The sequence below is a fragment of the Passer domesticus genome, chromosome Z, assembly GCF_036417665.1.
Source record: "Passer domesticus isolate bPasDom1 chromosome Z, bPasDom1.hap1, whole genome shotgun sequence".
In the NCBI taxonomy this organism is placed as follows: domain Eukaryota; kingdom Metazoa; phylum Chordata; class Aves; order Passeriformes; family Passeridae; genus Passer; species Passer domesticus.
Window position 1 is genome coordinate 20381578 of NC_087512.1, and position 138212 is coordinate 20519789.

Genomic DNA, 138212 nt, shown 5'->3' on the forward strand with positions numbered 1-138212 from the left:
CATGTCAATTAAATCATGGCACCAAGTGCCACATCAAGTAATTGCTTGAACATGTCATGGATGGTAACTCCATCACCTCCGTGGACAGACCCTTCCAATGCTTAACAACTCTTTCTGTGAAAAAATTACTCATGTCCAACCTGAACCTCTCCTGGTGCAGCTTGAAGCCATTTCCTCTTGTCCTGTCATGTGTCTCCTGTCTCCTGCCCAGGAGAAGAGAACAACCCCACCTGGCCACAGCCTCCTTTCAGGCAGCTGTAGGGAATGGTAAGGTCTCCCCTGAGCCTCCTTTTCTCCAGGATAAACAGCCCCAGCTCCCTCAGGTGCTCCCCACAGCACTTGTGCTCCAGACCCTGCCCCAGCTCCACTGCCCTTCTCTGCACTCTCTCCAGCTCCTCAGTGTCTTTCTTGCACTGAGGGCCCAGCACTGGACACAGCACTGGAGCTGTGGCCTCAGCAGTGCCCAGTACAGGGGACAATCCCTGCCCTGGCCCTGCTGCCCACACCATGGCTGATCCAGGCCAGGATGCCATTGGCCTTCTTGGCCACCTGGGCACAGCCTGGCTCATGTTCAGCTGCTGTCACCAGCACCCCCAGGTCCTTTTCTGCTGGGCACCTTTCCTGCCACTCTATCCCACCTTACGGCACTGCCTGGGGTTGTTGTGACTGAAGTGAAGGACCCAGCACTTGGCTTGTGGAACTTCACACCTTGATCTCAGACTCAGGCTGAGTGATTAGGCTGATAGACTACCGGAATTTCCTTCTTAACCTTTGGTTAGAGCGTTCAGTCAAAACTGAAAGTAAATTAAGAGAAACCTGAATAATCATATGCTCTCCCCCTTTTGCTGAGAAGACTTTTTCCTCCCTAGAGGGAGAAAAAGCAGATGAATCTTCAGGCACTAGAAACCATTAGAGGACTTCTTGCTCCTCTGCTACCAATTGCTAAGGAGAAATAAAAGTATGGTCATAACTGCATTTAGACAAGTATTACCAGCACAAAATCAAATGAATGAGGACTTAGAGTGTGTGATAAGAAAGTGGCTTCACATAAGTAGCTTGTCTACAGCAAGGCATACATACAGTTATAAAAAAAAACTCAGTAAACAACAGTAATTAGTGTCACCACTTAAGGAGAAAATAATTTGATGCTAATTACCAAGTGATGTTTTATAGTACAGAAATACTACTACTATACCTTAAAAATACATTCTTAAAATTTGTCTTCTTCTATTTGAATGGTTCTCACACAAATAAGCTTGCTAGTCCTTTGGGAGGTTTCCTCCTTGTTTCAGCAGTTACTGAACACGCTGGCACAGAAAGCCTTATACCAGGTAGAAGCAAACTAGGACAAAACCTGCATCTGCAGCAGAAAGTCATCATCACAAACCACAGCCACATGCAAGCTTCTTACTCCTCATCCTCTCCCGCAGGAAATCTATGCTCTAGAGCTGACTTGTTTGTTTGACATATGTCAGGTTAGATAAGAGGAACATCATAGACTTAACCCTCCAGTACTGACTACTGGACTAAAAATTCAGGGCAGCTTTATCATTAGCTACCAACTGCCTAAATAAGATTGTCATATTCATATGCAGGAGAAATTAAACAAGAAAATAAGCAATGATTTTCATTTAGTTTAACCATCCCTCAGGTGTACAATAGAAAATATTTCCTTTAAATAACAACTTAGTAAAAGTATGTAAATATGTAAATAGTAAAACAATTTAGACATAAAAAGTGATAGCAAGACAGCTAAAAACAAATCAATTTTAAATGTTACTATGTATAAATCAACTAGTTGCAGTCCTACATCTTTCTTCCTCATGCTATTATATTACCATTCTGTTTTGGGAGAGAAGTGGGGTGTTAGAGTTTTTGCAGAACTAGGTGGATAAATGGTCTTGTAGTAAGAAAATTTTATGATATGTCACTTGGCTTTAGGGTCTAATTCTGCATAGATTTCACATCTCTTGTACTATCAAATAAAAGCTGTTGGGTGGTCTCTGGGAAATGAGTGGAGTACCTTAATCCAGTTCATCATCCTCTGGTTTTATAGTTGACACAAATTAGCTGCAGGCAAAAAGGCCAGCTCGTTTTCATTCAAGACCACTGAAGGCAAAGGACTGTGCAGAATTATAAATCTCTTTCAAATCTGTTCTTTGTCAAAGACTGGGGATGGAGGGTGGTCATGAAGGAGACAGGGTGTTTTTGTGTGTGTATGTGTGTGGTGAGACTTAAAAGTGATATTAAAAAAAGAACTCAGAAACTAGTCCCTGAAGTTTACATTTCCTTATGAGTTTAGCTGTCTAAATTCTTTGAGCTAAAGGTGATAATCAAAATCCCCAAAGCTTAGATATTCCATGTTACCTGTCGAGAGTTTAGCTGTCTAAATTCTTTGAGCTAAAGGTGATAATCAATATCCCCAAAGCTTAGATATTCCATGTTACCTGTCCAGACAAACCTAGAGGCTACAAAGATAACAGTTATATGGAATATGAGGACATACACAGGTTACTACATGCTTGTATTTTGAAACCAATTTTTAAGCTAACTACTAACAAATTTCATAAGAAAAAAACATACCTGTAGGTATTCATTGCAAGGAGTTTTACTCTTAGCAAGAATTTTATTGATTTTCAAGTAAATATGCCCACAAAGCTGATATAATAGGAACTATTTTAGGACACATGGAAAACAATTACACAGTTCCACCAATGATATGCTGCAGGCATACTGCTATGGCAGCATATGTCAGCAATTGCTGTTATTATACCTGTTTGGAACATGGATATTTTCTTCAAGCTATTAGCCCAAGTATATCTTAGCTGTTTTCTTGCACATTTTGGGAAGAAATATGCATGATAAGTCTCAAAACTGTACATGTTTAATTGTATTCTAAATACAAGTGTGGAAAAACATAGCATGAGCATACATATTAGATAATAAGCGGCATTAAATTCTATATTTTAATTAGTGTAACAAATCACATTACTTTCATCCATCAGAAATAAAGACCCTATTGTTCATACTGCATTCAATATTCCAATTACATGAAGCAACTGGGAAGTTACTCTACAAACCATAAAGCACTAAAACATATTTTACTCTTTAAAATAATATATAAAGAATATATATATAATATATAATTTTACATATTTTTTTTTCTCCTGAAGGTAATATCTTACTGAAACAGATTATGAAAAGATATTCACAACATATTAAGGACTAGTTAATAGTGCCTGCAAAGCAACAGGCCTTTATTCATCAAAAGGTGGGGACAGTTTTATATTTAGAATTGGAAAAATCTACTTACTTATGATTTATGATTTCCTTTGTTTGGGCTTTTCTGGAATGAACCCAAAACAAATCATTTATTTGGAATACAAACTCCTAGCTTAATTTGCAATGCATATCTCTATATCAGAAGCTGGGAGGCAATGTCAGAGAAAGCATTGTTCTGTACATGCCCTCTTGTACTCCTCTGTAAACATCCACTTCAGGTCACTGTCAGGATACAGCAGTCAGCAGAGTTTTAGGGTGACTGAGACTTTTATGTTAACAGGGAGCACCACTGACACAAGAGAAAAGAGGGAAATGACAAACAAGTAAAAAGCAATATAAGAAGAAAACACCAGGAAAATAAATCAATATTGATTATTTTTATTCCTGGAGTTCTTCATGGATTCCACAAAATTACCTTTCATAACGAGTTGTACTACTCCAAATTGAACATACACTTGCATCACTAAAACTGAATAACATCCTAAGATTTTTCTTCCTCCAGAAGTTGACATTATCATTACCTAGGTGAAACTTCATAAAATACTACAAGTTTAAAGCTGAAGTTTTTCCACTCTGTCACAAATAAATTCTATACAAACTAAGAGGGGAAATGGACAGTTTGAAAATATAACTTCACTATCCTTATCTAGATTAAGTTGCGTTATATTACATTCACTCAACAGCAAACTTATCTTATATAGAATTATATTTGCTTTTCCGCTCACTCCTTTGTCAGCCATGAAATTATGCTACCAAATGTCATTACACAAGTAACAATTCTTCATCAAACAGAAGAATGATGAAAGAGAAGTCAAAAATGCATGTTCAAGTACAGATACATCTGGGAATAGTTGGATTTACCTATATTTGCTCACAGTGCTGGTATTCATATGCGCATATCTTGTGGCTCTTACATTTAAACCTTTGATCCTTCACAACCATGCACACTAGAACAGAAGTATTTTATGTAATCTTTAATGACTGAGAAGCACCTAATAGAGATTTTTCACATGTCCTAGGTACTCATGTTCCTCTGAACATTGACCTTCAGGACTATGCCAGGAAGAATGGGAACCACAGTTACGTTGAGACAAGGCAGACAAATAGAAGAAAATAAATGCCTGGCAAGTAGTTCATGAGCTATTTGGTATTGCACCATGCTTATGTCAAGTCTGAAGTAATGAAAACACAACAAGGTAGTCCCCCCAACTGAGAGAGTCCTTGGTCTACATGTTTTGTACTCAACAACCTAATGGTTGGTTGATTAACAACCTTTTAGCTTATTTCTCCTCTACTTCTTAAACAGAAGTAGACCTGTTATGACTCTAATGTTCCAAAGCAAAACAATATTTCTTAAGGAAGAAAAAATAACAGGAACAAACTGTTCCATGAAAACAAGATTACATGTATGAAAACAGAGTAGCAAAAAAAATTATCTCCACAATTTCTTCAGTTGAACTGAATTTAAAATAGAGTGATACTTCACCATCAGACACAAGGAAAAAAAAAAAAAAAAGCTTTTCATCTAGTAACCTTAAGAGTGATAATTCAAATCAATTTCACTAAGAGTTTAGCATGAAATGTGGCAGTCTGTGCTGACAGGTGCTGGTTAGTAACTTCAATGTAATGTAGAGGTGACAGCTAGAAACCCAGTACCAAAAGTAAAGAGTTGTTCTATTAAGAAATTATACTTATTAATTTAAAGTTTTTACTTTAATGACTCTGAGTCTGTGTCTGTTTCTGTCAAGTTGAGCAGCTGAAGATAACCTGTGTGGGACAGACTTGCCCCAGACTGCCTTCCACATTCTTCTCTCAAAATCCAATATATACTAGCACCTTAGAAGCTCAAATATTTAATGAAATCTGAGCTAAGACTTCAGGGAAATAAGTTCATTCCTCTGGCAGTTCAACAGCTTTTATCTTCTGTTATAGAAAACACTTACGCCTTCCCCACACACACGGTCTGGTTAAGATATCCCTTGTGCACCTACTTTTCACTGTGAGCTGATACTGATATCCATTTCTATGAGGAGTATAATGAAAGTAGTACAGTTTAAAATCACCCATCCAACTAAAATATTTTTAATAAAATAAATAGATATTAATAAATCTGTCTTTCCAGCAAAAAAAAAAATCAGTTTTTACATTTAAAAGATAGCCCAATTTTAACAAAGTTTCAGAATAGTGTTACCTTGTAAATAAAATAAAACACTAAATAAATATTTTTTTAATTGACAGAAATAGGCAATGGGATGTATTCAAAATAGCTGACTTACAGCCTTTATAATGTCTTAAGTGATAAAAGTTCTCACTGAAAGGCAGCAGCTGAAGACTGTTTATGAAGCACAGTAAAAATCCACTGATATACATGTTGACATATTTCATGGTGCATTTCAGACCTCACAGTGATTTTACCTAGAAATACATGTTGGTCTAATGAATGAAAACTAGTACCAGATATAAGGATAAAAATGCAGGCCTTACCAAGCTAAATCCAAAAGTAAACAACATTCTGTACATTTTCTGAATACATATATCAAAGCTATGGCACATCAACCAGCGCAATTGAGTACAGCTATGCTTTCACTGTTCTATGATTTCTTCTATATTTTTAAAACAAATTAATCTGAACAATATTTGACTCTTCTTATACAACATTCTTAATGAATGGAGTTTTCAATTTATACAAAAGATCTGAAACTTAAAGAATTTAAGTTTCAGATCTCCAATGAAGTTGTATTCTGAAGTGTCTTTCTGGCTTCACATTACAAAGATTTACCACAAGAGAGCTTTACCTTGGAAAGAGATGTCTCAAACTTTTATCCTTCCCATACTTGCACTGAACTGAACAGTAACTGCCATATCAAACTGCTGGTATTTAATACTCAAATAATGAGCACTGGATTTTGATACTCAGCCCAAATGGTACTTCAGTGGGCAAAGATCTTAATCCTAACCAGTACAAGTTGAACATTAACTTCAGTTTCAGCAGTTGTGTGTTGCACATAGGATTCATGAATAATCCAGCAAAAATATGTGAGTGAAATTTTTATTACTCCATATTCTTCATGAGTCTTACAAATATTCTCTCCTCCTTGCTATAAAATCATCATAATCAACATCCAGTCAGGAGGTAGGAAGAAAGGAGACAGATACAGATTTTAAAATAACTTTTATCTCTAGAACTCCTTTGGAAAAACTATTTTTTTATATATATTATTGATTGATTTTTATCCACTTTCTCTTCCATCAATAACAATTCTTACAATAGTTCCTTCTTTCACAAAGTTTTAAAAAAAACCAAAAACAGCAGGTCTTTGTCTTTGCATGTTAATAATGTGAAGACAATAGTCATGGATAATACTGCAGTCAAAAAATAATTAGCTGAAAGTTATCTAATATAGCAATGGAGGTTATGCAAGACAACATGTCATGTATTAAGAAGTGGCAATGCTTGATACTCACTGTTGAATGCAAATTAATGAATTTAAATAAGATTCCCTAGAAGAGATGCAAACAAGTGGAGACTGTCATATTACCATATGTGTTACAGTAAACAAGAGTCTTAAATATTCACTGCCTCTGTAGTCCTAAACTCTGCTTCCAGTGAGTCTCAGCTCACTGAGCCATTCAAAACTGCCAGAAAATAGCTTGTGCCTACAGCAGAAATTGTAGGTAAAGCATTTGACAAAAAAGTGTCCTAACCCAAGTCATCATGTTAATCAAACAAACAAAGAATAAAGCAATGCCTAGAATTGTTTGAAAATTTGACTATTCCCAGTGTTTCTAATGTAACAAAGTAATTTTTATTCAAATGAAAAGCAAGCTTTTTTTCTCTCTTTCCCTAAAAAATAAAAGGGGTAAATTCTAAGAAAGAGCAAGGGAAGAAGTCACTGTCACATAAGCACACAATATAAGAGAATGGGGAGACATTTTATTTAATATTAATTATACTCTCACCAGGAAGTCCAGCTTTTTTCTTTTCAGTAGACGAGTCACAACACTAACCTTTGCTGCTGCCACTGTTGTACCAGCTTTATAAAGGATGAAGGGAAAGATTGATTGCTGTGCTATCCACAGGCAGGTTACATAGAGGTTAGATAAAAACCAAATTTAAGAAAGCAGCCCAGGCATCCAAGAAAATGGATGAGGAGCTGAAGTGATAAACAAGTATCTAACAGTTTAAAAAATAATTTAAAATTGCAGCTCAGATGTAAGAAAGGTTTTCAAAGACATCCACAGTAAATAGCCACAGATTTATGTCTACTGAATATCACTTCGAGCACCCCTAGCCCGGCATTATGGAAGATGCCATATTAACTTACTGTCAGCATGACCCCACACAGAGAAAAATACTTAGAAGTAGAAGTAAGTAAATAGTTAAGAGAAAATTGAAGTAATCTTATGTTCTAAGCATGGATATGAAATCCAGCGTCTTTTACTTTTGATTTCTATAGCACCTCCAGAATGATTGTGAAATTTATCTCATAAAAGTTTATTAATTCTGGTTGATTTAAGGAAGTTATTGCTTCCTGAATACCAATCAAAAGATACATACAATTTTTCTATCTTTTTCTATAGGGTTGGAAAGCAAAAACTGCAAAATTTCTATAAGATGGAGACATGGGGCACTCATTCCTAATAGCTTCTGGGATGGCCACAACACAGAAAAGCCAAACACCTGTGATCTATGAAACCAGGTTTGTTCTGACTTGCCTGTAAGGACAGAGAGGCACAGAAGGAGGAGGAGTGCAGTAGAATTTTCCTGAAAGGACTGAAGTCTATCCCCAAAAATAAATAGAAAACTGATGCAGGAATTTGGAGGGTGGGGGTGGGGGGTGGAGGGGGGGAGCAAATTCCAGAGACTGAGGAGGTCAAAGAAGAATATTGTTTTAGAAATGTTCGACACACCATGAAAGACCTGAAAATGTGAAAGGATCCTGATTCAAAGTCCAAAGGCCACACAGAAATTTGAACCAAATAGCTATAAGAAATGGCAGACATACATGTAAAATGAATCTAAAATATTTTAAATTAATCTCTCTACTTCAGTACAAAGTCTTTATTTCATTTAACAGTCTACTGCTCCTGAAAAACACAAACCAGAACAACCTCAGCGGGATCACCTATCCTCATAGGAGCATGTTTCAGGAACAACACAATGCTCACTGCCACTGGTCCCACTTCAGGAAAGGATGTAACAGACTTAAGTCATAGAGGACAAGGGGAAAGTGGTCACTGTGGATTTCATAGCTATGGGGCTGATCCGAAACCCAAGGGAGTTTAAAACTCCAGGCATGCAGCTCACAGACCTAATTGCAGCCTGTCAAAGTACCACTGGGAGATTTTGAGCAGAACTACAAGAGAGCACAAATGCTGTTTTAAATTTAACATGATCTAACTGACAGCACATGGGCCAACCCACCTTGCTGAAAAAATACCATTCAGCTCAGTCTTTTCTCTGATCAGTAAGGAAGAACTGATGCTCGGTTATGAATGTTACCACTAGCCAGTTAACAGCTCCCAAACCCACACATGAGTACCTGCTCAGAACCCAAACAGTCTGGACAGAGTAGTGGAAGGAGAAAGTTAAAAGATTCTCTATATCACTGTGGCAGGCAATATGTGGAAACTGGAGACTAGAAAACTGGTGACTCCATTGCTTTCTCTTGTCAATCCTGCACAAGACACTGGAAGGTGAAATTAATCCTTATTAAAAACTTTGGAAATGGGAAGGGATATTTTTCCTTTGTTTTGCTTTTTAAATGACTTGGAAAACACTTCCAGCACTGCCAAGTGTCACTTAACCCTTTTTTTGGAAAAGAAAAAGAAGTCGTTAAGTGGAAAATGAGAACAGATAAAATGCAAGGAAATCATGCTTATTCTTCTTTGACAAATTAGAGATGTGATGGAAAGGGCTTGACAAAATCATCATTACTTATCAAGCTGATATCAGCCTTGCACTGGAAATTGCAGTATTTCTCCTACAGAAAGAAAACTTGGATGGGAATTGTTTTGATGCTTCCTGAGCTCAAAACAGACTTTTCTACTGCTGAAAGCCCCTTGTAATGCCTAGGAAATAGACTCTATTTGTAATATAGCCTGAGAACAAGCATATGATAGTGAATAAATTGTGCTAACATTTCATTTCTACCCAAAATGTAATAGAAAATTACCTTGAGTCATAAAAAATAGCTATGAAGATCACACATATAAATCTACCCAGCTGAATTACCTGGACTTCTGCTAATGCTGTTGCATCTTACCAAGGGCTCATCATGTGCAAAACAGATTTTGTGTTACATTTGGAACTTTCTGCAAGAAAACTTCCATATAGAATGAAATAGGCAAATAGGCATCTGAAAGCTTCCAAACTTGGTGGTGTTATTATCCACCCACCAAGTTAAATTACTAACAAAAGAAAAGAAAATATATAATACTTAGCAACATCCTAGACAGTTTCCATAATTTTACATATCATGGGATGAATCTGGCTTTGTGAATTACTGTTGTCATGGCAGCAGTGTCACAGTCCCAAAGGGAAATAAATCCTCCTAACAAGTTGTGACAAACCAGCATAACAAAGAACAAAATTACTTCAGTCTTGCTCAAGGATTATTGATTTATTATTTGAAATTCAGAATTGGTTACTGAAAAATTACTATTCTGTCTTTTTTGGGAGTGTTTTCAAGAGGAGGATAGCAGATAACTAAGATTTTCTTTACTGAAGATTTTCTTTTCTATTGCCACACAGCATAAAATTCAATCCTAAAAAGAAAAAAAAAAGCCCTAAAAATAGGTATTTAGTTTATTTAGTTCTGGTTGATTTGAACAAACACAGCATGTTCTGGAAGAACTGGAAAGAGGCAAGACATTTCTTTTAAAACAGTCCAATATTAAATTTAATTTCGCATTCATTGCCAGTGGAAGATCTGCTTGCAGAAGCAGGTGGGTAAGACAAAGCTTGTAACAGATGTGTTTTCATATGAAAAATTGATCTGTATGATTCTGACCCAAACAGAAAACATGTCTGAGTCAGGAAATTCTACATCTATTTCAGCATAGGGACATCTTGGAGTGTGTTGCAAGTTAGAAGAACATTAAGGGGAAGCATTATCTGTGTTTTCTCTAGTTCGGCATCCTTCTCAGACACTCTTCCACCAAAACCCAGATAGGAAACTAAGATTAAGATTTCAGGAATTTTCCTTTTCTTTTTTCCAGCAATTACTTGTGCTGATCCTCCAGATGCACTGCCATAAAAATGGAAGACATAGTAGAAATGTGATCAAAAGAGACTTCAAGGCACTGGGACAGTTTTTGAGGGAAGCAGAACTTCATGTTATTCTTATTTCTGGTCCTCCAGCTGCAGGTGACAGCATAGACAGAAAACAGGTGGACTCAGTCTATTAATAAATGACCTTTCCCCACCAACATTTGTTGATCTTTGATAATGGGATAGCCTACACGGCACCAGACTTGCTGAGTTCAGAAAGGATTCACCTGTCTCAAAAGGGAAAAATCATCTTTTGCCAAGATTTGTTTCTATGGTGCTAAATGAGATATGATGGGAGAGGTGGATATTATCAGGTTTAACAGCGATAAGGCATGGGATGACAGGCCATCCATTCATACTAGTGAACCAGTGACAGCAAGAGATGCCTCGAGTCTGTAGAGGTTACACAGGTCCAGAGGAACACACATGAAGCACAGCACCAACGAATTCCAGACACTCCAGACAGAAAGTCATAAAGGACTCAGCTTGGGATTCCCCTGGTGGAACTAGAGACTTGTACTTGGCTGCAGGGCTCTGATCTTATTGGCATCACAGAAACTCATGGAGTGTTGGAATGGAAAGATATGAGCTCTTCAGGAGGGATAGGCAGGGGAGGTGAGAAGGTGGTGATGCCCTCTATGATCAAGCACTCAAGAGTGCTTGGAACTCCAGCTGGGGATAGATGATGAGCTGAATGAGAGTTTATGGGTCAGGATTGAAGGGAGAGCAGGGACAAGTGACTCAATAGTAGGTCTCTGAGGCTGCCTGAACAGAAGGAACAAGCTGATGAGATCTTCTACAAATAGAGAAGAGTGGCCTCAAATTCACATATCCTGGTTCTCTTGGGGAACTTCAACCATGTCAACATCTATTGGAGGGACAACACACCCGGGCATAGACAATCAAGAGGGTTCTTGGAACAAGTTGATAACAACTTCTTCTGCCAAGTGATAGAAGAGCCAATGAAGAGAGGTGTTGGGCTGGACCTTTTTGTAACCAGCCAGGAAGGGCTGGTGGGGAATATGAAGCTCAAACCCAGCCTGGACTGCAGTGACCATGAAGTGTGGAGTTTGAGATCCTTAGGGCAGTGAGGAGGGCTCCATTATCCTGGAATCCAAGGAGAGCAAACTTTGGTCTCTTCAAGGGCCTCCTGATAGAGTGCCATGGGATAGTGTCCTGGAAGAAAGAGGAACCCAAGAGAGCTGGATGATATTCAAGCTGGATGATTTTCTCCTCCAGGCTCAGAAACAATGCATCCCTATGAAGAAGAAACCAGGGAAGAGGTCCAGGAAGCTTGCATGGATGAACAGGGAGCTCCTGGACAAACAGGAGGCTGATAGAAGGGACAGGGATGAATACAGAAAAATAGCCCAAATATCAGGAAGATTGTTAGGATAGCTAAAGCACTGGCAGAAGTAAACCTGGCCAAGGATATCAAGAGTAACAAAAAAGATTCCTTGGGTATATCAATGATAAAAGAAAGACTAGGGAAAATGTGTTCCTTTCAGGAAGGATATAGGAACCTGGGTACACAGGACAGGCAGAATGCCAAGGTAGTTCATGATATTTTTCCTCAATGTTTTACCAGCGAGTGTTCCAGCCACACTGCTCTAGTTGCAGAAGTTGAAAGCAGGGATTGGGAGAATGAAGAACGTCTAAGGAAACTGCAAGTAAACAAGTGAGAGGAGATACATCTGTGGATCCTGAGGGAGCTGGCTACGCCGCTCTCTGTCATACTTAAGTCATGGCAGCTTGGTGAAGTTCCCATTGACAGGAAAATGGGAAACATAACCCCCATTTTTGAAAGGGGAGATAAGGAAGACCCAGGGAACTATAGGCCAGCCAGTCTCACCTCAGTGCTTGGCAGGATCTAGGAGCAGATCTTTCTGGGAACTACACTAAAGCACATGGGAGATAATGAGGTGACTGCTGACAGCCAACATGATTCAATTGAGGGCAAATCATGCCCGACAAAATTGGCTTTTTGTGATGGGGTTATAGCAGTAGTGGATGAGAGAAGTGCAACAAATGTCATCTACCTGGACTTGAGAAAGCACTTGACACTGTTCTGCATAACATCATTGCCTTTAAACTAGAGAAACACAGATTTTGATAGATGGATAAAATGAAAAATTGGGTGGATGGTCACAGAAAAAGAGCTGCAGTCAACAGCTGTCCAAGTGGAGACCAGTGACATGTATCATTCCCCAGGGGTCAGTATTGGGACCAGCTCTTTCCAACATCTTTGCCAGAAATTTGGACAGTGGGATAAAGTTCAACCTCAGCAAATTGCCGAAGACAGCAAGGCTGTGAGATGCAGTTAACACACTGAAAGGAAGGGATCCCATCCAAAGGTACCTTGACAGGCTTGAGAGGTGAGACTGTGCAAACCTCATAAAGTTTAACAAAGGCAAGCATAAGATCCTGCACCTGAGTCAGGGCAGTCCCAAGCACAAATACAGACTGGGCAGAGAATGGGCTGAGACTAAGCCTGGCAGCATATATTTGGTGTTTGAAGATGAAAAGCTCAGTATGAGTCAACAATGTGCACTTGCAGCCCAGGAAGCCAACTGCATCCTGGGCTGCATCAAAAACAGTGTGGCCAGCAGGTCAAGGGAGGGGATTTTCCCCCTCTGTTCTGCTCTGGTGAGACCCCACCCAGAATGCTGTGTCCAGCTCTGGGGTCCCCCACAAAAGAAAGACACGAACCTGTAGGAATCACTGAAGAGGAGAGCAACTGAGGTGATCATATGGCTGGAGTACATTCCCTGTGTGAGACTGAGAAACCTGGGGTTTTCCAGAGGAGGAAGAGAAGGCTTCAGGGAGACCTCTGTAGCACCTTCCAGTATTTAAACAGGGCTTGCAGAAAGGCTGGAGAACAGCATGTAGGGATAGGACACAGGAAAAGCTGAAGGAGGGTGGGATTGGATTAGAGTAGATATCAGGAAGAAATTCTTAGCCATAAATATGTTGAGGTACTGGAACAGGCTGTCCAGAAAGGTAGCAGACTCCCTATCCTTGGAGGTGCTCAAGACTGAGCTGAATGGGGCTCTAAGTAACCTGATCTCATGAAAGGTTCCCAGCCCATGCCAGGTGTTTTGGAGCTAGTTGATGTTAAGGATTCTTCCAGCACAAAACATTTTATGATCCTATGATACAGGGAAAAATGGGCTTTTGACCTTTGCCACTGCTGATAATTCAACAAAATTCCAGTATCTGAATTGCCTGCTGAAGTTATACTTTATTTCTCTAAAGAATCCCATCTGGGGTGATTCAGACTTCTCTTCTAAATGGCCTTCTATGGTGCAACATAATCCTTTTTGACACTGACATGCTAAATTAAGGAACGGTCATCACAAGGTAGAGGTCATGTAAAGATGTAATCTAATAAGTGGAAACACAATAACTCAAACATCCAGGAAAACCTGGTTTAATATGGAATTGATTTGATATTAAAGACTTAGATTATTCTGAATCTGAAATAGAATATTCTCAAATAATAAACATGTTGAATATTGAAATTATCTGTATGCTGAAAAGCCTTCATTTTCCCAATTGCGTTCCTAATTTAATTTACTTTGGTGATCTCTCATTCCCCTCAAAAGCCATGCTGACTACCAAAATTTTATTTCTTTTGGCAATTAACGAAAGTTAATTCCATTATAACTGAGGTTGAATATAATTATTTTTAAATTAATTACTTATTTTTCCAAGTGGGAAAAATAATTACCAGTGGTAAAGTAATAACATTATGCTTGTAAAGATACCAAAACCATTTTTTTCTAATTCATTGATTCACAACTATACAGGAGCCTTTTATTCACTGCCATTGGGTAGTGTCTAATAATACTTAAGATAATTCTTGTAGCATCATGCCACTGGTCTGCCACGTCTTCTGTTTAAGGTTAAGGAAAGTCTATCTACATCAGATAGAGATGTCCTGTGATGATCTCCTCCTGCTCAAGCCCAGCTCTGCCACAGTTCCTTCCTCCTTAGGTGACTCATTTGCCCTTAGGCTCTGAATGTTGCTGGCTCAAAGATGAAATGGAGCCCCAGCAACAATTCTGTGAGATATACTTGCCCCAGATTAAAGAAATAGCTGCTTTGAAAGGCTAAATCAGAGATAAAACCTCAGCTGATGTTTTAGTTCAATACTGGCAAAAAGGGAGATTCCTTATAATTTAGCTAGCAGACTTGGTAAACCATGTGCTCAGCTGGCACTAAGACTCAGCCATGTCCCTATTTATGCCTCCATTTCACTCAATTCCCTGTTCTGACAACACAGGATTGCTAACAGAGTAGGGCACTGCCTTCTTCCTTGCCCAGGACCAGAACTGAACAGTCTCCCTCTGAGTCTTCCTAGGCTACAGCAGCAGAAAGTCCCAATGCCTTTGCTTCCTGACTTCCTCATCCAGTCACTGGACTGCCTAAACCTTCAGAAGTTTACCAAGACTTGTCACAACCTCCAGGTGACATAGGTGTAACGAAGCAAGCAGACTTTTAAAAGCAATAATTTTGAGAAACATCTCAGCTTTGCTCCCATTCATTTGCGGCAGGTTCTTTTATTGACATGAGTCTGACAATCAAATGTGCAACAGAGAAAGCAAACAGCTGTTGAGCACATTTAGAGAAGGAAGGGAGCAGGGAGGAGAAATGATGGCAGAGACAGGAACCATCTTAATTGCAGAGTGAGCCAAAAATGCATGAAACCTATGAAATTAAGAAAATTGCCCACAGCAGAGTGAGCATCATGGGGAAAAGGGACTGATGCCTCATGAGCAATTGATAGCAATGGACTGAGAGATAAGACTGAACCAAAAGGAAAGGGTCGATTATGTGCAAGAAAAGTTGCAGATGATAATTCTCAGCTAATAATTTATGTAAAGTTTTGCATTCCTCATTTGGGGATAAGAATGATTTTCCTTAACACAGGAAAAAGGAAATTAACTCTACAGAATTTTGTATGAGCTTCATCCCTCAGTAAAACTGAAGCTTGCTTGTGCACTCCTACTCTTGTTGTTTTCTAAGTGCTCTATGAGCTGTCATACATTTAAATGCAGTATTTTATCCTGTTAAAAGCAACAGATCCCCAGTCTCGTAGGAAGAATCTGAGAATGCTGGCAGCAGTGATGTGGCACACATTACTAAAAATTCAGGAAGTTTGGGCAGAGCTTAGAAAAGGGCCTAAAAGACTTCCTCCCTGGAGAGCAGGAGGGGACAGACAACAACACAGATAAAATTTAGAACTTAAGAAATGTGTAAAGGAATTCAAGTTAACAAGCATGAAAGAGCAGGAAGGAGAATGATATTAAAATAACCAATTTCCACAAGTACAGATGAAGTGTCAGTACTTTACATTTGGTTTCCAATCTATTTGTGACAAAGTTTAACTTTGAACATTTTAAAATATGATACTGGTGCCAGCTTAGACAACACATCAGCCTGACATCTCTATGTTTGTTTTTATCTATATCATGTTTCAGTAACTCAGTCTCTGGGGTGCTATTCCTGATTACCTCCAAATTGTTATAATCTGAAAAGGTTATTGAACTGTACCCTGCATGTAACAGCAGAAGCTATACTTCACTGAGTATTCTGAGGCTTAATGAGTGTTCTTAATGAGCTCTCAAAGATCAAAACAAAGTAACTACCTCATCAGCACACAGGAAAAGTGAAATTAAAGTAGGGAATCAGTACGCATGTGAGTGATTGTTCATATGCATTAATTTCATCTGCCGTTTCCCTACATGTTCCTTACAGTTCTATAATGAAGCAATTTCAAACCAGATATTTAAGGCAACATCTGCAGCTACATTTTAAAACTTCCAATTTAAACTACCGTTTAAAATTCTAAAGAACCATGTCCATAATTTCCAATTTCAATTAAATATAAAATGTATTTATAGAGACAATTATTACTCCTACCATTACACTATGGCAAATTGAATCATCTGCTAGATATGCTTCAGTTGATCAAAAGAATTAGAGTCAATCACTTGGAAATAAGGAGTGAGAGACCCGTAGGCCTGGCAGTCCAGCTTAGCAATATTATGCTAATTTTGCATAATTTTCTTCTGGAAAGAAAAACTGTTAATTTTGTTCTGGAATTTTTAAATGTGACAACTACTATAAAACATTGTATGTAAGGGTTTCTTTTTCTTTCAGAACCTTGTGTCCGTAGTAGATCTGCTCTCAGTTCCATATTTACTTATTGACTGTTGATTTTTTCCCCTGCATTTCCTGTTGCATACTTCCACCAAGAGACTTCAATATCAAGAACCACCATACTTTTCCAAACGGGATACTATCATGCCTCAGTTTCCTTCCTTATTTAGAATGCACTTTAAATCTTCAGCTGAAGACAGCAAATTTCGTTACAAAATTCTCTTACAAATCACAAATTAATTCCACCCTTTTCTTTTGAGCATGCAGCTAAACCTTTACCTGCATTGGAACCAGAATGGCTTAACAGCCATTCTTGACTTTCTTCTGTTCTTTATCAAAATGCTCTAAGACTGCTGCCAACCTAGTTTGTAAACTTCTGGCTGTGTTTGCTGCTGCACAGAAAATTTCTTGGTTATCCATGTGGCCTGTGGTTTTGCTTGTCTGACACAGATGCTTGGTTGCTTTGCACAGAGGACACCCCACCTGGGTCCTTGTAAGTCTTAGTCCAGACTGAGTAAAACTGTTGGCAGCACATCACACAACCGTATCAAAAAATGAACCTGAAGTGAAAAATACATTTTCTAAAACAACCAGGAGTGCAGACCTGAGGAGAATGTAGTAACAGATGAAAACAACTTCCATCCAGAGGCCTAAGAAGCATGAGCTATTACTGAGGCTTTTTTTTAGGTACTAACTAAACTAGTCAAAAATTTTCAAGGTGGTATTTCATCAAGGAAAACTGACTATGTGGAAATTTATTCACTTCAAAGTAAGTTTGCTTCAGAAAGACATTTTCAGAGCTAAAATACACTTTTATATAGCTGAAAAATTGCTTTGACCTTTTTAGAAAAGGAACATTTTTATCTGCCATTCAACAGAACTCATATTGTTATAGTTTTAGAGAACATAGAATTATCATTAAAACAGAAACAAAACATCTCATGTCACCTGAAAGGAGTTTCCAGAGTTTGTTTCACTGAGAACACTGAAACATATTGTTTTCATTAGATTTGGTGACAGACATGACCTTTTTCTAACTGTGGATTTTGAAGATAAAAACCAAGATCCCACATAGTTCAAGTCTTTATTGTGCCAAAATATACTGATGAGGGAAGCTGCAAATATTATAACCAATACCAGTACTCCAAGCATTAAGGATCCCCTCTTGCTTTCCAGAGGATGCAGAAAGAAACAGACATTTAACACTGCTTCATCAAGCCATGGCATATATTAGAAGAAAGATCCTAAGTACATGCTACTCACCTGCACTCATTGCCACGCAGGGGTAGCCACAGGTCAGACTGCAGACAGTAAAGTAACTCTGGCTCAGAATTTATGAAACAACTATGGTTCACATTAACTACTGAAGCAAAATGCTGTGCCATTTGCTTACCCATATTGTTTTTCTTTCTTTTACATTTTTCTTACAGGATCTCACTTCTGCAATATTTAAGGTTTCTGGAAAATAATGGTTAACTGAGTCTATAAAAAAATGTGATTTAATGTGACAGTTCACAGTAATTTCTACGTATTTGTTTTCAAGACTTTGTTTTGCCAGAAACATTCCTGGAATTTAAGAGACAAGGATGCTAGCCTATGCATACCTACTCCAAATAAGGAAATTTAGTGACAGAGAGAGAAAGACTTTTAGTGCACAAAGAGCCTTGGCCTGAAATAAAATGTAAGTTATATCTTGGTGAAATCCATTCTTCTCTATTTTGCTGGTAGGAAGAAAATAGGCATATCAAGGGAATGGAAAATTCCCAAAAATACAGTAAAGTATCCAGCTAACAAAAATATCTTTTAAAGGTGAAAACTGTAAGAAAATCAGGAAGGTATAGATGCAAGTGATTCTTGGCAAGCAGGAGCTTTAATTCCCAGCAAAGCCAAAAGGAAGCTAGTACCCTAGAAAGGGCCAAAGCAATAAGGACAAAGCAACTAGGAAAAATCAGGGTGGAAAAAAGAGAACTTGCAAAAAAGCCCATGGAGCCAAATCCCCAGGACCACGTGAACATTCAGAGGTAACCGTGACCAGAAATGGCCAGGAGATTATTCCTTGTATTGGTCACATCCTGTAGCCAAACTGAGCTTGTGTACATTGTTACAAGGCAATACTCCAAACAGCCTTAATAATAACTGCACTTATTCCAGCAACACTAAACAGAGCCATACTGGACTTCTATACCCACACAAACTAGTGCCTCTATTTGTCCTGTACTTTCTGAAGAAGAGGGCATTTACTTTACAAATGCACCTTGCTACTTGCTTCCTTTCATCTGTTCTCAAAGAATAAAAAGAATACTAATGCAGAGTGGGGGAGATGGGAAAAATCTCTGGAAGGTTTGAGTGATGTTCAATATTTATGGCCAAGCAGATTGCAGTATCGCAGTATTTGTTGCTTATGGACTCTTGTAAACACTTCTGGTTTGATTACACAGCCTTTGTTTCTGAATGCTTTTTCGACTCCTAGGCAGCTAGATGATCGCTTTTCTTTCTACATCAGATTGGAAGAATGATGGGCATCTGAACAACACAAGGCAGTAAAAGATGCTCAGTGTTAAAGTTGTCCTAAGATAGAGGCTGTGCCAGCAGCTTTGACAACAGATAGCTGCTGCACATGCTTACACATGTCAACGTGCTCCAGTGTTTCAGAGGCTCTCAAAGGGATCAGCTCCTCTCCTGCTAGGGTGGAACACATGGAGCACATTCTGTAATGGAACACATTAAGCACATGATTAAACTCTGGAGAACTACAGCTTGCTTTCCATGTCCATCATGGGTCTACTTTCATCACAGAAAAGAAAGGAAACTGCCCTTCTTGTCTGTTCTGAAGTAAGACAGCAGCTGACATTTTTACCCAGAAAAGAAATAAACAGTAAAAACCAATCCTTAGAAGAGAGGACTGCAAGTCAGGATGATACTGACCACTGAAGTGTGGGAATATAGTGATGGGAATGTTGCACTCCCAGAACTGCACAGCGAGGGCAAAGGAGGAAGTTGAACAGCTGCTTTGCTTTGAGACATATATTTATCTAGTTTGTCAAACTTTGCAGCTCCTTACTACCCTGTAGACCCTGAGGGGGTGGATGGAAGAATGTCATGACCAGCTTCAAGAAACTCATAACCTTTCTGAGAGACAGACAATGATGTTCTGAGAAATGGTCTTCATCTCTGCTGAACTCTGACTAATGGGACAAGAGCTAATATCAGCTCATGCAAAGGGGTCAAACAATACAGATCCAGGCAAAATTTACCCAACAACTAGTGGAGAAAAAGCTCAGAAAGAACTGTTACAAAATGAAACTGCAATTCTGTCATTGAGAAGGAGAGCAAAAAGCCTTTTTTCCAGCCCCTTTAGAAAACCAAATTTAATACCTGCAGCTCTAACTGCAGAACTCTGCACTAGGCCACTCTAAAGCAAGAGAACTCTGGATCTGAAAGCCACAAAACCACAACCAAATTAAAGCAGGAACTTTCATTATTGCATTCCTACACATCTAGGGAATGTCATTTCATATATATCATCCAAATTAAAGCACAATCTTGTTTTTGTTCAGCAAAATTGGGTGGTGTTACACCAATAACAAATGTGTGCATAGTGATACTTTTAAGTGTTACTACTAAACATTAGCTTTTGAGAAGAAACTGTTTAAATTAAAAAAAAAGGAGCTTATTCAAACTCTTAAATGGACAGTGTGAGAGACCATAATTTAAAATGATGCTTCAATGTCTTTATGTACACATGTATATAATCAAGGTTTGTACTATTTTAAAATGAACTAACATGTTTACTTTTAAAAATCTTGTTCCAACTAAGCAACTTTCTTAGGACATTTCCTTTTACATACACTTCTAAATAAAGCAGTCCTCTGCCCTGCATCTCCATTGATTCTTATCAGATGCCTGAAAATGGCATATACAGTATGCACTGGACTTTCCAGGCAAAAAGTACAAAATCCCTAATTATGACATGTCTTAAATCATAAGGACCCAAACTGCTCTTAGGAGAAGAGGAAAAGTAAATAAGCATCAGATAATATCAGACTGACAAAGTATCTGAAATCTGTTTGTGTCCCATTTTACAGTGAATAAAGGATTCTACTGACACAAGAAATAATGACATAAGAGGATAAACTTCTTAGTATCTAAGATTAGAAATGCTGATTTCTTCTTTTCTACATCTTACATTGCACCAAAAGGTTGTATTTGTTCTAATTTATTTCATTTAAACACCGTGGTCCCCCTGTGAGCATCAAGTTTTTGTCAGACATTTATCTCTACCATTGAATTTCAATGTGGACAATCACCTTTACTCCACCTTAACCATGTGTCTATCTCCCACAGAGCAGTAGGGAACCTTCTGGGTGCAACACCAGTTTCATGCCCTACAGTACCTGTGACAAATTGAGGACCTTCACTCTTGGTACAGACAAAAGGGGAGAAAACAGTCTGAGCTCTAATGCCATATGGTGTTCCTGCTTATTTCCCAAGTACTGGCCTTAGATGCCCATACAATAACACAGAGGGACCCAAATACTTCCACTGTACAGCCTCAAAAGGCTTGAAATATACAATCTATGATTATTATATAAATTAAAGGGTTTTTTAGTAACTCAGGCAAATATTTTAACTATGATGTGCCTCAATTTGGTTAATTTAGGACTAATAAAATATGTGTAGGGACAGGATACCTAATGAAGATTGTTTTCAAATCATAAAACAAGCTTAATTTAAGGAAACCTTAAAAGTGAACAATCTTAGTTTGTTGATTATGTCATTTATTGTAGAGCTCTTCCATTCAGAAAAACATACTATTTCTTTAATTAAATTTTTACTCTAAATAGTGGTTTAATTTTCTACTGAAATATAAGATTATGCTTTATTTGAAGATACGTTCTACCAATTTTGAGATTTGTCATACTTGGCCATAAACAGCTTGAACATATTCTCTGAAAAATGCCAATTTTAAGTTCCTTTGAGGAAAAACAGAAGATTGGCTGTAATTTTTCCAGCCTCCTGCAGTAAATCATCTTGTTATTGGTATTTGCACTCCATTTTGTGTGAAGGGTAGCACATGAAAGTAAATAAATATTTCCAAATTTTCTCTGCAGGATGCCAAGTTTACTTGAACTATTCTTATTCATGTCTGATACATTAAAAAGTCAGTGAGCAATGCTAGCTAAGCCAGACACACTTGAAGATGAATTATTAATAAATTTCAGGGATTTTCCTATGAAAGATGCATAACAAAAACTTTGAACTGTCAAGAAGAGAAATATCTTCAATTTAAGGGCACTTTTCCTATTTAGCTTCTTGCATGTCTTTTCCCAACATACATAACGACTGTCATAATAAAAACATATTTAAAATTTAGCTAGGTACTTACTTGTGTAAATACACAACTAATAAGTTTTTCAAAAGAAACAGGAGCATAAATTCTCTTTGTAGTTTTAATCTTCAGTTACCTTGAAGTGTATAGAAGTCGGCCTAAAATTTTCTTGTGTGGATCTCTATGTTTAGACATTCGAAATCATCCTTCAGTACTTAGCTAAAGCCAAGTTTAGAAAACTTGCCCCATTAAGAAAATAAATCAGCATGAAACATTAGTGTACTTGAGCAACTTTATACACCAGGCTCTCTTGTTTAACCCTAAATGGCACCATCCTGGCAGGCATGCCCACTCATAATAAAATGTCCTGGATGAAGCGTAGCTAAACTAAGAAAGGCAGTCAGAGAACACAGACTTTGCAACTGCAAGTTTCCGCCACTCAAACCTCCTTATTCTCATTTTTGGTCAACAAAATCCACAGCTATGTTTTAGTGAAAATGTCACCTTTCTTTGAAAGTGTCAAAACTGGCAACTGAGTCATCTTTACTAGCTTATGAGTCATATTTGATTTCTACCTTGCAATTAATTTGAGACAATTTTTGTTTTCATTCCCTGCTTCCTTTAATTTACTCATACTGAAAGTCAAAAAAAAGAATAAAAAAAGTTTTAAAAATTTTTTTTTTTATTTTAGAGGCATATTTAAAGGCGTTGTTGCCTCTCAATGCATGCTGCTTGATGTCTGAATTGCATTTGCAGGACCTTTTTGCATTTTGGAAAGGCATACTCAGTTTCTTACTTACTGATTCCTTGTTTTCTGAAAGTTTTTTCCATGTAATCAGCTACTGCTCACAGGTTAAAAATTCCTGATTTTTTGTACTGTATCTTTCATCTTCTCAAATACTCTCACTTAGTTCAAATGTACTGTTCTGGATATTTTCCACACTGTTTTACACTGCTTTTGCAAGATTTATTTGGGCCATTACTGACATGTCCTCATGGATCTCTCTGCAGCACTACCTTGATTTCTCACTTTTGGCTATTTACCACAATTACTTGGACACAATTTTAAAGGACAGCATCAGAAGAAGCCCTGCACACATATCTATAACATGTTTACACTATATATTAAAAACAAATTCCTGTATGTGTGTGTACTTACACTACTCACTCTCTTCTCAGACCGAGCCTATTGCCCACCTTCCTGGACTCACTGTCATTTTCACTGCATTTTACAGAAGCCCAAAACCCTCATTCAGTTCTCAGTCAACAGAAGAACCACCTTGAAATCCTCATTTCCAATTTAAATATGTTTCTTTCATTTTCCGTATTGTAGCATTAGATCTTTATCCCTGGTGCACTTTGTACAGTTTCCACCCCTCTCTTCAGGTTGTCATATAGGAGCTGTCTTCAAGGCCAGGTTGCAGGATGAAAATAGAAAATTTACCAAGGAAGTATTTCAGACACGTTGTTTCTAAGAATATATTATCCAAGTAAGTCTAAGTAAGTCTAAATATGTAGGCAGTTCTTGTAAAGAAGGGAAAAATAAGAATGATTCTGTCAAACAACTTGAGTGTTTTTCCTTCTCACTGCATTATAGTAGAAGGTAATAGTGGAAAAAAAATAATTGATCCTGAGAGCATTTGAATTACTTCGGAAGCTACTTCTTAAGTGAGGTGATCACACATAGATTAATAAATGTCTAGAATTCCCAGATAGTACAGTGCATGGCTTTAGCAGATGACTCCACTCAACCCCAGCCAATACATTTATCAGTGCCTGTGAGGCTTGGAACCCTCTATTTGCCCAGCAGCAAAACCTATATCTGACAATTCTGACGGCAAACCCTCAAAAGAGGTATTCACCATCCCCTCTGAGCCCTAAGTTTAGCTCATTTAAATGCTATAAAATTTTCTCACAAATAATGTTACTTTTGTTGTACTGATTAGCACCAAGTAATCTGTAAAAACAGGAACATTCTTCTCTAACAAATTTCTCCCAAGCCAACAATTCCTTCATTTTTCAGAAATATCCCACTAATAGAAAAAGGACAATATGCTCTGCTTCTTTCTCTCAGGCATATCTGTTTTACCCAATGGATCAGGGAGATGAAGCCTCATCTGGACCCTGGAGAGAAGGAGAAAATTCTGACTCACATTCCTTATTGAAACTGACAAGAATAAAATGGCAAAAACCTCCAATAGAATACAGCCAGGATCAACAGTGTTGCCTATAGCAAAAAATATTTAAGATACATTTTTATATACATATATATATATTTTTTTTTTAATTTTTTTAAATATAACACTGAGAATCAGCTCAAAAAAACACTCCATATATAAACTGAAAATTAATTTCTGCCTCCATGGAATCTGTCATCCAAAGGCAAACACTTCCACAATTCTCAGTTCTGCTAGATCCTGGTTTCATTTCTACAGGTGCTTTTGTTGCTAAGTAAATGCCAGCTAAGATAGTTTCACACTTCAAGAGGACTCACAGGAAGCTGTAAGAGTTGCACTTGCAACACAATATTACACAGCTCTTTATTGTATCCTGCAGGTTGTGACCCTTCAAAGAATTTAATAAATATAGTTTGAGGCCTACTGCTGGCACAGATCAAAGAAACATACTTTCCTAAATATTTAAAGGGGAAGGCTGGAAGGGGTTATGAAAGAAGAGGAAGAACTAATGATTCAAATTATAATCACAGCCTGAAACATTACTGCTTCTTAATAGTGTTATCCTAGTCACATTATTCAGCAAATGTACTTCATTACTCCAGTCCTATCAAATATCTTTATTAGGTAATGGGGACTAAATTTAATTTCCTATTTGACACTTTACAAAAACTTTAAACATCTTTGAAATGATAATTTGAAAACATTTGACCAAAAAAATGCAAGGAAATACTCAAAAGACTCCCCTAATGAGTCAATAAGATGGACTGGTTGAGCTCCAGGGAATGGACTACCCACATAGGAGGAAAAGCTGAGGGAATGGTCAGCCAGTGTGACACAGTGACAAGAGAAGGGGCAAGGGATAAGAACTGAAATACAGATGGCTGCCTCTGAATGTTAGGCACAAGTTGCCCAGAGAATCTGTGAAGTTTCCTTCCTTGCACATACTTGGAAAGGCTCTGTTCATGGTCCTGGGTAACTGGCTCTAGGTGGCCCTGCCTGAGCAGGTGAGCACAAGGTGAACTCTACAGAACCTTTCGAGACTCAGTCATTCTCTCTGTTCTGTGGGGTTTCCCAGTGGACATCATAGTGAGCCCTTCTCTCATGACAGCCCTCAGAGAAGCTGAGTCAAGGCTTTTCCTTGCACCAAGGAAGTCGGCAGGATTCCCCACATGCACAACCCCACTGCCCCAATGCCAGGCCCTTGTGTTCACAGTCTCACCACGGAATCTGACCTGAGGTAAACCATCCCCACCAGGCCACAAAAAGAGGACAAGGTCTTCTGAAGCGGGGTCTTTCCAGCTTTTTAGTATCTGCTGTCCTCACCTGAACCCGGTGTCATCTCTGGGAATTGTCAGCCATGGCACTGCCCTCTCTACTCTTACTCTTACTGTGGTTTTTAGTCCAGAGCCCTGGCAGGCACACAAAAGCAAGGATATGGTCCTGTGGTCCTACACTAGGAGTGCTGCATTTGAAGAAAACATTGGCTGGGTAGGGCTGTGGTTCCTCACGGTGGCTATCCCAAAACTGTGGGCATCAGTGGCACCTCTGGCCTGCTCTGCTTTCCCTAACCCCTCATGCAGCTACCTTGTGGTATCCAAGTCATGCTGACTCTCCAGGGTGTGGAATGATAGAGGCAGTGGAGACAGCCCTTAGGGCTGGCTGATGACTTTTCAGCCTGCAAGGATGCCCTTGGGAGGCCCTTACCTCCCATCTCACACTGCCCTCATAGACTTTCTTTGCATTTTTGCCTCTGATGCGAGGAAAGTTCAGGCAGTCACTTTGCATCTTTTGGCAGGACATGGTGGGGGTGACGAGGAGGCTCAGGGGCAGAGCAGCTCTGTTGCCAAAGCCAGTACCAACAAGGGGCAGCAGGCACACTATAAGGGTGGCTGTTCACTAGCACAGATGGCCCAGAGATTGTGAACACTATTCTGCTAGGGGAGCACCAGCCCAAATACATCTAAGCACAAAAACAATCCTACTTATTATTGGGATAGCAGTACAGCAAGCTCTCTGAGACATTTTGGCAGTGAGAGAAGTGGCCTAACAAAAGAAAACATCCTGCAAACTTTATGGCAAAATTCAGCTGAAGCACAGACAGTGCCAAAATATTTATGGATTAACTCATAAACTTTAGAAGAGATTACCTGATGATATGAGACATCCTTGAAGGGCATTGATTTCCTCCCAACTATTGAGTTCTTTTCATGACAAAGACATCTAAAAAGATCATGATGCTCAGTCTTTCATTTGATTTTCTATTTTACACTATAGCAGATTCTAAGTGCCTGTAACTTTTAAGGTAAACACATAAAAAAATACTCTATTTACATTACCTGTTACTGTACAAGAGATTTATCCCATGCGTTTCTACCTCTAGATCCCCATTCCATTGCATTGACAAAGAGGGAGACAAAGGGCACATTGAGATTAACCTGTAAGTTAGAAATGCCAACATCTGTGCAATACACAAACATTCAGTAAAGGAAGAAGAACACAAGTAAAGAACAAACTAGGACAGGCGGTGCTTACACTCCACCATAAGTAAATATCCAAGTATTTACTGCTCCATTCTTCTCAATTTGTCAATGTGTATTTTTACTACAGAAATACATATAAAGACCCGAAGGCCTTTTATCTTTTTTCAACAAATAGCAACTCTGCTCCTTCCACAAGTTCATGCCTTAATGAAAATAACCTTTAATCTACAGACTGTTTTGGAACAAACTTAGATACAGGTTCTTTTTCTTTCCGGTTTTCCCCAGTTTTTGCTTCCTTAGTCAAGATTCCCTGTTATTTTTTGTAGATCACCTTGATTATTTTGTAGACATAGTTCTGTGTTTGCAATAACTGGGTGAGCCTTGAGGCAATTCACTCATTCCAAATTTTCTTTTAAAAGAATTTTCAAACTTTCCTGTTTGAGAGCTTTTTGTGTTCCTGATGTGAAAGACGGATATATATTTTTAGAGAAAAATCTTCTGAAAGTTATTTTTCCACCAAAAAATCTGGTTTAGGCAAACAGACTAAGACGGGCACTTTTGTGTGCAAGATTTAATTTGGAAAAATATTTTGATTAAAAAAAAACAAAGGCAAAAGAAACTAAAGTACTCAGAAATGTTAAGGGACTGAACATGTATCTGGCCAACCCAGTCTAGCTAACCAAAGGGATTGGGCTAAATGATCTCCAGATAAACCATCCAGCCAGGACTACTCTGTGATTCTCTCTATTGTATTTAAAAGCAAACAGGAGATTGTTAGGCACAAAATATGATAAAAAGAATGTATGATTATAGGTTGCACATGCAACTTAAATTGTTGTAAGCATTAGTCAGTTGCTCAACAATACATAAATTCTCTTAAGGAAATAAAGGAGCCCTATACATTTTATCTATCTTTCAGTAGCTTTGGCATTTATTTCAACAGGAAGATTCAGTCCTGACTTTGCTTTGGAAAGGAGAAGTTTGATCTAGGGAACTTCATAAATCTGTCTTCATTTGGCCAAACTATGTATAGAGTTTCCTTTCATTATTCACCCAGAATTTAAGCAGGAAAAATAAAATATTATTTTGTATTTTTCTCAGTGGTTTTTAAATAAAACTAGTATAAGTATCATAATAGTGGTACTTAATATTTGCATTATTTAAATAATGTAATCATTTACATATAAAAGAATGGCTGTGAGGAATTAAACCCATAAATTCAATTTAAAACATTCATTTCCTCTGAAAACCTTGTGCAAAGTTTTTAAAAATTCTTTTCAATTCACAATCACATTTTTACTGAAGTTTGTCTAAAAAAATCTCTTAAAAATCTGCAAACATTTAGATTCAAAATTATTATTTGCTCTTTAAACATGAAGGTGAAAACTTCCTGCTGTACAGGATCTGCCCAGTATGTATCAACAACATATTTCCCAAGAAACAGAATTAAAACCAGATGAATATGGAGCAGAGGGGAATGCTAAGCCTGATTTGGAAAGAATCCTTTAGAAATTCAGGGTCCAGATGGTCAGCTGCATCTCAAGCCCGGCTAATGCTGGTACACAGATATGCTTTGTCAGACAACAACAAACACATGCCTGTCCTGGCTCAGGGGTGAGTGTGTGAAGCACCTCCCAGTAGAGAAGGCAGAAGAGCAGCAAATACTGACACAGCCACTGCTGCAGTGCTGTGGTTCCTCACTGTGAAGCTGCTGCCATCTTCCCCAACTCCACTGTGACTTTGGGCTGCACCAGAGGCTCCCCTTCCCCACCGCTCTCTGAAGAGACTGCTGCCTTGTCATCCTTATGGGTACAACCACAGAAGGCTCATGTGATAAGGACTCCAGCTACACTTCTTAGATAAAAATTCATTTATTCTTCTCCTTATACAAACATATTTTCAGTTGCTGGTAAATTTCGTGAAACTTCATTTGTTTGGAGTGAAGTTTCCCTTAACAGATGTATACTTCAAACTGAATTTTTGGGATACAGGGTAGCCAAAGAGTTCAGTTAATATGGAGAAAGCAACAAGAAAATTTCCATAAGTGAAGCATGTAGGAATGTGATTTTAACCACCTCTGCAAATATTCCTAAGTAATAAAAGGTTCTCCCAAGAGACTTCTCCAGGCTCAACCATAATACACCAGAAAACCTGAAAATAAACCCATCAACACTGTCCCAAGGCAGCAAATGCAGACAAAAGTGCTGATCATATCTACTTTCTTTCCCTTCTTTTACCTTTGTGAATCATCTGCACAGGAGTAACTTACAGTAGGAGTCCTAAAATTTTGCTACAGTCTCAAATTTGACCTGCATTTTTCTTTCAAAGATTTAAATTTAAATTAGCATGGGCTGACTGTGCAACATGTCACAATCCAATGCTGGTTTATACTTCTTCAAATCTAGTTTCATGTAAAATCTTGTCATGTAACTGGTTTGATTTAAACATGTAGAATTATCAAGTTAATTTCATGAATGGATTAATATTACAAATTATTTTTGCATTATACTACTTTTAAAATAGGCTATTTGCAGTTTGATACTTTATATGGCTCTTTTACTGAATTTTATTAGTAAAAGTATAATTGAATTCCAAAATTACTGTATGACAGTGGATGACTTAGAAATCCGAATGATGAGAAAATGAGTTTAAGTACCAACTAGGGGGGAAATAAGAAGGAGAAGAAAACTTATAAGTTATTATAAATTGTCACTCTGTCATAGTATGCCTTCCAAATTGGTTGTCCTTAAATTCAGTTACTCGTGAATAACTGATCATAACATAGTACAGCTTACTTTGAAACATTTTCAGTGTATGTCAGCAAGAATTTGTACATAAGTTAGTACCTGTAAGGTTTGTTTCTTCAATAGTAGGGTTCAGATTTTTCTCACCCAGTGACATATCTGTGTGTTGTATGTTTGTGTGTATGTATTTATATTTTTAGAGTCTGTCTGTTCATGGAATAAATCTTTCAAACAACATAATTTCAGATCTCCTAAGGAATCATCAACCCAAATTTTTAAATTCTTATTTAATGCATATGTCAAACAACTCCGTGAAGCAGAATGATAATATTTTTTCCCCACATGAGAGAACACCTTTATCCAAACTAAAGTACATATGTAATATTGAACAGTTAGACATATAATGGTGTAAATCAAATCAATAACAGACTAAGAAAATACAAAGTGCTGAAAAAGTTCATGAACATTAAGTTGTCGTGAATTATCCCTATGGTGAACACACAAAAACCTTCAGGCTTCAATATAAATATACTGCAAGGTACAAAAGCAGGCAAACAATGCATTCTTCAAACTTTTCACTGAGTATCCGAAATGCATTACTAACCCAAACCAGCAAGGAACTATATTAGTACCTCATTCCAAGCAGACAATTCTCCTGAAAGCCACTAGCTTAACTTCTTGTTTAAGCTTTAAAAAATTCTGTGCTGTTTCCTTTTTGGCTGTCTCTATGTGTTGTAAACATAACATCTGGGTTCATATACAGCTTCCCATGCAAAATCTCAATCCAATGTTTAACTCACAGTTTTCTTAAATCTTTTTACACAAAATCCCAGAGCAAACTTGCAGCAAGCCAGCTGAAACAGCAAGGGAGTTGTTCTGGAGCCACACCTCTGGGGACTCTCAGGTCAGCTGCAGACTGCGCCCAAAGCACTCACATACAAATTTTGTACAAAGCATGCAGTGGGTTCCCCTGGCAGTGTGCATCCTGCATGTGCAGTTCCTGCTCTGTAGAGAGCATTTCCTCTTACCTGTGGGGTTTTCTTCATGGACATGCCATTCTTGGACAGCTAGAGGACTGTTGGCTGGGAAGGACCTGCCTTTCCAAGCAAGCAAAGAGCAGCTGACCAGGAAGCTGGTCAGCTGGTGTAAGAAGCAGGCTGAGAAGTTACCCAGACAAAAGACAACACAGCAGCTTTATAAGTAAATACACCGGACAGACCTGAACTCCCAAAAGCCAAGCAAAGTGTGGCTGGGACGCAAGTTTGAACACTGGACATATGATCCACTACAGGACCTACAAACATGCTTCCTGGCACTGTACTAGCCTGCCAGCTATCATGGCCTGGAAGGTAGGACATGGTGGGACCTGTTCCCAATAGGAAGAACAGACAAGTATTCACTGTGTCTGTCTCCCCCAGCTCTTACTGTCCTAGGCTGTTGTTTGACCTTTAAGTACCCTCATCATCAAACTCCAGAGCATACTGGACGTATCAGATTTCATACTCTTATTTCACATGGAAGAAATTTTCTGCACGGAAGCATAATTTTCAAAATAATTTTAGATACTTTTCATGAGGGAGGAGGATATGGGGAGTGGAGAAAGAGATAAATAAACAAATGAAGCCTGAACTGGTTTAGGACCATGAGACACAGAGCTGCATAACATGGGTGAGTTCTTAGAGCATGGCTCTAAGTTCATAGGGAAATTCATACCTGAATTATTAAGGATTCTAACCTTGCAGTTCTGCAAACAGATCTCAGCTTTAATAAGAAAAGAAAGAAGTCAAAAGAGCAAAACAGACTTTGCTTTCTATCAGCAAAGTACCGTTATAACTCTAAGTAGTCCACTTGCAACAAACCATGACCATGAAAGAGCAAATTCCAGAGAGCCTAAGTATGGTTTTTTTTCCCAGAACAGGCCATCCTAACGCTAATACAACTGACATGCCATATTACTCAGTATCTCTGAAAGCAGAAACTTCAATGAGCCATGAAAACCTTCTAGGTTTGAAGAGCATCCTCAATGAAAAGATGACTATTTAAAATAAGGCTCAACATAGTTTAGATAGATCAAGAGTATCTAAACCCAGGGATAATATTAAAATGCTTAGAATCTTAGCGAGGACTGGGAAGTACTTAGAATGATTTTATCACATGTTAATAACAGAGTTTGAAGGTGATATTTTGCTTTTAGCTGCAATATGACTCACTTAGAGGCAGAATTAAGAATAAGTAGCTGAAGCTAGAGGAAATAAGCAATTCTTCCTTTGTTGAAACAGCCCATTCAGAAAGAAGATAAAAAAGTCAGTCTTTTATCCATAAACATCACCTTCAAATTTCTCAGTCTAACACATTGCAAAAGTAGACATTTCCTGGTTTATTTTCTATCTTTTACCCTATCCTTTCCTACCCTACCAAGTATGCCAGTGAATGTTGCTAGACAGCCTACAGGAGACTTTTTTTCCTTTCTACTCTCGCTGAATTTTCCTGTTGTACTGCAAACGTGGACATGGGAGACTATTCATCCCATTGCAGTCATGTAACGCTTTTCTAGAGCTACATTTTCCCTGTATTTTAAAAGTCACCTTTCATTATTTCTCTTGCACAGAAAAATCACTAGATTACTGATCATTCTGTATAGCATTTTTTGTGAACACCAGTATTATGATCATCTCTTCTTATGGGTTATCTATACATTAGTATTTCCACAGCTATGCACACTAAAAAGCAATTCAATCTGAATACTGAATAAAGGGCATTTTGCCATTGGAAGTAACTATCTTCATCCAAAATAAACTTTAAGAGATTATTCAGAGCAAGAGATGCTTTTTCAAAGAAGAGATTTATGTTTGAATAAAAATACCCAACAATATCAATTAACAGAGCATTAGGTATATGTTCCTATAACTTTTAATTTTTATTACATTCAAAGCATATTGATAACTGGTGTTTTCAGGTCTCAGCAAATTGTTTCATTTACTGTATATACACATGCTATGCTATATCCACTAACTGGGAATCTATTATAAAAAAGGTTAGTGATTAACAACTTCCCCTCTCTTCGTAATTAAATATCATGATAGGAAGTGTCCATATGGAGATAACAGAGGCAAATAACAGTACGTTCCTGAAGATCAAGGGCTGCACACTTCTAGAAATTTCATACACAAAAAGGCTGGAGCAAGGCCAGTCACTTTAATGGTCAGAAACAGGTGAATGTACAAATACATTTCTGTCAGACACCACGTTTCACCACAAGTGCCTGGGACATCACAGATCTCACCATCTGTTTGCATGGATGAGCCACAGATGTTCAAACCTCCACATGAGCTGAGTCCAGAAGCTGCATACAGTATTCAGATTCTGAAAAGTGCAAACATTAAAAATTCAGCCCTTGATTTAATTTTTAAGAGGTTTTTCAAGTATAATTTTAATTTTATAGATTTTCTTTGTGTAAGTGATGGTTTGTGCTCATAAATATCTAATCACCACACTAATTTTTTATCAATGTATGCATGTACTGAGTGTAAAGAAAGTAGAAGATTCATTCTCATACAAACATACCTTCTTTTCTATATCAATTTACTCATGAATCCAGAAAGAAGAAAGATAGGAATCAGTACAGGCTCCTTGGCTATAAATTAATAAAACCACAAACTTTGGTTTTCCCAGAACTCAAAGAGTTTAGGGACAAGATCCCTAGATAATAAGATAAAGAATAGACAGACTACATTTGAACATCTTAACTGTTAGATATTCATTTTAAAGAAAATTTTATTTTTTTTTTATTCAGGTTGAATGAAATTTTATATTCAAGGTTTTAAAACAGCAAGCAAAATCAGCATCAAAAAATACAATTTTTAATTGTGCATGTAAATTGTTGTACATGTATAGCCACATGCTAACTCTGGCTTGGGGGTTAATTATCATAAATTATCACATGAAGTACTTTAAATAATGTAAAAAGAAATACGTTAAGGCACTTAATGTTAAAAAAGGGCCTATGTGTTCAAATTTCCAAGATAAAATTAACAAAAAGTTTTTATTTTTTAATTGCATTTGTCAAATGTGATACCTTAAGGGAAATATCGTAATCACCAACTACTGATTGAGTCACATATTGAAATCCTTCATAGCAAGATTAGCTGTGAATTGCTTTCCCCAACTGTGTCAGACATTTATGTACTGCAGTCAAATGCAATTTTTCTTAACTAACCAGAAAAGATTTGGGAGAACTGCTCAGGATAACTACAACCGCAGACAAACATAGATTTGATTAATCACACTTCACAGCATGCATATCCCTTATGTTCTCAAAATTCTGGTTTACCAGTGAAATGGAGTATAAAACAGCTTTCAAGCTTTGTCAGCTCAGTTTATACATCAGAGTCCCTTTATTCCATCTATATCCTTCTCTGTCACAGGCCATAAAACTACCTTCCACCTTCTTCCACTTCAGTTCCTATCTTCCCCTCGGACCACATCCAAACACACATCAAACACAATTTTTCTCATCTGCACTTCAATAAAAATTTTAAACACAGCTAATTTTGTACATATAATATGTATAATACACAAAAAACTGCTTTTCTCCCTTTACTTTTTCAAATCCATTACTAAACTAAAATAATTTCATTTTTTATTTTGGCAAACTATAAAATATATACTTACCGTCCTTCCTCTAGAGCCTATGACCATAAATATTTTAAAATATATTGGTCTGCTCTATCAGAATTGGAGATATAAATGAGATTGTATTTAGAATATGATGCATCAAGAAAGCTAACAGACTGTCTACAGGCTGAAATTCAGATTCCGGGCGACAGCGAGGTTGAGTTTTGCTAGCTCTCCAAATCATCATGACAGGTAAAACTTGCTAGCAAATTATTTAATGTAAAAGACGCCATCATTTCTCATGCAGAGAACAGCAAGTTCCAGCGAGCCCTGAGTGAACAGCATGTTCTCGGCACACAAGCCAGGAGCTATGCTACTTGGGCACAATGTTTGTGTTACTGCCTGAAAATGTAAATACATCTGTATTCTACTTTGGGTAACAATACTTTCATTCAAGAAGAGCAAGCAGGGACACAGGAACAGAGAATTACTTTTTGAGATGCACAAAACTCAAATCTTGACACAACTAAACCAAAGCAATTCTGTCCTTCATCCTGAGAATGCAAATACCCACAAATAATAAGGCTTTTCCATGTCTATACAAATGTAAATTCTCACCTACTATGAACATCCACATATTCATCTTTGAGTTATATTTCAAGTTCACTGCATAACTATCATACAGAAAGTGACTACAAAGATAAGATCACAGAAGGAAGCCAAGAGCTGGTTTGTTAATATGACTTAGAGACTTCTTCTTTTCCCCTCACATTGCATCATATACTTTAATATTATAAATCAACATTTTCAAGAAACTTCTAAGGTACTGGTTGGAAGAGCTAATTTTCATTTCAATATTCCCTGTTATTCCCTTTGGTTTCTTCCAAATGTGATAGGAACTAGCTTGTTTTTCCTTCTAGTTCTCCTTCTTTCCTCTCTCTTTCTGCCCTCCTCCCACTTTTCAATCTGCTGGATGACCTACCAGAACATACAGACATCAAAGATGTAGGTTTATGCTGTTTTAAGAGGATACAAGGCATTATTGCACTGACATGATTACACTTTCTTGCTTGTTTCCAAGACCATTCAAATGCTTAATGATCATCCAGGAAGAGGGCAAAACATTTTCCAGCAAAAAAGAAAAGAAAAAAAAAATTTTTAATCTTAACCTATTTATTTGTTTTTCAAGCTCTGGAATAATCTTTATAGAGTGCACAGTTAATTTAGCAATTCTAAGAGACCACTGTAAATGAGAGAAGAAAAGGTTTGGTATACATTTGGCTAAGCAAAATTCTTTATCTTTTCTTGTGAATACAAAATTTCTATAAGGTTTTGTATGACAGGTTACAACATAGAACCATGACAATACAGTCACATAAATACATTCTTCTTTAAACAAAAAGTATTTTATATCTGTAAAATTGAGGTATGCAGAAATATTTGTTTCAAAGACAAGCAGTATCACACACAAAGTCACTTAATATTTTCAAACAAAATTACATAACTATAACAATAGCAACAGAAGGGTCTGTCTGATTCTCTACTAACTCTGACCAGTTAGGCAGTCCCAAGGCTGCTATGAATTATTGAATATGGGCTAACTGTTGCTTACACGGATACCTGCACTCACGCTGAAAACTGGATCTTTAAGGTTAAGGGGGAGTTTATTTTTACAAGTTCTTTCAACTTATGTAAAGCATTTCTTAATATCAGCCTTAAATTTAAGGAGACTAATGCTCATGAATTTTACTTGCTTCAGGTAAACACCAATACAAACAAAAAAGAGAGAAGGACACAGGGTAGGAAGTATGTAAAAGCTGTAACTACTGCTGTCTTCCTTTTGAAGTGAAACTCCCTTGTATTTATAAAGAACCACCTTTGGCATGTTTTAAACAAGGCTGGAAATCTGAAACTCTATTCTAAACATTTGAGAACACTTTTCCAAAGAGTTCTAAAATTCTAGATATCTAGCCTTCCTAAAGTATATGTAAAATATTGCAAGAATCATTTCACTTAACAGAAGACAAAAAGTTTCTTTTAAGCAGCATCAGAGGCCCTGAGCTATGAATTATGGGAGCCTCTAGACAAGAAGCAGTAAAATGTTCAGTGCAAACTAATTCTGGTCTAATTAGCTCTGGCACAATGCATCTATTCTGCTTCTTGGATCAAACATGTGTCCTAATGTGGACCTTCACTGCCTCAGGCCTTTGCTACAGATATGAATAATACAACACCATATTGCAAATATATTCCAGAATTTCATTCCTTCTTTAGCTGCCTACCTGCTCTGACTTGCCCAAGGTTATGTTTAAGTTGTGCACATTCCCATCCTGTCCCTACCACCCTGTTTAGCTTATAATCTCATAAGGGCATGGACTTCCTTTCACTACTTGTTTGAACAGCATCCAGCACAATAGGACTTTGATCCAGCCTGAAGGCACTGCTTGTGATATATTAGATTCCAAGTAGCACATAGAGAATTCTGTTTCAACACAGTTTCAGCTGGAAACATGGTATTAACAGAATTGTTAGCAGTCCATGTGCTCAGCTACAGCACGTTCCTGATTTTAGGATCACAGCAAACACAGCATCATAAGAAATTCACTTAAACTTGCAAGTTTTTTTCCACAGTCCACCTTTTTTGTTGAGCACAAAAGTGAAGTAGAAATGTTCAGAGCTAAATAGCCTGACTATATGAAAAAAATTATCCTGGCAGAAATAACTTCACTCAGATGAGACATGACAAGTCACATGGCTGTTCAGACTACAATACCATATTCTCCAAGTTTAATGTCTCACCAACCTAATTCCTTGTGCTTCACGTACATCAGAGGAACTCTGCTGAAACTAGATAACATGTCTAAGAGAACTTTGGATTCTTATTTCTTATTCCATAAATATCACAGGAATTACTAATTTATAATGTAGTTCATAATCTCAATTAATGTATGTCATTTTAGTCAAACTGATTTCACGGTGCTTTAGGTTTAACATTACCAAATGGAGTAGCATATCTACTTGCTTTATATGATCATCATGGTAAAGTTTGCAAAAGTTACCTCAAATACTATCTGTGCAAACAAACCCCTTGTTAAACTTCATAAAGCCATTTAGAGAAGCTAAGTTATTCACTTTGCTGATTCACATCTAACAAAAATATTTGAGACAGAATCAACAAAGTGTTCAATTTCAGTTTGTGATGCAAGACATGCAAGCAGCAATATTGCTAAAATTACATTTCTGTTTTCTATTTCAAGGTCAAAAAATAATTTCTTTGCTAGCAAAAAAAGGTATATCTAGAGAAGTTTTAAAAGGGTATTTTATATACCCAGGAGCAATAATATATATTAGAAAGAGCAAGGCAGCTGTCTGAAGAATATTTGCTATTTAAAATTATTTAGTCACACAATTCTATCTGAAAAGCTAAGTCAAAAATAAAAACTAATAAGAAAGAGCATAGGCATATATATTGCTAGCAGAATATCTGTGCTCCTTCGTATAACCCAGGCTATTTACCAGCAAACACTAACTTTATGACACTACACAGCAAAGTGACGTTTCCAGTGGAAAAAAAAAGCAACCTGGAAAGTTCTTTGCGTAGACATATGTTTACAGCAATTAATAGGATCTTACAGCATTTATGAGAGAAGTGTAGAGTGTTACCTCTAGTTGCTTTCTAATTTCTGGCTTCAATCTGTTGCTCTATTGTTTTAAACCTGAGTTGTGCAGAGGTAACACTTGATAATCTCAGGAAACCAACAAGGGATTCACAGTGATAACTCCATCTGATTAAACCACAGGTCCTGCACAGCATTTCCCACAGGTTCCTAGTTCACTGTGGGTAGAACTTGCTTTTAAAAGTCTGAACTCCAACATGTCATTTTGCTTACCACAAAAATAAAATCTCTACAAATTAAGGAAAACATCACAGCACTTAAAAAGGAGGCGGGGGTGGGGCGGGGGGGGGGTGAGGAGGGTGAACAGGACAAGGGAGGGTGTTAAACCTTGCAGTTGTTTAACAAAGTAGTTATTAACACTATTCTGCCTTTTACTGATGTCTGTTCTTATTTAGAGGAAAAGGGGGGACTATGAAAGGAGTGGGGATTCTCTATCATATTACAAGCTCAGAATTGTGTGCATTTCTTCATTAGTTCTACCACAATTGCTAGTATACAGTATACATGAAAATGTGAGACATGCCACATGCATTAATTAGGCACAAATGAGGTGTAATGCAACACCACTATATTTTATTGTAGAAGACTAAAAGCTATGGGACAACACCGTCTATTTCAGACCTGCGTGAACACCAAAGACACTGACCACATGTAACATCATGTTTTAAACCTAGCAAGAGAAGAGCTACAAAGTTTACTTACCTGATCTTAAACAGCACAGAGTCTCAAAATGTTAGCTGCCAGTGAACTACTTCCTAAACACAAGCATTCTTGTTTACGGTATGTAATTAACAGAGTAGAAAAAGTCAAAATTACTCACAGAGTCCTGGCGATGCAATAGCAAACTATCTAAGACAGGAAATTCCAGTGCAACATTATAGAACGAGTAGAAATAAACATGCATAAAGTCAGGAACTGACAGGCCTCTGGATTACTGCAACCGTAGGAATCATGCTCATGCATGCTGGGCTATAATTTATGAAACAGAGCCCAGGAAACAACCAATCGCTCAGCTTCTCCTAACAAGTCCAACTGGCTATGAAAAGCTGGAAGTGCTGCACAGAACAATGAAGAGGAGCTATCCCACATATTAATCTGCTTATCTAGGATTGCCTTCTGTGTAGAGAGAGGGAAGCATGTAAAAAGGAGAGGGGGGAAAAAAGGAAAAATCACAGTTTCATTGTTAAAAGAACAGAATAAATTCCAGTCAACATGAAAATCTTCCATTGTAGTCAGATGGCTAGTACTGCAGTAAAACATTTGTAGCATCTGCTAAAACATTTCAGAAGACCACCATCTCCCTTAGCAGTGATTATTTTTCACAATACTGACAAAAAGCTACAAAACTGGATTTATGTTTCTTATGCAATTGTTTCACTGTTCTGCTGTTGTTAATTTAATGCTACATCTAAATGTGAAACATCCTTCCATGAAATCTGATTAGAGTAAGATTATTCTTTTTACAGATGGCAGGTGGCTTCAGTGCATTAACAAGCCATCCTTCCTGGAAAGCCATCTGCATGGTCCTAGGATTTAAGATTTAAAAGACCATCATTTACAAGAAAGAGGCACAATAGAATGTGTCTTCAATTAATAAGCAAGAAAAAAAAAACATTTTAAACAATGTGAATAGACCAGAAATTGCATATTACAGCACATGGAGACAAAGTTGTTCTTCCTGGGACATTCCATGATTTCAAAATCTGGGTTTAACCAATTTGAAACTAACATTACTTTGATTTTTTTTCTGGTAAATAACCTTAATAAAGTGCTTCAGATTAAGAGAAAGTAATTTATTTTTTAAATTAATAGTAGATATTTAATATTAAATAAACATTGAAATAGTTATTATTATATTTTATTTCATAAAGCAGTGTAAAATAAAATGTATATTTTCATCTAATGAAAAATACAGAGAAATCTGTCAAGACCTTACTGAATGATCTTTCTATAAATATGTCCACTGAATTCTCCAAGTTGATAAAATTTCTACTACTAAAAAGATAAGAAATTATCCTTAATACATAAAAGCTACAGTTTTTGAAATGAGCTGTTGGCCTGTTTATATAGAAATCCTAGTGATACTGAATGAAAACACGGATAACCTGGGTGACTTAGCATGAATTTGACAAGAATGGAGGTTTGGTTTGTCCATCCTTAAATCCTTTTTAGATAGAGTTATTCTTCCCTAGATATTATTTTCTTCTTCCTCTTGCAATCCATACCATAATAATTTCTGCAATTTCATGGATAAAATGCATTCTATAAAACAGACTCTTGTGTTTGCTGTCATGAAACCACATTCAACAGATTCTACAGAAATTTTGTAGTTTTAAATCCTTTCCCTGAAGACAGCTAGTAGCTACAGAGACCACTTGAACCACTTTTTCCTGCTGGGCGCCATAACTTGAATTTGGGAGACAAAAGACTTTAATCTCATGAATCATGTCTTTTTGCAAACCTAGGCAACGGCAGGCTCCTCCCCAGGTTTACAGTCTACTGTAGTAATCATGAAGTTTTTCAGCATTGCATCCTTTTAAATACATCTTGATGAACACTTACAATGCAAAAAGAATAAAAAACAGTATGCTGAATGTGAACAATTTGTAACAGACACTGAAAATGTGATTCAGCTTTATTATTTCTATTAATTAGAAAAAATTCTCAGTGTTCCACAGATTCTTGAGCTATATGCAAAAAGGAATAACTTCATTCCAAGATTCTACAGCTCCACCAGGACTAAAGAGTAGCCACCTCCAAAGAACAGCATTTGTAAACCAAAGGGCAAAGGTGAATTGATGGCATAAAAATAATTTTTTAAGGGATAATATTATACAATTTAACCTATCAATTTGAAAATATTCTAGTCACACCTGTGGGATGCAAACAAAATCTTCAGATATCTATATTCATTGGCAACCCTGCCACCAGCCCATATGCTGTTTGACAAACAAAATGGTTTCACAGATTTGGAACTTGAGTTACTTATCTTTGCAAGCCATGTCTCTGATCTGAAAATGAAAACCCTATAGTTTTCAATTTCAGCTCCTTGCTTTCCAAACATAAGGAAAATAAAGCAACTACCAGCTGGTTTCTTTCCATGATGACTGAGGAATAACCTCCTCCAAAGAAAAGCATTTGCTAATGAAAGAGGGAAGTGAATATATATACACACATGCTAAAGTGCTTTTTCTCAAAGCACTTTAATTCAAGTAGCAGACTGTCTTTCCCCTCAAACAGGCTTCAGAATTGCCCCATCTATCCCACCATACACTGACTTCATAAAAGACTTTGGTTAGGAGGGGGAATGCCTCCCCGACATCCGTGTCAAAAACATCCTTTTTACACCTTTTGCTTCTTTTAATAACTTTCCCAAATAAAATGCAAATGTGTTAGCTCTAGGTCTTTCAACAAAGAAACCTACCACAACTCTCAGATATATCTTCAAAGAGTGGCAGTCTCTTGCTTTGCTTCTCAAGATCACAAAGAGTATTAACTCCTACCATTTCCACCGGTGCAGGGTCTTACATGGAACCTGACACCCACATTCAGTGTTTTGAAAACAAAATCCACTGAGTACCACAAGAAATTGGTACCATTCCCTTATTTGCTGTATAACTGTGGATTGTATCACATTGCCAGTTTACTGTAGTTCAATTTAAAATCAAATAACTTAACTGAAATAATATCTGCACTTGAGAAAAGTCTTCACTGAATAACAGGATTGTCTGAGGTAAAGTAATACAGTTAATCCTCCAATACTTAAGATAACATATCCTCTTTTTCTATCTTGTTAAATTATTCATCTCCATAATAGGAGTTTTCTGCATGTAATTCATTCTTTCTGTACTTGGCTGCCTTTCAGAACTCCCTGATTTATTGTGTTTCTGAGTCTGCCACACTGATATCAACTTCACATCAACTAATAAAGTCAGCACCCTTAAAAGTCATGCATTCTGCCAGTTACAGTTTTTTAAATGGTTCATCCACAAATTATTTTTCTTTGCCAATGTTTGAAATTATTTTGTTAGCTGAAAACCTTTTTAGATGCTGTAGCATACAGCTTAAATAGAAAACATCAAGCAGGAACTTCATCACTCATTTGCCTGGAGGTTAATATTCCTGGCAAACTGAAGGGGAATCCCATTTTCATATGTTAAAGTGTCTGGGCATAGTAGAATGATCTGGCTAGAAGAGGCAGGCACAGCTGAGATATGATTGAGGTAGGTTGGTAGCTACAGGTGTCTTTATGGAAAATGCTAATATGAGGCACGTCATTCCTCATCTCTCCTAGCTAACCTGGGACCTGTGAAAAAAGAGCTACTTTTGTCAGTGGTAATTAAGTTCTCCAAAAGAAAAATGCACAATTAAGTTAACGTGATGGTTTTGACTGGGTTCAATTTTCTCCATAATAGCTGGCATGTGTTTATATGTGCAGTTTTCGCTGGAAACAGTCTTGATAACACAGACATATATCAGCTATTCCTGAGCAGGCAGCATCAAAAATGTTTCTGCTACTCACCCACCTCACCAGCCAGGAGGCTGGGGGGCACAAGGAGTTACAGGACAGACATAGCTGGGAAGGCTGATCTCCACTGACCCACAGGATATCCCACTCCATATGGCATTGTGCTCAGCATATAAAGCTGGGGAAAGTAGGATGATTGGAGTGATGGTGTTTGTTTTCCTAAATCACTGGTAAACATGAGGGGCCACGCTATTCTGAGATGGCTGAATGTCTGTCTACCCTTTGTGGCTTCCCTTCAGGAAAGTGGCTTTCCCTATTACATTGCCTTTGTGTCAATTCACAAATTTTCCCTCTTTAGCTGCTCTGATTTTCTCCCCCATCTTAGTGGCAGGTGAGTGACCAAGCTTAGTTGCCAGCTGCTGTTAAACCATAAAAATTACATTCTCATATATATAAATTTTCTCAACCCACTTTCAACCCCACTGTGAATTTTGCTGCTCATCCCTTAGGTTTCACATGCCTTTTATTCCTGCAGCTCTAAAAGTGTCTTATTGATGACAACGTATTTGCAAGCTTAAACATCTGCAGATATACTTGCTCTCACAAAGTGCATTTGTGCTTGGCTCTCCTAGGGTTACTTGCAATCCATGAAGTTCATACAGAAGTAACTGTTACCAGTTTATCTCTGTGGGCTAACTATATAAGTTACAAAATTGCTCCTTGCAATGCACACATAAAATATATGGACAGAGAGGCATATTGCTATCACACCCTGCTCTAAAAACAGCAGAAAAACTCTACATGCTAGGGCATATTAGTAATTGCAGATATGAACAATGGAAGTAGAGCTGTACAGGCAGGATACAAGAGAAATTGTGACTGTTTATTCATCTGATTAATCAGCAGCTATAATCTCCCAGTGAATATTACAAGAAGAATAAGGTTGCTCTGATACTGTTTGGGAACAAACACTGTGCTCTGAATGATGTATAAGCAAGCATACAGTAGTTTAAAAAACAAGTTGTTCATGTCTCCAGATGCTCATTTTATTTGATACAGCAGCAATGCCAACTAATACCAGATCATAAAATAATTTTGTACTCTTTATGGCAGTTTTGTGAAGGAAATAATTTGAACTGCACACAAAGAAACATGGAAAATATGCAAGGAATGGAACATATGATCCATGAATACACATCCTACGTCAAAAGCAGAAGGACTTCATCCAGCATGTAACTCTATAAAGATTTAGTAAGACAGTATACAGAAGAATGTGAAACTCCTGCTTACAGTAAACAAGAACAACATTTAGTTCAGGTTATGTGATGTGTCTACAAAAAACAAGCTGAAGAAACACTGCATACAACATAGCAAATTTTTGTGAAAATAAATAAATAAACAGTTAATTAAAATATATATAAATTCATTTAGGAAACAAGGTATTCATCTATCCTACTGGTTCACATGCACATGAAAAAGTTTAGCCAGTGCTCAAGTTGCTAATAGGTGCCCAGTTAACTGGAAAATTCAATATGAAAATAATAGAAGCAATTTTGAGTTCTGCATAAAGGGAGAACAGAGTTGTACAGTTTCGCTGTAGTACTAGCACACCTTAAGCCTGCATAAAATATGTTGTATTATACACATGTGCTTGTGTTTTGCTCAGAATGGAGATACTTTAAGACCCTAAAGAAATTCTAAACCAACTTGGTATTTAGTAAATATTCTTATTTCAGTAGCTCAACCCACAAGATATTACTGATTTTGTTGATAAAACAGTTGCACTAAGTCAGACTGACTAATTCAGCCCAGTGGCCCAGATTTGAAAGCGAGCTACATGGGATACTTAGTGGAAGACATGTCCAACAGCTCCAAGAAACAGAAAAGAATAGATAGAAAAGAATAAAAAAGAAAGCAAATAGGTTTTATTATAAACATCCTTTTTCTTTTAATAAATCCTAGATATAAAATTCATTTCACATATAGAGACTGGAAACACACACACTCAATACTCCAACTATTAAAAATTATAGGAGTGTAGAATTCCTCTCCCTTTAACATGTGTTGAGGGAGACACAAAAGCAACTTTTCCCATGGTCACTGACTCTGGAATTCAATTCCATCTTCTGACTCTTACTCCAGAATTTAAGCCACAAGACAGCCATCTCTATTCCTACATACTGCAGCAAGTTATAGCTTAAAAACTACCTAGGAGGCCATGAGATTGTATAAACTGCTTCTGTAGGACTGAACATCCTGCATGTGTAGGATCAGCCTTATCCTTTCAAAGTTGTATTACCTACATCCCAGAGTAGCAATGATGAAAGACTGTTAAATCTCATTTGTCTGCTGGAAAGCAGTCACATTTAGACTAATGAAAGGCTGGAGGCAAGGGAAATCAGTTCATCCACAAAGGCTAGTACATGAAGGGAGTAAAGTAATAAAACTATTCCAGAAAGAGAAGAAGGTACGGGGACAACATTAGAAGTCCCATTAGCTACAGACAAACAGACTCGTACAGATCCACAGGAAGCTTAATTCAAGGGACAGTCAGGCTCAAGGAAGACAGATATGTATAAAAAAATGTTTTCACTTAGACATATTCTTTCTCCCACAAAGCTAAGAAATAAAGAAAAAGAGGTGAAGGGAAACTCCATAATCCAGAGAACTAATTTTCTCCATAGGAACTAGTATCATCTGGTCAGGAATGAAGAAACTGTCTCCAAGACACTAAGAGAGCATGCCTTTAAAAGAATTATAAACCTTATGCTCAGACATATGCCAGATAAGCTATGAAAGCAGCTAACTGAAGTTCAGAACACAGCAGACCCAATCTGTTTGCCATGCTGTTGACAAACCTTGTAAATATCCAGCTGGGGAAGCCCTACAAAGCTTCTACTTTCTTACTCCCAGAAAAATCTGATTGTACTAGAACTTGTTTGCACTGACATCCAATATAGGCACTAGAAAGTTTAAAAAGGACAGCTGTACAGTTATGCACAAAATTGATGCATTCAAGTCCCAGAGGGAAGGAAGTTCAGAGGAAGGAAGTTCCCTTTGGGAAGGGATTGCAGCAGTGTTAGAAAGTAGCTATAAAACTGTAAAACCTGTCCTTTCCAACTTCTGAGACTGGACTTCAGAAACTGTAGTATTTTGTACAGGATATTCAGAGGAGGATTTTCGTGATAGGAGAAAAGTGATTTGTACATATCTTCCTAAGTTTATACTCAGAAAAAAACACTGTACACTACATCTGCCACTCTAAGACTTCCATGATGATTAGGGAGCTCTGACAGTTGCTGCTCTACACAGCCGAGTAAGCACAAAAGCATAGTTATCATTTAAAGATACTAATGACAAGACCAGGAACTTGGTGGCCTGTTGGCATGGATGGATCACTGCGGCCAAGCACTGGCACTCAGGGAGTGAGACTGAATACTGAAGAATGAACCCTGCCATTATCTCTCCCCCTATCTTAATCTGGGAATATCAGGCTTTTCTTTCCTTGCTTCCAGTTGGGTAAAATAGAAATATTTGAACTACTTGTTGTATGTTGATCTCCTATAAACAGAACCAGGTACAAAAGAACAGGGAAGATTAAACCAGCATGTTTTCTGCCTAGTGCAATTCCCAGAGGTGGTATGAGTCAGAAGAGGCATGCAGAGTCATATTAGCAGCAGGGAAAAAAATAAATACTTTCTGAGACCCCTACCAAGTCACTGTGAGAGAGAAGGGAGAAATTCAAGGCTATCAGGAAGAAATAAAGTTACAAGTCAAAGGAGAAGAGGGGAATAAAAAACAGTCTGCACTTTACCTTCTTTGGGAGCCCCACAAGTTCAATGGTAGTGACAAACTTGTAAGGGGCGGGACTATTGCCCCAGTCTTTCTTTTCACCCCCTCTGGCAATCTCAGATATTCTCAGTGAAGCAGCAGCTGTCACTCTGGCAAAAGCAGTGTGAACCCAGCTCACTGAGTTCACATGTGCAGTTATTTTAGCACATTGCCTTTTTCTTTCTTCTCAAAAAAAACCCTGGCAATTAAATACTTTGGATAGCTCAGCTAGCTCTGGATAAGATTTGAGCAAGTAGAGAAAAAAAGCCCTAAACAAAACAGTTCTCTCAGTCCTGGTATTCTTTTTCTCAAACAAATGTTGCAAACAAGGTTGTAAGAGATTTAAGAGTTTTCTCTCTGATGGGAAAATATTAGGCAATCAAGTTGTAAGCAGAGCAGGTCACACCATTGGTTGCAAAACACTAACTGAAAATAATTGTCTGAAGAGCATGAAATAGTTTTTAAGAACTACCAGTGTCATCTTTAAACTACAATCAAATTGTGTAAGTCTGTGACAGGCAAAGCAATGCTGGCTCTTCCTTTCAACCTTTCTTCTTTCATGCTCTGCTCATAAAAAGCAATAGCCTGCAAGCTGAGTTATGGTTTAAAGTACATTCTGCTCAATTCATCCTTCTTTAAAGTAATCACAGTGTATTCCCTGTCTAGACATAGATCATACACAGCCTTTTCTGGAGGTTTTAAACCCATATAGAGTTGAAAACTTTGGAGAGAACACTTGAACATCCTATGCCTTCTTAATCTTATCCCAAACAGAGGCAATGTCTTTCTGTCTTCATAATCAAGTTTCAATAAATTTGTAAATATCATCACCTTGAATGCTGTGTGTGGTTCTGGGCCCCACAATTTAAGAACATTAAAGTACTCAAATTCATCCAGAGGAAAGCAAGAAGACTAGTGAGAGGGCTGGAAAGAATGTCTTACAAGGAGAAGCTGAGGACTTCCAGCTTGTCTAGTTTAGATTCAAGGAGACTGAGGGATGACCTCATTGCTGTCTACTCTTCCTGAGAAGAGGAACCTGAGACACAGGCGCTGATCTCTTCTCCCTGGTGTCCAGAAAGGCTGTGGAGTCTCCCTCTTTGGAGATATTCAAAAACATCTGAATACACTCCTGTGTAATGTGCCCTGGGGAATCCTGCTTGAGAAGAGAGGGTACGAGTTGATCTCCGGTGTTCCCTTTGAATCTTACCCATTCTGTGATTCTGTGAATTGTGAGAATGCTTCAAAGTTGAGCCAGGACAGGTTTAGACTTTGGCAAGCATTTCATCAGTAAGAGATTGTTCAAATCATGGAATAGGCTTCTTGGAGAGTTAGTTGATGCCCCCAGCCTGTCAGTGTTTAAAAGGCATTTAGATAAAGCCCTTATAAATAAGCTGCAGCTTTTTGTCAACCCTGAAGTGGTCAGACAGTGGGACTGGATGATTGTTCACAAAATGACAGAATCATTTATATTGAAAAAGATCTCTGGAATCATCAAGTCCCACTGAAAACCACCACATTGTCAACTAGACCATGGCACTGAGTGTCACATGCAGTCTTTCCTTTAACACCTCCATGGACAGTGACTCCACCACCTACCTGTGCAGCCCATTGCAGCGCTTAATGACCCTTTCTCTGAAGAAATTCTTCCTCACGTCCAACCTGAACAACCCCTGGCACAGCTTAAGGCTATGTCCTCTCTTCCTGTCACTGGCTGCCTGGGAGAAGAGACCAACCCCCACCTGGCCCCACCCCTTTTGTTCAGGCAGCTGTACAGAGTGATAAGGTCTCTCTTGAGCCTCCTTTTCTCCAGGATAAACAGCCCCAGCTCCCTCAGCTGCTCCTCACAGGACTCTCTCCAGACCCTTCCACAGCTCTGTTACCTTTCTGTGGACTCATTCCAGTGTCTCATTGTCCTTCCTGAATTGAGGGGCCCAGAACAGGGGTCAAAGTGTGGCTTGACCAGTGTCAAGTACAGCAGGAAAATTTCTTCCCTAGTCCTGCTTGCCACACTATTGCTGATCCAAGTCAGGATGCCACTGGCCCTCTTGGCCCCTTGGGCACACCCTGGGTCATGTTCAGCCACTGTCAGCAAGGACCTCCAGGTCATTCTCTGCTGGGCAGTTTTCCTGCCCCTCTTCCCCCTGCCTGTAGTGCTGCCTGGCCTTGTTGTGGCCAAAGTGTTGGACTTATCACTTGGTCTTGTTGAACCTTGTTGCTATGGGACATGAAACAACACAACGCGAATACGCTGCTGTTCTCAAGGTAGAAAAGGGAAGTTTATTTTCTGACTCTAATATTTATAGATTTCTGAAGGTGGCAGTGGATTGAAGGGTGAAAGTGCCACCTCTCCAATGACAGTGAATGAACCAACTGTCCATCAAATTTCTCCTCCTCCATAAAAGAATGCAAACAATAAGTTGTTTACAGAAAGTGTGTGAGAAAGTTTGCTACAAGAATGCAAACATCAGAAGGCTTAGAAAATCTTAAAAATTCAGGGCAACATCACCTTACACCGTACATCTTGCCTTATCTATCCCTACATCTTTCCCTATCTATCTCACTTCTCCAACCTCCATTTGCAGAGCCTTCCTACTCTTCAGCAGATCAACATTCCTGCCGCACTTGGTGCTGTCTTTGAAGTTACTAATTTACTCAATCCTTTCACCATCTAGATCTTCAGTAAATGCATTGAAGAGGACTGGGCACAACACTAAGCCCTAGCGGACACCACTAGCTACACTAAAGTTGTAGGTTCCTTCCAACTGGAACAGTCAGGTCAGGTCTATTATATTCTGCAGAAGAATTAATGAAGTTTCAGTCTAATGGGATTTCAAATCCCATTAGACTGAAACTTCATTAATTTTCATAGCAGTGGACAGCTGTGTGGTAAGAATGGCCACACATATCAGACTTAAGTTTCAAAGAATTTAGGATCCTCTCTCACATGGGCAAATAGAAAATTCTAATAAAATAGTGAACAGGTGAAAAACAACTCTCCAGAATGCATTTGAGCCGTTCAGCAAGTGGTGAATCAGCAATGCACTGAGACAAAGCATCATGGATTATAACAACTGCCAGTTAATTATTTTCTTCCATTATATTGTCACACTTTAAATACACATAAGCCTTAAGCACTTACAAGAACTTCCTAGAATGAAGACCACAGTTTAACTAGAGCCTATTAAAACCTATGTCTTTTAGTTCCAAATGCAATACCTCACCCAAGGTCAGTTGACAATTCCCAGTTTTTCTATTTGAAGATGTAACAAATAATTGTTCCTTATTCTCTCTCATTATATTGTAGACATCAATTCTATTCCTCTACCATCTATTCTCCTGACGATTGCTGGTCTCTTTAGTAATTTCTCATGTGGAAGCCATCCCAATATTCTCTATATGGCTACACTACCAACTTCTACGTTGGCATAATAATATTCCTTTCATAGTAAATTCCTATATATCTTATACTGAAGGAAAAAATATCCTATCCATCAAACAATTTACATCTACTTGTACATTTTGTAGAACTGAAAAAGTTTCTCATCCGTCCTCCATTCTCTTCCCACTTAGAGCAGAATGGCCAAAACTGGACATACTTCCTTCTGTAATAAAATAACAGAAAAACCTCTTGCCACTGTATCTGCCAGAATTTTTGATTTACACTAAAGGACCAGCAATTTGAATCACAGATAGAATGACGTTTATTTCTAGCTTAAGGTCACTTCCAGAAATGCCATGTATTTCTCTTTTTAAGCTTGGAATAAGTAATTTACCAGCTACATCACTACAGTTAACTTTGCTGAGTCTGATACTTTTGGTAGATCATTTTGGTAGATCTTTTTCAGCACTTTTATTATTTTTCTCTCTTAGCGTAAGTTGCTTTGGCAGGCATGGCAGCAATCTTAATAGTTGTTTTCCTTGTGCTATCAGTTTCTCAACCATCCTTGTGATAAACTTCTTTTTTAGACATTATTTAATTCATCAAAGGTTATTAAGTTCCTGGATTCAGTGTTGTTCATTTTTAGAGAGAGTATACTATCTAAAGTCTTGCAAAACTGTTGTATTCTCTGAGATTCTTCAGTTGCTGTTGGAACTGAAATCTGTTCATCCCACTCGGGGGAGGAAATAATGACTAGTTTTGTTTTATTGTCACGTACAATGAAAACTTGACCTTTGCATTTGAGCACAGGTTGAGTGGGAGAAATTAGTCTTCAGGGCATCTGTGTAATCAGCTCCTAAATGAAATGTGAAGCTTTAGCAGAAAGGAAGACCATTGCTTAAGTCTGGTACTAAACCTTTAACCCTGTTTCACATAGCATGATAAGATATTTGACAGTAGACACTGAAAGTGCAGGCACCATTCTCATCTTCATAGAGTTGGATGAGTTCAAAAATTACTAGTTCAAACTGTTACTTGAAGGTGAAGGACAAAGGAAGCTGAGGGATATAATGAAAACCATTTCAATTTCACATAACTAACAAAGCAGTCAATTCAATTTAAGAACATAAATTCATACACATTAATTTAAAAAATTCTAAGCTGTTTTTTAAGAATCAACTGCCACTGAAAACTTCTTTGGCCTTTAAGATCATATATCTGGCTGACCTATTTAAGATGGTATCTCTCCATTGCAAGTTCTCTCTCCTTGGTAAATATATGTAAATAATTTCTCTTCCTTAAAAAAATTATGACACGTTTGGAATAGTAATAATTTCCTTTTGTACATCTTTCAGCTTCGTGTGATAAAAGTGCTTAAAAAAATTCCCATGGCATTGTTGCTCATTATGTTCTGCCAGATCTCTGAAGCAAAGATCAAACATCCTAGAACACAAAGTGTATGTTCCAATTTCATGTTTTCCTGCAATGGTTACTTGGAGATGTAGAATAGGAAGAAATCTCAATTTTAATAAATTATCATAATACCAATAATATTCTGAACTTTTTTTAGATTTTTCCATTCTGAGGCATTTCCTCTCAGCACACAACTTATCTAAAGATTTGAGAACTGATAAATTTGTGTTAGCAAAGTAAAAGTTGTCTTCCAGGCTAAAATATATTTCAGGGCCAAATCAAGTGCCCAGTATTTAAAAGCAGTTTATCAGAGCCCTGCAGCTGTCATTCACATACAGATATTTAGTCAGTGAACAGGGAAGAACAACAGATTACAAATTAAGCCCTGTGTAAAGCTGCAAACAAAGATTAAGCATGGTCTTTTAGGAGATCTAAAGTTTCTGGATGTACTGCTTTTCAGGAACAGGTTGTAGTAGTGAAGGACTACAGGGGTGGTTTCCATAAGAAGATGCCAGAAACATCCCCTGTGTCCCAGAAAACCACTGCCCACCACCTCCAAGACAGAACTGCTGTTGGCCAAGGCTCAGTTCATGAGCAGTAGTGGCAGCATCTCTGGGATAACATAATTAAGAGGAGAGAAAAGGCCTGCACAACAGCAGCAGGGAGAGAGAAGCAAGATATGAGGGAGAAAGTGCCCTGCAGACATAAAGTTCAGTGGAGAAGGAGGGGAAAGAGGTGTTCCAGGTGTCAGAGTGAAGATACCCCCACAACACATGTAGATTTCATGGTGGAGCTGAGATCCACCCTGCAGCCCATGGAGGGCTCCAAACCAGAGCAGGTGGATGCCCAAAGGAGGCAGTTACTCCACGGAAAGCCATTTGTGAAACAGGCTCCCAGCAGCACCTGTGACCCTGTGGAGAGACAAGCCCATGCTGCAGCAGGTTTGCTGTCAGGACTTCTAACTCTGCAGGGAAGCCACTCTGGAGCAAGCTGTTAATGATAGACTGCACCTAGCTGGAGGAACACAGGCTGGAACTGTCCATGAAAAGCTGCAGCCCCACAGGAGGGATGCATATGGGAGATGGGGGAAGAGTGTGAGTATGAAGGAGCTGCAGAGCTCCTGACTATAATTCCTATTGCCCATTCCTGGTGCATTGCTACCAGGAGGGAGAAGGTAGAGGATTCTGGAGTGAAGTCAAATCCAGGAAGAAGAGAGGGTTGGGAGGGAAGATATTTTAAAATTTGTTTTTGTTTCTCATTACACTACTTCGATAATAAATTAAATTGATTTGCTCTAGTCCATTGATTTTGTCTGTGAGCGTAATTGCTGAGTTATCTCTCCCTGATCTTATCTCAATCCATAAAACTTTAGTTATATTTCCTTTCCCTCATACAGTTGAGGAGGGGTGTGGCAGAGAGGCTTTGAGGGGAACCTGGCATCCAGCCAGGGTCAACCCACTACACTGGAGAATTATATAAAGCAACAGAAAATAACTTATTCTGAAGATTATGCACATAAGATGAGCAGAAGCCATATGGTCTTGAGTGGATCCTTATCTTTCCTCCTAACAGAGGAAACATGTTACTACATATGCACAGACACAGAAATAAGAAGATACTGTAACTTCTAGTCAATAGGAGGAAAAATTTTCGTACTAATCTATGAATGTTAATTATCTTGTACTACAAAAGTCCAATTTCTGTAATCACTGAAAATTTCAACCATCTTTCTGTGGCGTTTTTTTTTTATAGTAGCAGGGGAAAACGGAAGACTGTTGCTGTGGACTCCAAAAATAAATTGATACAGTAAGCAGAAACTTGCTCAATTATCCTTAGGCTGTGCCTTAAGCACCTCAGCTACAGTACCCAGGGTCAGGAGGAAGGGTTGAGAGATTAAAAAAAAAACAAACAAAAAAACAACCACACAAAAAAATCAAATATCTATAGAAAAGAAAGCTATGATATCACACAGAAAAATTGTATGACCTTGATTTTTAAACAGATTCACACAGATTTGTCTGACAAGGCAAGAAATGACAAGTGAGTAGTCTTAGGCAGCTATTGTCGGTCCTCTGAACCAACAGAAAAAAAAAATTGGCAACTTTTGAAATATTCAGATATTAAAAAGAGAAGTTTCATTCATTGTCCTATGTTTCTAAGAAAGCTATATTTACAGACAAACTCAGATAAATACTGTTGAACCAGATTAGGTTTTATGATAATTTGAGAAAAGTATACAAATTGATAACAATGATGAATTTGTTATTAGAGTTCAAAGTGGCTGATGGAGATCACATTGCCCATAAAGTATACTGCAAGCCACAAGTAAGGGCTTGCAAAGCATCCACAAGAACCTCTTTGCATATTCAGCCAGCAATGAAAGTAAGCAAATCACCTTATTCAAATGGAGAGCAGTATGTTGCACCAACTGCATTCCATAGGCTCAGCCAGTCATGAGTCAAAACCAGTTTGTGGTCACATCTGCGTAACCTAAAAATCTAGCAACGTGACAACATAATGAAACAATTGGCATAAAATGTGCAAGCTGCCAAATGTCAGAAAGAACGTTAAATTGCTTTTGGGAAAGAACAAGGTAAGAACTGAGAGTTACAATGCGACTTTATTTTCTCATCTCTTCAGTTCTGACCACTCAGTAATCAAGATACATCATAAATTGGAAGTAGGAGAGAGCTACCATAGAATTTAGAGGTGCTGAGAACCCTATATATAAAAAGTGGTAAGCTCCCTTTGGACAACAGAAAACATTTTTTCCCAAAAAAACCTGACCCCAGAAACAGAGGACATGTACTAAAATTATAAGGCAACAAACTCAAAAAGTTGGTTTGTGGTTTGTTATTACATATTCAAAGTTAAGTGCTTAGAATCACAGAAGCTGTTAGGGATTTGGAAGGACACAGAGAATCAAGTCCAAATCCTGACTGCGCACAGGACACCCCAAGAGTCTCATCATAGGCCTGAGGACATTGTTCAAACACTGCTTGAACTCTGTCAGGTTTGGTGCTGTGACCACTCCCCTGGGATGCCTGTTCCAGTGCCCAACCACCCTCTGGGGGAAGAGCATTTTCCAAAAACCCAGCCTAATCCTTCCCTGACACAAATTCAGGCCATTCCCTTGGGTCATGTCACTGCTCAGCAGAAAAGAGATCAGTGCCTGCCCTTCTTTGGGTGCCCCATAATGGTTTAATGGCTTTCTTACACTGTGGCACCCCAAACTGCCCCCAGCACTCGAGGTGAGGCTGCCCCAGTGCAGAGCAGAGCAGGGCAATCCCCTCCCTTGCCCGGCTGGCCATGGACAAGCTTGACCCTCCTGGCTGCCAGGGCACTGCTGGCTCATGTTCAACCCTCAGGTCCCTTTCCACAGCTCATCCTTCCAGCTTATTCCCAAATCCAAACATACTTAAGGATGTATAAATGTAAATAAAGTTATTCTATGTCCAATGTAAAAGTTTAAATAACTTTCCATTTTTCATATTCAAGAAAATGGCTCTTCAAGAAATATGCCAGGGAGAAAGAGGGTTTTTTTTGCAGACAAACCACAATGTAATGAGTAGGATTGAGAGTTCCTTTAGAAACAACTTTCATTTCTGGTATAGAATACAAGTTTTTTTCACTGGCATTACATGTTTTTTTTTTTAAAAAAATGAGACAACATCATCAGTGTTGAAATGTGTCTAGATATTTATATATAATTTATACTGTAACCTTTTTAGGTGTCACAATGGAAGAGCACAGTATCTTTTCCTTTTTAAAAAATATTGTTCAAGTTCCTTGGCAACAAAAATGTTAGAGAGTGTATTCTAGCCAACTGACCTTTACAGCATATTTACTTGACTATCAGGCACTTTTCAATATGTATAGATTTGGCACTAGACACATTCTTGCATAACTCCTGTTTCTATAATACATATGATAAAGTTCAGGAGCTACTGAAGACAAAAAAAAGCAAAATCAACCAACCAAACAAACACCAAGACCCCCCACAAAAAAAAAAAAAAAACAAACAAATGAAAAAAAAACTCACTCAAAAAAAACCCCAAAGCCAAACAAACAAACAAAATACAACCCACAGTGCCAAACCACAGCCTTACAGAAGTAGCCTTTGTCAATGGCTGAACCACAGCTTTCCATTTACTGAGTTTCCTAGTTTCCTTAATGCCAGCAAATATCAGCACAAAGGAGTTCCTCATTCTCCTAGGCTAAAAGTGAACTGGAGAAAGTACCTTTTTGAATCTCCTCCCTTTTACCTCAAAAGAACTTGACAGCTAGAACTTGTCTTGCCCTGATAAGCCAGTGGAAGCATGCATTTGGGATAGAGTTTTTAGATCAATAACATCTACATGATTAATATTGTAGGAGGTCTAAATAGAGAGATTCTTATTCATACTTAATTTTATTTATAAATAAAGAAATTGTCTGTGAAAATTTTCTACAAACTTTAGAGACAAAGTCTTAAATGCTTTTAGTGAGTGTGTTTGTCAATATCTTAATTGTTGAAGGATTTAGCCAATGTGAGAGACATTTGAAATTGAATCTTATTAATGAGTCATGCAATAGGAAACAAGAAAGGCTGTTTCATTAATGTAAGGGACCTAGGTAGTCCAGTATAGAAGTTAACACCTAATGTAGGTAAAACAATTCTTGTTTTAATTAAGAATAATGGCTGGCTGACCCAGAACAGGAAAAAGTTGAGCTTTATAAAAAACTTTATAAACTTTTCAAATGCTACGTCCTACTAATTTTAAGATTCTTTTGTTTAAGGTGTTGTTAAAGATTCAACACCTTTGTAAGCACTTTCAGTAGTTACCTTTTTCCACTACTATAAAAAACAATTGACTCCTAAACTCTAATCCAGATTTGTCTGGGTTTGATTTCTAATTGATTTCGTTTGGTACGCTTCATCTCTTAGACAATGAGATACTGTTACTAAAATTTCTCTCTTCATAATGATGCAGCTGTCTCTTGAAATACTCTGAATATTATGCAGTATTATGCAGATCTTTTGTTAGGAACATCATTACAAACTGTACAATAAATTAAAAGGACACATCTAGAAGGAAATAATGATATTTAGGCATACTAGATGAAAATTCTCAACTTTTAGATAGTACAGAAAAGAAGTTTTTTTTTTGAAACTTCAGCTCAGAGAACACACACTTAAATCTTTAGGATAAGCTACCCAGATTGAGGTAAAAAAATTTGTAACTGTGTAGACATGACAGCCCTTACCCAAGACAGTTTGTTAGGATTCCTAAATTTGCTTACCAAGAAAGGAGTTAACCAAGGCAGCAATTAGGAAACAGTTATAAAAAAATACAGTCACTAAAAACAGAAGTGTTCACAAGAAAAAGGAAGAGCGAAATAATTCAAGAGGTTGTAGTCAGAGAAGCGAAGTCAGTTTGTGTTTTTAAGATGGGGAGGCAAAGAATCCATGGGGAGGCAGGGGTGCAAAAGACTTGTTGCAAGGAGAGAGATGTAGCACACTGGGGTTAATGCTGAACAGCAGTAGCTGATGTAAGTTTTGATGCTTGGAAATTAGCCTGAAGAATCTCACTAGTGTGAAGCTCTGGATAAAAGCTTACCTATTAACTGAAAGAAATGCAGTTGGAAACAGTACTTTGAAATATGGTCTTGTCTTTTTCAAAGGCGTGGCACATACTGGAGGGCTGGCAGCCCTGCAAAGGCAATTGCATGGTGCCAATCAGTGAGACTCACAGGCAACTGCTCCAAGCAAAGGAAACCTCATGTCTCAGTAAAAATGCAAAGAATGATTAATGTGAGTCATTTCAAGCACTACTAGCAGTGTGTGTGTGTAAGATTAAAAAAAAACAGAAAACATTTTGCTTCTTTACCATCTTCTTTACCATCTCTTGCCTGAGAACTTCCTGTAAAATCAGGACAGCCTGCAGCAAAATGATTGTTTTCCCAGAACTACAGTGCCATTGCCAATCCCTCAAAGATACAGTGATCCTCCAAAAGAGGAACAGTATATTCAAAACTCCCCTGAAAAAAAGAAGATGAAACAAAATAGAATTCCAAATATAAGATTGAATTCAGCAGCATTGAAAAGACTAGAATTGCACAAAGTATCAGAATCTTTCTAAGACCTTCCCAAAGTGCAGGCAATGACACAGGCTCATTGAAAGAAGCATCTTTGAGGTATGAGAGAAAAAGAGAAGGTGGAATAGAGTATATTAAAAGGAAAATAAAATACACAATACTAAGAGATTGTATGGACTAGGAATAATAGAGAGTATTTTGAAGAAATAAAACATATGAACAAATCCTGTGCAGTTTGTTATTCGTATACAGATCATCATAGAGATACTTCTTTGATAAAAAATGAAACAAAAATTGCTGTCATTGTCATATAGTTTGAACTTCTACCTGTAATAAAACATCATTCTCACCCATTCCCTGCAAAAGAATGGCAGTTGCAACCTGGACTGATTTTTGGTTTTTTACAAGAATTTGCAACCATCAGTTACAATTATGGGTGTCAAAATCCTTAGATCTCTTGAGCAAAGATATTGTCCTGATCAAGGCTCCAGGAGCACAAAACCTGCTATGTATTACTTAGATGATAGCATACCTATTCTCCATAAATTTTTGAGGCAGCTGTAGAGTAACAGCAAAATATTCCCCACAGACGATGATAGGTGACTATGAAAAATAAGTGGTGAAATGTTCCTAATTTAACCCACCAGTTTGTATCTCCCAAAAAGCTTTCACAAAAACAACATATCAATTAGCACCTGTTAAGCTTTTGAGGCAATCTGAGGAAATAACAGTCCTACTGCTACAAAGATTTCTAAAATGGGATCCAAAATAGAAAAGTTTCTCTGCTCATGGAGATATTGCAGATGCAGGCTACCCATCAATCTATTTCTTGAAACCCACAGCAGTCAAACACAATTTATACTTCAGCATAGTATTGCAAAGCAAGCCTCCTTACAGAAAATATTTTCTGCAATATATAAAAAGGCAAACACTTTTAAGACTAAAAGCACTCTTGCTGGCATATTTTTGCAACTTCCTCGTTCTTTAGATATGGAAATGCCTGTGATACTGGAAAGGTTGAAACAGTGGAGATATGCCTCTAATCCTAACAGGTAACACAGAACCATTCATAGCTTCAGCTTTGTTCCTGAAAACGCTGAGCAGTTTTTTTTTACTTCTCTCAAGTAAACTTGAGGGGTTTTTCTGGTAACAGAACACCACATGGTTCTATAATTGTTTATCACAAATTAACAATCCTTTAAAAAGTTGCATGAAAGATGACTCCAGGGCACATGTCAGCTTTCAGCAGTTCTTCACAAAGAACTCTTGGACACCTTTTCCCTCCCACAGTCTTGTATTTCATTTTGGCAAAGACAGAAACACTTTCCCAGGTGAAAACCACCCAGCCAACTGCTGGCCTTCAAAGAGACCTATGAAAAGAAGTACAAGATAATGGGCTTTCCTCTTCCCTGATAAATCCCTAGCCACCCACAGGTAAACATCTCTGCTTTGCAAGTTTTCTCTTAGTTTAATATTCATTAAGAGAATATCAAACTCAGCTAGTCTCATTACTGAGTCTTTTTGATTACCCTCTTGTGTATTATTTTAATTTCTGTTTTTCATACGTTCATGTATAATGCTGAATAAAACCATACTAAAAGTGCCAGAGAATTCCCACATAACTATAACAGACATCTTGACAGTGAGAAAAGACTCAGGTCCTTCCAATATTACTCCACTTATGTGGTCCAAACAATATCTACTCTTATGCCTCACCTTTCTACATGCACCTCTTTGCATTAACCTCAACAATTTCAGTTATTCTTCCAAACTTGCATAACCACAGAGTAATTAATGATGGAAAAGTTCTCCAAAACTATTGAGAACTATTGAGTTCAAAACTATTGAACACATTCAGGGATGCTGACTCCATCACCTCCCTGGGCAGCTTATTCCAGTGCTTGACCACCCTTCCAAGGAAGAAATTCTTCCCTATGTCCGGTCTGAACATCTCCCGGCACAGCTTGAGGATGTACCCTCCCATTGTGGCAGTTGTTGCCTGGGAAAAGAACCTGACCTTCACCTGGCCACAACCCCCTTTCAGGCAGTTATAGAGAGCCATAATATTCCCTGAGTCTCCTTTTCTCCAGGATAAACACGCCCAGCTCCCTCAGCTCCTTCTCACAGGACTCACTTTCTAGACCTTTCTCCAGATGTTGACCTATGGTCTTGTGCAATGTTTCAAGCTAACACTCTACATACAGAGACTAATAGTCTTGCTGCTCTGGTAGGCAACCAAATGCAATCACAGAATCACACTTAGAGAACTTGATTCAAGAGAAACAAATTAGGAGATGGAATTATATAGGTCATACACAGAGTCTGGTCCTCATTCTGGTAACAGAGCATGTCTAACTGTTTGATATATCAGCATCAGAAAAAAATGTGAATGCTATGCAATTAAACTCTGCAATGCTATGGGGTTAGGCAATTTCCAATTTCTTAAAGCCTGCAGTGACAGAAGTTTGTGGTTGCAAACAAAAAGAGTTTGTTCCCCAAGCAAAGACAGTTACATACGTTAAAAAACCCTTCCCACCAAAAGTATACACCTTGGAGAATATATGTTCAAAAAATAATCCAAAGCTCTTCCTAAAGCTCATAAAAAGGGATGATTCACATTTGTGTCTTTGTCTTCTATCTGTGAAAATAAATAAAGCCTTACAGAAAGAAAACTTATTCCGATGTTATAAACCAAGTCTATTTTGGTCTTTCCTTACCCATTTGACATTGAAATTCACTAAAAGTCTCCTTTTCCTATGGTTCAATTTCCTGACATGAAAGCAGATAAAACCTGCCAAATTTTTTATTTATGCTCTTAAATACCTGTAAAATAAGCATAGAGGTAATCTAGAATAAATCATTAGTTATTTTATATCAGTAAGTATTTTGCAAACATTATGAGTATAATCAAACACAAACAAGTATGCAGAATAATATGGGAAATCAGGCAGTAAAGCAGGATGCCTGGCTCAAGCCTTGATTCCCTCCTTTTTCTTTCCTAAGAAAGTGAGTACTACCACAGTAAGCAGCTGCACATCATCACAAATTAGCTGGCTACAGAAAAAACACAACTCAATATGAACCTGCAGCTCCTGGAGGACCCCACTCCAGAGCAGGTGGATACCTGAAGGAGAGTGTGAATGGGAAACCCATACAGGACTAGGCTCCTGCCAGGACCTGTGGCCCCACAGAGAGAGGAGCCCACTCTGCGGCAGGGACACACACTAGAGCAGTTTGTGGGGTGCTGTATCACCATAGGAGAAACCCACCATGGAGAAATTCATGGATGACCCTTTCCCACTGGTGGAACTCCATGATGGAGCAGGGGAAGAGTGAGAAGAGGAAGGAGTGCCAGAGATAACATGATGAACAGGGTGCAACTCCCATTGTCCATCCCTTTGCACCACTGGGAAAGAGTGGGTAGAAAATTTAGGAGTAAAGTTGAGTCTGAAAAAAGGGGAGGGATGGGGGCAAGGTGTTTCAAGTTTTGGGTTTTATTTTTCTCATTATCCTACTTTGATTTGATCAGGTAACAAAGTAAATAAATTTTCTTGACTCATTCGCCCATGGGAGTAATTTGTGAATTATCTGTCCCCAGCCTTATCTTGATCAATGAGCCTTTTGTTGTATGTTCTCTGCCTAGCCCAGTAGAGAAAACAGAGAGAGCGCAGCTGTGGTGGGCACCTGATAGCCAGGAAGGGTCAACAAACCACACCCTCTTTTTGCCCCAAAGTAGGAAAAAATAATCTGGATTTTGCCAGAAAAATAGCCATTTTGTTTATCTGCCTCACAATCTACCATGCTCTGTTGCTAAGAACAGAAATGTCTTGATGTTTTCTCTGTTTAATTCTATGTGTGGAAATTCAGAAACACATACTGGGTAAAAGCATTTGGATCTTTTGAAGATTTAGGATGAGCTTGGTTGACAGCATCCCAGAAGAACCTAAAGATAGCTGTGTATTTCCATTCACACAAATTTTTTGTTTGAAGTAAGTGTATGGATGAGGTAAGTTTGCACAGCCTTTCAGGATGCAGATTGAAGAGGTTGCTAGCTGAGGCTTACACACTGGTGTGACACCTTGAGAATCAGGCCCCTCACTCCAAAACATACCATGCATTTCTGCATTGTGTTCTGCAAAGGTGTGGAGGGCAGCATGGTGCAAATGTCTCAGTGCTTTTCTGCTTAGACAGTCTGAGTTCAATTGTGTTAATTTTAGTTCACCTGGATGCAAGATAAGTCAGTTCAGAGAACCTGCTCCTGAACCTACTTCTGCTTCTTTTTGCTAAAGGAAGGTTTATTAAATTGAAGAGTTTCTCACAAACCTGAGGGCTATATAACAACAGAAGTACTGGACAACAGTCACTATGCTATGGACAAAAGACAAGATATTAAGCTACTAGAGTCAAGAGCTAGGAAGCACATGAAATGATAGTTATTAATGCAAAAATTATTTCACAATATCCTTTCTTTTGCATACCCATTAAGGTTAGGGCTTAACTACAAAAGCACAGACTTTTAAGTGCATGGCTGCTCAAAGCATTCAACACTATTTTCATTTCAATAGAGTGGACAGGCACAAGAACAACATCACTGTTTCTGATTAACCGGAAATAGGATTCTTTGTCTTAATACTGTGGTTTTCTAATCTCCAGCAAAAACCACATTCAAAAAGAATGTATTCCAGTATTCTGGTCACAGCAAATTAATAAAGTCTTTTGTTTTAAAATTCTTATTTTCTCTCTCTAATTGGAGAAAATTTTTGTAAGATTTGTTTCTTGGTTGTTTGTAACTAGCCTTTGCAGAAGATAAACATAGTGGCTGCTCTTGCTCAAAGCTAACCTTGACTCCCTGATGGCAAAAAAAAAAAAAAAAAAAAAAAAAAAAAAAAAAAAAAAAAAAAAAGAGTGGAAGAGGGTCTTAAAGAAAAGCAAGCATTAAAAAGCAGTGTTCATTCCTTGAGACTGATTTTCACATGCCAACTAGCTGCTGCAATAGACACAGGATATGTTGTCAGCTACTCCAAAGTCTCGCAATATTTTTCTTATCACACTGAAAACCAACTTCAGAGTACACAAAAAATGCAGTAACAATAAAGGAGTAAAACATCTTTGAGCAGTTCAGAAAGTGAACTGGCTAAACAAAAAGCAACAACAAGTTTTCCCACTTCCCAATGTCATGCTCAAGTCATTTAATCATCTTCTATTGCAGAAAACTCAGCTGCAGCCTTGACAATGGTGTTATTGCATGTTCAGTTCTACTGTTTACCTGGATAAAACTACTTTGGTGTTAGTTCAAGGTACAGAGATTATGCTCAAGCAGAGCAAAGGGCAATTAAATCAGGCACTCCTGAGACTGCCTATTGAAGCAGAACTTACAAACCAGTAATACAATTTAAGACAGGACAGCCACTGTTCTTGAGGAGGATTATGATCTGAGTCATCAAGTTTATAAAAAATTAGACCCTTATTAGTATTAAAGAAGCCACCACTGATCACAGAGATACAAAATGGCAATAGCATTTTACAATGTAAACAAATTGGTGCTTTTGAGGTGGAGTAGGGTATGAACACTGTTTTCCCTCAACTCCTTAAATTTTTTAAGCATCACAAAAGAAAAAATGCTGTTTGTAGGTATTTCAGAATACCAAAAAGGGAAATATTTTAAACTTTTTGTAACAATTTTATAAAACTATTAATATCCCTATTACATAAACATCTCAGTGAAACTTCCATTTAAGTCATACATCTAGTTACAACATAGGAATATCACATTAACTTTAATTTGCAGAAATGTATTTTATAAAATAAAATTCTAAAGACTTATTATAATAAGAATTTTGACTCAACTTAATTTCTTTGAGCATTTGTTTTGAAAAATGCCACAAGGCTGACCTCTGCTGGGTCATAAATTATCAAGAATCTGAAGTGGCACACAAATATAAAAACTCATTGAGCATGAGAAAAAATAGGAATTTTTTAGTGTCCCAAAATATTTTACATAGATCTCAACATAAAAAGGACATGTTATTCTTCACAGTCCCTCACAGGAAGTTAATATGCTGCAAGACATTATAATAAACAAGAAAAAAATGATCCCACTACTTATTTGCTCACTAGTATTTGAATCTAAAAACAGCTAAAGGACTCAGAACTACTGCTTTTTATGAAATTAAGTTTAAAATTTAGCACTGTAAATATCCTTGAAATCACACAAGTCTTAGTCATTCACAAGGCCAGATCCTCATATGAATAAGTGCTCAGGTTAAAAAAAGGGGACAGAAAAAAGCTATAAATACATTACATTGTGCCTTGTATTCACCTTTGGAGTCTGCCTAGAAGTATCAAGATCAGTTCTTCCTCTATTCGGCAGGAAAGCCCACGAATGATTCCCAGAAGCTTCTCTCTCAGTCACCACTGAAGCTTCAGAAAACCTTAAAGTGATTTCAAATCACAGTTATAAAGTGTAAAAAATTCTCAAAAAGCAGCAGTACAAAGCCTTAGACAGCCTTAAATTAGCATCTATGTTACTATAATTCATACCAGCCACTAGATCATGCTTCTATGTGTCTTACGTCTGCCTCAACCCCAGGCAACGAAGTTGCAGGGTACCAGAGCTTACCCTCCTTGACCAGACTACTAGCAGAGCAGAGATGATTTCCATTATCTTTAGAATTAGTCATGCCATGGCAACTCAAAATGTGTCCCCTATTTGCCATAAACACTGGGATTTAACTGAAGAACAAAAAGTAGTTGTTTTCTTTAGTTGCCTCAAAAATCAAGAGAAGAATGAAAAAATAAACTGTTTCCCATCACCCACTAAATATCAAGCCACTGACTGAAGCTAATGAACTTAAATAGATGTGTGACTCACATATGAAAATCCATAGCATGCAGACTGAAAAGCCATGAGATTTTGTCCAGTCTTCCACAGATGATGAGTCATTATACTTACCCTTTTCTCACTATGCCTTGAGCTCAGTGACTTGGGTTTCAGTAAATATCTACCAAAAGTCTTCTGAAGACACAGGGAAGAGTTAAAACTCACCATATCCCATCATTCAGTAGCCTGAACATAAAAAAAAAATCCCAAAACACATCCAGCTCCATCTTCTACCCAAAGAGTATTATACTCCCTTCTCAACTCAAACCTGCTGCTTATCAAGTACTGCTTTATTGTAATGTACCCCACAAGATAATCAACTGAACTCCTGAACAAGGTTGACAGAGTTCAAGAAATGAGCTGTGATCTGGGGTTTTTCTGATAAATGGGAAAGACTGATGTAATGTGAATTCTCAATTGAAGGAAATAGTTCCAAATACCTTGCATAATCTACAGTTTTATAAAAGCTGAAAAAAATGCAATTCTCTAAAGTCAGACAGTACTGAGTGTAGAGGTCCCATGAGATGAGTCATCTGATTTTATATAACAATCTCCAATTCAGGCTGTCAAAAACCGCATTAGCCCCTTTGCCTCATCATTATGTCAGGAAGCGTTGTTGACTGTAAAAGAAACTTTTTACAGATCTGTGATTTTCCAGAACACAGTTTTTCATTCTTTTTTTTTTTGCTTTTTTACATGACCTACATATCTTTTTGTCAGACATTTAAGTCAGAAGTGACCATGTTAGAATTTCTTTTCAATCTGCGCTGTTCCATATTAATGCCTCTCTTGTTACTGAACAGTCTGAAAACACTCATACGATTAGCTAACAATGCTAACAGATATTTATTTTCACATCCACAAAGAGAATCAACTGATAGGAAAATATATTGATTTGATGCAAAAACCTATAGGGCATCTCTCCAACATTATCCTTATCTGTACATTTAGGCAGTTCTTAATCATTAAACACTTACTGACTTATTATCCAGGAATAATTTTATCAGATGCTACTAAATGAAATGCTACAATGAGCTTATTGTATCCACAGTATTTGACCATATTGTTGGCTCCATCAGTTCTTCCAGGGAATTCATAAAAAAACAGACAAGAGCTAAGTGTTGTTAATTTACCTAAATCTTCTAGATAAATAACCCATCTTCATTAAATTCAGCGAAATCAAACAAACATTATAAAAGTGCATGCTCTATTGCTAAGGAAAGCAAGTTTTTCACACAAGAGTATGTTCTTTATAAACAATTAAAACAATGCATTTAATAGACTTTAGCTCTACTATTGCACTTTATGTTTTCCCGCAAAAATTCTGAATAATTTTTTCTCCTTATTTCCCAGCTTTGCTATCAGACTCATTTACTATTGGCTATTAGGCTCATTCTCAATTATTGTCTTTAAAAATGGTGTATTTGACACTGTTCTGCTATTATTCCGACTTTGTCAGGACAATCGAGATTTTGTTCAGCTTTAGACACCAAAAGTTTAAAAAAAAGTAATGAAATTGAAAATTATAGTCTGGAATGAACACTTTTTAAATATCCTGCCTCTTTTAATTACTTTTAAAAAGGACTTCACAAACATGTACCAGCTTCCTACTTTTTAAACATACACTAGATCTTCTCTTTGTTATTTAATTAGGTTGGCAATCTTAAATGTGAGTTAAACCCACAAACAAGAACTCATGTAAAGGAAGTTATGTCACATAATTTTATACAATTATAGTTAGTAAATCAGTCAATTCCTTTTAGTCAGTAGAATGCAACACTCACTACAAAAAAACGATTTATATGGAAAGAGAAGAATGTCCTAGATGCACAACTATTCTATAATCTGAGATTCTACAGACATCTAATAAACTGACATCTAATACAGGAGATGCTGGTTAAAAAATATCATACTGCAAATTTATTTCCAAAGATTTTCAAATCTTTGGAAATGGATTTGCAGTAAAACCCATTCTATAAACTTTATTTTTTTGAAAAGCTTCTCTCCTCCCGCTTCTGCCTCAAGACTAATGAATTCATGAAAATAGTAGTGTTAATGCATGAGAGCTATTATAAAGTACACCAAAAGTTCCAAAGCAATAAAATACCTACAGAGTTGTGTCTGTGAGTGAATGGATTTTAAATCTAAGACATGAGGTTTTCTAGAGCTAGAATCCTAGGCTCTCAGGCAATAGGAAACCCCAGAAATTGAAGAAATGAAGCCAGTTATTTGAGTTAGCACAGACTCTGTGAAAGAGTTGCTCTTACAATGTAAAACATCTTCATATAAAAGAGGGCAAAAAAGGCTATGACATATCACCACAACAAATTAAATAAGGTGGTATATTAACACACTGTCTATTTCACTTTAGTTCCTGCTTCCATTTAGCAGAACATGAAGGCAAGATCACATAGATTTTGCCTAAGCTTCCTGTGATATGAAGTAACATCTGAAAATAATTTCAGAAAATAACATTAGAACATTAGTCATCAGTCAATTCTCTGTAGTCATGAGTGTAAACAGCTGATATTACAATCCTGGCACATCAATGAGGAGTTAAACAGATATCTCATAAAATATGAGTGATTAAATAATCCTTACATATTAGCAAATAAGAATGGCAGCTATTACTCAATCAAAAGCACAGGACTAGACTAAAGGGTTTTGCAGATGGCTGATTGTTAATTTAGGAGCTGCAACAAGCTGTCTTTGTGTAAGGAGAAAGAGCAATGTTAAGCAAAGACTCGGCTCACCTCTCAAGAAAGGAAGATAAATACCATTATTTCCTCTGATAAGTGCTGGAGCAAAACTGTCACAGATGTGTCATTAATATCCACTAGGTCAGGAGAGATGTTATGCTCAAGGTGGAGTAGAGGGTGAGGGAAAAAAGATTGCTCTGCAGGAGGCAAAGAACACAGCAAAAAAAAACCAAAAACAAACCACACACAAAAAGCCACTCCCTACAATGTTTCTGCTGAAAGATCTTGCTCAAAATGCCTAATACTACCTTGACTACTAGTGGCATTACACTAGAAGTTTCAGTAATACAAAGTCAAATATTATCCAAATTTAAGGAGAATTAGCTCCTACTTACATGCAAGACTTCACCACATACTCCACTTAGATGACAAACATAGGTTTAACCAGACCAAAAAAGCAGCAACATCTGCCTTTATTGAGTCTTCCTGATGTGCTTTAAAAAAAATATCAGCTTGTCCTCCATTTAGTGAGGATCTTCAGAACAGTCACTAGTAGAAGCAAAACAAAGTTTGGCTTGTGGGCTTCATGGTTCAAGGGAAATAAGCCCAAGGGACCATGATGTTCAGTCTTGGCAATATCAAGGCATTGCAGGGCTTTAACACAGAAGTAAATGCTAAATTCCTGAGAAAGTTAATATCAAAAGTGAAGTTTCTATTGCCTACCATTTAGGGTTAGAGAATCTCTGTTTTTTTCTGAGATATTTTACCAAGCTTGCAGTCTTCCCTGAATTAGGTTTCAAGCTTACTTTTTCTAACTTGCACCCTGAAAGGAATAGGCAAATTTACCTAGCTAACCTTACTTTTGTGTTCCTACCCTATTCATCTTGCATATTTGCACTTGGTTCAGCTGTAATAAGGAGCCATACTCACATAACTTCTCTAAAGTGTCTCCCAAGACAGGAGCACAGTTAAAATTCAGTCTGTGAGATTATGATCTCAAATAAAATTTTCTCCCTATAGTTCATTGAAGTTTTTCAAATATATTTTGTATTTTTCACAGCCTTGGAAATTGTGAGCAAACTGACTTTTTTGGGTTTTTTATCACAGTCAAGGATCTCTGAAACAAAAGAATGATCAGTTCATAAAAACATATGTCTTATCTTCAACTTCTCATCATGAAAACTAATTAGTAAACCTTAATTGCTGTTTAAAATAGACTCAGGAAGGCTACATATTTTTTTAAGGGATAATAGGGAAAATTTCAAGAGGACAGCAGAAGCCTTATTGCCAGACAGTAAGATTATTTCAAAGGGCAGATAGATTGGCTTCAACTTCTCCTCTGTAATTTAGGAAGTGATAGCAGAGATGCCTTAGGATGGGCTTCCACTTTTATGCAAGACTTGCTTCCAACCAGCCTTACTCATTATTATACTTCATGGATTAGTGAAGTAACAAAATATATGTGAGCAGTCTAGTTACAGTCAAAGTTTGACAGCACGTAAACATACAGAGATACTAATACATCTAAGATTTTCTCACCCTTGAAGACTTAGCACAAAAGGTTAGAAATAGCCTCAGACCATTTTTAAAAGTAATTTTTATATTTTCTTAATAATTGAAAAGTGTATCTTTCTGTATCAAATTTGCTTAAGATTATTGATATAAAGTCCAAGTATCTCTGTGAGAACATAAGTACATGAAAATATGTACTGTTCAATATCACACTGCCCAAGAAATAACCCAATCTATTAAAGTAACCACCTTGTAATATACATAATGAAACTTATCGACTGGTTAGGAAGTTAGCAAAGTACAAATGGTGTCAATATGGCATTACATTTTCTACTAAAATTTCAGAAATATGTTGAGATGTCACCTGTCTTCTCTCCAGCATAGACTACCCTGACATTCAATATGCTATGAAATGCTGTTTTTCAAATCTCTAATGAATAGCATGAAATCACGACTCTAGGTATATAGAGGAAAAGAGCAATGCTTTAATAGATAAAAAAGTGGTCTCAGAATCAACTACGTAATATGTACAGTCAGGTTATAGGCACACTAGATTTCATAATGCAAAATTAATCAAATCAATAAATGCATGTATGCTACAATGCCACCTCAATATTTTAATTCCATTTTTAGAGGAACCTCAGGGCTTTAAAATTTTCTGATAAAGTGTATTCTATTGTCAAGCACCCGGCTTTGTAAAATATGCAGTAAGAAAATAGGGGAAAAAGGCTGTGTTGCCTATCAGAATAGGTCAGCATTACATAAAGTTAATAGAATTTCAAAGGAAGTTCACTCAAGCTGTAATGCACCATATGAATCAGAAAATTGAGAATTAGTTTTCAAAAATAAATCTGGCATGTTAGGGTCAGCAATGTTACAACCTGCCCCTGAGCCAGGTTAACTGAGGTTCTTGTTAATTAGATCCCTCACGGCAGACTAGAGTGACACAACACTGAATGAATGGTGGGGTTTTTATAATAAAAAGATTGATAGATAGATAGATCGATAGATCGATAGATAGATGGTTGATTTTGGAATAATTTGGTTTAAATGGAAAGGAAGTATGTAGCAGACTCAGTTATTATCTATAGAAATAAAGTAAAAGTAAAATTATTACACCTGAGAAAATATACAAGGAAAAAAAAAAGAAAGTAAAAGAACAGATAGTGAAGAGGAAAGACATCACCACCCTATGAGACCTGATTGTTGCAATTTCATGTCCAGTGCTTGAAGTAAGTTACAATTTCAACCCATCAGGGCCAGGGGAAATCCCTGAAACCCAAAGTCCAATGGCTTTAATAGGTTCAGGTGAGAATGCCCAGATACTTCTCCTCAGGAAGGAGTTTTACAATGTCTCTTGTAACACTGTGGATCATGTGCAGTCCTCTGGTGGCAGGCCCAAGAAATAAGTCAGGAGGCAAAGACAAGACCCGTGTTTGTCATGCCGGCTTAGTTGAGCCAGTTCTGCCTTAACAGAAGGGATAAATACCCTCAGGCCCTGAATCTCTCTCAGGATGGGAGAGAATCTTCTACCTGAGCCAGTTGTGTAAGGGAGGAAATGGGCAAGATTAAAACCAGCATCCCCCATTGCAGGATCTGGTTCTTGGAGGTGTTTTCCCTTATCTGTCTCAAACCCCAGCTTGCTGCTACACAAAGTGGGTTTGTCCTGGTCATCCTCTGGTGATGGGTGCTCATCCTCTCTGCACCTGGGCAGACCTAGAAGTTGCATAACCACATACACAAAAAAACTCCCCTTTTCCTGTGGCTGAGGGGTGCAAAAAGCTGCTTGGTTGCATCATTAAGTTTTAATATTATTCTCTCACCAAAAGTAAAGCAAAATCCAGTGTTTCATACTTACTCAAGCATGTACAGTAAGTTATTTCCTCACAGTATATGTGCACAAACACAGCCTAGTTTATGCAAGACACTCATTTTCAGGGAGGAAAAAAAGCTGTTGACTAGTTACAAAGAATACATTACATACAATTACATTTAGGCCTTAAAATGATAGTCAAACCAAACCACAGCAGGTGTACATTATCACCCATATATAGAACAATCCCCTTGAGCGTGTGGTGGGTTTGTTTAGGCTTTTTTGTTAGTTTTTTGTTGCTTGTTTTAAAGTAACAGACATTTAAAAAAATAATGCTTTACAAAAATACTGATAATGGTTCACATTACTACAACCTCAATACTCTCCTCTTCTTTAAACATTTTCTATGATCTTAGCAGTATCCCCAGTAGCTTTTTTGAGTAACCACGTGGTGCTCAGGCTCCTTTTGCATGAGATCCATTGACAATACACTGTGTCTCTGTTTGTTTGCCGATATATTTCAAACCATTTACATCCGAAAGCTTCTGGTTCTGTGAAATGGTTGAAAAGGCTTTTTTAAGGCCCACATCAGTATTGGTGGTTTCTGTTTAGTTTTTTCAGGAAATAGCATCGCTTCGGTTTCAGGACTAGGAAATCGTACTCTGTACACTTCAGGGTAAGATTTCTGAAACTAGAAAAGTACATTAATTCAAATTAAGAATTTGTTCAAACATGTACAATAAACTATTAAAGTGAAGCTTACATTTCTGGAACAGGGAAGTTATATCTCTAATGGACTTTCTACACTGCTATATAGAAAATTAGGCTGTATTTCGAATTTGGGTTGATTCATCTCAGCATACTTGTTCTAAATTATTATAAATCTTGAAATTCCCATGTGTAACCACTGTTTTCAATTTCAGTATTTTTCTAGAAGAACACATGTCTAAGACTTGATAAATCTTTTGAAATTGAAATTAGAAACTGTGGAGAAATTTTTATTTACTTGCTTGAGCTTCTTCTTTTTATCTTTCACAGATATTTCTTTATTCATTACAATTTCTTCCAACAAAGCTGCCAGTGGTTCTTGAGAGCCAGTTGCCCTTTGGTATTCAAATTCACCTGTAGTGATTTGGTGACAAAATGATGGAGGAGGAAGTGTTGCATCACTATCAGCCCCAGCATATTTTATCTGAAGATACAGTAAAAAAAAAAAAAAAAAGAATAGCTATGTTTTCTACAAAACACTTGCATAAATTTGCTTAATCAATTGATCACCCCAAGACATTAAGTAGAGGAAATACTGAATAGAGACCCTAAACTGTAATTTTTATCTCCTGCCCTAATTGAGTTCCAGTAAGTCAAAAAACATAACACATAGGAAGCATGTTCAGCTCTTGAAATTAAAAGTTACTTTTCTAGTAGAAAATAGACAAAAGAACTAAAAATCATCTTTGAACAAAAAAAATATTGTATCAGGAAAGAGAAAGATAAAAAAACTGAGAAAGTAAGGACGGCTCTAAAGAAAATAAAAAGTTACATTAATGAAAAAACACTTAATAATAATTCCATTTTCTTCACTACCACAAACATAGTTTGCCCATTTCATGGGAAGACAGTGCTGCCAAATAGGAAAATATATTTGAGAGTTCTTTTCTCTAAACAAACTGAATATTTGTTTAGTTTAATTTAAACACATAGTTATGGCTGAATGTCAGTAGTCAAAATAGCTCCCAAAAGCTAACAGAGACAGAAAAAAGTCTTTTAAGAACTGTTGATTTTCACAGAACAAAGATAAATTAATCTAGAAACAGAGAGACATAAGAGGTTTTTTCACTAGATACTTACTTGGACTCTCTGGAGATGTGCAACATGATCCTCAATGGAAGATTTTAAAGCAGAAGGAACACTTAAGATCTCTTGATAATTATCCATGAGAAAAGATACTAGTTTAGCAGCAAGAAGTTCATCCAAGTCTATTTCATCCTTTGAGCAGAGAATACAACGGGAAAACGCCTGAACCATCTGAAGAAAAAAAACCACACGATTATAATGTATTTTTCTGTTTGGGAGTGAGGAGTAGAGAATCAGGCTACATTTTAAAAGTGATCTTTTATAACAAAGATTTTAATATCATAATACTTACTGTACTTCAAACATATAAATTTTTTTTTAAATGAATTATGTACAGTGGACATTATGTGAGTGCACTAAAGATTGCTCCTGCCTCATAGAGAATCCACTCCTGACTTTAGATATGGAATAAATGAATTCCATTTTATTCTCAAGACTTTGTCAAAGAGCCACTTCACATGGCTATTTAAAGAGGGCATATATATTTAGACATTTTTTAAAATAACACGGAAATTCAATAGAAATTATTCACCAGAGGGAAAACGTGAAACCACTATTCTGAAATCATCAAGTTTCAGGTTCAATTAACTTCAGGTAGTCTTATGCTCAACACTCAGTTACAAGATTTTCTGTTTGCACACCAGTCACTTGTAACATTAAAATCACAGAAGGTAATAAAGATTTCTGTCATGCACCATACATTACATTGCTGAATTAAAACTTAGTACAAAACACTCAAAGACTGTAAGGATTCACTTCTAAAATAATTTCTAACATCTATTTCATCTAACAATAATTTTATTGAAAGACCACTTAACAGTTAATTAAATTATAACCTTGGCAGTAAAAAATATAATTATTTCAATCAAATACTATTCAGAGTTCACTAAAAACTTAATTGCTGTGGAGCACATTTAGATTTGTGCATGCTGCTATAGGACTTTTACAGAATGGCTCTGCAGCTTAGTTTTCCATCACACTTAATTTTCAAAGACTTTTAAATGAATACATGTTGTTACCTAGTCAGAATAGTTAAGTTATGCCTAATAACTTTGTAATAAAGTGTTGTTGAAAACGTCAGTGTAGTGATATCACTACATAAGCTCCTACAAGCAAAAACTGGAGCTTACTTTAAGAGATTTCTGTGTGTAGTGAAAAAAAAACTACTACTGAAATAAACAGTTGGGATCTTAATTTTTTTGAATGGCTGAAAACAGGTCAATCAGAACATTGAGCTCCATATTTCTAGCTATGACTGAAACAGACAGTCTTTTTCATTCACACTGTCTGCAGTGATAAAGAACACCAAAGACCTCATCTTGTTTTCTTTTTTGGTTGATTTTGCTTGTTTGTTTTTGGAGGTTGCTTTTTTTCTACTCATTAGTGAAATCAGTGGTGATTTGACTTTGAAAGGTAAGGAAACCTCTAAATTCTGAGCAACTTCTTTGTGTGCTCACAAATTGCCATAAAATCCCACTTTATTCAAATCCAGATTAGCTTTCCAAATAGCTGGGACAGACAAAGCAGATCCTTAAACAAGAAAACTGTATTTTGTTCATACTCTCCAGTAAGAATCTTTAACCTGTGCTCCTCCAAAAGTCTGTCCAGACCTTTTACCTTACACTTATACGTACCAAAGTTCTGGTCCTCACTGATTCAGAAAGACGTGGCAAATCCTGGTTTAGACTAATTCTTGCCATCATTCTCACCAACAGCTGTAGCCTTTTCCTATTTTCTGGTGGCAGCAGGAGACAAGATATCTGAAGAGCTTCTACAGCCTTGCTGGGTTTTTGCAGCAGTCCTGGTTTATATGAGAGCAGAAGGTTAGGGAACATTTCTCAGTTATACATTTCCATAACATTTAACATAATATTTCTAAATGTAACTCCCGAAATTCCCCTCTTACTCATTCAAGATTGCCTTAGAACTCCACTGCCCAATTAGACTAGAAAGATATCACTAGAATTGGACTACTAAAACTTGTTTAAGTTTTTAGAAGATTGTCTTCTGATGCACGAAAGACATTGATAGCCATTACCAATAACTCGAAATATTAGAATACACAAAAAATTACATTTTATTTCATCCTTTGCTCTTTATTACCTCAGCACTACACATAACTGAAAGGTATGCACAGATATAGCAACCATGTTACATAAAATGTTAAGTATGTGGCAATAATCAGAGGGAAAGAAAATGTGCTTATGCATCAGTGACAACTGTGACAATATCAACATGTGCCTCACACCTACAGACATTAAATCTGTGCCTAACTCTGCTTATTCCTCCCCAGGAGAGGACTTTTCATAGTAAAGCTTTTTCTAATTTCAAAGGAAGATTTGGCAAGCATATTAACACATATGTTTAGAAGAGTAAGGAATGATTCCATATCAACACTTTTTTTTAAAGATACCACAAAATTAATGTGTGACTTCTTGAAACATTGCACAATTTTCATTGCTTCCACATACATACTGGCATGAAATCTTTCTTCTGATTTTAAGTTTACGAAATACTGTGAAATGAAAGTAGTAAAACCTGAGAGATGGAAAAGCAAACAGAAATAGAGTATGAAAGCAGAAGAATAAGTTTTAAAGATATCAACAAGAGTTGCCTAAGAAAAAGAAGTCCGAAAATTGGATTATATTCCATATGAAGCAAGATTGACAACTCACAAAGTATATACACCCAATTCCAGAAACAGAAGTGTCATTCTGTATTCCTTTCTCATCTCAATAGTTTACTAAAAACAGTGTTGTTTGCACAGAAAGAAGCTCAAAAAACTAATATACTACAAAGCGGGTTTACTTTTCAAATCGATTATTCTTTCTGAAATTTGATTGCATAAAATGTAATCAAATATTTTCCTATTTACTTTCTTTCAGTAAGCCATCTATAGCATCAGAATTGTCAGTTTTAATATAGTGTGAACCCTGGAAAGTTCTAGTTAATAACTAAAATATTGCTTCTTTTAAACACTACATTAGATAATGTCATTTCTAAATTACAGCAATATAGTATTTCAGTTCCCTTCAACTATCCAGGGTTAAAAATTGTGCTTAAAGCCCTAATCCTTTCTAATCCAGACTTCAGTCAAGCAATTTCTAACAGCTTATGAGAGTTTTTAAGACATTTAAGCACTTGTAAAAAAAGAAAAATCTGTTTAAACCCAGCTGCTGGATGCTAAGCAATGAACAGAGGCCTTTAATATTATAAAGACATACAATGAAAGACTATTGAACTAATGTGATTGAAAAGATACAAAAATAAAACCACTGTGTGATATAAATTTAAATATTAAACTGTCCTCTATGTAGACTGGAAAGGACAGGTCATAAAGAATTCATCTGTGACAGTATTTAAGTAACGTAAAATAACTCCAGAAAATTAACTCTAAACAATATTTTCTCATTCGATTCCAAACTACTTACCTAACACACTAACAAAAATATCAAAAAAATTAAATGTGAGAAGAGGTTCCTTCATCTGGCCAAAGTAGTCCACTATAGTTTTGAAGACATCTCTTTCAAAGCCTGAGTATGTAGGCTGCTTCAGATCTGAACAGCTGGGCCCTACAAAGAACAAAAAAAAAACCAAAACAAAAAGGAGCAAAAAAGAGAGAGAATATTGATTTTCAGCTGCTGAGCAGATCAGTGTTTTCTAATCCAGACCATTAAAATGGATCATTAGAGAAAAAAAAAAAATTATTCTTCAAAATAAGTAAAATTTTATTGGTCTACTACTTGACTGATCTATTCCCAATAGTTTTAGTGAAGATACAAAGTAGAGGAAAAACATTAATAGAAGGGTTAAACCTTTATATAATTCATTTAAATAGCTACACTGGAAGGAGAATACATGCTGACAGGTCTTTTCCAACCTTCTTTTAGAAAAGCATCATAAACAGGATTTAATAAAGTGGTGAAGACACAATCAGTTCAAATTTTTTTAGCGGGGGGGGCGTGGTTTGTGGAATTTTTTTCCCCTTCTGAATTTACTTACAATTTACTAGACATTTCATTGCAGATAATATCCAATGAGGTAGTTCCTCTGCACAGGAAAGAAAAAGAAATTTAAAAATTAAAAGGACAATAAAGAAAAAACAAGAAAAATATTCAATTGTTAGACAAAAGCAAAGCTGAAAACAGTTTAATATGTTCCTCTCCTTGTGTAGTAAATCTAGTGACTCCAAAGGCAGGCTACACCTTAATATAGGATCCAGCTTGAATTACATCTATACTTCAGTACCTCCACTGCTATCATACAGTTATACATTCTGCTCTTGCAGCTCCATCAGCAAAAAAACCAGACAAAAACAGTTCTAGATACAGCTTTCCCCAGTGCTATACAATGAAGTGTTTACTTTGTACCAAATATGATGAAAAGCACTCATATATTCAGTTTTGCCTTTTCTGCAAAGAGGAAGTTAATATTTTGAGATGGTCCAACTGTCTTTGAAATGAGCACAGTCATGCTCTGAAGGCAGTTTTATTCACACTCAAACCAGGCTTCAATGTCATATTTAAATTTGTCTACAAATCTTATGAAAATCATGGTGGCAATAATACCATGATAGATCAGAGCAGTAAAGATGCTTTATTTTTCCCCGATGGACAGAACAGTTTTAAACATGGTGCTATCTTCAAAAAACCTTGACTGAAAACTCAAAACTCTCTCAATGTACATTTTGGCTCTCTCACAATTTTTAATACTTTTTTCTTCATGTAAACACTCCAGTTCAGGTAATTAAAAGGGTAGGGCTGAGAAAGTTACCTTGAAGTGATTAATATCCCTATATTTATAAATGATAAAAAGTTGCTTGCTGTCTTGCATTAATTTTTCAACCCTACTAAAGCCAGAATTTGTTTAAGAGAGTAAATATAGAATAAACCCTGACTCTTACTATTGGGATACCAGAGGAGAGCAATAGCATTTTAAAAACAGTAGCATTGTAAAAACTAGAGTTTTTACAAAGTAGATGGCACTATTTAAAAAAAAAGAAAATTTCTAAAATACTCACTTGATTTGTCCTCTAAAGTGACAATGCCTTGCTTATTGACATTATATACGTTTTGAACTATATGTTTTGAATTCACAAGTTTTGTGTCTAATACTTCATCCAGAGAATCCAAACCCAACACCTTTTGTAATCTGCAAAAGTACATAAACACACAGTTCATACACCACCTAATCTGGAAAAGGCAAACATGAAGTATTAGGATACAATTCAGAAAAAAAAAGGCACTTTCATTTCCTAAAGAATATCTCCAGTTGGACGACAGCCATAAGGATCATTCAGAGCAACTCCTGCTTCTCACAGAACTGCCTAGATTTATAGAATATCCTAAGCTGGAAGGGATCCATAAAGATCAACTCCTGGCTCTGCACAGCACAACCACAAAAATTATACCACATGCCTGAGAGCATGTCCAAGCACTTCTTGAACTCTGTCAGGCTCAGGTGCTGTGACCACTTTGCTGAGGAACCTGCTCCAGTGCCCAACCACCCCCTGGATGAGGACTCTTTTCCTAATATCCAAACTAAACCTCCCCTGACAACTTCAAGCCATTCTCTCAGTCATGTCACTGGCCACCACAGAGAAGAGGCCAGTGTATTCTCCTCCACATCCCATCACAGATTGTGCTGCAATGTCCCCTCAGCCTCTCTTCTCTAAGTTAAAGAAGCCAGGAGACCACAACCACTCCTCATGTCTTCCCTTCTAGACCCTTCACAATCTTCATAGCTCTAAAAAACTTTTGTTTTAGTACCTAGAAAAGGTTTAGTAATTTTAATACCCAAAACTATACTGTATAACTGAAAGCACTGCCAACATGCTCCTTGAATTCTGCCAGGCTTGGTGCTGTGACCACTTCCTCAGGGAGGCAGTTCCAGTGCCGAGTAACCCTCTGAGTGAAGAACATTTTCCCAGTGTGGAGTCTGAATTTCCCCAGCTGCTTGATTCCATCTCCTTGTGTCCTATTGCTGGTCACCAGACATCTTCCACATCTCCCGCCACTGCCCTCTCCAGAAATTGTAGGCCGCAATGAGGGTATCCCTCAGCTTTCCCAAAGCTTTTGGAGACTGTACAGCTCTTTGCTCTATCCAGATCTCACTGCCGGCCCTGTCCACCCTTGAACGAGTCCAAAGTTCCTTGTCAACTAGTATCATGGACAAATTTAAGGTACATTCAATTTCTCCATATCATATCCATGTCATTTACAAAAACAAAGAGCACTGGCCCTAGAATGGAGCCCTGCAGACCCCCACTGATGACTGCTCACCAGAGATAACCACATTTACTAAAATTGTTTGAGCTTAACCCAAGAACCAGCTGCTCACCCAATAATATTATGGGCTCATCAAGCTGCATGCTGGACAGTTTATCTAGAATGATACTGTGAGAGACAGTACCAAAAGCTTTGCTTAAATGCAAATAAACCAAATCAACTGGCTTTCCCTTGTCAACTAGATGGGTGATCTTGTAATAAAAGAAAATTTAATTGATTACACAGTATTTTCCTCTTCTGTAACTGTGCTGGCTATGACCAATGACTGCGTGTCTCTCAAATATTTTATTATTAACTCCCAGAATAATTTTCCATAATTTTACAGGCACTGAAGTGATACAGGCCTGTAATTAACAGGGTCTTTGTTCTTTGCTTTCTTAAAATTGAAAAAATAGTTGCCAGCTTCCAGAAAACAGAATCCCAAGATAAATTTAAAAAAAAAAAAAAAAAAAGGAGAGAGATTCTGTAATAATATCATCCAGCTCTTTCAGTACCCTGGGATGAATTCCATTTGGCTTCATAGCTTTAAGCACATACAACTGGAGTAGAAAGTTTCAAACAAATTCAGGCTCAGCTGTGAGTTTCCCCATTCCCTCTTCCAACACAGAGCTGTGGTATTCCCCATGTCAATTATCAAACTTTAAGAGTCCAGGACTTTCCATCATGTGAACGCTACTGCTCCCTGATCAAGCTGTCAGGGTTTCAGCATCCTTTCACACAATCTGCTGTGCCAACCCTGTTTTCCCACCCTTGTCTTTTGGTTGCTAGAGCTCTGTAGGGGCCTGCATGTGAAGGAGGGGCTTGGACACCACTGCTCCTAGTCTCACTTGCCCAGGTCCTATCAGCTGCTGCCATGTGAGCTCCAGGCTACCAGAGGGTCTCTCCATTCCCCTGAAGTTTCCTTGGTTCAGGAAACCCAGGAATACACATGCACTAAAGCCCTCTACTACCCATCAAGCTGCCACCAAAACTGCTTATCCCAGCACCAAGCACATTATGTGCAGATAATGTGCTAGGTTTACACTAAAGTCATCGTAAGTAAGACCTCAACTATGCTGTAATATCAGCTAGTGTATATTACTTTTTCTTCTGCAGAAATAGTCCAAAGCAATAGCTTCAGCATTGCATAGGAGATTACATTTGAACATAGTAAATGAATCTCTAAGCTTATCTCAAAGCTTCAGCACTCAATTAGCTATGCCATTTATCTCATACAAAGTATTGTACTTGCCATTGAAAGGTTTCATAGCACTTCTACATAGTGCTTTTATTTCTTAGCAGGAAAAAGAGACAGAGAAAAAAAGTGATTAAATGAGACAAAGCCCACACAACAAAGACTTGTATAACACAACATACAAAAGTCAAAAGGTACAAAGCACAATAAAGTTTTTTTTGCAGACTTTAGTTGCTGAATTTGTTAGCCAAATAACAAGTGGTAGAGTTTGTCTAGACACTATGGCTTTGAAGACAATGATAAAAAGTGGGTGGGTGAAATTACAAGTGTTACCAGAGAAGACAGACAAGACCATTACCTACTACACAGTTTTACTATAACAGCAAATGACTCATAAGTATACTCACCGTGATAAAGTCATGGATTTCCATATCTCTTCTATATTTGTTTGTGTTAGCTCTCTGCGGAACACAAGTTTGCATGCTGGTACTTCCCCGATAGCTATGCTGTGTCGTTTGTACCACATCTCCGAGTTCTGAAATCAGAAAAAGCTCTCCTCATTAACTGGTGGCTTTTCAAGTGTTAAACAGCATAAAACATTAATAGTACAGAATTGCAAGTGTTCTTAAATTCCAGTGAAGTCTTCAGAATGCAAGGTAAATATTTATGTTTAAGAGAAATGAAACATTTTCTCAATCTTACACATATATCTTTTCTCAATTCCGTAACTTTTCCAAAGCTGAAAAATTATGTGTGTCAGAATAGCCATTAAAGTTCAGGAGTAAATGGCCTTTAATCCTGTGTTCAGGTCCTATCCATTATTAAAATCAGTTCATCTGCCATTTTAAGATTAAACATCTGTTTATGGAAAAGTTACCAGAGAATTTCGAGATACCAAAGAATTAGGAAAAAAATCCTTGTTCAGCACATACTAAAATAACTAAACATTAAGTTCAATAACAGGGTCTATACATAAAGAAAGCAAAAGCAAATCACTACATCTTGAAGGGACCCATCAGATCTAGTCCACCATTATAAAAGTGGAAAATAAGGCTGAGAATGCTGAAGACCACTATTTTTATGCAAAACAACCAAGCTTGATTCTTGAACACTGTCATCAAGGTACCAATGGGACATACATTGCAGCTTGTAAGACAAAACTCCTACTCATTCCAGTTCTTTGATTTACACTACAGACCAGTGCTAAAGCACACTAAAAGTATTCCTTATAACCAAACCACAAAATGCATTCCTGGAATGCACTTAAATACTCCAAACACTAATTGTCTGTCATTCCATGGCAGACTAGACTAGAGCTAGTTGGAAGGAAATAGCACCCTCTGAAATTAAGGATCCGGCCTTTCACATCAGTATTTCATGACACAGACCCATGCTCATCAATCCACACACAGCCACTAAGTGCTCAGATTGATGCTGAAGCAATTCAAGACACCACCATTTTCAGCTGTCTACTTCAGCATCCCAGTGGAAGCTAGACCTAATTATAAAAGAGGCAACAGAAAGAAGCTTATAGCTTTGCCTCATTTACAGTTCACTGTATTAATCCAATCCAGTGGAAGAGATTTTCAGCTATGCCAAACACTATGCTGTTGCATCTGAGTCAGATGCAGAGGCAGACTTTTGCTAATTCTTATCAGGCCAGGATGCTTGGATGGAAATTTAGAGCATAGTTGGAGGCTCCTTCAACATATTACATACATATTACACCTTCAAAAGATACGTGCTCAGTAACTAAAATACTCCATTCTATTTTCCTGTCTTTGGCACCATCTTTTCTTCTACCTACTATTGAAGCACTTAGGACCATGCACATCTTCCTCTTCAGAAGCTTGCTGTACATGAAGAGTACACTTGATTTGCATACAATTGGATTGTAAATATTGAATAACTGTTCATTCCGAACATTTAAATTTCCAGCAAAATGATAGGAGCTACTTTTCCAAACAGACTATAGTTTATCAAGAAATCTAAGGCCAGACTCCTGCTCTGAAGGACAGTAATAAAAATCAAAAAAATCCTAAGTTCACAAATTACGAGAATGCACATATGTAAAATACACTGAAGGAAGAGCTTAGAATACACAAAATTCTAGAAGCCTAGTCTTTTACTATGATGGGTAAACAGACACATCTGGGTGAACAGACACAGATACAATTCTGGTTTACTAATAAAAACAAGTTTTTTCAACAGCTTTACAAATCAAAATCTGGATCAATCCAGATAAGTAAGGGGCAGGATGATTTTCCAAGCTTACAAAGGATAACTGAAAAATCAGGCCCACCTCTCCTTAGCCAAAACATATTCCCTATAAAAAAGGAAATTGAGTCAGTAACAGCCTTAGAGCAGCTAGGAAGGTTGTAATAACTGTATATATTCCGATATCTGAAGTGTCCAAATAAGAGTCACAGTGAGACTATTTTGTCTGATAAAATGCCCTATTGGAATTTGAGCAAACTGGAATTAAATATAGGAAAATACACCCATGTGAAACTCAGATTGCTCAGAACATTGCAATGTGTAGTACAAAGAACATTAAAATATTACTTCTCCAGCAAATTCTAAGAGAAACTTAATTTCACAAAAGTTTAGAATAAAAGTATTTTAGCATTTAATTTTATAAGCAAGTATTTTGTGACCCAGCATAGAGGTCATCAGTTCAGTTTTGCTTTCCAAATATGCTTTTGTCTGGGGAAATAAAACGGGGTGCCTTACCATTGCGACAGATTTCACTGGGATGTGTTCTTGAGAAGGGCCAGCCCTTGGTTCACTCCAGTCTGGAAATTTAATTACTTCCTTTCCACATGAAGGTTTCTTTGGATATGACTTCAGTGGTGAGGAAGGAGGAAATCTACAATTAGAGAACATTTTTGAAGTCTCTGAATGCCAATTTAATCCCTATTTACCAATGCAAAACTGTAGTCAGCCTTCACATGCAAAAATACAACGAACGCTTTGGACATTCACAGCCGAGCTTAGTTTGCTGTAGACTGGTGTTGCGTGATATGTAAAACATCGTGGAGTGTCTTGCTTGCCCTCCAGCTGCTGCTCCAGAACAGTTCAGGTCCTTTGTACCTCCCACAATATAGCTGAGCCTTGGGTGAATGTCTGATATCCCAGTGCGTCTCATACAGCACTAGCTGTCTTTGCATAGACAATGACACAGGTCTTCTCTAGAAGATGCTGATTCTGCTGAAAAAGCCGTGGGGATGTTTTCCCCATGTCAAGTGCTTTGTTAGCATGCATTTCCTAAAGCAAAGCTACATAGCTAAGTCACATGAGTAACACTCAGCTTTAGTTAGAGTGCATGCAAGTGTCCACACAAAGGTTTGCCCACATTACCAGGTTCTTCTGCGTTTACATGCTTTCTTTGCGAAGATCATATCCTGCAGTTCTTTTCTGGATCATATCCTGAAGTTCTTTTTTCCAGTTGGTTTTGCAGGTAACTATTTGACTTCTTAAGGCATTTCAAGAAGTGCCTTGAAGAAATTAGCAGAAATAAGCCCTAAACTAGCCCTTGTAGAAAAGAAGGAAAACAAACTATCCAGCTTGACCAGCATCAAATTATTGCTAAGCTTAGGTCAGAGCATGTACAAAGGAACTAATGACAGCATATCAGACAGACAAATCAGTTTGATGGAAACACCTCTTCAGACTGGACCAGATCCAACCCTGTCTACTTTCACACCCAGGTTTTAGATGCTGAGATTCCCGATGCTTTAAGAAACTGCTTAAGCCTCATTAACTCTTTTAAATCAGAATGTAAAAAGCAGATGTGTCCATGAGTTTGCAACAAGAGCTTGTACACTGCTGGAGAGCATGCATATCTATCCTACCAGAAAAAAATCCTTGAGAAATCCTCAAGTTTCTCCAAAATGTCATCCCGTCCTCTAAAGGCACTTCAAACATTCAATAAGTTTTTCATTTAGATTTGTTCTGCAATTTGGTTAGTCAGTACTGTTACACTGAATGGTTAAACACATTGATTGTTTTGACCACAAACACTGAGCATATTCCACAGTGCTGTTCAACAGCACATCTGCAGCACAGATATCTTTTCCGTCAGACAAACCCCCAGAACCAGCAGCAAGCACCTCATTCTAATCCTGCAAGATTTACTCTGGTTTTTAATGGTAAGCCAGACTACATGGCAGATGTTCAGCTCTTGAGTGTTCTCAACCATTTTTCAGATATTCGTATTTCTTAAGAGTTTAGTGTTAAAATAGAACATACCCACATATCTGCAGCCTTTTTCCTTTGCCTTACACTATTCTTAGTAGTTTTCTGTTTCTTCTCCAGTTCTTCACAATTTTTAGCTTTGTGTCATTTGCTGCCCTGATTTGCAACCAATCGGTAAAAGTCTAAGTTCTTACAGGCAGAAAAAGGAGGCGCATTCCCCTTTCTCAGGTAGCATTACAGCAAGGTCTAGATGGTAAAGGATTAATGTCACTGAAAGCAAAGGACATAGAAGCACTCCAAGGCTGACACATCAAGACCAGAATTGGTTATAGCCAGCAAGACTAGTTTGGGGAGTTTATAAAAAGAGGAACTAGAGATACCTGTTTGTGTCCAGAATAAGGTCAACTAAGAGTGATGTCCATGATATAACAATACTACTGCTGAATTCCCAAAAGATTGCTATCATTGCAAGAGTGCTAACCCTTTTGCTTTTGATAGAATGGCTTAGATTCAGGAAAAATATATAAAGCCCAAAAGCTTCCAAAACTGTAACTTCTCATTCATTATTGTGAATAATGTGAATTACTCAGCTGAGCCAGTGAGTCAGGACACACCGATAAGTCTTTGCTATTTTTATTCATCACATTAGAGCTCATCTTCACATTTAATACTTGCCAAATATTCTCATGCAATCCAACTCTTGGCAATATTTCTTTTGCATACTCTGTGGACAAACAAGAGCACACAGCTACACTTACATGTGAAGTAAACGAGTGACACAACTCTGTACCACAGCGTGCCTTTATAGCCTGCTAACACATACATTTATGCAGAAGATACGAAGCATGTAAGTATTTCCAAAGTAAGCAATGTCAATAGAATTGACACGTACCACTACCTCTATCAGCGCTGTGAGGAGAAAAAGACCCGTATTTTACATGAAGCATTAGGATAGTCCACCAGAGGGAGCTGCCAGGACATTGAATACATGACTAAAATAGGCTGGAAAACGAGCGTTTAGCTACTTAAACAGGAGAGCAGCAGGCTTTGATACTTAAAGCCACAAGTAATGTATATAGCTTATTAATGCACCAAGCACCAAGACCACTGAGGAAAAAAAGCCGGCTCCAGTTCAAGATACATGAAAGGTATGCATGTTTAACTGAAAAAAATTCAGTTACTGACTTAACTATTTTTTCAGCGAGAGGGGGAGAAAGAACATAACAAAATATATAACAAGAGTTCTGTTGTCCAATAGCAGATCAGTAGGCCGAGCACACAGAAAATTAGAAGAACAGAAATATTTAACCCAGCCAACTTCCATAGCCTGCAGCTTAGTAAAGTCATGACTGAAAAAACAAATAAACAAAAGAACAGAATAATTTGAATATATACTCATGCTAATGCAAAATAAACATAAAACCCCACAGCCACACAAACACGACAAAACCAAACCAAAGAAATATAGAATAACATCAGCCATTATCAAACCCAGATTAAATCTTTTGACAAGAATTAATGCCCAGAAATAAAAAGATCAATAGAGCAAAATAAAAATTGACTTAATATATATCAAGTGGGAATTCAGTATCATCTATTTCCCCAAAGAGAATATTATGAAATCATTACTTAAAAATGAATATGTAAAATTTAAGTACATAATAATAGCTACAATAAGTAGAAGAATAAACTTATTGCTAGCCTATTTTCCCTAATGTTTTGCATGATGAGAACTCCCATTTCCTCAAAAGACGACTAACAATGATAAAAGTTACAAATCTAGAACTTGAAGTAATAGTCATCTTTATAATACTACTGCACCAAACAGGACAAGACGGTACAAATTCAGAATCTGCAACTTCTGTCCACTCAAACCTTAACTGAGGTCACAGAATCCAGTCCATCAATGCTAAGCCCTTATTACAAAGGAGTCTCTTCTCTGTTAACAAACCATCAGCTGAGATGTTCAACAGGGATAAGTAAGCAACGATCCTTGAGGATAAACAAATAAAGCTTTGTCCCTTGCCCAGCTACAAACCAAGGTGCATAAAAAAAGGTTACATCATAAATACCTTCAATTCAGAAGGCCTTTCTTTTCTCTGCTCTCAGAAGAAGTGGACAGCAATCAAAAGAGTCAAGGGGTCGGGGTGAAGGAGGATAATTGGAGCTGGATGACCAATGGAATTCTCACTTCCACCTGTGTGTCTTAATATGTACTCTTCCAGCAACAACAAACCTGATGTCTGCCATCAGCAATGAGAACTCGATACCATGTGAAAGCTGCAAAAGCTTTTGTTGATATTCAAAAAATGCGACTGAATAGAAGTGACTTTCAAAAATATTTCAAAACTGACAAGAGAACTGAAATCAAATAGTAAGTCGTAGCAGCTACCCGTTACTAAGAAAATTGAAGTCCTTAAAAGGAAAAGAGGAAAATACATCAACGCTTTTCAGAGACATTCTACAAAAACACTTGTAAGACATGAGCAAGAATTATTATACCCTGTTTCCAAATAAACAACTTTTTTATCACCTTGTGCAGGCTTACCGATATAAATGGCCATCGTCTTCAAAGTCCTCTTTGCCCCACCTTCCTTTAATATCTTCGATTACATGATTTTTAAGGAATTTTTTGAGCAGCTTAACCGTTTGATCGCGTGTCACTTCTGGGCCGAAGTTTTGGTTAGAGCCAAGTAGCTCATGCAAACATTCCACTGCCTCCGAGGCTTTGAAGCATCGCTCGTAGCTCTTGAAACGACAGCGATGCTTCCGCACGGGCATCCCAGCACGGAAGAGCTCGATTATCTCGTTCCACTGGGAAAGAACAAAGCAAACCGTTACGGGAGCTCTTCTCCCAGGTTTTCCTGCGGACACAACGCAGCCAGCTCTGCAAGCAGAACTACACCCTTTTCTCACGTCTGCGTTCACAAGAGATCCGAAACCTAAGCCCAGGATTGAAACTGTGGAGACCCGAGAACAAACACCAGGTTGAGGAGACTGAAATATTCAGAGCCCCATACTACCTGCGGACCCACGGGTACGGGTCTAGCCTCCCTTGGGTTTTACCGGGACAAAAGGCTCGACCTGCCGCTCCGCCCGGCCGGGCTCTGCCCCGCAGAGACGCGGCCCGGGAGCACCGCCAGCACCAGGAGAGCCGAGGGCCGCCCGGAGCAGAGGCACGGGAGGGCGGCGGTGCCCGGGCGGGCGGGGGGCACTCACCAGGCGGGTGGCGCGGTACGGCCCGGGCCCCACCAGCCGCGGCTCCATGGGCGCCGCCGCGCCGGCTCCGCGCCGCGTTTGAATCCGGCCGGCCGCCGCCGCCCTCGCCCATTGGCTGGCGGGCGCGGCACGTGACGGGCCCGCGCCGCGCTTGATTGGCGGGGCGGGGGCGGCGGGGCGTGAGCCGAGCGCAGGGGGGCGCTGTCTGGGGCGGCGCTGTGAGGGCTGAGCGGCCGTGTGAGGGCTCCTGGGCCGTGTGAGGGCTCCTGGGCCGTGCGGGCAGGCTGAGCGGCCGTGTGAGGGCTCCTCGGCCGTGTGAGGGCTCATGGGCCGTGTGGGCAGGCTGAGCGGCCGTGCCGGGCTCTGCGCGGCGGTGCCCAGCAGTAGGACGAGAGCGGCCAGAAAACCGATGCACGGGGAGTTCCCCATGAACATGAGGAGGAACTTGTTTGCTGTGTGGGTACTGTGCGCTGGAACAGATTTCCCAGAGACGTTCTGGAGCCTCCCTCACGGGGAGATTCCAGAACCGTCCGGGCTCAATCCTGTGCCAGTGCTGTGCTCGGGGATGGCCCTGCTCGAGTAGGTAGGCTGGACCAGGTGACCTGCTGTAGTTCCCTCCAACCTGGCCCGTTTGGCGATTCTGTATGTGGCAACAAACCAATGTCAGGAAAACATCAGCCAGTGTATTGCTGCCCTGATAAAGAGAACACAGCCTTGGCATTATTGAACCAACAAAACAAAAAACAACCGGAAAAAACCCCTCCAAATACTCAATTTTCAATATTTTAAAATTGTTTCCAATCAGGTTTTTTTATTACGGAATTTTGTTTTGATTCAGGCAGTGTGTGGGATGATAATTACTTGCAATTACATTTGATATTATTCCTACAGAAGACAGGGGTTGATGTTGGTGCCACAGAACTCATTAAGTTGTTGTGTATTAGCTCTTTACGTGTATTTTAAAGAAAGGGTGATTTGGAAAGTAAATAGGAAACCACCATTTTAAGGTAGGGGATTTTGATACCAAGTCACCTGTCCCGCAGGGGCAGGGATGTAGCTGAAACTCCTCTGGTACCTGTTACAGATGAGCTATCTGTCAATTTTTAGGACTCTTACAGGAGAGGAGTGGCTGGTAACACCAGTGTTTCTTACCCACCAGGTCTAAGGAAAACAAAATTTTAGCCATATTCCCCTCACTGTCAGTAAACATAACATGTTTATCCATATGTATAACCATAACATGGATGACTGACTGCTGGACTCCTCTTTCTAGCCTTGCTCAAAAGTATACACTTAAGAATGTAAGATGCACAGTTTTTATGTTCAGATAAAGACTGTGTGATTCTCTCACTGTGTGTAGGAGGACAGGATTTGTTTTGAGCTGATGTCATTGGCACAGTTACAGTATATGCATCTTTTCAGGCTGCATCCGTACAATTCACTGTGAAACACTGCTTTCTCTCTCTCCAAATGCTTTGTAACTCCCAGAAGACTAAACCACTGTGCAAGATATTATGCAGTGGCAATCTGACACAGCACTTGCTGACAGCCCACAGAATGATTAGCATCTCCAGTTTCTGCCCCTGCTTATTAGTTCTTAATCTCAAACAACTGACTCTGGAAGCCTTTGGCTAGTGTGCAGCTGCTGGAATTGGAAGCTTTCCTGGCTCCTTTCTGTTCAGCACCTGTCCACATGCAGCACTCCTTAGTTTTGATTGTGCATAGTCTCAGCTCCTAGTTAAGCCCAAGTGAGTTTGAAAAAATCAGTTGCAGATCTAGCTCCCAAATCAACAAGTCCCTTCACACCCAGCTACAGGATGCATTTCTCCATCCTCATGTACGGGCAGGGAAGGAGGTATGATTGCAAAATCAGAGACCAGAACTGGGACTTTCCCTATCAGCACAGAAATCATCTGCAAGGCTACAGAGTAATGCCTGCATCCTTGCACAAGAAGCAGAGGGTACTATTATCCAGTTTTCACTACAGACTAGCTATTACAGCCTTTCCCTCATAAGGCCTGCATTTCCCAAACACATTTGAATGCACAGGCTCAAGAAGGCCTAAAAACAACCAAACTGTCCCACTTCCTTAATCAGTAACGTCTCACTTCCTTCATCATTACTTATGTAATAAATATTATATGCATTAAAAAAAAAAAAAAGAAAACATCTAAAACTGGCAAATCCTTTCCTGCTATTTGAAAAAAACAGCAATAGGTCTCTGTCCTTAACGAAAGCCCCACTAACACTGGAGGCCAGGGACATACATACAGGCCAGAGCTGGCTGGACTTGAGACTTTGAATCAGTGATGGACTGCATTTCCCACCAAAAAGAGATGTGGTCCCTGATCAGCATTGCAGCTGTTTAAGATCATGTGATTCATGTGGTAGAGCACCTCTCGATGTGCACTGCTGGGAAGTGAACACTGATGATTTGAAGATCAAGCATCTAAAATTCAGGGGCTGCAATTTAAATCTCAAGTCATCTCAATACTTTCTGAGATCTACTTTCAAGCTGCCATGAGAGCTGACAACTACAGGAATTAAATAATGAATAGATAAAATATAAGTTATTTTTCATTTGCTTTAAAAAACTTGATGTAATCTCAAAAGAAAACATTTGCAACTTATGTCCAACCTAAAGTTTACATTGCTTTAGCGTTTACTGCATAAATGTCAGTAAAATGAAAGTGTTCAGGTAACAAAGCTTATGCTCTTAGAATTATGCAACAGGAAGGCTATTAAAATCTGCCTCAAAGTCTTGAGTATTTGAAAATCACACAGATCAGATAAAATAAAAAGTAAATATTGCAAGTTTCTTTTTTCTAGTGTTGTAGAAAACAGTACCTTTAACGGTAATGTTGCTCTAAATACATTTAATTCCTCATTTCCAGGTCTGTTGCATGCACCAATTCCTTAATAAACCCATGCAGTACAAACACAACTTACAAATAGCAAGTTCCTTTGATTTCTACACAAATGTGACCCTAACAATCTGTCTAACCTTGGAAAACAACATACTGGGTAATGCTACACAGAATGGAGCCATGCCCAGTCACCACTGCCTGCCCCGCTTTCAGAAGCTCAGAGAATGTCACATGCTTTTTTGCCTGGTTCCAGACAAGGTAACTGGAGTAACTTTAACCTTGAGCTGATAAAAACAAGCCACAATAATAAAAAAAAACAAGATGACACAAACTCTTTCTAGACATGTATTTCAATAGATAATGGAAATGAAAGAAAGTAGAGCACAATCATGGTAGGCAACATTTCAGCTTAAATCATTAAATCAATTTTTTTTTACATTTTATTTGACTACTAAGATTTTGGCTATTGAATTAAAAGATTCCATAATCCTCCTAGCCCCACTTCACAAAAAGCACAGGCTAGCAATTTGAAGTATATCCATAGACACATTGAATAATAAGAATATTTGGCTACTCCAGTGAACAAATCAATAAGATGTTTTGATCACTATGCTACAAGACAATTCAGATAATCCCCATATTAGTAGCTTTCCAACATTTATGATAATGTTCAACTGAGTAGAACATGAAATGAATTCAGTTCTCCTAGTAAAAGACAGTATATCCAAAAATCTGTGATCTTCAGATGAAACGCTATGTCTTGACAGATTAACATACAATCCTTCCTTTAAAGTAATACAGTTTATAAACAGATGTAACAATGTTTATGCATTAACTATATTAATATGTCTTAGATTCTATAAACAGTACTTACTGAAGAATCATTCTTATAATAAAATGCAGCTGACAGTCTTAGCAACTTACAACATTTAAAGTGAAGTATTTTTTATCCCCCTCAAAGTGTGTTCAAAGTACTCAGTACTTGTCATACACATTGTAGTTTTTCCAATTATCTTTATTTTTGTGCATTTTCTAGACAGAGATCTCATTCTTTTTTAATCAGAGATCCACAGTTCTTCCCCACTCCCATGTTCTGAATCCCAAATAACTTACGGTAAAAATACAAATTCTGTTTTGGAAGAAAACATACAAAATATACACCATGTAGTGTGCGCACCTAAACATCTTGATTGTCAAGTAGTGCAAGTTTCCCCTTTGACATATACACTTCTTTGGTTTTAGAGACAAGAATTTGTTTCACTGATCTTTGCTGATGCCATTTCTTGCCATTTTTGGCAGTCTTTGTCCCTTCGTGTAAGCATGGTACCAGAAGTGGAGAAACAAGACTAAAAACATGGAGCCATAAAGCCAGATAATAAACATGAAAATTGGATACTGGTACGGACAATCATCCATGATGTAGATTTGTCCTATATGGACTGTAATCATAATAAACTGGACCTGGAGGAAAAAGGTGAAGAAAATAAGTAGTATTAAAATAAATTACAATCTTACTACAGAAGTTTAAAAAATTTCAGCATAGCTTGTTTGCTGATAAATAGATAGTAGGGGTGGAGTGGGTGGAAAGCAAGGAGCAACAGGGACAACAAGACAAGTTCCTAATATGACACAGATGCACCTTTGTAGTCCATCTCCCCAAAATATTATTCCACTGAAAACCAGGTTTACATAAAAAGGAAGAGAAGTTCTGGGACAAACTAAAAAACTCATAGTAGTAAAATAGGATTCTACCTTGGCCAGTTCAGATAAAAAGGAAGGAGACAGTGTTTGTACAGTGATAAATGGGAGGCTCCTTTAGAAAAATTAGCCAGAGGGGAAAAAAAAAAAAAAAAAAAAGAAGAGAGGAGAGAGGGAAGGGGGGGTGGGGGTGGAGAGGGAGAGGGAAAGGGAGAGGAGAAACCATTACAGGGCTAGGGAACAATAATTCCCATCTTCCCTGCACACTAGGACGTGAAAAAATACACTCTACATGAACTCCAAGTTAAAAGTCCAGTAGTAGTGCCTCTAGGTCAAAAAGACCAAGTTATAAATATTCAGGCTACATTGTTCAGAGTTGCACATGGTTACATGAACTATTCTACCAAAACCAGCCCTGGTGCAAGCAGACAGGGTGCTCCTTTACCTCCTCCTTATCTTTGCTCATTCTAAGCCACTTGTTTAGCCAGCAAGTGAATATTGAAAATCCACCTATTAAATGAGGTGGGCATGAAAAAGCACTCAGAAGAGCAACCTTTTGAAAGTGACCTAAAGTGGATAAAACACTTAATATATCCACACTGCAAGAGTGGGTTTTAATGCTCTGGAAAGAGCATTAAAGAGAATGCTCTCTGGAGAGAGCGTTAAAGAGAAGTAAATTTTCCAAGCACAAACATTTTCTTTGAAAGAACATCAAGTTCTAAAGACATGCTTTTTCCCTTTGCTTACTACATGTTACATGCAGTTACTAGTTGCATGTGTATTCTGTACATTAACTGTATGTTCTTGGTGTAAATTTATATTTTAATAATTTTTATACAAGCAATGAGTCTTGTAAATATATTTGTCAAGTACTGCATAACTGAAAAGCTTTTTTGTCTAAATCTGTGATTACAGTGAATGCTGACATCAGCAGATATAAGTATATTACTGTAGAGAGCTCAAACCTTTTGTTATCCTCAATTAAAACATTAGTAAATCTTATACCAACTGTAAGCTCCACACTTGGGCATAAGTGAAAGGACAAATTTATTGCTTTTAATCCATATTAGCTGCAATCAGGTTTTTGAGAGGTGCTTATGTCAAAGACAGTTACTCACAAGTTGTATAGTTGTCATGTATTTTTTCCACCACAAATATTTATGATAGGCTGGTCCCAAAGAACAGATTCCATAGTAAGTGTACATGACAACATGCACAATACAGTTCAGCAAAGCATGAAATGTTCCTAAACCACCTGGAGAAAAACAAAACATAGCAGTACTATTACAGGAGGTTTTGAAAAAGCCACTGAAGTCCTAGCAGATTGTCTTGAGCCAGGGTATGAACAACATGTACCACAAAACCTAGACTTTGACTAACCCTCAAGGTATATTACCTGAATTGGGCTGATACCAGTTCTGATGGATCACATCAGTTTTTTGTCTCAGAAAACGTTTATCTAAGCATTCCCAAAACAGCAGTAAAACTCAGCTGATCTAGTTACATGTAAAAACATTTTGGTGGAATTTTTTGTTCCTTGGGTTCATTTTTTTATTATTTTTTATTAAAACCTATATTTGATAAAGACACAGAAAAGTTGTTAGAAAGCATTCCTCATGATTTTTGGCACCTTTCTAGACATCATGATGAACTTCAAAATGTTGTAGAGGATAAGTAATAACTCTCTTCTCAATACAGATTTGTAGATTCACAGGGAATGAAATACAGTTTCAGACAGTAAGTTTTCATAATCATGGACAAGTGTCTAACAGATCCATTATTGTCAATCTCAAAACATACTTCCAGTGAAAGGGAAACTTAAGTAGGGCCCATTTTGGGATAAATTTATGACAAACTGTTAACACATGAACATTTCAAAGAACAAGTAAGGAAATACTTCCTTTTTCCTTGGATTAACCATGGAGCTACAAGATCCTGCTCAAAGCTTTATTCTAATGAATGCAAGAAATTAGAGGTAAAAGTGATCCAAGAAGCAGCAGACAGGAAAGTATTTTTAAAAGAAACATGGACATGAAAACAATGATCATCAAAAAGAAAACAAGATGACATAAAAGGAGACATTTAGTGAGAAAAAGACTGCCATTTTCCCATTTAGAATCATTCCAATTAAAAATAAAACATATTTTGTGTTTTTAGTAGCTCACACTAACCTTCCAGCTTGGGAAGGCATAACTCCTCCAGCTGTGATTGCAAACTTTCTTTGAAACCTAGCTATTTGTATTTTTAAAAATAATTTGAATGTTCTTACAGTTCAAATATACATACTTTTTTTGGCTTGTGCAGTGAATATGCAGAAGAAAAAATAAATAGCTAAAGCAGAGAAAAAAGGAACCTACAAATTACAAAAATATGCTCCAAAAAATAGCACTAAGCATCATTTTATAATTCTCTATTTATATCAGATCAGAGAAAAAACAGCATCTCCATCCACAACTGATGGTTTTTTACAAACGGGTTGAAAACTTTACAGATGCTGCTGTTTAGAAGGACAAGCACTGATGAAACAGAATACAAGGTAAACATCAGCAGGACTGAAATTCTTGGAAAAAAAATTAAGCTTATCAAACAACAGTATTTGGAAAGATAAATGTAAAGATAAGCAATAGGGTTTTTCGAATACACACAGCTCTGCATAAATATGAGGGACTATTACTAGCAGAGGACAAAACAATTCGTACACACTTTGCTGAAAGCATTTGTCAAATTATCACATGGGAAATTTGAATCTGATTCAAAATCAGAAGCCTGTAGCTGGTATACTGATCCAACATCCAGATAAAAAGGAGAAAGCTAATCACCTATAAGTGGAAAATTTTCAAGGTTGAAGAGGAGGGACTGTTATTTGCTACAGATTTCCCTTTGCAGATCTATAAACACACCAGTTTGTATGCTGAGACAACCATTCACAGTTTCATTATTAACTTAATGCCACTCACTCAGCAAGATTTGAGAAATACATAATCAATCCAGCACTTTCCTAATAACAGAAACTCAACAAATAAAAGAGAGGTATATCCATTTATACACAAGGAAAAGCTGCACACTGGAAAGGTTCAAAAGACATACAAATTTTCTGGAGTGCTTTCTGGACCACTCCAGGAAAAAAACAGACATAAAATAGACATTAACACATCAGACTGAAAAGCAATGGAACAACTGCATCATCAATTAATCACCAATTTTCTGGGACAAAAAAAAAGAAATAAACAAAAAACATATTTCTAGGTAAACATGTATGAAACCCCACTATTTCTCAGTAGAAACTCCAAAAAAAGCCTAAACTGTCCCAGAAATGGATTAATAAATGCCTGTGCATTTCTCCACTCTGTGCTTTTCAGACTACTCTCATGGCAAGTTGTATTTATTAGTGGTGCACACTGGTAATGTGGCATAGGAAAATGCATGCAAGGCCACACTGAGCAGGAAAGAAAAAAGTGAAGGTAAACTCATAGTGGTCAAAGAATTTAAATTCAAAACAATTCAAATATGTTTCTTTAATAAAGAAAGTCCAGAAAAATATTTCTGTAGTTTTGTGAAAGCTGAAGTATCAAATGTATATAAATCCCACACATGCTGTCCAAAGCCAGCAAAAGAAACTGCAACAAAGACTGAATAATTTCTCAAACAGGAAAAAAAATTAACGTAGTCCTCCTCTCCTCCTTTCTAACACTGTAGGGGATGAAAATGGTTATGAAGCAGTTTCAACAGTTATTTGCTTCATGTATCTCCCCTAGCACTTATGATTTTTCAATGACTTCTCCTTCTCATTTAATAATGTTTTTTGGTTGTACACAACTTTTTTCTCTGAACCTCTTCTCCCCATAAGAAATCAACACTGAACAAAATGCTGTCAAATAGGAAAAATGAGTAATCCCCACCCATTTAAATAATTATGGTGATCTCATTTGTTCCAAAAAATACTGCAGAAGTCTGAATTCAAGAACACTGATGTTTCCAAGGTGTTTAATTCTCTTTCTTTTTTTTTGTCTATCATAGGTAACTTTCGCTACTAGAAGATATGTTCAACCTAAACTCCACTCTCTCTCCATACCTGCAGCAAATTTGACTCCAAACCACCAGGTCCACGGCATGATGGAATGATGAAAGACATGCAGGAACGTAACTTGGTTGTTTTTCTTACGCAGCACAAAAAAGATCTGAAACAGATTTTTAATGAACAAAATGTTACAGAAGATAATCAAGTCCAACATATTTAAGGAAAGATGTACACATCAGTGCTGCTTGCTCATTATTATACATTCAAAAGTTCTTCACAGTTCCTTCCTCTCCCAACAGTGTTGGGAGAGGAAGGAAAACTGAGTGACTGGCTGGCTATGCAAACTAGTTTTCAAAAAAAAACTTAAAACTAATAAGTAAAATCCACCTGTGAAATCTCAAAAGCCAAGGCAAGCTTTGAAACCAAATGTCAAAGGTTGAGGCATCACCTACATGTGCAAAAAGCTGTGTAAGATGGACTTGCTTGGACTGAGAAGTCTTTACAAGCATCAGATTTTAAGTCCCCTGAACTATTAATGAAAGGCCATTTGAGAAAATTACCTGAAGGACTAGCAGTAGAAAAAACTGTGTTAGAGGAAAAGCACTTTATTATGAACTCTGACTTAGCTAACACTGGAAAATATTAAAACTGTACAGAATATATGTAGGTATTCTTAAATAATATTGACAGGCCCCATTTTAAAGGACAGACATCAAGGGAAATGTTAAGGGAAGCCAGCAAAAAAAAAAAAAAAAAAGTAAGAAGTCAGGTCATGGAAAGGGTAGTATCAGATAGCAAGCAAACAAACACAGAAGAAAAGAAGTCTGGCGTGCCAGAGAAAACATTTGGAATCAGCTGATTTAAATACAGCTAAGAAATTACCTTTACAATAAAACAAAAAATACAGATGAGAAACAAGTACCTAGTTGTCTGTATTCAAACAAAACATTTTTTTTTAAAAAATCAGGCTCAGGACTAATTAAAAAGGAGCACTATAACCTGTAGGGAATAAAGCCGAATAGAGGAATATACCTGTCAGGATTTTCCAGTTTTAGCATTCCTGACACTTCCATTACCATTCCATTTGGTTTAGTCAGTAAGATCTCCCAGTGTTGAATCATGGACATTTGCAGATGAAAAGTCAGACAGCCAGCTTTGCCCAGAGGATGTAGAACATCCTCACTGCTCATGAGTCAGCTCCTGAACCATTACTGTTGTGTCCCAAACAATACTGCAAAAACTGCACTAATTCCAACCCTCAGAAGCTGGTATTTTCAGTCAGTCCTGTCTGGTGCCAGTCTTGGGGAAATGGCTGCTGGTGGTGAGTGAGGTCTGCATTCAGCTTCAATGGATTGCTGCTCAGACTTCACGTGAAACAGGTTAGAGTGCCAGCCTGACATCAAACACCTCTATAGTCACAACACTCAAGACAATCTCCAGAATTTAGAGCAAGTAGGTATGGCAGGTATGGCAATTTTGTCCTGCATTCAGAGCTGCTGATGATATGAATGGGGAAGACAAAATCTGAAGATGATGTGAAAAAAAATATTCAGCATGATCAACTGTTTTTTATCTGCAGTGTTGAGACAAGCATTCACATAGCATAACAGATTAGTGTACTCAGCTGTTAGACAAACAAGTTATCCAGTCTTCCTAAATATTTAAAGGTATGTTGTTCCGTCATTAACATTTTTCCTGATAATGAAGGAAGAACAGTGTAAAAAGACAATGAGATAGAAAGAGATAATAGGGATAAACACTGTGATGGTATTCTAATAATTGAAGATTGGAGGATTAAATAAAAAACAACTTATATCCTCAGCCCTGAACAGCACCAGTCCTTCTGCTGTGAAAAGGAAATTTTTAGGCTCTTATCAGGCTACAAATACTTACAGTGTCTAATAATTCAATGAACTTGGAAAAGAAGTAAAGCCAACAAGTTCGCACCATCTGCAAGAATAAAAATCAAATTGTCCAACCATAGAAGTCATAGCAGAACAAATGGGTGTCTATGTAAAGGAAAGTATTGGGCCAAGTGATGTTCCAAGGTTGACAGAAATATTTAAATGTATAATTTGATTGCTTTTTCTTTAAAAACATAAAACATTTTTTATACTTAAAGGAATTTTAAAACCAACAAAAACAAGCCAATGAATTCCTTGTCTTTTTCTTTCTCCCAACCAACCAACCAACCCTCCAGTTAACTCACATGCTCTAGATTACGCAAGAGGGTATTTCCATTTAGAGCATTCCACTCTACAACAGTGCCTTCAAAAAGCAGGTTGTTCAAAAAGCATTTCTAAAAATAAAGTATATGTATAACACACTACTTTGAACAACCTGTTCTAGTGGAAGTTGTCCTTGCTCATATCAGGGGCGTTGGAACTAGATGATCTCACAAGGTCACTTCCACCCCAAACCATTCTGTTATTCTATGATAACAATTCATCTTTGTCTTTGGCAACTTACTCTTAGAGCTGTTGGTGACCTCGAGTAGTCAACAATATCACACCGGAATGAGTATCCTGTGGCCCAGCCTGACATAAGAAACTGGAGGAAAAAAGGACAAAGATTAACTTTACGTCTTTTGAAAAATTCATTAATTTTGGATTACTTTTGCAATCACTAAGCAGGAGGGGAAAAACAATATTAAAAACACCTTAAATCAGCAACTTTGTCAATCATCTACCTGTGTGTGGGATAGCTACCACAAAAATCCTTTGCTGTTGCAGATTAATGAATTTCTAATTCCAGGACCACACCCATAGACAAGAATTTTCTTCCTACACCCATTATTTCAGCTTTAGTAACTGAAGAGAAGAAAGAAATGCATCTCAAAACCAGTGTTAAAAACCAACTTACTGTGTAAGTAAGATCACAAAACCAAATAGAATTATTTTTAAAATTGCTATCACAGCTAAATATCTTAATACAAAAAAGAATGCAACACACCAGCTTAATACTATAACAAAACCAGCACAACAGAAAGTCATTGCTAATTATCATTACAGACAAGGAAAAAATCAATATGCATGATGTATATTTCATACCATAGTCTCTAAAATTCTGCATAGTTAAACTTCATGGTTCAATTAGTTTTCCACTCATATGAGTGATGAGCACAACTGAGAGCACATGACCACAGGAATATATTTACCAAATATAATATAATCTTTTCTCTTGGAATGTATTCAAGTTTGGACAACAGCAACAATATTAGTATTATAGTTGGCTTACTCTACTGCCAGCCACTATGACATCTGTATTTTATATCTTCATGATGCTTCTCATTATCACCATCCACTCATGCATGGTAAGAGCTTCACCTCTCCCAACTGAAGCAGGTTTAGTCCTTTTAACTTCCTGAAATAACTGATTGCTTAAAAAAAACCGGGTTTCTTCAGAACACCAGCACTAAAACACCCACCAAATGACTTCGTTCGAAAAAGGGAATGAATCAGCTTCTTGCTGACCACCACACAATACTAGAAATTCAACGGGTTACATTCTGTCCATGCACTCTTTCATGGAATTGTAACATGGAAGTCTTGACAGCAGGCTTATTGAATATCATGCCAGTGTCAGGCACTAAAAGAAATTTAATTTTTTTCTTTTACTGCTTCTTTGTGTGGTTTTTGGTGTTTTATTTTTCGTTTGTTTGGTTGGTTTTTTGTTTTCCTTTTTGTTTGTTTTTGTTTGTTTGTTTTGTTGTTGTTTGGTTTTTTTCTGAGGTTTATAATCAAACCAAACTTGGAACCAAATTCCAAAAGGAAATTCAGCAATTTTTTTAAAAAAAGTCTAAATAGCAAAAGTGTTCATCTTGCCCACCACTTTCCACACAACAGTCATGACACAAAGTAGCTGCTGCTGCAGTGCCTTTAGAGAGCTTAGGAAAAATGTCAGGTAGTTCACAGTAACTCATGATAAAATTCATGCAAATTAAGCTAACAAGAACATAACCTGCCAATTTGGCACAATAATCTGACAGCTTTTTATTACTAGTTTGCCAGGCCTGAAATAGCCACATAGGCTGGAAGTCATGCACAGGGTCAGTACTAGCACAGTGATGCTTCACCAAACAAACGCATAAGGCTGTCATTCACACAATACCATCAATACCTACACTTCAAAAAACCCTCCCAAAGCCCACCAAATCCCAACAGCAGCAAAATCTCGACATTGCTTTTGAAAAAAAAGAGAATTTGCTATTTTGGGGTTGTGGGGAAAATCAGTGTTAAAGATACTAATAAATTTGGCTTAGGAGGAAAAGCAGGAGGCAGAGGTTGGAGGTTTTTTGTTCAGAGGGATTTTGTTTGTTCATTTAAAGGACAAAAATACCTTGAATTAGATTTTGTTAATTTCTGTCATTGATTTCTGTCATTTAAAAGGCAGATCTAACTGAAGATTATTTCATAGTAGACACTCTCTATACAGTGTTTGAAACATCAGTTGTTGTTCCTTCCCCTTAAGGACAGGTTGTCACATTATCACCCAATAGGACAGAAACAATTACAAAATACTAAGAAAAGCATATTGTCTGCTTTTCCTGCTGCAGTACAGAGAATTTAAATGATGAAAACTTTAAACTTTTAAAATTATATATAAAAACACAAAATGTTTCATGTTCTCTCTTTCTGGGTATGACTTACTCTCTTTTTCCAAGAATTACAAGTTTAGCGTACAGCTGGGAGGATGATAATTACTGCCATGACAATAACATTTTTTGAGAATTGCACTGTAGGAATTATATTCATAAATTTATCAAAAATTAGTTGTTAAAGACATGAAATATATAAATACACTACAAACATAGTACTTACTTCATAAGTCATATATAAAGAGAGGGCTACCACACTAAAATTATAAAACGTCATGATCTGCCTGAGTTCAAAAGGTTTTTTATTTTCCATGAGTCTGGGTCCCAAGGAAGTGACAAAATAAACATAGGTTCCAATGATAAAAGTTGTTGGAAAAGGTGAAGACATGAGTGGCCAGCCTTCCAGTCTTGGATCTAGAGGGAGTAGAGGAAGGAAAAAAAAATCAGATGTCTACAGTACTTACTAAAACAATTACAAAAAAGCATTTAATTCCTGATGGTCTAGGCTTTTCTGTTACTTACCATGTTTCAGATGATACTGATACAAATCTATACTGACTGGATAACATGATTTAACCCATGTAGGATTCAATGCTTCTTTCTTCAGATGAAAAGGAGGCAGAGAATCATGAGTGACATGATTTTCTGTCTTTACAACCCAACAAAGCACACACTTTCATACAACAAGTTATAATACAATAATATAAAAATATATATAATTTCATCTGAGCATCACCATGATTTCACTGCACCCTTTTGTGGTTCATCACAGAGTCCCAGATCACCAAAGACTGCCACATTTCTCCATAAGCAGGTGAACTGAAACAAACCTCATGTAAGTTTTATTTTCTTTAATTTTTTTTACACTGACTTTTGGAAGATTTGGTTCAGAATTATCCCAAACTTAACTACTGACTCAGTAAACCGTTGCTTTCATGGTTTGTTGCTGCATTTTAAGGGTAAAATTATACTAGTGTTATTTTTGTCAAGCGTTTAATTCATAGCCAAATGTTTCAAGTCAGCAAATTTTCAACCCACAGCATTCAAGCAACCTTTCACCCATGAGACCTTCTGATCTGTTTAACAGCCACTGAAAGTATAAAACAGATTGAGGAGGAGAGCACATTGCAATGCTGCTCACAGCTTGTGATGTGCCAGTGCTGCTGCCCACAGACCAAGGAGGGCTGTGACCCACAGCATGAGGAATCTGCTCGAGTGTGCTGCAGGAGAACCACCACCTCTTCACAACTGTTTTTGTTGTATCCACCCTTGCCCTGCTCCTACCAAACCCTCCCCACTGTTCTTCCCAAACTAATCCTGAGAAAACCATGTTCCACCGCTAACACTATGATACAAAATGCCCCATACAAGTACTGTTGGGCATGGAGACAGCTGAGGTTCTGGAGTCGTGGACACTGCAGCAGAAATGCTCACTCCATCCCAATCCACTTCATCCCATGAGTCATACTAATTAAACTCCCTGCTCACTTGCAGGCTGTGCTTTTACAAGAACAAGAAATGTGGTGCTCAGCTATGCTAGAAAACATTAATCTTATCTATCAAACCTTACCCACTTCTCAATTTTTTTCCAGGAATTAGCTAATCCCTGTCACTATCTGTCTACCACAGGGACAAACACTGAGACTCATGGGTCTTAACTCCAAAACTGAGGTCTTCTCTCAGCTTTTGGTAAGCAAACAGAGTAAGAGACTGGCAACATAAAATCAAAGTGTGATTATTATCCCTTACTAACTGCAACAAGAGACAAACATCCCTTTTCCAATTACCACTGTGACAGAGTTAATTACTCTGAGGATTCATTTCAAAATACTGAAATTTATCAGGGCTTGGGCTTTTTTTTTTTATTTTGCAAAAGCAAAATGCAGAAACGCAATGTGCATTAATTAACTGATAAAATGCAATTGTTTGGTAATGAAAGCATTAAAACTATACATTCAGCACCATAAGAAAAACTCAAACTATATATTCAGGTAACCAGAGACACTGACAGGAGAATCACTGTCTGCACTTTATTTACTCTGATTTTAATTCCATAAACTACCTGAGTTTTGTTTACTTCCTGTTTTAAAGTGCAGAAACTAGACTGCCATGTTAATAGGTAACCTGGCAAGTCTTACAAATATTCACAGGATGACAAAGCTACTTCTAAGTTGATAAACAACACACCTAGCATAGCTAAACATTGCTATTCAAAATTATTGGGAGTTAGTAAGTTTCAGATTTAAATGACTCACCGGCATCTTTAATCCATTCATCATACAGTAGTATAGCCTTTGATGTCAGATTGCTAAAGGCCATTTTCACTTGATTTTTATGATGCTGCCTGCAGAAAACAAGCCAAAACAGAAATACGGGTTTTATCAATAAAGAAAGATTAATAAAGTTTTTTGGGAAAGACTTTCAGGAAGCAGAGTGGTAAGAAAAGAGAAAAGACTAACAGAGCACCATATGTTAAATACAGATCAGGAAGCATTAGCTGGCCACATCCCACTGTCCTTGGGTCTAATTTATAGCAGAGCTGTTATGCACAACAATACGATTTTGCAATCTGTACATACAAACCAGGTGTTTCCGTGCCATAAAGTGTTATCTCAAGAAACTGTGCTGTGGTTAACCATTACAGTTAAGAGGTAAATATGAATAAACAGCAGATGCCTAAATTATTTTTTATCACCCTTTCCACTTAAAGTCCAAGCCACTGATATACGAGGAAGTTCAGCTTTGCAACATTTATTTTTGAAAAAAAATCTTAATAATAAATATTTCTAAGGTATGTGGGAAGGAGAAAAGGTACCAATATGTCAGCATGCTCCTTTTAAATACAATAATTAGCCATGTTATAATTAGTATGCAAATCCCACTCTGATGAATCAGCTGTTTCCACACCAGAATCATGGAATGCCATAGTACCAATGTTACCTACATAGTACCACTATTAACTCACAAAAATTATCCTGCACATCCACTTTGCATGCAGTACCTCCTCCTTATGTAAAACTTTTCAGAGAAGTATTCTTATATGAATACTGATTTTTGCTCTACAATCAAGCACCCATCAGCCCTTCCCTTGCCTCATTTCCCCTAGAAAATACCTTTTAAATATCCCAGCACAATTGATGGTGTTTTTCTCATACCCATTCAGTGTCTCACTTTACCATATGAATTCTCTAAATACCCCTGCACAATCTTCACACTGTGTTCACCTTTATTAGTAGTATTTATTTATTATTTCAGGCTGCAGCACACCTTGATAACCAGCTCCCTTCCTCTGGCAGCCCTCTGCATCTCCTCCAGCTAAGCCAGCTGCAGGTTGAGAGAGCCAGTTCTTCCCTCATGGGTAATGCATCGCTCTCCTCAGATCTCCCCACTATCATCTTCTCATTTGTCTTCCCCTTAACGGTCCAGAAAAACAATTTCACCTTTATTTCCACTTCTACAAGTACTGCCATATTTCACCCTTCATTGCAAGATGCAACACAAACAAGGCTGCCGCCCTTAGAGTTCAACTGATCTACTTCATCTCCATTCTCATCTTGCTTCCCACTTGTTTTCCTGGTTGCACTTCTGTCCCGTGTCTCTGAATATCTGAAACCACTACCCATTTCAGGTTTGGAAAATATTCCCTCTGCATGTCTCTTTTAAGTTCACATTTTCTAGAAATATAATCCTCCAGCATCAGCATTTCCCAATTCAATGTCACTGCCTTGACGTTGACCATTTTCATGCATCCTGTATTTATATTACAATATTTGCTTCAGCACTCTATGCTGATAAAGGTGTGGACAAAACAAGAAGTAGGGGCATCCTCTTTCTTTACTAATGGAAACATGAGAAGCACTCTTGCATTTGACACTAGCAATCACACGAGAGAAAGCATTTTATGGTTAGAGGCAAATTTTAAATATTATTGTCACCTTGCTCCATAAGCCAACTATGGATGATATCAAACACCTATAAATCCAATCCTGTCCTGGACACCAGGTACTTCAGAGTGCTCAACTGTGACAGCCAAGCAATTCAGCCATAACTGGTGCTGGGGAGGAGCCATTAAAAATGTTTACTTTATAAATAACTATTGTATTAAATTGTTAGACCGATTACAATAAATTATCCTTTTAATCCAGTATTCTTTCAATTTCAGACACATGAGAACAGTCTGTCAAGAGAAAAGGCATGGCAAACGGAAAGCACTTCATGCAGTGGTTATAACAGAATTCTGCCAAAGCCCACAGAAACCTTGTGCAGAGCATGGCTCAATTTTTCAACAGATATATTCACTGAGTACAAACAATCATATTATATTTAACTGGTTCTTTGGTAACAAAAGTAGCTTCCTGATTTTACTGCCACCCAGTTTTCCCACCCTTGCATTACTGGAACTCAGAATGGCTAGCTCAACCTGCTGACCAAGACTGAAAGATTTAAACAAGAAATCTGCTTCAAAACATGCTCTTAAAAATCCAGAAAATTCCGTGTAGATTCTGGCACTACATCAATTGCCATATAGTATCAGTGTATTTGGTTTGCATAGCCAAGCTTTGGTGGTGGTGGGGGGGGCTACAGGGTGGTTTCTGTGAGAGCCTGTGAGAAGCTTCCTCAGTGTCCAGCAGAGCTAGTCTCTGGTGGCTTCAAAGATGGATGTGCCACTGGCTAAGGCTGGACCAATTAGAAATGGTGGTAACACCTCTGTGATAACAGATGTAAGGAGAAGGGAAAAAAACACCCAATGCTTGTGCAGTTGTAATTGCCACCAGAGAAGAGCAGAGTGAGAACATGTGAGAGGACACCCAAGTCACTGCAGAAGGAAAGACAGGAGGTGCTCCAGGCACCAGAGCTGAGGTTCTCCTGCAGCCCGTGGTGCGATCATGGTGAGGCAGCTGTGGCCCTGCTGCCCCTAGAGGGCTCTGGGGATGCAGAGATCCACCTGCAGCCCCTGGAGGAGACCCAGGCCAGAGCAGGTGGATGCCTGAGAGGAGGCTGTGAACCCATGGAGAGAGAAGGTCACACTGGAGCAGGCTGTGGCTGAAGGACTGCACCCCATGGAAGAGTGACCTACATTGCAGAAGCTCATGGAGAACTGTTGCCCGTGGGATGGACTCACTGGAGAAGTTCATAGATAACTGCCTCCCATGGGGGAGACTCCTTGCTGGAGCAGGGGATGGAGTCCTCTCCCTGAGCAGTAGCAGGGATATGTGATGAACTGACCACAACCCCCATTCCCATCTCCCTGCACCTCTCTAGGGGAGGAGGTAGAGCTGGGAAGGAGGGAAGGGTAGGGGGAAGGTGTTTTCAGGTCTCATTTTACTTCTCATTGTCATGCTCTGATTTAGTTAGTAATAAATTCAATTATTACTTTTAATTCGAGTCTGTTCTGCCTGTGATGGTATTTGGTGAGTGATCTTTTCCAGCCCTTATCTTAACCCATGAGCCCTTTATTGTCTTTTTTCTCCCCTGTCCAGCTGTGAAGGGGAGTGAGAGAGAGGCTTTGGTGGGCATCTGGCACCCAGACAGGGTCAACCCACTACAATGGGCTTGGGCTGTTGCTTATGACACCCTCTTACAGTTGTCATTCAACAACTGCAAACCCACAAATAGACAATTCTTCACATTTACCCACTTGACTCCTCCACTTTAATTTTTTCATCAGAAGTTAGACAAATGTGCTGTCAGCATTTAAATAGCAACCCTTATGCCATAATACCTGCTAGGCATAGAGGCCAAATACAAGACTTTTATCTGGAATCTGACTATATCCAATAGATTTCTTGTAGTTGTAGTAGAAAGACAGATGATGAAAATAGTGAACCTGGCACTTGCCATACTGATAGTGAGGAATTTGTCCTAAGTCTCCTAACCCCAGCACTCAGCTCCTCTTCCTTTAAAATAGTTCTCAAAATTTTAGACAGCAGAGGCTCTCAGACTTCAAGATTTATTTTCTGTTCCTAGTCAAGCAAGAAACAACTCCACCACAGTTACTGAACATCTGAAAGTTTCTGGAGCTCAGTAACTCTGGAATTCAGTAACTTGAGAGGATTTACACAGGAAGCAGCCCCTGCCTCACCACTCAATAGTGACTGACCTGAATCTGAATCTAAAGGTAAGCAAAACACAGTAAGTTAATTCCAATTACTTTAAGAAATAATGTCTGCAAGAAAGACAGTGCTGTTCATAACTTTCCAACAGTTAAAAGATTTATTTAAAACCGACTTTTATATATGACATTACTATTTCACTTTCAATGTATTTTACAATTCCACCTATTTTCTTACCTAGCTACCCAGTTTTCCTTCATAAATCCACTTCCGTGAACAATAGTTTACATTAATTAATTAATTACAATTAATAGTTCTTAGGATAATTTTTGTTAACCACTTACAAAAGGAGAGTTAATGGCAGTATGAAAAATATTTTGTCTTACCTTGTTACACTTACTTCACACGTGTTCACACACACTGGAAAATAATATGATCAAGACCTGCTTGTTTCATAGAAGAGTGAAAAAATAAAAAGGAAATCATACCTACACACAAGCTAAACAACCAGCTTGTGCTACACGCAAGATAAACAACTAGCTTGTGCTTCACTGAAAAACCAAAGCATTTCTGAAAGACTGTTTTTTTTATAGTACAACTGTGTTGTTAAGAAGTAAACTGATAATGCTTTGACCATAATGCAATCTTCCAAAACATTTGGCAGTAAGCTACAGAAATTATCTTCTAAGAGACTGGAAAGAGTTCACCTAAGGGGTCAAAGAGTTGGGGCCAGAGAAGGCCATTTGTTAAATACAGTTTTAGTTCTTCACACTATGAAGTCATCTGCCTGTTATGCATTTGTATTGAGCCCTAGTTCAATCAGGAAAACATACATTTCGTTTACCTACTGGCTAATGTACTTACAAAATCAGTACACCAGCACTTCTATTCCAATCTTCCTCTTTCTGCTCATAACAAAATTTTTTAATTCCACTAAAATGCACAATAGATTGTCCAGTTTCTAGCAAATTCTCTCAAATAAGGTAGTACAAGCAGACTCATTTTCAAAATTGGGTCATTTAAAACAATATATTGCCAACAATTTACATAAACTCAAAAATACAGTCATATAAGTAATCTGGCCAGCTTTAAAAGCTCTAAATAACAGAGACAGTCCTCTCAAACACATGCAGCTGGAAAACAACTTTCAAAATCACCTAAAAAATGTATACAAGATATTCAGCTCTTCAAAAGAAGTAAGCACTACTTTTCTTTTTGTCAATGGAAATAAAACTGTGTACCTAAGTTCAAGTCAGTGTAGCAGCATAATTCCTGAAGATTCTTTAAACAAATGTGCCTCCACCGATGTAAGAAGAGGAGATAAAAGTGAGGCAGAGGAGGAAAAGGTTTGTGTTAAAGAGCAAAGTAATTTGCTGTGCTCTGGTTGCCTGCATCTCAGCAGACAGCTGCAGGAGCCCACTAGCTGAGTGAGGCATACAGCTCGGCAGAACCAGTTCCAAGTTGGACCATTACCTTTACTGGAGAGAGAAGGGCAGATAAGATTGTTTACACCAACAAAATGCCACAAATACTACAGCAAACCACATGAGAATGTCTGACAATGACAAGTGGTAAGGAAACAAGCTGTTGGAAGTGCTCAGGTTCACTTAGCTCACAAAACTATTAGCGATTTTTGTAATGGGAATTACTGGTATGCCTCAAGTATTCCTAATTTTTAAATGAGAACAAGAAGTTTCTCACATTCCTTTGGTTAACCCACATGAAAGATATTTGCCATTCTTTATGCTCATTTACTCCCCCTACATAGTTTTTAAATAACAAAACAGATATCAAGATTTACTTTTAAATAGTCATTTTACAAAAATTGTTTTATGTTAATGGCTACTAAACAAAATAAGCACATAAAAGAACTTCACCAAAAAAATACACAAAAAATAAAACAAAAAAAAACCCAGAATGAAACAATTGAATATAAGCTCTGTCACTCCAAAAAACAATTTTCAATTCAGCATGAACTTAAAACACTTAACATTAAAAATATACATTAGAGAAAAATAGATAATAGCATTTTCTAAAGAATCCCTGTAAAATATCTAGTCTGTCTTTTTAATAATAATTACAAAGACAGACAAGATATTTTACAGGGATTCTTTAGAAAATGTCTGCAGATTATGACAACCCGGGGCAGAATTCAGTGGTCTAATTTCCACCCAGGATGGGTCTCAAAAACAAAGCTTTTGGAGGGTCACACTTCACCCAGTAAGACAGTGATGACTGGAGGATCATCCACCCTGCAGACCCCCCTGGAAGAGGGAAAGAGCCTAGAGGAACATTGACACATGCAGGTCTGATTTCAAAATTACAGCTTAAGAAATGGCAGTAATACTGGCTTACATATTCAGGCACAATTATGAAACTTGCATGTTTCAGAATCACTTTGTATACTGTTGTTAATTCTGGTCTTGAAGTTCAGAAGGTAATTAAATTAGGACGTTTCACAGATGGTATCTTAAGATTTACCTGGGAAATACCAGCTCTGCCCTTCCTATTTCCCAAGGCTGTGTGTTACATAATTGCAGTTATTTTAACTACATTACTCCCTTATGTCACATGGCAAGCAACTACAAACTGCCTATTATATTACACAGATTACTCACCCATGTTCTGCAACAAAGTTTTAAACTTTAGCTGGGTGTCACCTGTTGTTATGGATTTTGCTGAGAAAAGTTTCTGTCACCTTTTCCATTTTTATGCCTTCTCTCAACCATCCAGCCCAGTTTGTGAGAGATTCATCTCACATGCAAGTTTGCTACATCCTGCTTAAAATTAGATGGCTTTTTCCTTTTTGATAATATTGCTTATAAACACTGCCCCTGCTAGATGACAGTGGACATCCTAAAAACAGATTACTGAGGCTTAGAAATTTTATTAGAACATACTCTAAAATTGCTCATTGCAACTATTCAATAAGATACCTAATGCTTATCTTGTGTAGTACCCTTACTGAATTTTTTACATAGCATCGTTTTATTTAATCCTTTGCTTTTTAAACTAGCATCAAATCTGTTATTCACCTAAGTGTAAAGTACTCTAAGTAGCACAGCTAGTGAAAACAGGTTTCATTTCAACCACACTTCACACTGGTTTTTTGTCTGTCCAGTGGACTTCCTACTCTGCTGCTGAGTAAAATAAAGACCAGTTTGTATTTGCTTCCACACCTCTCTATAAATTGTTAAAAGAACAGATACTGAAGACTTCACAGCAAAGCTGAACAGTAACAACAGGCAAGGAAAATCCCCTTCTTATGGGAACAATTTCAGGAGTACAGCCCTGCTTTGTACCCAGCTCCCAGCCAGAATTACATGGGCACTCTCCTGGAGCACATTCACTGAACCAAGCACCAGTGTCTGAATGAGGAAGGCCCCTGTGCAGTCCAGTCCCACAGCATCACAGCCAGTGGGTCTGCTCCAGGGAGCTGCAGGATAAGCCACAGCAGTTCACCAGCCCAAATTAAAGCTTAGGCTTTGAGAAAGAAAAAAAGTTATTATTTCTCAGTCAACTCAGACTTGAAAGGCTGAACTGGCTTGTGCAAAGGAAATATTAAAATTCACAACTTGAAATGCCACAGAAAGGGAGAAAAGTGGGAATAACAGCCCTGTCATAGATCCCTTTAAGCTGATAATGAAGCCGTGTAGCAAGGCCCCATCATCATCCAGTCCCACCTGCTCATAGGCAATCCCGTACTAGATGGCTAGTCAAACACTTCACATGCTTCACCTCGAAAGGTCATCACACTGTCCACCAGAGACACTCCACAAGATGAGATGTGAAGCCACAAAAATTACATTGTGCTACAATAAGGCAGGAAAAGACCTGTCATCAGCAGTATCTTAAATATCTTAAACATATCACCTGAGCTTGCAGGGATGCATGTGAAATGATCCTATGTGATCTTCTACACCACACAGAAAGACTTATCAAGTCTAAATAGTTCTTCCAACCACAGCCTGGAAGGAAGTTTCTTTGCAAGTCTGAATCTACTTATCAGGTTAAATAAGTATGAGACTCTGGGCACATCCCTGAAAAAGGTCTCAGTTTCACTTACGACTTGAACACCATGGATATCACTGGATCTTCACCCATTTTCTCTCCCCATACTTCCAAAGTTTCAGAGAAAACAAACAACATTAGCAGGGGGAAAATTCCTAAGATTTTAACTTGTTTTCAGTGCTCCCCTGCCTTTAATAAAAGCTCTTTATTGAGCATTTAAATGTCAGCCATCCTTCAGCCAACTAGTCTCACCTGCCTACTGTGTTGGAATGAGTGGCTCCTCACACAGCTTAGAACAGCTCTTCTTGGTGCCCCAGTGCACAGCCTACACTTGGCTCCTTGAGTTTGATCCTAGCTCAGTGACACCAGCTCACAAGGTCACCTAGGCCTGTGTACACAGTGACTCCTGAGGCATACACAGCATGACAACTTTCACTAAGAAGTCAAAATAAGGTTCTTAATGCAACCTTACTTCTATTTAATAATGGTATATCATTACCCCTATCAAAGGCTTTGGTAATGCATTGGTTTAGTAACTGGGCCATATCCGACCCAGGTTAATATCCTCCTTTCCCAAAGGATTTAGACTCTCCTGTTTCCTCCTTACCTTACTGTGCAACTAGGAAAGCAGCATTTCAGATTTACTTGAAAGACCAGATCAACTAAGCTTTAGGTCAGTTTAAGCAGACTTTCACAAAACATGAACTAAAGGCTAGAAAGCAGTAACACAATCTAGCATTTTCAGCCATGCTGCACAATCATGCTAACTCATACCCCGTGTGCTCCCTGCTCATTCATCTACAAGCCATCTTCTTAACATACAGAGCTCTTACCCATCCTGTTTGTTTTTCCTCTACAAACAGCTATAGCAGAGACAGTTCTGATAAGGATAGGTAAGAATTATTTACAGCTGTGGTGTTTCTAAAGTGGATCATTAGTATCATCACAAGTAACCAAGCAAAAGAGAATAAACTCTGTACTGAAATGGAGGGGTAAGGACTGCTATTTACCTGCACTGCAAAAGATAAAACAGACTGGGTTTTTTAAGCTGCCTTGGAAGCACATTTTTAATTCTCAGTTTATAGGTAAGTTCTAAAAAGAGAGAGGGAGTGCAAGTGCCTGCTAAATACTATGAATTAAAGGGATCAAAGACGTCTAATGTCTGAGACTGTCCCCTTCTCTTAGCAGCAAGCTGAGTCACTGAGTTGGCTCCACCATATCGTCTACCCTAATTTACAGTTAAGAGTTAATGCATAAGAGTTAACTCAATATAAGGCTCTCATACACTGAACTAATCACAATAGAAGCAGTTTGCTACCAAGGACTTGGTTTGTGTTTACCCACCTCTTAGGAGATCAACAACATAAATTGTCATTAAATAGTCACAGTGGGGGTCACTCCATGGAAGCTAAACAGAAATAGAAAAGAAGAGCTAGACTTCAACTTCCAGAGAAGACTCCTTACAAAAAAAGGGAATAGGACTCGTGACATACATAGTATCTTTCTAACGTAGCCAATGCCAATGGAAAAAAAACTAGACAAGACTTTTTATTTCCAAAGACATGTCATAACCAAGTAATCAATGGCAATATACCAGTTGGTATTCAGCACTAGGGAAAAAAATAAAAAATTAGACCATAATTTTTCCTTGCAGTAGACAAAGACAGGTAGATGGAGATGTCTTTGTAACAATGAAAACACATCAGAAAAGAGTTTTATAGGAAAAGGAGATAGAAAAAGAAAAGTAAATAATTACCTTAGTAACACAATATTCACCTTAAGAAAGAAGAGGTAAACAAGCAAAGTGAAAAATGTTCGTAATTATTAAAGGAAGAGGTGTTTTTCCACCTTGTGTTACATCTTGTGTATAGCATACACTCAGCTCTTGTCATTGTAGTTGCCATGGCAAAACAACATTGCAAAATCAATGCCATTTTATGGAATTTTTATTGCACCAGCTCTAACCTTGCTGGGTTCAGAATATTAGTAAGTAGTAACACTGATAACACCCGTGCAGAGTTGCAACATACTATTTTGTACACCCTCTAACGCAGCAATTTACAGTAGTTGAACTGCTCCCACACCACTCTCCCATGCTGACGTGAGCTAATTTGCTTTACCATTGTTTCCCACTGCCTTGCACTTGCTCAACCTACCCACCCTCTGGGTCCTGGGCCGATATCCTAGGCAGCAAAATAATGCATTCCTTCTGCTCCTATTTTGCTTGCATTGCAGTAGGCAGGCATAAATTTTAAAGGCAGCTGACCAAGAACTGACACCCTCCCTTCCCTCCCCCTCCTTTTAAGCTTCCATGCAGCATAGTGGACATGCTGCTGAGCATTGTAAACATCAGCAACTGCACCCTCCCTGGGAGGCTCTTCCAAGAGAACGGGAACCAGCTGTGCTGGCACCTTTGGCAGTGACCCGCACAGAGCAACGTGAACTTGGGGAAGCGTGACACGGGCAGCAGCGGCACCGGGACGGATGATGGCAGAGCTGTGGTGTGACAAAAGCTGCTTTAAAGGAAATGTCCCAAGTGCCTTTTAAACTAAAGTCTCAGAACACTCCTCCTACCCAAGAAAGCATGCTGACAGTATCGTTAAAAAGCTGCTGCTCCCACGTCCAGTCTTGGCACGTGTACTTTTTGGAGCACTCCAGGAAGCAACTACACTGCCACATCCTAAATCCTTCCAGTTCAGAGCTGGTAATTTATACAGCTGCAGCTGGAAGTTTCAAATCACTGAGGGATATGCAGGGAGGTATACAGGACTTAAGTTGTTGTTGTTTAAATTAACATTCTTCAGCATGATGAAAGGCTTGGTTAATCACTATGAAACACACTCATGAGTATTAGTATCAGGCAACCCAGGAAGGCACATTATACCACTGTTTGGAGACACAGGCCTCTCAGTCAGAACAACTAAATAAAGCAGTAAAGTCAATTTCTCCTGGCACTCCATTTTTTTATTTCCCAAAGAAGATCTCCACTTTAAAAAAAAAAATTAGCTTATACTTACCCCTGACCAAAGTTACAAGTTTCTGAAATGGAAAAGCCAGATGTTTCTATTATACCCTGTACTCAATGGAGGAATCACAGTGGGGTGGGGAATGGAAATGGACAGCAAATAGGCATCTGAAGTTTAAGATAACTGGAGGAAATTACCCCACAGGCTCCTTCTGAAGCCAAAGCCACTTGCATTGTGATTATATATCTCTTGAATCCAGAGATGAATGCATGGAAATTAGTATATTATAAACCCCTATTTGATTCTGTTCAAAATTTGAGTAAGGTTTTGGGTACCACTCCAGCCATCTTGCATGTTGCTTACACTACTTGCCTGGTAACTTTCCCCAGTACCTTTTCCTTTCGAGATGACTCACCCAATGGAGGCAGATCCAGTTTGACAGCTTGGGCACATGGAGTGAACACAAGAATGGGAGCACCTTAGCTTTCACACAGTGCTAGCAGCAGTTACAAAAATACTCTTTTCCTCTTGCTATGCAGATACCCTTCTAAGGACTATGGAAGTGCCGGACTTTCAAAGGGTTCTAGTGACAGACTTGGAGGTCAGAACTCAAGAAACTATATGGAATAGGAATAGTCATGGTTGCCTATAAGCATTAGAGTGAAGAAACATCCAGACACAGTGACCCAGAACAGGCAAAGGCCTGTAGGAACTAAAGAAAAAGGCTGCATGGGCAACACAACGTTGCATGGACAGTATTCAGAAGACAGCCTAACCTCAACAGCTTGCATGAAAGCAAAACCATTCATTACCTAAAGATATTAACTGGCTTGATCAGCAAAAGTATCTAACAAGATTTTTTTTAACCAGATCTTGTTATATGAATTCAACTTTAAAAATATATAAATTTTTCATTCAAATTCCAAGAAATCAATATGCAGGAGTTTGCAGAACAACATGCAAAACTGAGGTTGATATTATGGGAAAAGATATATTAATGACAATACAGAGCTGTGAAAGCATACTTCTGTTCCAGATCGAGTTATTTAGACCTTAGTTCCTTTGCTAATATGGATTTCTAAAAGTCTTCATTATTTTGCACTTCCTGGAAGCTCAAGAACAGCACAAAAAGAAGCACTGTGCAGGCCAGGCCATGAGTTTGCAACTCAGAGCTCTTTTAAATCAGCCTGGAACACCAAACACCAACACATGGATGTGTTGTTTGATTCTGAGAAGCAGAATCAAACAACACATCCATGCACAAGTTTAGTCACAGGTATGTAAGGATTTTTTCATCTTCTATCAATATTTTCCACTACCACAATAGAATGCACTTTTTACCATCTTTCCAGTCACTTGGAGACCACCCAGGACCACAAGACATCTCTGCAGTTTAAAATACAACAGTTCATCGAGACAGCATGGAGGGATAAACCAGCTATGTCTGGACAAGGCAACTGCACTTTTTTTTGTCCTCTTTTCGATCCTGAAAGATTGCCAAATATAAATAGCTTACAAAAGAGAGAGAGAGAGAGATCCCATCAACAAAGTGCATTAGGCAATGGATGTGCAACATCAGAATAACACAAGAGACAATAATACTTCCAACAAAGAAGCTTGGCAAGCACCAGAGTACTCAGCTTAATACTAATGTTCCTTTAAAACACCAGTATACTAGAAACAGACAAGTGTCTGACAGTCTACTCAGCATGCTACAGCAGTAAAACAGAAGGAAACTGAACTGTCTCCAATACAAAAGAAGATTAGACTTATGTATAGCTATGCATTTAGGTTATCAAAAATAGTATTTTTGACACACAGGTTTTAATGCCTTGCAGAAGAGGTTGGTCAGTGGGTTTGGTTCACTCTCTGTATAAAGTTCCAGTCCCCAGAGAAAAAGGGGCATGTGTTCTACCAGTTAACACAGCAAAGCTGTAAGCAAAACCAAAGTGTTGTGTGCTGGTTCAATATTCCAGTTAATGTGCAAAACCAGCAGGCCACACCCCCCTTTCTGAGCCTGAAGCAGCACCACAGCCCTCACCATGAAAGCAAACCTGGTTTTCTTCTACTCTTCTGCCTCACTTCACAATGACTCTATTGCTCACATTTAAACCAAACCATTTGCTTTCACACACATTCTTTGTCTTATATATACATTATTCAGGTGCAGGTTCATCCAGCTGACCATATCCCAAAAGCATGATGCCATCCCACTGACTGGAAAGGAAGACTGGATCTCTTCCCACTGCATTCATCTCAAAGAATGAGCCAAGGTCATATAATTTCACAGTCTGTAAAAGTGACTCCCTCACTTATCACAAAAGTCTTTCTAGATTGAATCAAGTTTTGTCTGATACTTCAGCACCTTGGATGAAAGCAACTGATGAAATATCACATTTTACAACGATATGCATAAAGTCTCTACAGGATAAAAGCAAGAACACCAGATTGCACAATTTCCACACCTCCAGAGGCAATTTTCCATTCCATACTTTTAAATGTAGTTCAAACGGGGTATATGAGGTGTTCAGTTTTAAAATAAAATAGCAACCTCATTTCAAAACTGGGAAAAATTGCAGAGCAAAACTCAGCATGGTCCAGTCCAGGTTCAGAAACATGTTCTCCACAACTTTCTGATAAGCTTCCCTAACTGATCAAGTGGATCACTTCCGTTCACAAACAGCTGTTTCAGGATAATCTGAAATTCAGATGGAGAATAATAACTGCTTGAAATCTTAAGGGATGAAGTAAAGGACAGGTTGAAGAGAGGCACAGAGTATTCTAATGGCACCTGTATTTTACATTCCCTCTTCTCTTTGTAAAGTCTGCCATGCTCCTAGTTAGAAGTTAAACTGAGTGAACTTCCTAAACATCAGAGCTATGGCATGAGGCTATTTACAGCCTTGTCTTAAAGTTTTTTTTCCTTTTTCATGTAAAAACAAACTTAAGCAAACTCCTTAACAAGCTGACTTGTTACAGAACAACAGATGCTACAGAAACAATGTTGTCAGCACAGCGGAAATAATGAGAGTGATTTTTAAAAAGGCTTTTGAGAAGTTTACCTTACAAATAGTTTTATGAAAGGTTTCACTTCCAAGTTGACAGTGAACATTTGACTTTACTTCATTATCCTTTTGGCTTTGGTTGACCATATATTCTACAATTCTCATTCACAAGAGACAAAGGGGGACAGGGCACTTCCAAAGTAATAATAATAGTAGTAATAATAATTTCATTAAGCTTGTCACACCCCTTCTGCACAGTTAAAGACTAATAAGTGAATTTTTTTTTCTTCAGCACTGAACAAACAAGCTAGAACTCTGACTACAAAATGATAAAGAATGTGTTTAATCTAGATTTTTCCAACTGTACATTTAAACAAATACAAAAGGGATTGTTGTGAATGTTGAGAAGGCAAATACTGTAAAACACACTGTTCTCTTGCAATATACCTAAATCCAAGTAATTTTCACCTGTACAACAGGAAAACTTGCCAGCTACTACTTCTCTGAACTGACTACAGACATTTCCACATGCCCATCTCCATCTATTAATAATGCCACAACTTTCTTGAAAGAAAGAACACAGTACCAATGTGAACCATTCCCATACTCAAAAAGCATACAGAGAACCACTGAATCAGGTTTTTGTGACTTTGCTTTAAGTCACTTCAGGACTGATGATACAATGCAAATTATTGCCAAATCAACAAACTGATCTTTGTGATTCAGAGTCCAGCAAGAGTCATCCCCTTCTTTTGTTAGAAAACAAAGAATGAAAGGAATAGAGTAAGCTATATTTTTATCTCAGGCATAGCCATAAACCCAGAACGCCATCACTGGGACAGGAGCATTCTCTTGAATTCCAGCCCATGAGATGCCTGTTGAAACTTAGCAGCTTTTTGCACAGTACATCCTATTTCTTTGCACAGGGTTTTGCAGTGCACTAGACAAACTTACATTCACATTCACATGCATTCAGTGAGGCATTGCTTAAAAAAAAAAAAAGTCTTTGAATAGAAGTTCCAGGCACAGAGCCCAGTGTGCAAGGCCCATATCAATATAAAACATAATCCAAACTACAAAGAATTCACAATACAATTAAATACAGTCAGGCAGCATGCAGGAATTCATAAAGCTGCTACAAGCAGCTTCTGTTGAGCACAGCCTGCTCAAGCAGAGCAAGTCTGGCTGTTTACAGGGTAAGTTTGCAATTATAAGAGCACTTTTAATAGTAGCAATGTAATTTTAATCAGCCTCTCTCCCCATTACTCATACCTGCTCCTATGTCATCCTTGACTTCTGCTGGAACAACCATTTTTCAGGCTGCATAATAAAATAGATTGGGAAACAGACCCAGCACAGGAGAGCAAGCCTCACAGAAAAATAAAGGGTATTTTCTAACCCAGACTGTTTCCTCAGTGCTTCTTAGTACCAGCTTTCAGCAAGAAATACTCCAGCACAGAAGAAAAGTGACACAAGAAACACATGCAAAGAAAAGCACGTGGAATAATAGAAACGTTGGTGAAACTGCATCATCAGCCTAAGCAGGTATCACAAGCAGAGTGGAGATAAGAGTTGATGTGTTTGCTGCTTTTACCCTGGCACAGTTAAAAGGGGCAATCTGAATACCATTGCTCCTAGCAAATAAGATGATTCATAGAGTTTACTGACACCTGTATTTGTCCTCCTTGTGACATCTGTGCCTCTCTGCAGGTGGAAGCCAGAGTTTGCTTTGGGCCAGATAGGCTTCACAAATAGTTTTTAAGAGATTTGTGTGCTACCTCAGGATTTTGAAATTAAATGCTACTGAAATTCAATTCCTCAGACTCTCATAAAGAAGCAAGATAACATTTAAAGACACTTAAATCTGTGGTTCTCTAAAGTGTTTATTCATCTCACATTACTCCATTCACGAACCACTTATAGGTGTTTTCCAATCAACATATTCAGTGATACATTGCTTTGTGTAGCCATCTTAAGCAGACAGAACAAAAATAACAAAAAACATGCAGAAGAAAAAAAAGACATTGACAAAAAAAGACACATTGAAAGCATTTTACTTTGTGAATTCATTAAAAATAGAGAAAAAGAATTTACCAAAAAACAAAACCAAAACCAACTAACTAATCATGTCAGTGGTCAGCATTAAACATTGAAACCAAAGACAAGTAAAGAAAAGAGACATCTGAGTTATTCTGATGTCTCTCATCAGCGTAAACTCACGTACTTAACTTTTCACATTTTGGATTTCAACTAAATGTCATATACATAGAAAAAAATTCTTAACTGCTGCATCACTGGCACCTTGCCAACTTTTGGCAAACTTTTGGCAAATTGGAAATGTGACAACAGGCACTTAAATTACTACATGTCCCTCTAGCTTTAGAGGTATCCTTTAAACTGAGCTGTTTAAAAAAAAGTACAATCAGCTTACAAAATTAACTACTTGTTTCATAATTCTTTTGTTCTAATAATCTCATATTTTTGAGGAGTAAAAGGTTTTGTTTCCACCCTTTAGGCTGCATTTGCCCTTTAAATGCAGCAGTGAGCCTAGGTAGAGGGTGAAGTCCCAGGGCAAGGACATGGGACTTGCTCCCCAGCACTGTGGAACAAAGCAGAGTAACCACTCAACTTTCAGGGCAGCTTTCAAGCAAAGACCAACTTCCCTTTTAGTACTCAGACAGGCCTACCAAAATCTGCTGTTTGAAGTTAACAATCCATTAACTGAAAAAAAAAAAAAGAAAAAAAAAAAAAAACCACCCACACTTACCTACGTCTGCCATTTCTTGAATTTAATACATACTTGAGCAACAAGAAACTGATAAAAACACTGCCCATGTGCCACATGCTGTGACTTCATGAAAGAAAACCAGAATAGCAAAGAGCTGCAGTGACAGACAGAGGAATAGTGAGGGGAACAAGTATTTTTTTCCTTTCCAGCTGCCCAGGAAACCAGCTTAAAGTTTCGGACATTTCTGAAGTGAATATGAGTGCTGGGCTACAACATTATTTGCATAAAATATGCTGTGCCACTGAAGGTGTCAACATCCATCTATTCATATTTGCCTGTATACTCTATTATCTCTATTATCCCTATTTTACAAGTTGTCCTTGATCCACTTCAGACAAAACAACACAGTTGGTCTAAACCCATAACTGATAGCTAAACCATCTTATTTCAGCACATCAGCCTTCACCAGGAAAATTATGGGGCAGCAGCCTCTGACAGCCATGCTGAGGCAGGAAAGATGCCACACGAAGTCAGCCAAGTTAGATCCAGAGTACAATAAACATGATTTCACAAGCAGCTAATGAAGATCCATAAAGGGATCTTGGCTCCCTTCCACCTCCTGCCCTTGAACATGGCACAGAGGTGACATTCTCCCACTTCCCTCACCCCACACATGCCTGCCATGCCCATCCCATGCGCTGCTGGTGCCTCTGCCTCGCTCTGCAGCTGCCCACACCTCCGGAGATCTGTGTGTTAGGCAACCAGATAGGGGCAGCCCAGGGAAGCACTAACGCCGACACGCTGCGCCAGAGCAGCTTCAACAGGAAGAGCAGAAGTCCACAGAGGGGGAAAACAAGATTCCCTGTTTATTGCGGCACAGAGAAGCAAACCCAGGAAAGGCACAGAGAGGCAAGGGGTGCACACTCGGCAAATGCCATCAAGTCATGTCAAGATACAAAAACACCCCTGATTAGTTCTTTTGCACTAGTTGATAGGTATTTCATGGTATTTCATGAGCTTCATAATGAGTTAAATCCTATTTGGCTTGTATTACTTGACTAATGCTGTGGCATCCGTCCCAACACATTCCATGAATATTGCTTCCTGTACCAGAACCTGTCTTGCTCTACAAATAAATTCTTAATAGAAAGATCACATTATATTGAAATATTGTAAAATTGTATTATTCTCTGTATTTTCAACAGAGGTGCTGCCTAGCAAGAATTTCAAAGAATCATAGAATGGCCTGGGTTGGAAAGATCACCTAGTCCCAAACTCCTGCCATGGCCAGGGACACCTTTCTCTAGACCAGGATGTTCAGAGCTTCGTCCAGCCTGGGCCTTTCAGGGATGGGGCATCCACAGCTTCTCTGGGCAACCTCTACCAGAGCCTCACTTTAAGCCCATGTTTCTCTAGGTTTTCAAATCATAGTTCTTTGTATATTTTCTTCAAGTAAACGTGTGACTACAAGTGCTTCCACTCCTCAGGGAAGTGTTTTCAGGGTACATCCACACTGGCTAATGCCATGTCAATACAGCAGGATTCCATCTCTACCTGAGGCAGCTCCAAGGCAGCCCGAGTGCGTTCCGGGCAGCACCCCAAGTGTTGAGCAGCAGAATAAATCAGGCAGCATGCTGTTCCCAGGCTGCTCCCAACAACCAGAAAAACTTGTTGAAACTTCTCCCACATGGTGGTGTTCAGTACAGACCTACACATGGGTCTGAGAATTGAATTATAATGAAGTACGCAAGAGAGTATCCATACGTGACAGTAAGTTTTCTGGTTTGCCTGAACAGCTTTAATTAACATACCTTGATTTCCTATGCAAGTGAAAAAAAAAAATCAGTAAGAGCTGGTTTGCTGCCTCACTATGACTTTTCAAGCATCACACTATTCTGTCTTGGTGACAGCAATACCCAAGACCCAACCAAAGTTTCCATTCCAAATGTATTTACAAATTAAGTATCCACAAACTTACAATTCTATAACAATACACATGACATCTACAGTTGCAAAGGACAAGTCTGAGAGGCTGCTCCAATGTAGCCTCATCAACCCCCCCCAGCTGGCACTGACCTGCCTCCTTGGCTCCTGGCCTCACTGCCTATGTGGTCAGTCCTTAAGGACAGACCTGCCCCACACGGCAGCAAAGGTGACCAGAAAAGGTCTCCAAAGACAAGGAAGGCAGCAAGCCAGACAGCCACCCTTCCAGACAACCTGGCTAGACATCACCCCTCCAGCCCTACATTTTAATATCACCATCTTAAGCACATGGGCCACACCTCTCCCCTGACTGTCTCCAACCTTCACCCTTGAAGAGAAAAACCTCAGTAGTTTCTTGATGCCTGGTATCACCCTTTGGGAGCAAAAGATGTGGGAAGAAAAAAAAGCATTTTTCAACAGTAAGGTCCCTGATGCAGTGGGACCATACCCATGCCACGATGTAACTTGTTCTTCATGACAGGAAGGAGAGCTCTGTTCGTGTGAGGCACAGCCGGAGGTTCTCGAGAGACAGGCACCGGGAGGTGTGGGGCACAGCCAGAGGGTTTGGAGGAACCACTACTGCTCAGTGCCAGACCCGGTGAAAGGGTTTAGGGGCACAGACACGGTGCGGTGTAGGGCACAGTCAGACAGCGTGGGGGCCAGGCACTGCAGGCTGAAGTACACTCAGCGGGGTTGGAGGAGGAAGTCTGAGAGTCTGGAAGTATGGCACAGGAGGGCGCGGATAGGGACCAGGGATGCAGGTGCGTCCAGAGGACGAAGGTGGGGAGCAAAACAGCTCAGCGCGGAACAGCCAAGGGTTTGCGGAAGAGAGCAGAGGTACGCGGGAGCAAACAGGGAGTCTGAAAGGAAGGCGGGCAGGAGGCAGCCCGAGACCCGTCCCGTCCCGTCCCGCCCTGCACGCCCCAGCGCGGGACAGACCCTGCGGAAGAACGCCGAAGGCTCCTGCTCCCAAGATGCCCGCGGTGCCCCGCGCTCCGGTTTCCCGCTCCCGCCGGATCCACTCACGTGGCCGCAGCGCGCCCCACCTGTCCCCGCTCCGCCGGGCGGCAACTGCGCGGCGGCACCGCGCGGCCGCGGGAGGGCGCGGAGGGGGCGGGCCGCGGAGCCCGCTCCGCCCCCGCACCGCCCCGCTCCGCCCTCCGCACCGCCCCGCTCCGCCCTCCGCACCGCTCCGCACCGCCCTCCGCACCGCCCTCCGCACCGCCCCGCACCGCTCCGCACCGCCCCGCACCGCTCCGCACCGCCCCGCACCGCACCGCTCCGCACCGCTCCGCACCGCCCCGCTCCGCCCTCCGCACCGCCCCGCACCGCTCCGCACCGCCCCGCACCGCCCCGCTCCGCCCCGCACCGCCCCGCTCCGCCCTCCGCACCGCCCTCCGCACCGCTCCGCACCGCCCCGCACCGCTCCGCACCGCCCCGCATTGCCTTCGCACCGCCCCGCACCGCCCCGCACCGCTCCGCACCGCCCCGCACTGCACCGCACTGCCCCGCATTGCCTTCGCACCGCCCCGCACGTCTCTCTCGACCGGGGCTCAGGGCTAAGGGTCAGAAACCTTCGTGAGCGAGACCACAGAAGGCCGCAAGTGCGATCCGAAAGTTGGAGGACTTCCCCTGTGAGCAAAAGCAGAGGGAGTTGGGGCTGTTCAGCCTGAAGAAGTCTTCAGGGAGATCTTAAAGTGCCTCTTAGTGCCTCAGCAGGGCTACAGGAAGGATGGGGAGGGACTTTTAACAAGGACATGTAGTGATATGACAAGAGGAAATGGCTTTAAACTGAAAAAGGGTAAATTGAGATTGGATATTAGGAATAAGTTCTCCGTTGTGAGGGCGTTGAGGCACTGACACAGGTTGCCTAGAGAAGTTGTAGATGTTACATTCCTGGCAGTGTTCAAGGCCAGCCTGGAGTTCTGAACAACTTTGTCTAGGGAATGGTGTCCTTCCCCACAGCAAGGTGGTTGGAAATAGGTGCACTTCAAGGACCCTTCCAAGCTAAACTGTTTGGTGGTCCTGTGACAACTGGTTTTGTAACTGTTGTGGTGTTAAGGACTCAATCTCACTAGCATGGAGGAGGGAAAACTGCAACGCGGCTTCTTGGTGTTGCTTTGGGATCCATGGCAACGAAGTGTCACACAAGGCAACACCAGGAAAGGGTAAAAATTCCTTTTTAAAAAACAAAACAAAACCAAACCAGTCAGCTTTGGCTGACTGCCTTTGGGAACACTCCCACCCCCAGAAAATGCAGTAGTCCTCTCTTAGAGGGTATTCAGCATGACAGTAAATGACCCCAGTGACTCCCATGGGGCACAAAGAAAGGTAAACGGGAATTTCTAGTGTGTAAACAGGTACTCCATTTTAGTTGATCTATCACTTTAGTCCACAAAAGGCTAAAAATTGCAGCTTTCTGAGATGGTTAGCATGGAGATGATTGCTTGAGTCAAAAGACTGCAAAAACAAGGAGCAGGGAGAGGATATGAAGGCAACTTGAAGAAAAGAGGCAAACTCATTTGATGATGTACAGAAATGCACAAGATGAAGGGTCTGTGAGCTAACACTGGGAAATGAATGCATGGTCAATGTCAATGCAGAGATGCATAAGGAATGTCTGAGTTGGAGGACAGCAAGAAGCTCAAAGCTCAAACCTGAAGTTTGTGATAACAAAGAGGCAGAACCAGCACAGAAATCTTGTTAAAAGTGTGGAAACATTATGAGAGGCTGACAAAGAGATGGCAGGATGTGGAAAACAGCTTCTAACAGAGATCCTGCAGAAGCTCCATAACACTGAGTGATTGATCAGGGCGGGGAGTAGGAAGAGGATCTTCCCCTTTAGGATTTGCTTCATGCTTCTATTGGAATTGCTAGGATTATGACAGATGATGAAATCCCTGGGCTTTTGAAAGAGTGTCTTAATAGGATCATTGGGTTTGGCCAAAAGGGATGTGTCAAAATATGATAAACCATTGAGCAATACTGTATGTCTCACCTAGGAGGGGAAAATCACATAACAAAATTAAGTCATCCCCTTTTCCCTTCAGCATTCAGAAGTTGGAACCATTTTTAATTCCTTGGTTCAAATCCATTTTTTTGTCTAAAATATTGGGCAAGAAAAACCACAAACAAACCTTAGGAACCACCACATCCCTGCTCCCAAGACAGAGTTCTTGGGAGCCTCAAGTCTTGACTTTGTCCAGAGAGATGTGGCTTAGCCAGCAACTAATATTCCTCCCGTGTTGCAAAATCTGTTTTGCCATGCCTGATAGGGCTGCCTTGGCTAACAAAAAAATGTGACACTGGGGTGCATAGCAATAAAAAGTAGGTTACCTGTAGGTTTCAAAAATACACAGCTTTTGTCATTCATGTGAAAAAGAAAAGCAAGCCAAAAAACAATAACCAGATGCAAACTAACAGCTCTAACACATTTGATGCCAACAGAGTTAGCATCAACAGCTTTTCTTTCTTTGAAGCTCATAAAGACAGTAAGAGTCCTTGCTTTCCATGCACTTCAAGAGCAAAGGTAATTTGAACCATCAAGCAAGTCTGTGAGGGCTGGGAGAGGACAGAAATAATGGTTGACCTGTTCAGGGTAGGTAAATCATTAACATGCATCAGGAAAAAGGCAGCATAAAGGAGACAGCTGTGCCCTACACACACAAAGAAAACCAAGACACAGAGCAAGTCAGAGACATTTACATTATAAAAGAGAAGCTAGCAGCAGACAGGTTTTCTCAGTTCTTAGCATGTGAGAGCTGCACATGATATTTACTGTAAATTTAAGTAATCTTTTACATGCCCTATCCAAGAATACGACAAGAGATAAACATAGACTGGAGACTGCCCAATGGACTTTACAAGATGCTAAAGACATAACTACATACTACTACTACATAACTAGTATATGATGAACAAAGAACTGTGCTTGTCATGAATAGTGATAGCCAGTGCTTTACCTTATTTTTTTACCTTACTGGAATCCAAGTAGCTCACACGCTTTAAGAGTCTTTTAGAGACAAGCGCTCTCTAGGGCTGTATTTGAAGCCTTGAACAGCTGATCAGCAGGAGAACCACAGGAACCACTCCCTACTCCAGCAACAGTATTATCTGCTTTTACTGACACAGTACAAGGTAGTCATCCCAAGAACACCAACAGATATCTGTACAACAATCTTGAAGAGAAATGCCAGGATAACCCAGATTTTGTTTGCAACCTTTGCTTTTCTGGAGAGCACCTGGTTTGCCTGTGCACTTGTACTGGTGTTCTGAGTCACAACGGCCAGACCTGTCTGAGGCAGGTTTTGCTGCACGTGGCCAGTCTCCCACAGCTATCACAGCACTGTGTTGGGCAGCTGAATTGGCAAAAAAGGGCCCTCTATGCCCTTTCTCATTTTCCAGGTGGAGTTACTTTCAGACTTTTCTTACTGGTTGTTGCAGAAAATATTGCTTCTTCTCCTAATCCTCTGAGCCAGAACAGTGCCGTTCATGTAGCTGAGGCTTTCTGATAGTTTTTCTGTCTAGGTCTCTTCCAGAACACCATGGATGGCCCCTTGTGTAATGCTGGCAGTGACTTTCCAGGATCAGTTTCCACACCACAAAGGAATTCTTCCTCAGACATGCATCATCAACTTTTCTATGGGACAAGGTGAGAAGATTACTCAGTCGTGCTCATATCTCTCTGGATGAGCTGAGTTTTGCAGGGAGGTTGCCTTCTCCATCTGGGGACACAGTCACTGCAGGTGACTGTACAGAAGTGAGTAGTCACTGCTGGGTTTCTGTGACTTCTTGGCACCACAAACACACCACAGTGTACTCCGCTATTGTCGCATCAGCCTGTTTCTGTAGCTACGTGTTGACCTATGTGTTGGGTTCCAGTTTTGACATTTGAACAATAGTGAACTTGATGAACTCTTGCAAATATGACAAAGCTATTTAGATAGGGAATTTTCCATGCATACCCATCTATGTCTAGTAACAATATTAAAAACATTAGGTACATAGAAAGTTGTTTTGTCTCTGAGATTCCTGCTAGGCAGGAGTAAAGGAAGAAGGTGCCACAAAATCTGGGTGAATAATGACAATTGCAAAAGTATAAGAAATAATCTTAAGAGTATGAAAAATGTCATTAAAGGGGATGTTTAAAAGAAGCAGTGTCACAGTGTCATACATATATAATATATATATTCTACTACATATTTATATTTTAAACTTTCTGCGTAATGTGTATAGTACAATGCATGTAGAATATACTGTATATACAAATAAACTTAGAATGCATACACACGCATATTGTATAATGCACTTTATTATATACACACTGGGCTTCTCAAATGAAAACTGGTAGTGACTCACCTCCTCAGAGTGTATTGCTTGAATGCAGGCTGATTGCAGCTCAATCTATACCAGGAAGGAAAATTAAATCACCCACAAATAGTGCAGTCAGCCAAATAAGCCTAAGTGAACATAATGAGAAAACCAAAGTACACCTGGCCAGCCTGTTCCCAAAAATCATAACCTTGCATCAGCAGATTTTTCATTTTAGTCTGCCCCATGTCTGAAATCTGTATATGGAAAAAAGAGCTGGACAGTGGCTGTTCGGAGCCTACATCTTACAGCTTTTCACAGCTGAGAATTCTAATTTGGATGCTATCGACCAACTGTATTAAATCTTTTTTAAGTAAAATTTTACCTGTATGTGATGGGAGCAAAAGTTTTATCCTGTAGGAACTCACACGGACAAAGCTAAAGGAAGTCAATCTTCTTAGGATGCTGGAGGGCTATGGGACCTGTTTGCTGTCCCTGGGCGAGAACAGCATGCTGTAATCACAGTGTTATCCATGAAATGGGTGCATAAACATGTCTGGAAACATAAGCTCCTTTCAGAGAGTAGGAACTCCATGACTCCAAAAGGATTCTAACATGTATCATTAAAAAAAAAAAAACAAAAAACAAAAAAAAAAACCCACAAAAAAAACCCACCAAAATGAAAAGTCAACAAAGAAGTGAATGTTAACTTTGCAGAACACCTGCACAGTGCTGGTTAGGCTATAGTTGGCCAAGCTGACAGGTGCATGCTGTGGTGCAATCCACCAGAAGGGCTTAGAGCAGTAGGAAGATCAATAACAATAAGCTAATAGTAACATGTTACTCCACTTCCAAATCAGAACAATCAACAAGGATTCAAGGATTTTACCTGATAAAAGTTTGTTTTGGGCTTTTAGAAACAAGTGAGTTACTGAGGCAAGCAAAGATAAACAAATATAGCCTATGGAAACTCTTTGATGCTAATGAAGATGTAGCTGTCTGTGTCATCTCCACACACCATGTGCTGCACAACATCTGCAAGGGTAAGAAAAAATAAGATCTTTGTTGTAGGCTTGAGTACCTGCTGGTTTGCAATTTGAACCTGAAAGAGACAGACTCTTTATCCAAGCAGCATGTGGTGACACAAACGTATAAATAGCTCTCTCTCATATAATTTTCCTATTTCTTCATTAGTGAATACCACACTCTAGGAGTTCACTGTTGCCATGTTCATTGAACTGGAGGGACAGGGATGTTGTCAAAGAGCTTTCTTTCTGCTATGTTCAGTGTCCATGCAAAAGCTTCTACTAATTTTGCCAGATTGCAGACATTTTGCTGTGAGAATGCATTACAAAGATGGTACACCTGGGTGAAGGCATGAGAACTGACCTTCAGATCAAAGCCCTTGAGTTATTTTGTTTCATACTCAGACCACCAAGGCTCAGGACATGACTTGTAAGGCAACTGAGTGTCACAGTAAGAAACAGAAATCTAAAATACTTCTGAGGAAGCCATCGAAAGCTCACCTTTCCCTGTTCAAAAACCAACCATCTACTTTTTCCTCCTGTCTCTCCTATGCCAGTATCCACAAGGACTCCCATAAAAGCTACTAAATTGCATAATCTTCCTAACAGTGAAGCAGTTTTTCTTCCCTTTCTCTGCCAGTCTCTGAGATATGAAGAAAAATGAAAGACTAGAAAAGGCAGTTTTATGATTAATTATAACAAATACACAGTCCATTCTGCCTTGCAGATGAGACATTACTCAAGGAATGCAAAACTACAGTAAAATCATACCAAGAAGTTACTTTCTAAAATTGATTCTTGATCACATTACATGCACCTAACAATACATTGTGGAAACCTAATCCTTTAATGGATTTTCATTTATTTATTTTTATAAAAACATTCTGCAGATGGGACTGGGGAGAAAAGCAGGAAAATGAAAGTAAAGAAATGCATAATCAAGGGAAAGAGGTACTCAACACATTTCTGGGAATATGTTACAGTTATGCCTGGTTGGATTCCCCATCTGATTTTAAACAAATAAGGTTGTTTTTGTTCCCATTCTCCCCATGACAATTGTGTCACCTGTGCTTGGTAAAGAGACCAGAGATTAAGAAGTTACTTTGAAACTGAAGATATAGCTACTAAGACTCAAGGAAAGGTAAACCATAGGAAAATAGTTGTGAGACAGACATGCTGGTCAAGACATAGGCAAGAAATGTTTCAAATGGATTAAAATAAGTACTGCCTCTTTCTAAATTGTGGTTCCAATAAATTTAGAAGTGACTAGTTTATCAAGTGTAAGAACTTGCTAATTTAGTTTAATTTTTGGAGAAAATGCTAAGAAGAATAAGCCGGGAATTTCAAAAAATTTTTAATTGTGTGCCATGTAGTTTGTACTTTCTTGTCATAGCTGGGTTCCACAGGTTGGTATTGAAACTGAGCATCTTCATTGGCAAATGCCTGTCAGACAGTTCCTGAAAAGAAATTGCATAAGCTAATTACTAATCAATCAAACAGAAATCTTTGTTATATTTCATAGCTAATGACATTTCTGTGGTTTCCCATATATGTAAGACTACCACAGACCAGGCATTTTAAATTAGGCTTTTGAAATTAAGCAGAAAGAATAAACAACAAAGAAAAACCAACAAACAAGGCCCAACCAAAACAAAACAAAAAATGTGCCCAAACAAACAAGAAAAAAATTCTCCACTCATGTATTTGTTTTTCTAGCAGTGTTGCAAAAGGCATAATTGTTATCTTTTCTTATGATGCAGAAATGTGGACACCCAATGGCTTTCTTTATGAAAGTATGCACTGTGCAAGCCTGCAGTTACATCCACAACTTATTAAGAGTCACAAACATTCAAAAAGTCACAAAAACTCACCATCTTCCAGTGCATGTTCAGATAGCAGGTGTAGCAGTGGCAGTCATGAAGAAAACGCTGTAGCAGTCATAGATCTGTTGTAATCTGGAGTGTGGGAGAGCATCATACGCCACCCTCAGTGGGAAGGGCATTCATGTTTCTCTTTGGACTGAGGAAGACACTGATCAGAACAGTTAGACAAACTGCCTGGTGAGATCTTATAAGGACTTACCTGAAGCATCTTAGAGAGATTTGTTGCTAGGACAAGTTACAGTCTTCAGTCCCTTCAAATAATGAGCTGAAGCTGTGCAGGGAAAACAGCAAATACGGAAAATGTGTACAACAAAACTCTGGATGGAGGAGATGACAAAGATTTCACTTCACACTGTTGTTACCCTAAAAAACCTCTTTCATACTCTGTTCTGCCCATGGTCTTCTCCTTCCTCTTTGGCAACAAGGTCATGGCATGGAAATAGGCATCAAGAATGTCCTTTCTTGCATCTTCTCTCTTTAGTGCCTTTTGAACATTCTCCAAAGGGTAGCAGAGAGTTTTAAGACTTCTTAAAACAAAGGGAAAATAAAACCACATACTCAAATAGCTAAGATGTACTCAACATTTGCTTACATAAAACTATCTATCTGTAGCCTTCTCCAAACGAAAGATTCTGATACTGTCTATACACTCCTGACCAGCTAACACAGCCACGCATACACCTCACTATCTTTTCCTCCATGGGGTAGAAGGCAGTGTTAGAGAAACTTTTATTCCTGCATTTCTTGTTGTATTCCTCTTCTCTTAAACTTTTACAATCAAATCTGACATTTTCACAGGAAAAAACTGATCCACCACAATGCAGCCAGCACATCAACACATGCCTTCCTATTGTAATTAAAGTTCTCCTTCTAAAGGATATGCATTTCCATATGCATGTCATAAGAGTTCACATAAACATATCTGAACTCCTTTTACTCTTCCCAGCTCAAGTGTCTGTAACCACAGCAACAATAAAGCCAGAGCAAGGAACTAAAGCCTTCCTCAAGGACTGAGTAAACTCTCTTCAGTCTGACTAGCCTGACAAAGCTGAGCTGTACTTAATAAGCACCATGTCAGGAGGAGAGGTGACAGGAGAGAAGCTGGCCCCGTGAGGTTATCAAACAGTTGCCCAGACTGTTACTTGTCTGTGCTCTGGGGATTTCACTGGCCTGACTTTATTATCGGCTCAAGCAAAAAGCCTTGCATACCCCTTTGCAGGCCAACACAGATTCATTTACATTGGCATTATTACCCTTGATCTTCAAGACAGCCATGAGAATATCTTTTAAGCAGACTTTACTAGCAGGCAGAGATGTGGCTAAGTAGTCTGGTTTTTCTACAAAGTGCTTGAAGTTCCTTTATTGCATTCCACTTACCATAAATGGCACTTGGAACATTTCAGAACAATGAATTTTACAGATAAAGATGCTACTTAATCTGTTTAAATGAGCAAAGCAGAGTTATCAAACAGTGAGGTTCTAGGCTTAAATGTATGAATAGGTACCTGCCTACAAAAAGACATTCTGCCTTGGAGAATCTAAATCTAAATCTAGTATTGAAGAAAGAAAATCCACCAAACAAACTAGTGAAACATACAGTCTCAGAAACCAAATGGTTTCTCCCCCCAAAAAAGAACCCCCCCCCCAAAAACAAACAAACAAACAAACAAACCAAAGCCAACAACCAAAAACATTATCTCTCTATTCTTGATAAGCAATTCTACTTGTCAGCAAGATTCTTAAAATGCATCAGGGCATATTTTTGTTACAAGATATCTCAGGCCGGTATTCATGCTGAGAAGCTTTTCCCAGGCAGACTTCTGGCATTTTTCACAGCTGCATCTGGGGACATGTTAAGCACCTGCCCAAGGCACCATTGTCTTACAGTGTGTTTCATAGTAGTGCTGTATTTATTTCTCTCTTCCTACTCCTTCTTTACTATGGTTAAATAGATCTAGAGTAAAATGTGACAGTGGGAATGTGACTTCATATCAAATGGCAGAGAATTATTTCACTTTTAGGTGTGGGTGGGAGCTGAGAAAAAAAAAATCATAGAGTGGTTTGGGTTTGAAGAGACCACAAAGATCATCTAGCTCCAACCCCCCTGTCATGTGTAGGACACCTCCCACTGGACCAGTTTCTCAGAGCTCCATCCAACATGACCTTGACACTACCAGGAATGGGGCATCCACAACTTCTCTGGGCAACCTTCTCTGTTCCAGTACCTCAGCAGTCTCACAGCAAAGAATTTCTTCTGCAGAAGTCCTTTTAAGGGTGCTTGTTTTCATACCTCCACACATTTTGACATGCCTTTAAACCCACTCTAGAGTAACTACAGGCAAAGCAATAGGCTATAGGAACTCTTCAAACAGCACAAAGCAACTGTTTGCAATCAAATAATATTTTAAAATCTCAACATTTCCAAAAAGAAGCTTATTTGAATCTTATTTAAACATCTCTATATTTAAAAAAACCCCCGTACTTCCTTGATTGTTACCTCTGCATCAGTCTATGGACTGTTACGGAATAATACATAGTCTGATGTTTTTCATATGGAGACATTTTGGGGGCTAAATCTTCAGGGCACTTTGCAAGTCCTACATTCATAGACCAGTTCTGCACTTGAGGTACTGTTTTCTCTGTGCATGTGACACCCACAAACTCAAAAACAATGATTTCTAGACAGAGCATAGGAAAAAATTCAGTACTTCTAGAAGTTAAAACATTCTCTTAAACTGGATAGCAGAAAACTGATAACTGATGCTACTTGTCATTTCTGTGATTCTAACACGTCTTCTCAAGTATTTCTAAATAATATTCTGAAGCCTCCTCTTTAATCGTTTCCCTTCATGACAACTACTGTTTCATAGAGAGACTTACTGCAGTTCAGGTATTATATTTATTGTATTTGTTGTGCTCACCTTTTCTATTGAGAGATGCAGTAAGAGAACAAAATGGAAATTCTAAACTTAGGTCAAGATTTTCAGAGACATTTTATGTTCTTGAAAGCAGCTGAAATGCTTCCCAGTAGATATAATGCAACTGTAACCAAAATAAAAGGACTACTACTTACTGTTGCTTTCTAGTCACTCTTTCCATTCTTAAGGTAACTTGTCTCTTTATCAGATACTGAAGATGTAGAGAAGAAGTTACCTCCAAGCACTTCTGGTTTTTATCTGGTGGCAATACATTCATATATGAAGCCATACAGGAATTAATGGCTTTATTCAGGACATGCCCCTGGTCTAAGATTCATCCTCTGGTCTAAGATTCTGCAAATTCCAGAGAATACTGAAGGATGTATACATACATTCAGAAGTTAATATTACAACAACCACAACAACAACAAAAAAATTAAAAATACATCAACGAGAAAATGAACAACATCCCCTTTCTCCCACTCTCTTTTTGATTATCAAAAAGATAATCAAAAAGATAATACTTTTTGTTCTTGGATATCTGGTCTATGTCTCTGCTAGGGGATTCATAAGCTTCCAGATCACAAATCAGAATATAATAAAAGTAATTACTTCTATTTTAAGGCAAAAATTGAATAGCAACTTGAAATTTTACTGAAATTCCTAAAAAACCCCCCAGAAATTTAGCAGTCTAGCCTAATTCAATCTAAATTGTGAAATGGTTTCTACCATGATTTTATTATGAGATATAAATCAATATTTTAATATCACTAAAAAAGCACTATGCAAAATGCCAAGTGGAACCTTCTCAATGACATTGGAAACTGCTTTTCATCAAGTTGTATACAGGAAAGGCCAAAACATCTGTTAATCCTGTAAATTCAGATAAATTTGAACCATATTTGGCCCCTCAAATTCAACATGTGTGGATACCTTTAGGAAAATGCCTGTCAAAGCCAGGGCATTAAGTTTTCTTGTCTGAAGTAATATTGTATGATCTAAAATACTAATTCCAAAGCTTTGCCTTTCCAGTTGTACATGTACATCATTGTACAGGGTCTGTGTGTCCAGGTTCTGGTAGTGGGAGTGGCTTCTGTGAGAAGGTGAAAGAAGCTTCCCACATGTCAGACAGATCCAATTGCAGCTGGCTCCAAGATGGATCCACTGCTGGCCACAGACAAATCAAGAAGGAACAGGAAGCTGTTCCACAGATGTTAATGCACTCAGAGAACAGCAGAGTGAAAACAGGAGAAAGGAACAGCTCCATAGATACCAAGGTCAGTGCAGGAGGTGCTCCAGGCACCAGAGCTGAGGTTCCCCTGCAGCCTGTGGTGAGATCATGGTGAGGCAGCTGTGGCCCTGCAGCCCATGGAGGTCCCTGGGGATGCAGAGATCCACCTGCAGCCCCTGGAAGAGACCCAGGCCAGAGCAGGTGGATGCCTGAGAAAAGCCTGTGATCCTGTGGGAGGCACGGGCTGGAGCAGGTGCTGGCAGGGACTTTCAGACCCACGGAGAGAGGAGCCCATGGTGGAGCAGGTTTCCTGGAAGGACTTGTGACCCTGTGGGAGACCCACACTGCAGCAGGCTTTTCCTTAAGGACTGCGCCCTATGGAAAGGGGTCCACACTGGAACAGTTTGTGAAGAACTGTAGCCTATGGGAAGAATATGTCCCATGGGGGACATCCCATGGTGGAGCAGGGGATGGCCTCTTTTCCCTGAGCAATGACAGGAACAACGTGTGATGAACTGAGTATAACCCCCATTCCCTGTCTCCCTGCATTATTATGGGGAAGGAGACAGAGCTGGGAAGAAGGGAGGAGTAGAGAAAGGTGTTTTTAATTTTCTCATTATACAGCTCTGATGTTTTTAGTAATACATTCAATTTATGTTCAATTCATTAATTCAATTAATTAATGAATTGAACAATAATTCAATTAATTTTCAATTAATTAGTTCAATTAATACATTCAATCGAATGTTTTAGCAATACATTCTATCAAGTTCAGTGTTTTGTGACCTAAAAGTGATCCCTTCCCCATCCCTATCTCAGCCAATGAGCCTTTTATTTTCTCTCCCCTGTTCAGTTGTGGAGGGTAGTGACATAGCAGTTTTGGTGGGCACCTGACATCCAGCAGGGTCAACCAAATACCAACTACTAAAAAGCCCTTTTTTATGTCCCCTACCTGGGCCTGATTTGCTGTATTCATCCCTTTCCCTCTATGCACAGGCACTCCTGCAACCCTCCTCTGTTCCACTCTGAAAGTGCACAAGCCACTCTCAGAAAACTCAGTAGAAAACTTCATTGCAATCAAAAGCACCAATAGATTGTTCCACTGAAAGACAGGTGCTAAACCCGTTCATGATTTGGGGCATTTGCGGCTCCCGACATTATGTGGCATGACATTAGCCGGCTTTCCTGCCTTCCAGTCAATCTGTTAAGTGTGAACAAGCTATTGAAGCATCACAATAGCGGAGTTTCTCAATGTGGCAGGATGGAGTCAAATGTCAGGGAAGTGGGTGCTTTTCCACAGATGCTTTACTGGTTAATCTTTAACAGTTAAAAGGTTTTTAGATTAGAGTTTCTAAGAAAACACCTTAGTTTTTTCAAACAGGCTACAAAGAAAGGTGGGGAGGAGAACAGTAGAAGTAATATAAAAAGGGAAATAGATAAAGCAGAGAAAAAGGAAAGAAGCAACCAGAGAAGATGTAGTGGAAGAGTTTCCCTACAAATTCCTTTCATTATGCTGCATTTTATTCTTAAGAATCTACCAAGACATAAGAGGATTTTCATTCATGGAGAGCAAAGAAGCAATCCAATTTTGCAGCAGAGCTTCTTGCCACTTGAGGAGAGATGAGGCAAAGCAGATTTTAAAAATTTTGAACTCTATCACCCAGTTGCCAAGGACATCCCTGTACCTAACTGTACTGTCTTTAACAGCCCTGAGAGGTTCAAAAACTGCAGACACTGTGGTTCAAAAACTTCAGGCAGGCAGAGGTGGCAGAGTGGTAAATAGGGCTGGCTGTCCCTGATTTTGTCATCTCCGGTAATACCTTTGTCTTCTTGAATAGGTGACAGCTCTGTCTGGCATAACATTTGGTGGATTTGGAATAATACAGAGTAACTACTTACTGGCGGATTTCTGGAGAGTCTAATCAAGGAAATCTTCTCTGGTTTGTGTAGCATGTGCTCAGATTTTATAAGATTTGGGAGAACTCTTACTTTCCTCAAGACATTTTTGACAATACCTTTAACAAAGCCAGGTGTCTCTGTCAAGGCACTGTAAAGCAATGCTACTTAGACAGCCCCTTTATTTCTTGGTAATTATTCCATAACAATTAATAATAATAATTTATAATTATAATTGATAATTTATAATACAATTTATAATATTTATAATCGGTCTATGCAATAAAATGCTTTTCTGCTTTTCTTTTGGTGTTACATTAAGGTTTTCATCCTTTATGAAATCATTCATATGTTTAATGAGAACTAAAGGGGTTAAAGCTTTAGGAGACCAGAAAGGAAGATGAGTGGGTGATATGATCATGCAAAAGAAGCAAGGTCTAATGTTTGTCAGCTGTGGTCACTTGTCCATTTTCTGGGTTAACACTGGCCTGGAATACCACAACGAGATGGCATGGGATGCTGCTGAAAGCACAATGCAGAATCATCTTATAAAGTAAAATCTCAGTTCTGGATGGAGCAGACCTTGCAGCTCAGTACCACTGTATGTTCTGTCTTGGACATAGTAACAAGAGACAAGGCAATGAGAACATTTCAAGAGAAATTAATTAACTTTGGACTAGTGAAACTAGATTTAAATTTGACTAGTTAGATTTGCATTTGACAAATCCTAATGTGAAAGGTAGCAATATTAATTTGAGTAAAAAAAGAAAGATCATCTACAAATGAGCATAGATAACAAAGCTGACAGTTGGTTTACATTGCAAAAATTATTATAAAACTGAGAAATACTTTAATATAGCAGTTGGTAGTAGTAGTGATGATGATTTACAAAAGATTTCTGTAATAGCTCAGCTATACTTTTATTTAACTGTGTCTCTTCAGATAAACTAGACTTTGATTTATATAATCACTTTTGTATATGACTGCAAGACTTTAAGAAGCTGCAGGTGACTGAGGAGAATAATGAACACAGATCAATCATAAAATTTAAAAAAAATTAAAATGCCAATTAAAATTGTACAGGGTCCAAGCAAGTTAACAAGTAGCCAGTGTGATTCCAGAAACTGCATGTATATGTTCATACCGAGTGATAAAAAAGCTAATGAAATCTCCCTCCCACTTTCCTTACTCTGTGGTACATTTCTGCTCTAACACAGAAATGTCTTTCATTCTCTAACAGTCAAATGTCTTTCAGATCAAAGTTCTCATGTTCTTCTGCTCAAAACACGATCTGAATTAGCAAACCTCTGTATGCACCTAAGCACGTAACCAAACGGAAATCAAGAAGAAAGGATAGGACACGCCTAAGGACTGCCCAGAGAAGTTGGGTGATACTTCAAAAGCAAACAGAACTAGCAATTTTAAGATGAGCTTGATGAATTACACTGGATGCATAAAGGACTGAGGACTGTGGTGCACAGACAGGTGAGGATTATGTCCTGGCTTTGACAGCTGTGTGGGCATGGCTGTGTGCAGCAGAGAAAGGAGATGCAAATTAATAGAAAAGATTATTAAGAGCCTGCTGGGAAGAGAGGAGACAGGAGCTAGGGACCACGAAGGACCTGTATTTAATTTACCCTACATAAAGCAATGGAGATAGAGGGAAGATGGAGCAGTGTGAAAAGCATTGTTTTTACAGCTCCCATGACCTTATCCACATGAAGCAGGACTTTCACCTCCAGGTCTGGAAGATCAGGGCAACACAGAAGTGAGTACTAGCCCTGGTAATTGCACCACTGTAGCATGGAGGATTGTTGGATATGCACACCCTGTGTATCTTGTGGCACAAGTAGGGTTCTACCTTTTCATCTGTAAACTAGAGTGGCTCCTTTGTTTCTTATATGTGCTGATTTTGTAGAGTTAATTTTCCCCACAGTATCTGTCATGGAGCTATGTTTTGGTTTTGCTCTGGAAACAGTGTTGGTAACACAGGGATCTTTTTGCTGTTGCTGAGCAGTGCTCACACCTTGTCAGGCCTTTCCTGATCCTCATTGTGTCCCACCAGTGAGGAGGCTGGAGGGCTGGAGGGACACAAGTAGCTGAGAGGGGACACAACTAGGACAGCTGCCCACAACTGACCAAAGGGATACTCCATCATGCTCAGCATATACAGCTGAGGGAAAGTGAAGAGTGGGGAGGGGCATTGGTCAGGGGGGAGCAATTGTTTTTATTAGCTTCAATTGTCTTTCTTGAGTTTTATTTCTATCTCTTTGTGGTTTGGTGTTTTCTTTGTTTGGTTGTTCTTTTCTTGTTGTGGTTTTTTTTTTAGTGTATGTTATTTTTTCTTTTTCCTTTTAATTACAATTTATAATTATATTTTATTTCGATTATTAAACAATTATTATCTCAACTGAAAAACATGAGTTTTCTTAATTTCACCCTTCCATTATCTGCCCCCCTCCATCCTTCTGGGGTAGGGGGGAGTGAACAACCAGTGGTGTGGTGCTTAGCTGCTCTCTGAGATTAAGCCATGACACTCTTATTTTTCTTGTGCTTGTCACACTTAGTGCTTGAGCAGTCTTGTGAACTACTACCATTTGACTTGCATAATTTTTCCTCTTTCTGGCAGGGAAAAAACTTTGCTAGCACAGTTTTCAAGGCCACCAGAATATATAATTAACCTTCTTACTGATATGAGATGTACCAGTAAGACCCTTTACATGTTTAGGTCACACAAAGCAAGCCTCCTTAAGTAGTGAAACCTACAGTCCAACACAGGGGAATTCTGCTAAGCAGCAATATAATTCTTATACTACAAGATTCAACAATGATTACAGGTATCTACATTTAATACAGCAGCTCATTGCTGAGTGTTATTTAAATTACTTTGATATACTTCATTAGTCAACCTAAACTTCAATAGTTAACCAGAGTGGCAGAACAGGATGAAGCAGCTATTTCAAACATTCATTTAGGCCCTCAGGTATATTAGCTGTCTGCAAAACAATTAAGTGTTCTGGAAACTTACTTTATAAATAATGATGAATAGTATTCAGATGTCGAAGTTCCATGCAACTCTAGACTACTTTTTTCTTGGGAAACAATTTGTGCACTACCCTGAGAACATGCAATACATTCCAAGCACTTGCTAAATGCGACCATTTCCCAGAGATGTGTAGGAGAACCACTCAGTCTAAGCCTCCTGTTGCAGCAGTGACAGTTCAAAACCACTGAACAGTATCAGACTGTTTGAATACTTAGCTTAACTTCAACTCTCATAGGCCATACAGCACAATTCAAGTACAAAAATATATTCTCTGGGCCATATATTCCACCTGGAAGAACTACTGATGGGGAAAATCTATTATTTTAATAAGTCCCAAAACACTTTTTTTCATCTTTGCTAGCATGAGAATAATCCTCAACTGATTTCCTGTGGTGTTACAGAACAGTGTAGGAGGTGATAGCAACAGTAATT

General features: G+C 38.4%; 3 protein-coding genes and 2 long non-coding RNA genes across 12 annotated transcripts in view; 1 reads left to right on the top strand and 4 right to left on the bottom strand.

The window, feature by feature from the left end:
* PDE4D (phosphodiesterase 4D) overlaps nt 1-25792 on the bottom strand; it is a 509895-nt gene extending 484103 nt beyond the window's left edge. Inside the window, exon 1 of one of the 3 annotated variants that reach the window (XM_064405626.1) lies at nt 25550-25792. The gene's annotated coding sequence lies outside the window, so the exon portion shown is untranslated. Of the gene's footprint in view, nt 1-10914; nt 11059-25549 lie in introns of those variants that run through there. The other 2 variants (XM_064405625.1, XM_064405624.1) reach the window with 2 other exon arrangements.
* Nucleotides 25793-69784: 43992 nt separating this feature from the next.
* On the bottom strand, nt 69785-86605 carry DEPDC1B (DEP domain containing 1B). Of its 2 annotated transcripts, none has more exons than XM_064404252.1 (11): nt 86546-86605; nt 85875-86140; nt 81863-81998; nt 79537-79664; nt 76689-76819; nt 75671-75718; nt 75100-75240; nt 73303-73469; nt 71663-71839; nt 70821-71006; nt 69785-70505 (listed from the first exon to the last, which is right to left on the bottom strand). In XM_064404252.1, exons 1-11 carry the CDS (start codon nt 86591-86593, stop codon nt 70344-70346), a joined length of 1590 nt encoding a protein of 529 aa, XP_064260322.1. In that variant the 5' UTR covers nt 86594-86605; the 3' UTR covers nt 69785-70343. The 2 variants fall into 2 exon arrangements, with proteins under 2 accessions (XP_064260322.1, XP_064260323.1); XM_064404253.1 differs by having other exon boundaries at nt 70365-70505; nt 70821-70936.
* A 3139-nt stretch (nt 86606-89744) lies between these two features.
* On the bottom strand, nt 89745-121549 carry ELOVL7 (ELOVL fatty acid elongase 7). 4 transcript variants are annotated; one of them, XM_064403673.1, is made up of 8 exons: nt 121411-121549; nt 101981-102069; nt 99949-100139; nt 97598-97678; nt 97022-97078; nt 95183-95288; nt 92229-92365; nt 89745-90873 (listed from the first exon to the last, which is right to left on the bottom strand). In XM_064403673.1, exons 2-8 carry the CDS (start codon nt 102042-102044, stop codon nt 90670-90672), a joined length of 840 nt encoding a protein of 279 aa, XP_064259743.1. In that variant the 5' UTR covers nt 102045-102069; nt 121411-121549; the 3' UTR covers nt 89745-90669. The 4 variants fall into 4 exon arrangements, with proteins under 4 accessions (XP_064259743.1, XP_064259744.1, XP_064259746.1 ...); XM_064403674.1 differs by having other exon boundaries at nt 121498-121545; XM_064403676.1 differs by having other exon boundaries at nt 121518-121539.
* On the top strand, nt 100134-105052 carry LOC135289814 (uncharacterized). The gene is made up of 3 exons (XR_010352557.1): nt 100134-101414; nt 102981-103083; nt 103888-105052. It is a non-coding gene; the product is annotated as an uncharacterized LOC135289814 (long non-coding RNA).
* Nucleotides 121550-124515: 2966 nt separating the features above from the next.
* LOC135290472 (uncharacterized) overlaps nt 124516-138212 on the bottom strand; it is a 14041-nt gene continuing 344 nt past the window's right edge. The window contains exons 2-4 of one of the 2 annotated variants that reach the window (XR_010353249.1): nt 128678-131865; nt 125830-128263; nt 124516-125110 (exon numbers count right to left, since the gene is read on the bottom strand). This is a non-coding gene — a long non-coding RNA (uncharacterized LOC135290472). Of the gene's footprint in view, nt 125111-125829; nt 128264-128677; nt 137044-138212 lie in introns of those variants that run through there. The other variant, XR_010353248.1, reaches the window with a different exon arrangement.

Excerpts from the sequence above, each read along its gene's own strand:
- DEPDC1B (XM_064404252.1), bottom strand. The coding sequence starts at position 86,593 with ATGGAGCCGCGGCTGGTGGGGCCCGGGCCGTACCGCGCCACCCGCCTG. Across the intron at positions 81,999-85,874 it reads GACGATGGCCATTTATATCG|ATTTCCTCCTTCCTCACCAC; the intron begins GTAAGCCTGCAC and ends CTCTAATTGTAG. Across the intron at positions 76,820-79,536 it reads AAATCCATGACTTTATCACG|ATTACAAAAGGTGTTGGGTT; the intron begins GTGAGTATACTT and ends GTACTTTTGCAG.
- ELOVL7 (XM_064403673.1), bottom strand. The coding sequence starts at position 102,044 with ATGGCCTTTAGCAATCTGACATCAAAGGCTATACTACTGTATGATGAA. Across the intron at positions 100,140-101,980 it reads TGAATGGATTAAAGATGCCG|ATCCAAGACTGGAAGGCTGG; the intron begins GTGAGTCATTTA and ends TACTCCCTCTAG. Across the intron at positions 90,874-92,228 it reads ACATGACAACTATACAACTT|GTCCAGTTTATTATGATTAC; the intron begins GTGAGTAACTGT and ends TTTTTCCTCCAG.